The sequence below is a fragment of the Xenopus laevis genome, chromosome 9_10S (genome assembly GCF_017654675.1).
Source record: "Xenopus laevis strain J_2021 chromosome 9_10S, Xenopus_laevis_v10.1, whole genome shotgun sequence".
Classification (NCBI taxonomy): Eukaryota; Metazoa; Chordata; class Amphibia; order Anura; family Pipidae; genus Xenopus; species Xenopus laevis.
Window position 1 is genome coordinate 89,997,188 of NC_054388.1, and position 104,885 is coordinate 90,102,072.

General features: G+C 40.6%; 1 protein-coding gene across 3 annotated transcripts; it reads left to right on the forward strand.

Annotated features, from left to right (window-relative positions):
- Positions 1-8,356: 8,356 nt before the first annotated feature.
- On the forward strand, positions 8,357-102,804 carry smg1.S (SMG1 phosphatidylinositol 3-kinase-related kinase S homeolog). 3 transcript variants are annotated; one of them, XM_041577906.1, is made up of 64 exons: positions 8,357-8,663; positions 15,898-16,028; positions 20,824-20,984; positions 21,966-22,118; positions 25,386-25,522; positions 25,979-26,037; positions 26,294-26,507; positions 27,434-27,559; positions 27,801-27,873; positions 28,538-28,635; positions 29,568-29,741; positions 29,949-30,173; positions 30,745-30,846; positions 31,864-32,133; positions 32,306-32,436; positions 32,824-32,985; positions 39,566-39,684; positions 40,024-40,111; positions 40,203-40,304; positions 41,250-41,390; positions 41,767-41,966; positions 43,128-43,324; positions 44,807-44,971; positions 52,241-52,395; positions 52,985-53,124; positions 54,255-54,456; positions 56,921-57,030; positions 60,136-60,283; positions 63,938-64,097; positions 64,901-65,021; positions 67,162-67,410; positions 67,596-67,880; positions 69,075-69,219; positions 69,858-69,996; positions 71,021-71,251; positions 71,425-71,602; positions 71,896-72,057; positions 72,526-72,740; positions 73,478-73,632; positions 73,722-73,944; positions 76,287-76,533; positions 77,258-77,487; positions 77,608-77,856; positions 79,101-79,239; positions 79,475-79,584; positions 79,693-79,911; positions 80,195-80,385; positions 83,946-84,118; positions 85,169-85,448; positions 86,678-86,950; positions 87,722-87,956; positions 88,483-88,709; positions 89,039-89,189; positions 90,061-90,250; positions 91,299-91,768; positions 91,980-92,117; positions 93,541-93,693; positions 95,843-96,022; positions 96,363-96,593; positions 97,717-97,928; positions 98,014-98,120; positions 99,087-99,266; positions 100,288-100,394; positions 101,566-102,804. In XM_041577906.1, exons 2-64 carry the CDS (start codon positions 16,003-16,005, stop codon positions 101,641-101,643), a joined length of 10,911 nt encoding a protein of 3,636 aa, XP_041433840.1. In that variant the 5' UTR covers positions 8,357-8,663; positions 15,898-16,002; the 3' UTR covers positions 101,644-102,804. The 3 variants fall into 3 exon arrangements, with proteins under 3 accessions (XP_041433840.1, XP_041433839.1, XP_018094605.1); XM_041577905.1 differs by lacking the exon at positions 15,898-16,028; XM_018239116.2 differs by lacking the exon at positions 15,898-16,028 and having other exon boundaries at positions 8,359-8,663; positions 96,366-96,593.
- The last annotated feature ends 2,081 nt before the right edge of the window (positions 102,805-104,885 follow it).

Sequence of the window (104,885 nt, forward strand, 5' to 3'; positions counted from 1 at the left end):
CTACTTGGATGCCACCAGGAATTCAATGAGAGGTGCAAGGCCAGATGTTCTGTATAGGCAGAGGGGCTTGACTGTTTAGCGAGAGTCTTTGGGCAGAAGGTCGTAGTACAAGGCGTTAGGCAAATAGAGTAGTCAGAACAGGCCGGGTCGGGGCAGGCAGAGAATAAACGTAGTCAGGCAGGCAAGGGTCAAACCAGGAAGTCAATCAGAGGGTTAAGGCAGAATCGGCGTCAGATATCAGGCAAGGGGTCAGGATTCAAAAAGTAGAATTGTCAAAAACAGGCTGGGTCACAACAGGTAATCAAAACAGGTTTTCAGGAACAGGAATAGCAACAGCTAAGCACCAGGAACAAATCCTATAACTTCGCGCCATTGCGTGCTGACGTCACGACACGTCAGCGCGCCAGCGCCTATAAATTAACAAATACGCGCCGCGCGCACCCTTAGATAACCGGCGCATCAGGAGAAGAAGACCGGCGTGGCGGGTGTCCAAGCCGAGAGCGTGGCGGGCGTCCCCGCCGAAAATGTGGCGGACGTCCCTGCCTGCCCGCTAGACCACCAGGGTGAGCTGCTTTTTTTACACATAGAGACATAACAAAAAGTATCATTGACAATAAAATAATTTTTTGGCTGAAGAGATCAGTGACCCCTGTCTGAAAGCTGGAAGAGGGCAGAAGAAAAGGCAAATATTAGATCATTGCAAAAAGTTGACCTTAAAAAGTGAACTGTCTGCAGAAAAATCACCAGAAGAAGAGAGAGTATAGGAGATCAGCAGAAATCGGAAGTTTTTTTTAGATGTTTAAATTTAATTATTATATTAAAATGGATAATTAATTACTGCATGGGACATTATATATATTTTGCACTTCATGTTTTCCTTATAGAGGCTTACTTCTAGAGGTTGGTAGAAGGCTTGCTAATGGACTGACAGTGAACAGCGGGATTCATCTGGTCGAATCAATGGACAAGGCGTGGGAGTAATGTGTTGAAGGATACGTGTACTGAAATAGGCCTCGTTACTGTGAGACAAGGGAGACTGAAAATACGCAGAATGAATCACTTATATCTGGAAAGATTGACTGAGAACTTTAATGTTGAAATTCTCATCAGAAGTTTTGTTTTGCTACCAGATGCTTTTTAGAGTTTGTGTGCTTATCAGTATTTGATATTCAGAATAGGCTATACCATTTCAAGCACAAGGAGGCCCAAAAAGCTCCCCATAGGTCCAATATAAATATATAAAAAAGTGTCTGTCTATAGTATTCTACAGTAGCATTCACCATATGCCATATACAGGTATGGGATCTATTATCTGTCATACTTGGGACCTGGGGTTTTCCCCATAAGGGATCTTTCTATAATTTGGATCATCATACCTGTAGGGGCCGATTTATTAAAGGTCGGATTTTAGAGGTTTTTGAAACCACGACTAAACTCACAAACTCTAAAACTATGAATGCCATGAGATTTATTTTATATAAGCAAGTATACAATTTTATATAAGCAAGTATCCAATAGTTTATATAAGCAAGCTGCTGTGTAGCTATGGGGGTAGCCATTTAAAGCTGAAAAAGGAGAAAAATCACAGGATACATAACAGATAAGCTCTGTAGTATACAATGGAATTATTCAGAACGTATCTGTTATTTAATATGTATTATGTGCTTAATTGGGTTCTCCCATGGCTACACAGCAGCTTGTTTATATAGTATGAGCTCCGTCCAAGTGCGGCCTGCATTACACCCACCATGCCGCCCAACTGTCCCGTTTTCATTGGGACAGTCCCTCTTTTACATACATAGTTACATAGTTACATAGTTAAATTGGGTTGAAAAATGACAAAGTCCATCAAGTTCAACCCCTCCAAATGAAAACCCAGCATCCATACACACACCCCTCCCTACTTTTAATTAAAATTCTATATACCCATACCTATACTAACAATAGAGTTTAGCATCACAATAGCCTTTGATATTATGTCTGTCCAAAAAATCATCCAAGCCATTCTTAAAGGCATTAACTGAATCAGCCATCACATCATCACCCGGCAGTGCATTCCACAACCTCACTGTCCTGACTGTGAAGAACCCTCTACGTTGCTTCAAATGAAAGTTCTTTTCTTCTAGTCTAAAGGGATGGCCTCTGGTACGGTGATCCACTTTATGGGTATAAAGGTCCCCTGCCATTTGTCTATAATGTCCTCTAATGTACTTGTAAAGTGTAATCATGTCCCCTCGCAAGCGCCTTTTTTCCAGAGAAAACAACCCCAACCTTGACAGTCTACCCTCATAATTTAAGTCTTCCGTCCCTCTAACCAATTTAGTTGCACGTCTCTGCACTCTCTCCAGCTCATTTATATCCCTCTTAAGGACTGGAGTCCAAAACTGAACTGCATACTCCAGATGAGGCCTTACCAGGGACCTATAAAGAGGCATAATTATGTTTTCATCCCTTGAGTTAATGCCCTTTTTTATGCAAGACAGAACTTTATTTGCTTTAGTAGTCACAGAATGACACTGCCCAGAATTAGACAACGTGTTATCTACAAAGACCCCTAGATCCTTTTCATTTAAGGAAACTCCCAACACATTGCCATTTAGTGTATAACTTGCATTTATATTATTTTTGCCAAAGTGCATAACCTTGCATTTATCAACATTGAACCTCATTTTCCAGTTTGCTGCCCAGTTTTCCAGTTTAGACAGATCACTTTGCAAAGTGGCAGCATCCTGCATGGAACCTATAGTTCTGCACAATTTAGTATCATCTGCAAAAATAGAAACAGTACTTTCAATGCCCACTAGGGATGTAGCGAACTGCCGATTTGGTGTTCGCGAACGCCGTTCGCGAACACCGGCAAAAAATGCGAACGTTCGCGAACAGTTTGCGAACTTCGAACACCGCTAAAATCGTTCGATTCGAACGATCGAAGGATTTTAATCGTTCGATCGAAGGATTTTCATTCGAATCGAACGATCTAAGCCATTCGATCGAATGCTTTTCATTGGATCCAATGCTTACAATCGTTCGAACGAATGGAAATCGTTCGATTTTTAGCGGTCGAAGGAATTCGAATGGTCGAATGGTCGAACGATCGAACGCGAACTCAAACTGCGAACGTTCCCAAACGTTCGCGAACATTCGGCGGACGCGAACGGTCGAAGTTCGCGCGAACTAGTTTGTGGGCGAACAGTTCGCTACATCCCTAATGCCCACCTCCAGGTCATTAATAAACAAGTTGAAAAGCAAGGGACCTAGTACAGAGCCCTGCGGTACTCCACTAACAACACTGGTCCAATTAGAAAATGTTCCATTTACCACCACTCTTTGTAGTCTATCTTTTAGCCAGTTCTCTATCCAGGTACAAATACTATGTTCCAGGCCAACATTCCTTAATTTAACCAGTAACCTTTTGTGTGGCACTGTATCAAATGCTTTCGCAAAGTCTAAGTAAATCACATCCACTGCCATCCCAGAATCGAGGTCTCTACTTACATTCTCGTAAAAAGAAATTAAGTTAGCCTGGCAAGATCTATTACGCATAAAACCATGCTGGCACAAACTCATAGTATTATGATTTGCTATGAAGTCCAGTATCTTATCCTTTATTAACCCTTCGAAAAGCTTTCCTAATACTGACGTCAGACTAACTGGCCTATAGTTTTGAGGCTGAGAACGGGATCCTTTTTTGAATAGAGGCACCACATTAGCAATTCGCCAGTCTCTCGGCACTATGCCAGATCGCAATGAATCCTGAAAAATTAAGTAAAGAGGTTTGGCAATCACAGAGCTAAGCTCGCTAATTACCCTGGGATGAAAACCATCTGGCCCTGGACCTTTGTTAATCTTAACATGTTCAAGTTTCTTTTGAATTTCTTCATGTGTGAACCATGCATCATTAGTTGTATTACTAGAATTGGGAGTGTTAAGAAGGAAACCTTCACTTACTGGTTCCTCATTTGTGTAGACAGATGAAAAATACGAGTTCAGAATCTGCGCTTTTATTTTGTTTTCATCAACCAGCTGACCCCCCTCTGATAATAAGGGTCCCACCCCTTCCTGCTTCATTTTTTTACTATTAACATATTTAAAAAATAATTTTGGATTTTTTTTACTGCTTGCTGCAATATCCTTTACTATAGCAATTTTAGCTTGCCTTATAGATTCTTTGCATGATTCATTGGCCTCCTTGTACCTTATAAATATTTCGGCTGTACCAGCTAACTTGAAAGCCTTAAAAGCACGTCTTTTCTTACCAACCTCAACACCAACGCTTCTATTGAACCAAAAAGGTTTTGCTTTGCAACGACGTTCCTTGCTTACAAGTGGAATATACTGACAAGTATATTTATTAAGCAGCATTTTAAAAACTTCCCATTTTTGTTCTGTGTTTAACCCTGTGAAAAGAATTTCCCACTTAATATGTTGCAGAGATGCCCTTATACTGTCAAAGTTTGCACGTCTGAAATTTAGTGTTTTAGTTACTCCCTTATAGAATTGCTTCTGCAACAGAATCTCAAAGGAGACCATGTTATGATCACTATTCCCTAAATGCTCACCCACACAAATGTTAGAGATGAGTTCAGTATTGTTAGTTATTACAAGGTCCAAAAGAGAGTTATTCCTAGTAGGTTCTTGAACGAGCTGGAATAAAAAAACTTTGACTGCTCAACCAACAGACCTGTGTTTGTACTGGAAAGTCAAGATTTCTCTGCACTGAACAGCTAAAAAAAAAGAAACAATGTTTCTAATTTAAAGGGATACTGTCATGGGAAATTTTTTTTTTTCAAAATCCATCAGTTAATAGTGCTGCTCCAGCAGAATTCTGCACTGAAATCCATTTCTCAAAAGAGCAAACTGATATTTTTATATTCAATTTTGAAATCTGACATGGGGCTAGACATTTTGTCAGTTTCCCAGCTGCCCCAAGTCATGTGACTTGCGCTCTAATAAACTTCAATCACTCTTTACTGCTGTACTGCAAGTTGGAGTGATATCACCCCCCTCCCTTTCCCCCCCCCAGCAGCCAAACAAAAGAACAATGGGAAGGTAACCAGATAGCAGCTCCCTAACACAAGATAATAGCTGCCTGGTAGATCTAAGAACAGCACTCAATAGTAAAAACCCATGTCCCACTGAGACACATTCAGTTACATTGAGAAGGAAAAACAGCAGCCTGCCAGAAAGCATCTCTCTCCTAAAGTGCAGGCACAAGTCACATGACCAGGGGCAGCTGGAAAATTGACAACATGTCTAGCCCCATGTCAGATTTTAAAATTGAATATAAAAAAATCTGTTTGCTCTTTTGAGAAATGGATTTCAGTGCAGAATTCTGCTGGAGTAGCACTATTAACTGATGTGTTTTGAAAAAAACATGTTTTCCAATGATCCCTTTAAAGCTAGCTCCCAACTGGACAGTGTTGTTGATGATTCCAAATGATCGGGCAAATTGGTGCCGAAATCTAAACATACAGATACAGAATCAGTCTGCTGACTGGATAAAGCAACTTAAAGCAAACAAATCATCTAAAAAGGATAAGTATTTATTAACTGCTATTTTATATTAAGGTTTATATTTAACTACTGTGGTTTTATTTTGTAAAGGTTTTTTTTCTGTCTTGGGTGCTAAACAGCAAAGTTTGGTGTGCTAGTGTGCTTACAGCAAGTTTGTCACAACCTGCTTTACTTTGCAGTTTTGAAATTGACAATCTTGAAAGGAGTCTCTTGCTCACTGAGCAGGACCTAGCGGGGTCAGATAGTTTGGGGGGAACAGAACAGCAGCAGGATATTGAGGCACTGAGACACATTCAGTTACATTGAGAAGGAAAAACAGCAGCCTGCCAGAAAGCATTTCTCTCCTAAAGTGCAGGCACACGTCACATGACCAGGGGCAGCTGGGAAATTGACAAAATGTCTAGCCCCATGTCAGATTTTAAAATTGAATTTAGAAAAATCTGTTTGCTCTTTTGAGAAATGGATTTCAGCGCAGAATTCTGCTGGAGTAGCACTATTAACTGATGTGTTTTGAAAAAAACATGGTTTCCGATGACAGGATACCTTTAATTAGCTTTTGGCAGAGAACCCAGAACAGCCGCAGGGTTTAGATAAGATACTTTTGTAACAATTTCAAGATAAGCAAATAAGTAATTGTAACAATTTAGATAAACAGGTCTCTTGGGAGAAGTTAGATTCACAGCTTAAAGGGCAATTCACATTCATTAGCAAAACTGAAACTGAAAAAAACCCCACATGACTATGAAGATTTTCATTCATCCAGGTCATAGTATATCTAGTATAGGTCAATCTAAAAACAACTGGACTTGCTGAGTAATCAATGAAGACGTTTCACTACTCATCCGAACAGCTTCTTCAGTTCAACTGACTGGTGTGGGAAATTCTCGGCATATAAACTCTTCCACTAATCCATTTACAATGGCACATTGTAACTTCTTCAAAGAGGTGACATCTGAAGAAATTCACAGAGGTGTTGATTCTGTGTAGTTGTGATAGGATTATCCAATGTGTCATGCAACTCCTAGATACAGGTGTTACTTGTGAGAGTTGCATGAATGGATGTGTGAAGTGTTCTGAATCCGCCGGGGTACAGATGTTAGAACAGCATTGTATGTAGCAGACAGGTGGTGTCGAAGGCCCCCACCTCTGTTCAGGGATGGTCTCTCCATGTCAAGGTGGAGAAAAATGTTTCCCACACCAGTCAGTTGAACTTGAACTGAAGAAGTTGCTCGGATGAGTAGTGAAACGTCTTCATTGATTACTCAGCAAGTCCAGTTGTTTTTAGATTGACCTATACTAGATACCCACAGAAATATGTTCAAACTTTCATAACCTGCCAAATTTGGTAAAATGAACCTGGTAATTAGGGGGTGGGGTCACAAAAATGGGCGTGGACAAAACATTTTTTGTCCCTCTTTTTATTTCCAAAATGTTGGAAGGTATACACCCACTACCTTCATTTTCTTGCAAGAAAAACTATTTGTTTCCCTCAAGCGGAGTAGGGGGAGGCTTATCAGACCGCACCTCCAGTCGAAGAAACCATTTTGTACTTCAGGTGCCCTATAAGTAAGGGTTGAGTCTTGGATTTAAAGGAACAGTAACACCAAATAATGAACGTGTTTTGAAGTGCTTTCTTCAGAAACACAACTATAGTTCATATAAACAAGCTGCTGTGTAACAATGGCGGAAATTGAAAAAAAGACTATATGGCACAGGTTAAATAGTGGATAACAGATAACACCATGTTCTACAGAGCTTATCTGTTACCTGCTACGTAACCTGAGCTTTTTCTATTTTGAATGGTTGCCCCCATTGCTACACAGCAGCTTATTTATATAAACAATAGTAGTGTTTCTGAAGCAAACACAACAGTTTTACCAGTGCAGGGCAACACTGCATTATATTTTTATTACGTTAAAGGAGAAGTCAACCTGTAGGGGAGAAAACCCTCCCCCCCCTCCTGTGAAGGCCCTTCTCCCTCCTCCCCCCGCCTACCTGCCCCTCGGGCAAATGCCCCTAACTTGTTACTCACCCCTCGGCGCAGGTCCTCTGCTGCCGAGTTCACGGGCGCCATCTTCTCCCGAGCGCTCTTCTTCCTGCTTTGACCAGCAGAAACTTTGTGACTTTCGAGCGCATGCACAGTAGCTCCGTACCGGCAAATGCCTCCAACGGCGCATGCGCCTGAAAGTCGCAAAGTTTTCGATCTTTTCTTCAGAAACTGTGACTTTCGGTGCAGCATGCGCAGAAGATCCTTACCGGTAAATGCCTCGTACTGCGCATGTGGCAAAAACCACTGCTTAAAGCAGGAAGAAGAGCGCTCGGGAGAAGATGGCGCCCGTGAACTCGGCAGCAGAGGACCTGCGCCACCGCAGAGGGGTGAGTAATAAGTTAGGGGCATTAGCGGGGGGGGGGGGCTGGGGGAGGAGGGCCTGCACAGGGGAGGTGGAGAGGGTTCTTTTTCCGTACAGGTTGACTTCTCCTTTAAAACAATTACATTTTTTGATGTTACTGTTCCTTTAACGCTCCGTGTGCCACATGAGGGAAGCGAATAGCTTTTATTGTCAGACTACAATTGCGTCTTCCCATCCGTCCTTTAGAGGGCGCACTCTTTCCTTTTAACACATTCACCGCCGCGCAGTCCAAGCGCACAGTCCCCACTAGTCTAGAACACGTTCCTTACAGTCGAGATGCGCTTGTGTCCCATTCTTGGCCAATCGTACATCGAGAGCAGCTTCAGGGCGGGGCTTATATAGCTGTAGCCAATAAAGATACGAACTGGGAGGGATTGAGTCAGTACCTTGCCAATTATAGAGCAGAAAGGGCTGTATCCGGGGGCGGGAATATCAGTTCCCTGCTAATCGAATTGTAGTCTATATTCGAGGGGCGGGGAAAACGTCGTCAAGGCGTTCTCACAGCGACCAGTAGCCGCCTCTTCCTCCTCCTCAGGAAGCCGGAACCGAAAAGACTACTCCCGCCTTCTGTCCGTAACCCCCGTCTCTGTGTGTGCCCGCATCGTGTGGCTCTGACCCCTCCCCCGCTGCTGGCCATGCCGGCTCGGAGAGGGTAATGAGCCGCAGAGCCCCGGGGTCTCGGCTGAACAGCAGCAGCACCAAGCAGTACCAGCGGGGCTGGAATGACTGGCATCCCAGGTCAGTGAGCGGCCTAGGCCTGGCTCGGCTGTATAAGGGGCGGGAGAGCAGAGCAGGGAGAGAGGAAGCTGACAAGCGCCTTAATATCCCAGGCTTTGGCCTGTGTCCTGGGGCAGAGCACTCACAGCCGGGGACTTTCAGCCGCCTCACCCGCGGCCCTTCACGTTTCTTTGTATGATGTACCGACTAACAACTGCAGCCATTGGCTCTCTTCAGCCGGAGCTTAGTGGGAGATGAAGTTGCAAGGGTTGTAGTTACCTTCTCTAATAACACGTCACCAGGCAATGTCTCCAATTGTACTTTCTATAGGTTTGTCCGTATGGAAAAGCACAACGTCACTGCTGCAAGAGTCAGTAATGGCTGCTCGCTGGGAGCCTTTTGTTCTACACTGATAATAATGACACACAAATGCTGTGTATATCTAGTGGATAATGTACCCCCGACTGTGATTTATAAAGATATGTCACCGAGGAGTTTGTGCTTTAATAAAGGTCTCATAACTCCGAGGTGATTTCTAATATCTTTATAGATTTCAGTAGGGGTTACATTACGCATTATAATCTATATTTTGTGTGAAATGTTGGGAGGGGGGTCGGCGTGCAACTCTGGTCGCCGGCGTCCAATACGGGCTCGTCGGCGTTCAATTTGAGCGGCCGGGGACCCCTGTTATAAACGGCGCGTTCTGACGTCAGAACGCACCGTTTATAAGGCTATAATTTGCAGTCTGGTCCCATTAGGGAAATGACCAGACTGTAGATTATATATACATACAGACACAGAACTCTCAAACCCAGTACTATGGTCACCAGTGTCCTAGCTCATTAAAAGAGACATTTCGTGTAAAAAAACAAAAAACAAAAAAACATACCAGTGCATTGTACTCATTTAGATATAGAAGAATTGTGCTTAAAAAAGTAGTGTTTCAGGCTGATTTATTGAATATTTCTGCAAAAACCCCTAATAATCCCTACCTTCTCTTCCACTTCCTGCTCCCTGAATTCCCAGGCTGTGCAGGGGAACCCACCACTGTAGGACAGGAACCAATCAGCAGCTAGCAGGACCTGATAGGGAACTGAAGCCTGTCTGTGCTTGTGTGACTGCAGGGCTGTGATTGGCTGTCCCCCTCCTATTGGGCTTCTGGCTGACACCACAGGACACACCCACCCCTCATTTGAAACACAGACAGGGATCATCTATAGGGAGCTCTAATAAAGGGGTTATTTTTAAAGATAATATTAATATTTAGCACCATGTAAAAGCAACACCATATATTACTTATAATTGCCTACAAAATTAGTTTTTTTTTTTTACATTTATCCTATGTCTCCTTTAAAGGAACAGTAACACCAAAAACCGAAAGTTTTTTTTAAAGTAATGAAAATATCATGTACTGTACTGTTTGTCAGACATAAACTTTCGTACGATTGGGGCAGAACATTGGCTGATCTGTTCTTTTACTACTTTATTTAAACTGAAGGTTAGTGGCAGGTCGGGAGATGGGGAAGTCCGATCATTCGAGGTTCGAACAATCGGATCTTTGCGTCTATGGCCAGCTTAAAGCAATGCTAAGACAGAGGTTTTCTAAAGAATTGTGTTTGAAGAGATCTTTTCAAGGCAGAAAGATTGAGAGAAACAAAAGTTGTCCAGGACATGGGTGTTTATGTAAAAAGCATTGGCAGGGGTTTCTTACAGATAATATAAAGAGGCATTATTACCAATGGTGAGCAGACATTAACCACATTTATAAGAAGAGCTCCAGAGTTTCTAAAACTCTCCAAAATTGAGTTCTCATAGATTGTAAGCTCTTTTGAGCAGAGCCTACTTTACCTCTTGTAATGTGATTTGTATGTTCGGTGTAAACATCCACTTATTGTTCAGCACTGCAGAATATGTTGACATTTATACATATGTATCACTAACAATAGAGCTGCAGATTTCTCTTTTGGTTCGTTTTCTTGTGGAATCTGACCTGAACCTGCTGTGCTCATTTACTTTACAGTTTTTGGGTGCAAATCGCCCAGCATTCCTTTTTCTCAGTGTTATTGTGGCCTTGCACCAAGATGCATCCACAGTATTTGCACGTCCAAACACATGCTACTTTGTGTGCCATTTTGCACAGACCTTTTTTCAGATTGTTCACCAGAAATAAAGACTTTTTTCAATTGCTCTCTTTTATGTTTTACTGTTTTTCCAAAATCTAAGTTTAAAGATTAATGTTCATGTTGACTCTGGTGTTTCAGTCTGGCAGCTCAGTGATCCAGGAACATCTGAACTGTTAAAATTTGCTACATTTAGTTGATACATTTCTCACCAGTATCTGTGGAATATTAGCAACTATTATATCAATTGTAACAGCTTCCGTTAATGAAAACTCAGGGATTCTGCTCAGCAGGGATAAAGATAACACGTATCAGCTAAATGTATCAATTTAGAACAGTTAAGAGTTGACAACCCCCCCCCCGAGCTACTTTAGAAGGTGAAAAATGAAACTTTACACTTGAATGTTAGAAAAGCAGTCAAACATATAAAATAGAAAGTAATTGGAAAAAGTCTTTATTTCTGGGGAACTGTCTGAAACCAAATTAATTGAAAAAAAAAGTGTTTGAAGGTGAACAACCCCTTTGATAGCAACATTAGCATGACATTTGCTTGGCACAAGTCTGTTATGACTATTGGTGTGTCCTGTGGGAACTCTGGACCTAACCATGCCCTTTGTGGACGTAATAAAAGGATTACTGGGAAGGCATGTTGGTGCTTTAAAACTTGGCAGTGCAGAGAGCATGTTTCGGAGCAAGCTCCTTTAATGCATAATGTCAATATTGGAACAACTTTGCATCCACTTTTGGTCATGAATGAGGCTTATGGAGTATTCTATGCTGACGCAGTTATGATACTGGTTTACTGGATTATAGAACTGCTACATGCCATTGGTTAAGGCTGAAAAAATTGTTAACCTGTGTAGACTGCAGGTTTGGGGTTCACGCGTTTTTTGTTATTGTCTGTGTATGGTGCTGCTAGCAATCTCTAATTGGAGGGATAGTTGTTGTTTTTTATTCACCTCCGTAAGTAGCAATGTTTAGAATCATGGCTGTTTGCAACAGATGGATTCCCATTGACTGTGATGACTTTTGAGTAATTTAGGAGCCCATCGTTATCTGAATATATCCCCTGCCACTTGCAGCCTGACTCAATGATATTGCTGTTGAAAATCAAACTGTGTTAACATTACAACTCACCAGTCAAAATCAAAACACTTTGAATACTTTGTCATGATCCAGAGCTGTCGTAAAAAAATATAAAAATATATTTTTTTCAATCCAATATTCCTTTCAAATATATATACTATTCTTAAATCTGCATCCTATATAATAAAGTTGAAGTGTCTCTGCGTCCAGTCCCTGTGTCCGTGGGATTGCGCTACTGCGCATGTGCCCCACGGACCGTCTCTGGCGAATTTTTTTTAGACTAGAACAATTCTGTTTTTATAAATGTTTGACTACATATGTTCTAGCGCCCGTTAATTTAACGGGCTTAATGTCTAGTAATATATAAAGCTATTGTGATTTTCAGATCTACAGTTCATTTAGTATAGCTACGTATTGGTACACATAGTTTATACTGTATATGTGAGTGTATAGATAGGTCACAGTGTGTGTGTGTGTGTGTATTAGTGTATATAGATCTATCGATACATACATACATACATACATACATACATACATACATACATACATACATACATAACGGGGGCATAAATAATGTATTGTGGGGGCAGCATATGCGTGTTTGGTGACTTAAAATAATGTAGCAGGTGCTATGTCTCTAGATTGTTTAATCTGCTGGTTTGCAACATTGTTTATTTGTGTGATTTTATTTATATATATTGGAAAGTGCTTAGAATGACACTTTTTTTTTTTTTTTTTTAAATTATGCAAAAAATTTCTGTAGTCACTGCTTTTTTTTTTTTTTTTTGCACATCTAACCTGAAATTAAAGTGTTATCTGAGTTCAGCAATATCAAGTAACCATAAAGCAGCTTTGTACTAAGAATATTGCAACTGCAAAGAATCTGAATTTACCCATTTCACATTGACTAGGTGTGCTATTGTCAGCATTGTGTTAAAAGTTCACTTTATAATGTATATCCCCTTTAGAGCAGTGACACACAATGCGATTTTGTGGTATTGTAGTCCAAATATATGGTGTCAAAATTGGTGTCTATATTTGTACAAGTTTATATTGCAATGTAAAACAGTGAGTTTTTAATTCCCCGGGTAAAAGATAAGTCTGAAATGTGGCAACATTACTGGAAAGGTTTCATTTTTTGATTTATTTAATTCAATTATAACAGTTGGTTATAATTGTATATATGAGCGCACAGAGAAAGAAAACTAGGAATTATGTATTAATGTTTGTAAATATGGCAATAGTATTGGTTTGGAAGTTGCATTGCTATCAGGAATGGTGGCAGTAGTACCCTGGTGCAGAAAAGTTTATATCAAAAACGATGATTTGAATTGAAGTAGTACCGTGGTGGTTAAACGTGCAGCCACTTATTTGCTTCATGCATGTGTTGTAAGAAATTAGGCCCTGGAAATACTTTCCATCTTCTTGTTGTCTCTGTAGCCTGGGAAGAAACGCATTTGTTTTAAGTTTATATCCTTATCAGTCCCAGCTCATACTTATTTTGAATAGCATAAATGGTTGAGTTCATATTTTAGGAACTGCCCCATGGCAGATATATCAGATTATATATTTGGTTTGACTTTTTCCCACACCAGCAGAATGAGTAAACTAGATCCACAACTTTGTGTTGAGTAAAGCAGTTAAGCCTTTTGTGAGATCTATTGTGGAGCTTGTTTTGCTGAATGACTTTTTTTGTCATTCAGTTAGTAAATGCTGTGAGACCTATCTTAAAAGAACAGTATACCCCCTTTTTTCAACATTGGTTTAATGAAAAAGGCTTGCGCTAACCATACATTTTGCCTGTTCTTTTAATTGGGAAATGTTTTTTCTGTTATTGCTCTAAACAGGGCAAAATTTGAAAATGAAACTAAAGCTGCATTCTACTTTCTCATATCATAGATCAGGGATCCCCAACCTTTTGAACCCGTGAGCAACAATCAGAAGTAAGAGGAGTTTGGGAGCTACACTAGCATGAAAAATGTTCTTGGGGTGCCAAATAAGTGCTGTGATTGGCCATTTGATAGCCCCTATATGGATTGTCAACCTACATTGAGGCTCTGTTTGGCAATACGCCGGGTTTTATACAACCAAAACTTGCCTCCAAGCCTGGAATTAAAAAATAAACACCTGCTTTGAGGCCACTGGGGGCAACATGTTGCTCATGAGTTACTGGTTGGGGATCACTACCATAGATCAAACAAACCAGCAGCCCACTGAGAAGCAGAAATAAACCTGTGTACAACTGAAGCCTACCACATCTCATCAGAGTGTAAATCCTTTGCTCCCTTCGTTTCACAAGAATGGCCCCAAAAAACCCATAGAATAGTGTAATTTTACTCTGGCAAACTGTAGTGAGCTTTAGGTTCACACTTTGAGAAATGTCAACATTTTGGAATGTTTTTTAAAAATGAAATTAAAATTGTAAAATTTGGATTGTTTGCTATCAAATTTAAGGATATTCATTGAGCAATGGCATGAGACAAATGAGGGTGCTTTTATTTAGGCTTCAGAATGCTAAGATGACTTTATCAGTACTTATTAATAAAAAATATCTTGATTGTATGGATGTTTCTGGCTTAGGGATACAGATTGGGTTCTGGGTGCAGAATACAGTGAAATGTCGGTCAATCAGTGAAAAGCATTCAAACACATCAATTATGCAAACCAAACATGCTTTGTCATCATGCTCAAGTTCGCTTGGTCATTATCACCTTGAGGAAAAACCATTACATTGGTTTTATGGGCAGCTCTTTGTTTCTCTGTACTGTGAGGCAAAATCTCTATGCTTTTGCAGTGGTAATGCCATGTTATGCCCATAAGTGCTATCTTTTCACCTCAAGTGGTCTCTGGTTCTTGAAGTAATAGGGTAATAGAATAACCTATTTTTCAGCAGCCAAAACCAGTACTGCTAAAAATAGCCAGACAAATGTTTGTGAAGATTCTCATTCATCCAGGTCATGGTATGTCTATAGAAATAAGTCAAATCAACTGGACTGGCTGTGTTTTTTGCTTGAAGACATTTCACCAGACATCCAACTGGCTTTCTCAATTCAGAATAACTTGTAAATCTTTCTTCGAGAATATATATCCTCTGGAATATTGCTCCAATCAGCATAATCTGTTTATCATAATCCACAATGATGTCATTAAATTAGGTGTTGATTGTATTAGCAAGATTGGAGCTTTGATGTGTTATTAAACCTTCCAGGGAGAGTTGCCAAAACAGCATTGTATGTGGCTGACTTGGCTTTTCAGTATTTACATATATGGCTTCTTTAAAATCTCTTTTGCTAATACAATCAACACCTAATTTAATGACATCATTGTGGATTATGATAAACAGATTATGCTGATTGGAGCAACATTCCAGAGGATATATATTCTTGAAGGAAGATTTACAAATTATTCTGAATTGAGAAAGCCAGTTGGATGACTGGTGAAAAAACACAGCAAGTCCAGTTGATTTGACTTATTTCTATAGATAAGCCAGATATACTTTCAGCAAATTCTATTGAGAAACACGTGACATCTGCTAAAAATATTTAAAGGGGACCTGTCACACTAAGAAATAATTCCAAATTCTTTTCTATCATGTTAGTTGAGCAAAATAAACTTTACTTACACAATATTTATTATTTAATTTTGTTTCCTTCAGTCTTGGAATTACACGATCACAGCAAGCAGCCAGGGGCCATTTTGTGGACACTGTTAAGACAAGTTGTGTATAACCCCAAAATCTTGTGTATGCACCAGAATGAGGAACCTTATACCCATGAGCTGTGCCCTACACAATTATAGAGCCTGAGGAGGGAAGGGGAATGTGAGAAGTGTAATGACATGTAGGAAGTGCTGAATGGAAAGTGAAAGTAATTGACTGCCCCACCTCTATGACTCTGGCATAGAGGCGGGGCAGGCAATATATGATTGACAGCTCAGATATTTAAACAATTTTTAAGGGTCAATTTATTTAACGCTTGACTGAAGATACAAAATTACTGCAGAATATTAATGGTATGATCTGCCTTGCACATCTTGTTTTTGTTTCTTAGCTGAGATGTCAAACTGGAAAAGATTACTGGTAATTACCCTAAGCTGCTGATTGCTGGCCCAGGAAACTGGCATGTGACAGTGGCAAAATGTGAGCCGTGTAGGGGATGTTGAAGCCAGGACTGAAATACAGGTGCTTTCCAAACTAAAGTAGTCTCTTTCCCTTTAGCATGCGGTTTGTATTTGTATTATGCTGATTGCAGCTTTATCGGTTGAAACTGCTTCTCTGACCTGTCGCACATGCCTAGATGATTAGGAAGCCTAGCATATTAGCTGCCCAGCCATCTGGCCATGTATGGCTACCTTTAGCAATTTTGCTATAGTGCAATGCTGTAGGCAAAGATTCCATTATTTCATTGTATTTTATTGTTAATTGTCTAGACCAGGGCATGTCCAGCTGGCAGGCTGCAACTGGCCCACGACCCCCCTTGTGTGGCCCATACATGAAAGTCTGCCTGCGGTACTGAGTACGGAGTACTGAGATGAACTGGCTCCTGCATTGAGTAAACCTCAAATTCAGACCTTAAAATTCTGCATTGTTCACACCTGTAACATCTCTTTTGTTCAAACCCCTTTAAGCCCTGGACTGTTCCCACCTCAGACCCATACTGAAAATGCCCAAATGTTCACCTGTTCAAACTGGAGGGGCACCAGTTTGTGTCACTGTATGAACTGCTCCATCCTGTTGATAGGAAGCCCTATGCTTCCTGTGTGTGCCATACTCTGCCTGCCCTATGCTTCCTGTGTGTGCCATACTCTGCCTGCCCCATGCTCCCTGTGTGTGCCATACACTGCCTACCCTATGCTCCCTGTGTGTGCGCCATACTCTGCCTGCCCTCTGCTCCCTGTGTGTGCGCCATACTCTGCCTGCCCTATGCTCCCTGTGTGTGCCAAACTCTGACTGCCCCATGCTCCCTGTGTGTGCCATACTCTGCCTGCCCCCTGCTCCCTGTGTGTGCCATACACTGCCTGCCCTCTGCTCCCTGTGTGTGTGCCATACTCTGCCTGCCCTATGCTCCCTGTGTGTGCCAAACTCTGCCTGCCCCATGCTCCCTGTGTGCCATACACTGCCTGCCCCATGTTCCCTGTGTGTGCCATACTCTGCCTGCCCTATGTTACCTATGTGTGCCATACTCTGCCTGTCCTATGCTTCCTGTGTGTGCCATACTCTGCCTGTCCTATGCTTCCTGTGTGTGCCATACTCTGCCTGTCCTATGCTTCCTGTGTGTGCCATACTCTGCCTGTCCTATGCTTCCTGTGTGTGCCATATTCTGCCTGCCCCATGCTCCCTGTGTGTGCCATACTCTGCCTGCCTCATGCTCCCTGTCAGTGTCATACTCTGCCCGCCCCATGTTCCCTGTGTGTGCCATACTCTGCATGCTCCCTGTGCATGCCATACTCTGCCTGCCGTATGGTGTGGTTTAAAATGGGCATGGTCAACACAAGTTTCCATTATCGGCCTTCCACCACATATGGCAGAAAAATTCCAGCCCTCGGTACCACAGAAGTTGGACAGCACTGGTCTAGACACATTCTTCAGTCTGTGTTTCAGCTTTAGTGATGTAAAGGTTGCTGATTTCTTAGTAGTTATCCAACAGCTCTTTCTTTTTATTGTTAAAGCAGTTATCCTGCTCAGGTATAATTGCGGTTTGAAACATATGCTTTATCTTTGGAATCTCTTGCTGCATCATCTGAGCCAAAGAGAGTGTTTATATACTGGAGATAATGATGAAAATCACATCATTAATGGGTATAACACCGAAGATTGATTATAGATTCCATATACATGTCTAGTTACAGCTAATACAATATTTCCTAAAAGTAGCAAAACATTTATTTTGAATAAAGCCAAGTTCCCTAATTGGCAGATATTTACCTTATTTATCCACAACAAAAAGATCCCAATATGCAGCCTTTCACCCAATAATCACATCACATGGAGTGTCTGTACAGAGTCATTCTATCAAGAATATCTAGAACAGTAAAGAATCCTAATTGACCATCGAGGTGGGCTCAAGGAGAGTTAATAAAAAACTTCTCCCCAAATCTTGCCTTAACTGGCATTCAGAGTGATCTCGTCCTGCTACTATGTTAATCCCCAACAATGGGTGCCAGCAAACCAGTTTGGGAACCACAGATTTATCAAGTCATTCAGTTGGTAAAGATAGAGGCCTATTCAACAATCATTGTCTGCCTATATTTTACCTAAAATTGTGGTGTACTTTTTTCTAAATAGTCATGAAGGTATAAGTGAATTAGCCACTGTCACAGGTAATGCACTGCATTCTAAATAAATGGTGTGTGCATACACATGATTATTGTTCACAATATATTCCATAGACATTTTGACATCTTTCCCCTTACATTTCTCTATGATGGGTCTTGGCCCAGAGGAGTGACAATTCTAAGGGGCAGATTTATTAAGGTTCGAATTGTAAATTCAAATTTTCGAGTTATTTTTTTTGGTCAAAACTCACAAATTTGAGTTGGGAATAATCCAAACTCGAATTCGAGATTTATCATACCTTGACCCTGGAAACAACTTGAATTCAACTATTTGCCACCTAAAACCTGCCGAGTTCATGTAAAAGTCAATGGCAGAGGTCCAGTGACCCATTTGAAGATGTTAATAGCCTTCCTGATATTTGAGTTTTTTCAGGGAAAAAAAATAGACTACAGTTTAGTCGAACTTGATTCAAATTTCGATTCGAGTTTTTGGGTCGGTAATAGACGTGCAAGTATTTTCTTAAATGTGATACTATTCGAGTTTCAAGGTCATTCAAGTTAAAAAAAAAAAATGCTGGTGTCTTAAACAGGTGCATGCCCACAGTTGACCCTCTAAAACCCCTCTTACTAAGTCATTCTGAGATATTTAAAGGGCATGTAAAGTCTAAAATAGAATAAAGCTCCCCATAGACGCGACGATTCTTCTTGCCGAACGACCGATTTTAGGGAAGTCCGACCAATCCTTCGAAATTATCGTGCGGTTAGTGGTATTCGAACGATCGTACATCTTACGATTTTTCGGCCGACATCTGTTAGGAAATTGATCGGCCAGGTCAAAAAATCTTTGTCGGCCTCAGTGCAATCTATCTATGTTTGCAGGGCCAAGCAAGCAGCTACCCTTTGTTTTCCTGGCAAATTGGTCTTTTTAGTTGATGGTAAATTCGTACGATCGTACGATCGTTCTGAGAAGATCATGGTCTCACGATCAGGATCTGATCTTTTAAAAATCTCAACATCTATGGCCGGCTTAAGGCCAGAAATGCTGTATTTTTTATACTAAATATAAACATGAACTTATTGCACTACAAGCCTAATCAAACAAATAATATATGCTTTCAAAGTTGGCTACAGGGGGTCACCATCTTGTAACTTTGTTAAACATCTTTGCAAGACTAAGACTGTGCACATGCTCAGTGTGGTCTGGGCTGCTTAGGGATTGTCATAAACAAAGCTGCTTGAGTTCTGCATGGCTGGGAAGCAGGGCAGGGGCTCCCCTTGCATAAGTATGATTGTTTCCCTGCTCAGCAGTTAGGGACCATCTGACAATTCCTATCCACAGCAGTAAATGAAGGGAGAATTTCATTGCATACAGTCAGGTTTCTTATAAAAACGGTAGACTTTTTTAAATTAAATTATATTGGAGATAGGTTTCTTTTTCATTAAAATGGGATTTTAGTTTTTTTGCCTTTACATGCCCTTTAAGTAAATACCCTTCTCCTTAAAGAGATACCGACACCAGAAATTTTTTACATCTATCATAATATTGGCTTTGAAAGCTACTTATAACTTTGCCATAAAGTATTTGCACAATGGTTTAACATTTCCTGTCTGGTGCCCCATGTTCCTGTATGAGGGGGCTGCCATATTTGTGCAGCAGGAGTCCATTAGCATTGGAAACTTTAACTGACAGGCTGAGATGGGACAGTTGGTTTGGCAAAACAGTCCGGTTTAGAAACTTCAACTAATAATAATTTACAAAAACAAATCTCTCAGCAAAAAAAAAAACAAAATCAAAGTTATGTGAATTTACCTAGTTGTTTAAATTGTGACTTTTTATGGTCTACATATACTATATATACTACATGCCCTCCTGCTACTGTACAGTTCCATAATATATTTTGGAGAGACTGATTCAGCAGTTTATTAGATTGTACATAGGTCCAAAATGACAGCTTGCCTGACAGATTTGTGATGGCACGCTGGGCAAATTTGAAAATTCTTCTGGGTGAGGACCACATTATAAGCTTACATGGTCATCTTGTGATGGGTCAGCATAAGTCCCTGGTGTGATCAGATCAGCCTTATTTGGCCCACTACCTGGTAGTCTTTGATTATTTCTCCAACAGCTAAAAATGCAGCAGGCTGATTAGATTAGATAGATGTTTCCTGCAATAACTATGCCTGATATATGTTTATTAAAATCAAATGCATTTTTAGTTAGATGTTAACTCAGTACAGGTATAGGATCTAATACCAAGAAAACCCAGAAAGCTCTGAATTACGTTAAATCCACCTCCTATAGAGTGCATTTAAGGCAAATAATCCTAAAGGCAGAGCCACATGGTCAGATTCGGGGAGATTAGTTGCCTGGCGACAAATCTCCTCTTTTTTGGGGTGACTAATCTCCCCGATTTTGCTTCCAATAAGGATTATTTATATCTTCGTTTGGATCAAGTACAAGGTACTGTTTTATTATTTGAGAAAAAGGAAATCATTTTTAAAAACTTGGATTATTTGAATAAAATGGAGTCTATTGAATATGGCCATTCCATAATTCAGAACTTTCTGTGTAATGGATTTCCAGATAACTGATCCCATACCTGTATTAGAAATATTTTCAATATATTTGAACACCTCTATCAGTGGACAGCTTCTTGATTATAAACTATCTTTTCATTTCCCCCTGTGTTTTGTTTCTGCAGACCAGACAGTGCTTCAGCCGATCACGAAAATTTAAAATATTCTTCTAAAGACCAGGGCAATCCTGCCTCCTATGGATCACACACTTCAAATTCAGCTGTGCTTGCTCGACAAAAACATGATGATATCAGAGTCCAAGCAGACGTGCAGAATGAAGAGGAAGGTGCGAACTTGAAGTTACTTTATTATGATCACGTTATAAATACTATATACTTCATTATGGAATCAGACCTTCTGTAGAACTAAATATCAACTTATTTTAAAGATCCCAGCACAAATCCACATTTTCATCTATGACAGCTTTAAAGAAAAGGCAGTGTTAAGAGGTGAACTTTTGGCTTCATGCTGTGGTATAGGCAAATAAGTTCTGTAATGAAGATATAATACATGAGAAACTGTGAAACATGTATTTATTAAAAAAAAAAAAAAAAAAGTGCTTGGTGCTGTCTCTTTTCATGTGACTTACTGAAATGTGTTTATAGTAAAAATAATGTAAATCCTATTGTGATCTATGAAGTCACCTTAAAGGGCATGTAAAGGCAAAAAAATAAAATCCCATTTTTACTTTCTTTAATGAAAAAGAGACATATCTCCAATATACTTTAATTAAAAAATGTGTACCGTTTTTATAAGAAACCTGACTGTATGCTGTGAAATTCTCCCTTCGTTTACTGCTGTGGATAGGAATTGTCAGACGGTCCCTAACTACTGAGCAGGGAAACAATCATACTTATGAACAGCAGGGGGAGCCCCTGCCTTACTTCCCAGCCATGCACAACTCAAGCAGCTTTGTTTATGACGATCCCTAAGCAGCCCAGACCACACTGCACAGTCTTACTCTTGCAAAGATGTTTAACAAAGTTACAAAAAGGTGACCGCCTGTAGCCAACTTTGAAAGCATAAATCATTTGTTTGATTAGGCTTGTGGTGCAGTAAGTTCATGTTTATATTTAGTATACAAAATATAGCATTTCTAGCCTTATTCTATTTTAGACTTTACATGCCCTTTAAAATCTAACATATTGCATAAAAGCAGATTTCCGGAAGCCCGTTGCCTTTATATAGATTTAAAAAATTATTTGGGGGATATGTTATTCCATGTATGTAATAATGACCCTTTCTGTGTTATTTTGCAATATCTTAGACAGCTACAGTGTCAATGGTGGATCTGGAGAAAGTGCTTTTGGTCGGAAGTCGTTGGGGCAAGAGCTGAGGGTCAACAATGTGAGCCCTGATTTTACCACTGTTCAGCATGGAAATCGTGCTTTAGCATCTAAAGAAATGAGGAAATTACAAGGTAGGTTATGTGGCAGTAGACTTAATAAACAATGAACTTCGTTAATTGCCATTGATTATAGAAATGCCTCTTATGAGGCCTAAAAGAACACACTGTGCCATTTTTTAATTTATTTTTTTGTACTTCTGGTTTTAGTTGAAAATCTTGGTTTCCTCCAAGAATTTCTGTTCCTGAATCGGAGAATTGTGTAAACTGTATCGTTTGTGAAGAACCTTCTGCTTGTAACTTTTTTAATTTTTGTCCAATAAAGTGATACTGTCACTTAGATATGCAGCCAGCTCCTCATTCATTTTTGTTCTAAGTGGCTTGCCAAATCTACCTAATCTAATTGACTGTAACATTTAGTTTGCATGAGGGCTGGTGCATTCCTGCAGTGGTGCACCAGGGTGGTATTCACCTTGTTGCATTTTCACCTTTCCAAATAAATGGCTCACTAACCCCGTATGAGACCATGATTGAGAGTTCTTGTGTTGGAACAATGCATAGGCAAAGAGTGGCTATGAAAATAGCCGTTATTAGCAAGTGCATGAACAACTTTAGCATGCTTTGACATAGTGTGTCCATCAGTCATTAATCCGCTATGTATATTTACCACTTATCTTGATATTTTAAATTCTGTATCCTAATGAATTTGTCGAGCAGATTGTAATTGTATTGTGCTTTGCCCCACTCTTCTTAAGCTAATTCTGCTGGTCTAGCTGTTTTTTTTTACTTCAATTACATATAAACCAAAATAATTTGTAAGATAACCAATTTGGGTTTGTAGCTTGTAGGTTTCATTACAGTGTGAATTTATGGACATTTAATACCATTTTCTTGGCTATGGGACAGTGGAACCAAAGGGTATAGCGTTCACCACTATCAGGACACTGAAAAGTTCCTCCCTCTGATACTATACCCATCTGCCTAGCTGCCTGAAGCTCCATTCTTCGCCCTCAAGGATATAGGACCTTATGTCATGTAGACCAGCTCCACTGGCATCGGGGGCTGACCCAGAGCACTCCTCAAGAAGTTCCCTTTTTTGTGGCTTCCCCCTACGTGGGATTTGCAGCGCTAGGGCACATAAGTCTCTTGGAGCAAGACACACAGCCTTACCCTGTCCCTCTACATGGATCCAGGGGGCTGTCTAGCACACGCATGCTGCTCACCCAATTGCATCAGGGACCCATCAATGATCCTGTATGGTGCATATCAACAGAATAAACCTGGTGTTTCAGTCCTGCCTTCCGCTACAGAACACCAACATAGGGTTAGTTCCCAGCTAATCCTATCTGCCTGTGTTCCTGGTCATGTTTCCCACACCCAACAGGGTCTTCTGGCAGCATGCCAAAGCTATGTGTGCTTTCTTGTGCAACACATCAGACATCTGGTTAGAAGCCAGCCCAGATGTTGCACTCTACACTCCGCTCACCATTATTATTATTATTATTATTATTATGTATTTTTAGAGCACCAACATAATGCACAGCACCATCCAAACAGAGGAACTAACAAAACACACACACAAGCATGCCATCCAGACAATCTCTGCAGCCTTTTCACTACCTGCTCTCCATCCTGACAGACTCTGCTCATCTGGCACACAAACTACTACTGGGAGGCAGGAGCTGGTAAGAGCAGCATTGCTGCAACTTGCAGGGTAGGTAACTGGTAACAGGTCAGCATTCTTAACATGACAGAGGGTATCCATGAATGGCTATTTTACAGGACCACACAACCCCAAACTAAAGTAAAATACTTAGCTTGCGCAAAAAATACCACAAGGACCCATTGTGTTCCTCTTGACAAACCCAGGAACTCTCTGCTCCCCCCCACCTTCAGGAAAGCAGAGTGGGGATTCCTCTCCTGTTGCTAATGGGTCTACTCCTGCTCAGCCTTCAGCATTCCCCCAAGACCCTCCGGCATGGGCATTACTTCCAAGGGGGCTCCAGAAGTTGAGCAGCGTTGAGGGATGTAGGCTTGATACTGACCTGGGCCAAAACTCATCAGGTCACTCTGTCTGCGGTTTACATCCAGGGCCTGGAAAACTGGCAGGCCAACTACCTAAGTCTGTAGGCACTAGACCCATGAAAGTGGTCTCTCCGCCCAGAAATCCTCCAAAGCAGCATTCAGCAGTGCGGTCAACCACAGGTGGACCTTGTGACATCCAGACAACTGCAGGGAGGAAAGTTTATGGCTTGCTGCAGGGACCCACTGGCTCTGGCAGTAGATGCTATGACAAAGCAATGGGACTTTCAACTCTGCTATGTCCCCCTCATCACTTTGCTTTACAGGGTCAAGAAGATCAGACTGGAATGCTGCATGGTGACAGCCTTGTTCTCGGACCTGATCAGCATTAGCTGATTGGAACCCTGGCATCTACCACTGTCTCCGGACCTTCTCTCACAAGGTCCTATTTATCATCCCAACTCAGCAGTACTACATTTGATGGTGTGGCTATTGAAGAATTAGTACTCTAACGTAAGGTACTTTCTTTCCTGTTGCTACAAACCATGCTTGCGGTCCGGAAGCCGGTTTCTTCACGCATGTACCACTGAAGTCTGGAAATTCTACAAGACTGTTGCGTCCATCTACACATCCCCTGGGATCATTTCTCGCTAATGGCCATCCTGGATTTTCTTCAATCAGGCCTCATTAAGGGTCTGTCCCTTGCTTCTCTTAAGTCACAGGTATCTGCACTATCGGGCCTATTTCAGAGGAAGTTAGCGGAACTCCCAGACATACGTACCTTCTTCTAAAAAAATGGCACACATCACATCTCTGTGCAAAGCACCCACTCCCCCTTGGGACCTCAACCTGGTCTTTATGGCAGTCCAGTCTGCCCCACTCAAACCTCTGGCCACCGCTCCGTTGTTATGACTTACCTGGAAAACAGTTTCTCCTTGGTATTGCTTCTGCGAGGCGGGATTCTTTCGTTGTTAGACAAACTGAGCCTCAGGCAGCTAGGCAGAGGGGTAAAGCATTAGAAGAATGTCTTGCCTCCTATTGGTGGACACTATACTCCATGGTTCCAGTAACCCACAGACTTCAGAGAGAAAAGGATTTAACAGTAACTAATATTAAATCCCTTTTTATCTCGACTACTTCCTTGAGCTTAGTTATGAAGTTAAAATGTGATAACCTATTGAAATTAACAATGCCCTTTTCGTACACTTTGTATTTGAAGGATTTGGCTCCTGCAAGTCTTTTTCCTTTTTAGAAAGCAAAGGGATTGACATTTTTGTAGAGATGAATGGAAACATTGTTCTTGTTTTTTTTTCCTTAAAGACCGATCGTTGTCTTATTCTGATGAGTCTCGACTGTCGAATCTTCTTCGGAGGATCACCCGGGAAGACGACAGGGACCGAAGACTGGCTACTGTTAAGCAACTGAAAGAATTTATTCAGCAGCCGGAAAACAAAATGGTGATTGTTTAATTTAATCATCTCTTACAAAAAATGCAGGTTATGGTTTAGTGAAACACTATCTTGCGTCATAAATAATTCTAAAATGCAGCCCCATTTGATAGGGGTTTGATGTTATGTTTCTTATAATTATTTGATTGTGAGTCAGACTATAACCAGTAAAGCTAGCCATGCAATACAGATTGTTTGGCCCAGTGGAAAGATTATTATACAGACCTATGCAAACCCACTGGTCTTCACCAGTAATCCAATAAATCCTCAACTGTCTGGATTTTCTAACTTGCTAGATAGATCATTGGGCAAGCCCTGTACATAGGCCAATAAGCTGTCAACGCTGAAGTGACTTATTGGTCACTTGTATTCAGCTTGTGTATGGCCAGTTATACTCCTATCTATATATTAAATACATTTTACAACTTATAAATTTGTTTTAATATTTTCGTTCTTTCTTTGTAGGTGCTGGGTAAACAACTTGACAATATCCTGACTGCTGTAAATGATGTGCTAAATGAAAGGTATGTGTTTGTGTAGCAAAAATTAAATGAAAAAAACTTATGGCAGCTTTTTTTGTGGGTATTTACTGAGTACATAATATCTTTGGAAAGGTCATCAGCCCATTTAGAGCTAGTAAAGTGTCTTCGCAGGCAGGTGGGTCAATACACGAATGAATCTGAACTTTGATGAACCAAAAAGCTATAGGATGGGCAGTCTACCTATAGCTATATGGAAACCCTCATGTACATGTTTTTTTTTTCTTCTTCTCCAAAACAGTAGCAAATTGCTTCAGGAATTGCGACAAGAGGGAGCACAGTGCCTTGGCTTGCTCTGTGCTTCTTTGAGCTATGAGGCGGAGAAGATCTTTAAATGGGTTTTTAGCAAATTTAGCTCATCTTCTAAAGATGAAGTCAAGCTTCTCTTTTTGTGTGCTACCTACAAAGCTCTGGAAACGGTGGGGGAGAAAAAAGCATTTTCTTCTGTAATGCAAGTAAGTAGTGATTGAAAATAAATACTGGATGCATATTTGTTATATATACTGTGTTTTCAAAAGGCTGGTGAACGTAACAAGATCTAGTAAATTGACGATAATGCTGACACAGACAAATTTTCTACTTTAAGATTATACTATACCGTGTGCTTGTTTTTATAGCTTCTATATTCATCAGGTAGCTCCAGCTGTTCTGGTAGGTAGTGAATGAAAAAAAATTATTTTAAAGTGAAAATATTGCCCTGCCTAAACATTGTGTGGTAATTCTTGTAATCATTGTGTGGTCATCCTTGTTTATTATTCTTGCTTTAGAAGACACAGGCTGAAGAAGCATTTGAGAGGAATTAAAGGGCATGCTCACCTTAGACTATATTTTTGCAGATCATCTTTTATTATTTTAAATGTTCCTTTTTGAAGCTACAGACCTGATAAGCCATGAATCAGCCCTGATAAAGTTCTCTCTTCTGTGCTGTCAGCTCTCTGTAGGGGATTTCCCAGCCAGGCATTTTGCAGGCAGCCAAACGAAAAAAAAATCACCCTGAACTGGCTCTGGCCATGCTTGCTTCTCCTGTTTCATTTGCATATCTTTGGTGGGATTGGCTGCCACAATTTAGCCAATGGGATTAGTGAAATGCAAAGGAAGCAGAATAGAGGGGGCATGGGCATTAACCAGATGAATGTCTGCTTCCTATATGGGCAGAATGAAAAGACGTGTTGACGATCCCTAGCTGAGAGGAGGCAGCAGAGAAGTGATCCACAGCTTAAATGGTCTGTAGCTTCAAAACTATACATTTTAAAATAATAAAGATAAATCACAAAAATGTTTCTTCTGACTGGGGCTTTTCAAATTTAGACTTACCCTTAATTTTACATACTGTGTGTTACCATCATAAAAATATAGCCTATTTTCTTTGTCATCCTTAAAGTTGGTTATGACCAGTCTACAATCAATACTGGAAAATGTAGATACGCCCGAGCTGCTTTGCAAATGTGTGCAGTGCATTTTGCTTGTGTCCCGTTGCTACCCCCATATTTTCAGCACAAATTTCAGGGTAAGTATTTGGCTTTGTAAAATAATTGTGATTTAATTTGCCACAATTGTGTTTATCAAGTGCCTATGAATACTCGCGGTGAAGCTTTATTTGCATGTTAATAGCTGTTTTAAACCAAAAGAGTAAGAACAAAATGATTGTTTATTCATCTATGATGGATGGATACTGTGATTATTTATTACAAATTTAAAACAGCTACTGTTTCTAGGAAGGCTTTATAGTTTCTTTTAACTATTTGTAGGACACTGTGGACATTTTGGTTGGCTGGCACATAGATCATACACAGAAACCTTATCTCACACAGCAGGTGTCCGGTAAGAATCTGCATTTAGAACTGATGTTTAACACTTTAATACTGTACCTGTACATGTTTTACTTTCAGAGAGAATTAAATATGCTGTAAATGTAAAGATTTGTACTTAGATTGATGCTGACTTGTTAGAAGGCTCTATGCAGTCTGTAATACTGAGTTGAGAAGCAGTGTCTGGTGTAAGACAAAAGTGGAACATGTAATGGAACATACTGGGGCTCATTTATCAACACTGGGCAAATTTGCCCTTCGGCAGTTACCTATAGTTTCTGTTTTTATACAGAAACTATAGGTTATTTAGTGTAATGCTGGAATTTCATTGTTTCTAAAGACAGCGTGACTCTAATAAATGTGTTAAAAAAAAAAAAAAAAAAGTAGTCTGCTACATATCATAAAAAAACCATAACGATGGTGCCTTAGATTCTGTTTCCCATTGTCTTTCACCTATGCTGTACTTTGGTTGTACATGGCAACATATTGCATAGATCAAAGTGCCAGCCCCCGGCATGCAAATGGTTAAAATATCCACAGATATGCTCATTGATATCAATATCTTGTTCTTTATTTCCCTAATTGAATGAAAAATACCCAAAGTAAACATTTCCTAAGTACAGCACTTTTCTATATGCTTTGCATTTTCTAGTTGCTTATACTGATTTTATCTGTAGGTTGGCTGCAGAGTTTAGAACCATTTTGGGTAGCAGATCTTGCATTTTCCACAACACTTTTGGGACAGTTTCTTGAAGATATGGAGGCATATGCAGAGGTAAAACTATGATTTTATTTTATAAAAGTACCTACCTGGACACACTTATCCGTGTGGTGGTAACAATATGTTAACTTCCCCAACCCCATACCTGGCAAATGAAAGTAAAATGATGGCAGTGCTACTTTTTTACCTGGATATGTTTTTTCCAAAAAGCACTTGAAAAAGAGAAACGCCCAGTTATCTGTGTTTCCCTGTCCTTTAAAAACACAATTATTTTTGTTCTCAAATATTATTAGATCGCCAGTACTGTTTGATTACTGCTTTTGTGATTTGCTGTTGGAATCAGAGAGGCAATCATTATAATCACCTTGAGCGTTATCAACTCAATCAATTGGACCATGTACGATGTTTAATCGGCAGCCTCCTCCACTAATACCCGATTAGACATTGCCCATAATATATCTATTGTGTAGGTTTGAAAAGACCATTGGGTAAGCACTGATTCAGCCCATGGAACAGTAGTAGTGCCATTTAATTGTTTTTGCTGATAATTTTGTACAATGCTGCAGATTTCAATATTTTATAGTATGTGGCACTCTTAATAGCCAGTCGTTGAAAACAAATGTTATGGTATTGGCAAGCAAGAATTGTAATTTCCACAACAATTTCTCCACTGTAAAACACTGCATTAAAATCTATGTTGGGAATTTTCTATTTTTTCTTTCTTTCAGTGTAACCAGTATTCAATTCCAGGGAAATATAACAATTACATTTTTTAGTGGTTACTAGCTGGTAACGAAAAAAAAAAAAAATTAATCTGACTATATGAATATCTACTTTCCTTGCAAGTAAATTAGTATTTTTTTCTGGCCTAACCAATAAGTTTAATAAATTGCTTATAGAATAAAAGTGCATATACATTTACTGTAAAAAAAAAAAAGTATTTTCATTTTTATAACATACAGTAATTATGTCGCCTTCCCCCTTAGGACCTTGGCCATGTAGCTTCTGGCGAATCTGTTGATGAAGATATTCCTCCTCCATCTGTCTCATTGCCCAAACTTGCTGCCCTCTTAAGAGTATTTAGCACTGTTGTGCGAAGCATTGGTGAGAGATTTAGCCCAATTCGTGGACCACCAATTACTGAAGCATATGTGTCAGATGTGAGTATTGCATTCATACAGATATTTGTAAAATGAAGAATAAAACCTAATTTTACAAACTAATGCTGGCCACAGTTTGTATAGAAACCAAACTTGAGTTTTGGTTGAATAAATTATTTTGAAGCAATTGACTAACATAACATTTATTAGAACCACTACAGATTTAACAAGCTTTGAACTGTACAGTTTATTTTGTCTAACTTTTAGATCCTTTACCGCGTAATGAGATGTGTGACTGCTGCAAACCAGGTGTTCTCTTCTGAAGCTGTGCTTACTGCTGCTAACGAGTGTGTGGGAGTTCTGCTTGGCAGCATGGACCCTAGCTTGGCAACTCATTGTGACATTGTTATCACATATGGTTTGGATCAGCTGGAGAACTGCCAAACATCTGGTACCGACTACATCATATCTGTTCTTACTTTACTCACCCTGGTGAGTGTTTTATTTAGTCATTTTCGTTTATTGGTAAAGTGCCTTTTCTTTAATGTCAGACCCAAAAATTACTTGGGACTATGTTTTGTGTAAAGCGGTGTGTAGCATCAGTAAAAAGTAAATGCACATATCGTTATCCATAAAGCGCCGAATTACTGAAAGTCCTTCTCCCATAGACTCCATTTTATCCACATTTTAAAAATGATTTACTTTTTTCGCTGTAATAATAAAACTGTGCCTTGTACTTGATGCAAACTTTGATATAATTAATCCTATTTGGAAGCAAAACCATCTTATTCTGTTTATTTAATGTTTACATGATTTTCTAGTAGACTTAATCTATGAAGATCCAAATTACAGAAAGATCAGTTATCTGTTAAACCTAAGGTCCTGAGCATTCTGGATAGCAGGTCCCATAACTTTAACAGATTGTACTGACAGTCATTAACCAGTTATTTACTAGAAATTTAAATAAATGTTTTATTTTACATATTTTTCCACTTGTAGCGGCATTCCAAATCTTCACCTTATAATATTCCTTTATGAATGCAAATTTTGATTTTGTCTCTAGATTGTTGAACAAATTAATACAAAATTACCAGCATCATTTGTGGAGAGGTTGTTTGTGCCAGAATCCAAGCTTCTTGCACTACGCAATCACAAGGAAAAAGAGGTAAAAAAATAATGGATATAATTTTGGCTGCTAGTGAAGTTCCATCGGTACATGTAGTACATCTCTCCCTACGTAACTCCACTAATATAATACAATTCAAGAGGCAACAATATATATCTTAAATGGTTTAACATGTTTTTTTGCATGTAGTAATCCAAAAATAGCATAAATTATTTAATTTTTTGTGAGCTTAATGGGCAAACATTGAAACTGAATGTACTCCATGTTTGTGCCATATAATTAAATCTTGTAACTGTTTGGAATCTAGTATTTCGGAATCGCCTCACAACAGGTGGTGGGAGATTGTACCTGTGGAGAATAGCAAAGGAGTTCAGTACACCAGACCAAGCTCTATGGGGTATAGATGTTGTCAAGCCAGCTAGCAGTTTTAATTTGGTGCAGGAGTAGTGCGTTTCAGTTCTGCTTCTGCTGCCTGATCCTTCCTTAGCTCAGGGGATGTGTACCCAGGCAGTATACTGTATATGCCATGAAAACCAGGATAGTAATAGTTTATTGCTTTTAGGTACTTTTGGGGTTTTTTTCCCCCAGGGGGCAATAATGTGGTCCCTGTGCATGTCAGTTGGACGAGTTATTTTCCTTTATCTACAAACATTTCTTTTGTGTTGTTTTCTTATTGTTGCCTGCAGGCTGTTCAAATAAATAGAAAATCCCCATCACTTTGCACTGGAAAATCCCTTGATCTGTTTACTTTCAGTTATACTTGATATAGATATAGATATATAGATATATAGAGATATAGATATATATATATATATATAGAGAGATAGAGATAGAGAGATAGATAGAGAATATATTTTGCCACTACACTGTTTAATCAGGGACAACTTGACCTGCTTGTATATATTTGTAGTGTGAGGAAAAATTTGATTATCCAAAAAAGATTATCAATAAAAAAATGTTTCTAACAATTGTGCCATTGAGTTGTAACACATAATAGATGTTACCTGTATTATTTCTAGGTGTCTTAATTTTCAGTCTTTTTCCATTTCTACTCAGGTGATTGGAGCAGCACATACTGTATATCAAGCAGTCCTCACTCTTAAAAACATTCCTGTACTAGAGACTGCATACAAGTTGATTTTGGGGGAGATGACATGTGCTTTAAACAGCCTTTTACATTGCCTGCACCTGCCAGAAGCCTGCACTGAAATCCAGCATGAAGCGTTCAAGAATCATGTGTTCACAGTGGACAGTGCAACCTTTGTTGTCCTGTTTGACTTAAGTGTTTTGACCACAATTGGAAATGCAAAAAATTCATTGATTGGGGTATGTATTTGTCAACAGTTCTGTACAGTAACAGTAGTATTCTGAATTTTTTATGGTTTTCTTTTGCTCGCTTGTCCTGATCTTGCTGTTTTTGGTTCAAAAAGTATTCAGAACAGACACAAAGGCAAGTCTTGGTCACTGTAATCTTGAAACTGAAACTTTCTTTTAATAGATGTGGGCACTGTCTCCTACAGTCTTTGCACTGCTGAGCAAAAACCTGATGATTGTCCATGAAGACATTGCAGTCCACTACCCAGCTCTTCAGTATTCTGTGCTATACACATTATATTCCCATTGTACAAGGTATTGAGGATTTTTTTTTAAAAATGTGCTCTGCTTTGTTTCAATCGAACTAAATTATATATGAATTTAAACTGATACAGTTGTGCCTGTTGCATCAACATTAAGTGCTTACAGACTTTTAATTATCTTTATGTACCCTGAATATAGAAATTCATGGTTATGTCATTTCCTTCTTCGTTTCTGTTTCACCAGTCTGCCATACTTTCAGACTTTATGTAAAGAAAACATTTGTTCAGTTTGTATGCCGACACCCAAGTATACACCCTATTTCCTGGTAATCTTTCAGCAGGATAAACATTTTTTATACCTGTCTAGTAGAATCAGTTACTTTTCAGCTTTCGAGATGCTCATTTTTTTAAATTTTTTTATTATGTTTTTTTTCTATAGGCATGACCATTTTATTTCTAGTAGTCTCAGCTCCTCTTCCCCGTCTTTGTTTGATGGAGCTGTAATAAGCACTGTTACCACTGCCACAAAAAAGCATTTCTCAATTATCCTCAATCTTGTGGGCACTCTGCTCAAGAAAGAGAACCTTAACCAAGACTCACGGTAAGCAATTGTAATTATTATATGCATTTCATGCACACTTGTTTTACTTACTAAACTAGAAAATATAGAAACATAACCAAAATAGGCAAAAACCAAAATAGGCATTAAGTCAAAATATAGTTGGCCTCAAAGGACCACAGCATATCAAAACGGGAACTTTTTATAGTAGAGCAGCTACAGGCACTCAAATATGAAGTATCCCAGTCATTACACCATAGTTACACTGCAGTATCTGCTTCAGGGCAGGTCTCTAGCTAGGGCCCCCAAACTTTTTCAAACTACTGAGGACATTGTCTAGCAAGGTACGTTAATTTTATCACTGGAAGTCTTATCATTGTCCAGCTTTACCCAATGTGCAGTGATTAAGGCTATGGGCTCATACATTTGATAGGCACCAACTTTTTGGCATAGAAAATGAGGGTTCTTAACAGACAACTAGTTTTAATTAGGGGGGCAGGTCATCCACCAACCCACAAGCACACCTCTGGAGTCAGTGCCCCAAAATCTATGTTCTAGAAGGCATGCCCACAACAGATGAAAGAAATCATTATAAAGGTGTTGGCCATTAAAACGGTTACCATTGGATTCCTGCCCATGGCTTTGAGTCTCAGTGGAGTGATATATGTGCAGTGTATAATTCGAAACTGCACCATTCTATCTTTTCTCCATTGTCGGCTTGGGGGACACAGGAGACAGTGGGGTATAGTCGGTATCACTAGGAGGTAGGACACAACAAAAGAACTAGCTCCTCCTTCACTGGCACTACCCCTCCAGTGGGCAGAGCCCTAGTCTGTTTTAGTTGTGTCCTCAGGAGGTGAGGATGTCCTTTTTTTTTTTTCTACATTTTTATTTTTTTTCTGACTACAAGGGTATTGGCAATACCCCTACACTGTGTAGATGGTTATTTATGCCATCTCCCAACGTGGGAGCTGTCTCTGGGGTCACTGGGTGCCTGTAGCACAGACCAACCAGACACTTACTCTCTCCTTCTTTTTACACAGAAGGAGAGTGGCTGGTCAGCAGACGGAAAGGAAAAAGGGTGAGTTGCATCCCCTAGGTGGGTAAGTATTTTATCCAGGGCCCCTACCTCCTGGAACTCCCCTCTCATTATGGCTCCAGACTAGTGGGCAGCTAGACACCTCTGGTTCAACAGTGGGAACCGCAATGTACGGAGGGTAACATCATCTTTCCATCTGTCCCTGCAGTTTTACCAAAGCGGGAGAAGTGCAACTTTCTCTTTACCGGGGGGGGGGGGGGGCTTGACACTGTTTTTTATTTTTTTAGTTTTGCGCCATTCAGGCTGCCATTTTGGTACTTTAACGCACTTTGCGCACCCGGAAGTGCTTTTCCGGAACTTCCGAGCAGCTGTGTCGCACTTACAGCATCAGCAGTCCTGCACTCTTCCCTCTATGCCACCAAGCATTTAAGCATTGAGCCGACGCAGCAGCTGCAGTACCCAGTGGGACAAAGTGGGTGAACAGCTAGCTCTCCATAGCCACTTCCCTCAAATATAAAAATAAATAAAAAAATAGAGCAACAATTTTCCACACCATGTCTGAGGGAACAGGTGAGAGGCTCTTTTCTAAGGGGGATGCTTCCATGAAATTCCTGGCTTGTGCCTAGTGCCAGAAAAGGTTACCATCAGGCCATAAGGCGCTTGTTTGCTCCAAATGTAAGCCCCCTGAACATGGGCCAGACCTCCCAGGACCTGCTCCCCCCCCCAGTGGACCAGGTTCCCCAGGAGGAGACAGCTGGGGCCAGCAGTGACCCACCCACTTTCACCAGCCAATTCAGACTGGGCGGCCCAGTTAGCCACCAGAATCCCAAAGATGATTGTCTGTCAGAGGGTGAACTGTCCCATAGCTCGGAGTGCCAGGAAAAGGAAACTCTGAAATTCTCCTCAGAGGCTATAAACACTGATTCTGTCAGTACTAGAAACCCTTAACCTACAGGAGCCTGGGGGTAGTTCCGATGCCTCCAAAGCTCTCTTCAAGCGTAACAACAGATGTTCACCTATGTTCCCGGTGCACGCTCAACTTGATCAGATAATTCAATATGAGTGGGACATGCCCGAGAGGCATTTTCAAGCAAACCACAGGTTCCTTAAGCTGTGCCTATTCCAGACAGATGTAGAAAATCAATTGTAGAAATCCAATATACTGCAGCACACTGCAATTTGTGTAAAATTCAGAAGTGTACTTTATATTTATATATTGGCTCAGATATGAGCAGACATGTGGCAACGTTTCGGGCCTCGCAGGACCCTTTGTCAAGCCTTTCTCAAGCTTGAGAAAGGGTCCTGTGAGGTCCGAAACGTTGCCACATGTCTGCTCATATCTGAGCCAATAAAGTACACTTCTGAATTTTACACAAATTGCAGTGTGCTGCAGTATATTGGATTTCTACAATTGATTTTCGGACCCGTGGCAGGTTGGATCGAATACTGCTAGAAGCACCTGATCCGAAAGGATACATTGGTGAGCACTCCATCTTTGTGTGGAACTATTCCAGACAGATGTAACTGAAAAATGGGCTTGTCTGCCATCAGTGGATGCTCCAGTGTTGAGGCTTTCCAAGAACACAGCCCTTCCAGTTCCTGATGCCTCATTGTTTAAGGACCACATGAATCTCCTCTGCTCCCTTTTTTCTGCCTTTAGGACATCCTTGTGTCCAGTCTTCGCCACAGCCTGGTTAAGCAGGGCTGTCCAGTCGTGGTCTCATTCCCTTCTCAAAGCAATTATTTCTGGAGCTCCATGCCATTAACTTTCTCAATGGGCATTCCAAATTAAGGAGGCAAATGATTACATTTGCGAAGCCTCTCTAGATGCTGCCCAAGTGATTAGCAGAACGTCGGCACTGTTTGGCCAGTAGGGCATTATGGAGGAAGTTGTGGTCAGCAGACCTTTCTTCAAAGAAATTCCTAACTTCTCTTCCTTTCAAGGGTAAGCTACTTTTTGGTCCTGACTTGGAAAAATTATCAGTCAAGCAACGGGGGGTCAAGGGTTATTATTCAAACCTTTTCGTGGTTCCCAAAAAGGATGGTTCAGTCCGCCCAGTACTGGACTTGAAGGGACTCAACAAATTCATCTGCCCAAGAGAATTTAAGATGGAATCCCTGAGATCCATCATAGCAGCAATGAGTCCAGGCCAATTCCTTGATTCTCTCGATATCAAGAAAGCTTACCTACATGTGCCAATTTACCCTCCGCATCAGATTTTTACATTTTGCTTTTCAAAACCATCATTATAAATTCACAGCCCTCCCCTTTGGGCCTGACATTGGCTCCACGGGTCTTCACCAAGATCATGGCGTCAGTCACGGTGGTGATCAGAAACGCAGTTGTGTCCATAATTCGTTATCTAGGCAACATGTTAATCGGGGCTCCTTCTTTAGCAGAAGCTCGCCGTTTGCTTCACATCTCCATGGCCAAGCTAAAGGAATTCGGGTGGTGTATCAATGCGGAAAGGTTTTCCCTGACTCCCAGCCAACCCATGATTTTTCTGGGGATGCAATTCAATACACTGACACAGAAAATCTCTCTTCCCAGAGAGAAAGTCATAAACCTCCAGTCAATGGTCAACTCTCTACTAGAGAAGCCATGCCATACAACCAGGTTCTGTATGAAGGTACTGGCAGTCATGCTGTCATCCCAGCACCGCCTCAGAGAGCTCCAGTGGAACATACTCTCAGCCTGGAAACAGAAGTCCTTGTTCCAGAAGATTCGTTTGTCACACAAGACACAAGCATCCCTTCTTTGGTTACAGACGTCTCATCTCTCAGCGGGCCGTTCCCTAGGAGAGCGTTTTTGCAGTCTGCTGACAACAGACGAGAGTCTTTTTGGATGCAGAGTGGTCCTAGAAGGATGCACAGCACAGAGTCAGTGTACCCAGCAAGAAAGTCTTACCAATCCATCTGCTCGAGATTAGAGCGATTCGATTGGGATTGCTCCATTGGCAGCAAAATTTAGCAGAACAAGCAGTAAAAATCCAATCCGATAACTCCACAGGGGTGGCCTACATAAACCACCAAGGTGGCACAAGGAGCAGAGCGGCGCTGAACGAAGTAAAGCTCATACTTCAATGGGAGGAATCCCATCACGCTCGTCGGCCATCTACATTCCCAGCCTCCAAAATCAGGAGCCAGATTTTCTCAGTCGTCAAACCCTAGACCCAGGAGAGTGGTCACTAAAAGAGGAAATCTTTCAAGACATAACACGAAGGTGGGGGAGTCCCAGGGGTAGATAGCATGGTAACGCAGCACAACAGGAAAGTGCCATGGTTCTTTGCTCGTTACCCAGATCCGCTGGCAGGGGCAGCAGATGCAGTGACAGCAACTTGGAATTTTCAACTGCCAAACGCTTTTCCTCTACTTTCATTACTGCCAGGAACAATCAAGAAGCTACAGAGGGAATAAACCACTCTAATTCTGATAGCCCCATGGTGGTCCATTCAACATCCGAATCAAACAAGCCTCAATTTCACAGCAAGGCTCTTGAGACTAGAATACTGAAACATTTTTTTTTCTGAGGCAGTGGCGCATACGATATGGGCAGCACGAAAACCAGTGTCCAAGACTTAACATAGAGTGTGGGCCACCTACTACCAGTGGTGCATTCGACACAAGACAAGCTTTGAGGTGTTTTCAACACCCAACCTGCTAGAATTCCTATAAGAGGGTGTGTTCATGGGTCTTTCCCATGGGTCAATCAAGTCTCTGGTGTTGGCTCTCTCGGTCCTTTTTCAGAAAAGGCTGGTGGGTTTTACCCAATGTCAACTTTTATACAGGGGGTAACCCACTTAGCACCCCCAATCCGACCTCCAATGCCTACATGGGATCTCAATTTGGTTTTAAGAGCACTGCAACACTCTCCATTCCAACTTATGGCTTCGGTATCCCTCCAATGGCTTACTTGGAAAACGGTCTTCCTACTGGCGATCGAATCCGTGAAACTGGTGTCAGAGCTAATCGCCCTGTCATGCACGGCGCCCTTCCTCAACTTCCACCGTGATAGAACAACCCTTTGCACTGTGCCTTCCTTCCTACCTAATGTAGTTTCGACCTTCCACCTGAATCAGGAAATTATTGTTCCAATCTTTTGTCCGCCTCCAGCTAACCCTAAGAAAGTAGAACTACATTCCTTGGACCCGGTCAGAGTCCTCAAGTTCTACCTGTACAGAGTTCAGGACATCCTTAAGTCAGATTCCTTATTTATTCTGCCTTCCGGACCACGTCTGGGCTCGGCATTTGGATACAACAGACCATTCAAAAGGCCTACTCTGCACAGGGCCAGACACCACCAGACAGAATAAAAGCGCATTCCACCAGTAGAATGAACACGTCCTGGGCTTTCAGAAATGGAACAGCTGTGCAAGGCAGCTACGTAGACTTCTATCCACTCTTTTACTAAATTTTACCACTTGACACTTTTGTGACACCTGACACAAGCCGCAATGGTCTTTTCCACATAGGGCCTCTTCCGGCCCTACTTTGGGGACAGCTTTGGTACATCCCCACTGTCTCCTGTGTCCCCCTAGCCCACAATGGAGAAAAGGAGATTTTGTTGACTCACCGTTTAATCTCTTTCTCTTCAGTCACTTTGGGGACACAGGACTTCCCTCCCTGATTGGAGGCCTGCACTTCGCTGTTAGACATGGTTTGGCAATAGCCAACATTTCTCAGGTTATAGTTCTTAGTTCTGTGATTGGGCCAGGTTTTCTGCCTTCTTTTGTACAAACTGACTAAAGCTCTGCCCACTGAAGGGGTATAGCCAGTGGAGCAGGAGCTAGTTCTTCTCTTGTTTTCTTGCCTCCTAGTGATACCAGCTATATCCCATTGTCTCCTGTGTCCCCCAAGCGACTGACAAGAGAGATTTAACAGTGAGTCCACAAAATCTCACTTTGTATAGATCAGTAAGTTATACAGGTCATACATTGCATCCTGCCATATTTCATCATGCAAGGTGTGGATGACTGTTCCATTTAGTTATAGCTTTCACAAATGTGTTCTCATGGGAGGAGATCTTATAAAGGCTGGAAACTAGCTTTTTTGGGACTAGGGTTCCACAGTCGTAGTGGGTTAGGGGTTTGGTGTTGATAGTTAGGGAGCCAAATTGGGCAGCGAAAGCATGACTGAATTGGAAGTAATGGTACCATGCAATATTTGGTTGGTTCAGTCTAGTTGCCAGTTGGACAAGAGTCAGGAAAGCATTATCTATTGGTAGGTCAGATAGATAGCTTACACCTAGTTTGGGCAAGTAGTGGAAGTCTGGGAGAAACAAAAGATGTTGGAATTTGGAGTTTCTCCACAAAGTGGTGTTAGGAGAGAGCGGAGAATCAACTTTTCTAAGCACTTTAGTAGTAAGTACCCATGCTTTTTTTGGGCAGTTTAGCAAGGGAGGTTACTCTGGTAGCTTTAGCTTTCCTATAGGGCACATTACACACTGCCTCCAATGAATCCAATAGGGTTTATGTTTTCAGAAATGAAATCCATTTACTATCAAACAAACATGCAACTTACATTATTTAGATTCTGCAACACCCAAACCTTGGCCTTGACCATAATGTTTGACCTTATTTTTAGGAAACTTTTGATGGTTTGGGCATCCGAAGTAGCCGTTCTCATGAAGAAATCTGAAACTTATGCACCTCTATTTTCCCTTCCATCTTTCCACATGTTCTGCAGAGGGCTACTTGCAAATAGTAAGTATTTTAGTGATTATCTTTCTAAAGTACAAATGCACAACAAATATGTTGAATATAGAAAGGTGGCCAAAAAACAACCATTACAGGTAAATTTGGCACTCCTTTATAAACAGCCGTGTTGTTGCTGATACCTGACAATCCTGATCCATGATTTTTGCACTTACATATGCACACTGATATTAAAGTTTTTTTTAGTACATTTCCATGTTCAATCTGAGTATTGCGATTTGTTTATCTGTAGCCTGCTTTTCCTGTCTGTTAATACTGCCCTATTATTCTGTGAGAGAGGAAAAATGTTAATCCCATGCTTTGAAACACTTCACCATTTTTCAACAGCTCTTTTTGAAGATTCAAATATAAGTCTCCAAGCATGCAATAGCCTCCATATTCTTTCCTCTTCATTGCCAGAGGACCTCCTGCAGAGGTAGTGTTTTCCATAAGATAACTTTGTCTTATATGTTTTTACAGAAAAAATTCACAAAATAATCTTTGCTTTTCTTGATATACTAATCCAGGTGTGTAGATGTTTGCCGGGTTCAGCTTGTGTCCAGTGGAACCCGTGTAAGACAAGCATTTGGAAAACTTCTGAAAACTATTCCTTTAGACATTGTTTTAAGGTATTTAATTTCTCTTTGCTTCTTAGCCAAAACTATTAAGTAAAGGCAGGTAGCCAATGCATAAAACTAAGCCAACCAATAAATACAATTGCTATATAAGTTAAGTCAATGCCTAAACAAGGCAACAATTGCTGGGCACACTTGCCATGGGATTCTCACAAACAATGTTACACCATGCATCCAATACGAGGAATCTATAAGTTTTTCTATAAGCTCTATCTGTTCAGTTCATCACACATTTCCCGTGTTTTCAGTTAGCTCACCGTTCTAATGTAGTGGTTCGGGTGCAATATGCCCCGAACCCTGCTCTTATTGGTGCCCCAAACAAAAGGGGAGAAAAAAGACCTTATGTCCACAATATTTCTTGCATGTAAAGTTTTACAGATAGGCTTACCCTTTCGGTAATGTGACCCGGGTGCTGCTGCCCCGAGTCCGTCGCTAAGGAAACAATCAGCCGTGTAGAATCCCAAAGTATGGGAGTGCACTTCCAGGGTCACAGATTGGTCGCTTCAACTTTTCAGTAAAAAATTTACTTTTATTTAAACATTGGTTAAAAAAGAATTACATCAGTTTATGGTCTGACGCGTTTCGTATAGACATACTTCATCGGAGACCTCTTGCCATGGGCACCTCCATCAGATCAGTACATTTTTTTCATTCATATATGTGGGGACATAATGTACTGATATTTTATTAAGGTTTTTGTTGGAAATCTCTCTTAGCTGTTTTGGTATTGGATATAGGATATACCCTTGTTTTACTTTATCATGGCCTGTTAACAAATGGTTAATGATGTTTAGTAGACAAGTTTTCTTTCATCATACAAAAACTTTTTTGGTGGACATCATCTTTAATGCATGCTTCCTGACTCTGGAACTGAATTATTTTCTGATATGAAAGAAAAAATGCAGATCCATCAAAAAACTTGCCTTTATCTTTGAATAGTAACACCAACAACACTGAAATGCAGGAAGTTTCCTCTGTAATTAGAAACCACATGAGTAAATCTCCAAGCAACACATTTCACCAGCAGGACTTTTCTGATGTCATCAGCTTTATTCTCTATGGCAGCTCTCACAGATCAGGGTATGTTTTTTGAATTTAAGGGTAATGTTATGCAAGCATCGTTTCTTAAATGGTATGCTAATGGCAAGAGGCAGTATTTATACTCTGTAACCCTGTTTGGTAAATAATTGTTTGTTATAAATTAATGGAAAGTGCTGCCTAACTTGCTGGCACTATATAAATAGGTGATGATGAACCGTTATCAGCATTATGTTGCAGCTCCATAGAATTTAAAACACACTGTGCTCCTTTATTTTTTTAATTTTTTTTTTTTTTTGCTAGTTACCACAAGATAGATAATGATATGGGCTTGTGTGTTTGGAAAGAATATTTTGTTTACCTGAGCTTCACTTAGCCTGTTAAATGTCTTTCTTTGCATTGCTTTTCTTTCCTTTAGAAAGGAAAATTGGCTGGAGAGATTGTTCTGCAGTTGCCTAAGGCTAGACAAGCGAGATGCCTCGCCCATTCCCAGAAATCTGCTGAAGACTGATGCTGTCCTGTGGCAGTGGGCAGTGTGGGAAGCTGCTCAGTTCACTGTTCTGTCCAAATTACGTACCCCATTAGGAAGAGCCCAAGATACGTTCCAAACCATTGAAGGTACCTGTCTAGGTAGCATGTTTAAGAAATCCTATTCAAATACCAACTTCTTTTGCTTGTTCTTAACATAGCTCTCGTATTTTGCATACACATTTTTATAAAATAATTTTCACCTCTCTGCTTTTTACTTTACCAGTTGTTTTCCTGTCTTCCTTCCAGTGATGCCCCATTTTGTTCTGGAGGGTGGGTGGGAGTCTAATACATGCAAATTTTATATCCTTTTCCAGCCAGTATTTCTGCATTGACACGTTACAAGTGTTTAAACGTTACACATCTAAAGCAACCACAAACATTTCTCTGGAGAATAATGCATTAATATTTTCCAGTTCTATTGATGCTGGCAACATGTATGTAATCTTTCTGCAGGCCATTTACCCATTTTGCCATAGTCCCATTTGTTTAGCAATGCCCCGGAATTCAGTAGGGTCATTTATCATCACTGGACAAATTTGCCCATGGGCAGTAACCCAGTGCAACAATCAAATTGCTGCATTCATTATTCTACTTGCAGCTTGCATTAAAAAACGAATCACTGATTGGTTGCTATAGGTTTATGATTTGTCACTTGTATGTTGTGTTCTATCTGATCAAGGTTTTGGAAATTAGAATTGCAACCAAGTTAAATATTGGGCGTTACTACTGTGTGGTCATGACCTCTTTTGAATTATGTTGTACAATTACCTTCTTATCTCGTTCATGTGCTACCACTTGATATGATAGATGTGTCAAAAAAACAATTGTTAAAAATAAAAAAAAAAGCTAATCACGGATTGGTTGCTATAGATAACTGCCCATGGGCAAATGTGTTGAGAAATGAGTGCCACTTTCTTAACCCCTTGACTGCTAAGCCCCTGCAGTCTGAGGCAGTAATACCATCGCAGGAGCTTGGGAAAAGCAAATTCAGAGGAAAACTTCATTCCTTATGCAACTGAAAGCAAATTGGCCATGACGTTGTAACCTTTATTCAAATGTCCTTTCCTGACCACATTTTCTCAAATCTTCTTTGTGCAAATGGTATCTAAAATCTTTCAATGTAAAGATAATCCTGTATCTTAGTAACTGTTACTTCCATTCATTTCTTATGCCAATAAACTGTGTGCTTGGAAACAACCTTAGAATGCTATTGTTTCAATATTTTAAACCCATGTTTTTGTTTTGAAGGCATCATCCGAAGCCTTGCAGCACACACATTAAACCCAGATCAGGATGTTGGCCAGTGGACTTCTGCAGACAATGATGAAGGACATGGCAACAATCAGCTTAGACTTGTTCTGCTGCTACAGTACCTTGAGAACTTGGACAAGCTAATGTATAATGCGTATGAGGGTTGTGCAAATGCATTGACTTCTCCCCCAAAGGTGAGAAAACCATTTGAAATAGTTGGCTAATGACTGAGGTTGCATTTAAGATAACATGGGGTTTGAACCCTATATATTTATAGGATATTATTTGGCTTAGATACAGTTTATGGTCTTCCTCTGGTATGATCCTTTAAACAGGTCACATAATCTTTGCGTGTTTCAGCTTTCTAGTTATTTCTGAATATAAGTTTGAATGACTAGTTTTTTGGACCTGTAGCCAGCTTTTCAGTGTATTGGGTCCAAGCAGGGTGATAAATTGTGGCTGATTCACAGATTAAGTCCTCTAACAGCCAGATCACTGGGGGCTCGGGTCTAACGGCATTACCGGCCAAAGTAATTTTTCTGAGCAAAATATGTTTGATTGCAAATGGATTTTTTAAGTTGATTTGGACCCACATAGTGGACAGGGTTTGTCCTATCTGGTAAATTTAAAACAAAAGACAATAGGCAACATTACATTAAAGATTCTCAAAATAGTATATAAATCACATGACTTTAAAGGGATACTGTCATGGGGATAAAATGTTTTGTTTTTGTTTGTTTTGGTTTTTTAAACACAGTTAATAGTGCTGCTCCAGCATAATCCTGCACTGAAATCCGTTTCTCAAAGGAGCAAACAGTTTTTTTTTGTTTTTTTGTTTTTTTTATATTTAATTTAGAAATGACATGGGGCAATACATATTGTCCATTTCCCAGCTGCCCCCAGTCATGTTGTGATAAAGTTCAGTCACTAATTACTGCTGTACTGCAAGTTGGAGTGATATAACCCCTCCCTTTCCCCATGAACAATGGGAAGGTAACCAGATAGCAGCTCCCTAACACAAGTAAAATCCAGGTCCCACTGTGACACATTCAGTTACATTGTGTAGGAGAAACGACAGCCTGTCAGAAAGCAGTTTCCTCCTGTCCAGCCAAAATGACCTGTGGTGACTGCCTACACACCAATATTATAGCTAAAAAATACACTTGCTGGTTCAGGAATTACATTTTATATTGTGGAATGAATTATTTGTAGGGATGCACCGAATCCAGGATTCGGTTCGAGATTTGGCCAGGATTCGGCCGAATCCTTCTGGCCAGCCAAATCTGAATCCTAATTTGCATATGCAAATTAGGGGCAGGAGAGAAATCATTTGACTTTGTCACAAAACAAGGAAGTAAAATTTTCCCCTTCCCATCCCTAATTTGCATATGCAAATTAGGATTCGGTTTGGTATTCGGACAAATTTTTTTTTGGGGGGGGTTCGGCAGAATCCAAAATAGTGAATTCAGTGCATCTCTAATTATTTGCAGTCTAAACAGTGTAATTTAGAAATAAAAACGACTTAATAAAAATCATGACAGAATCCCTTTTAATGTTTACATTCTATTTCTTTTGTGTATCTACTCTTGGGGAACTAGGATTCTGTATTCGCTAAATCTTGTCATAGTATTGTTGTGTTAGTGTGCTTCTTGTTTAACTAGGACTTCACATTTTAGGTCATAAGAACGTTCTTTTATACCAACCGTCAAACATGCCAGGACTGGCTAACACGAATAAGACTTGCCATTATGAGAGTGGGATTGATGGCTGGACAGCCTGCTGTAACTGTAAGGCATGGGTTTGACTTGCTGATGGAGATGAAGAACAATAATGCTCCACAGGTAAATGCTTCAGTATACTGTTTCAGCCTGCCATTGACACATTACTTCTGTTTACATGATCCTAAAAAATAATTGGTGTTCTTAATATGTTTGCCATTCTGTGGCACAATCAACATTTCTCTTGCAGATATCTGTGGGACATAGGGACCATGGGGTTTAGCTTCTACCTTCAGGAGGCAGGACACTAGAACAAAAAACTGACTCTGCCCCCTTAAGCTATACCCCCCACTCACCGCAGGGGAGCTCAGTTTTTCTAGTGTCCTCAAGGAGTCAGGATGTTAATCCAGTCAGGATTATTCTGCGGCCAGACTTTGTGTTTGGCACCAGGGGTTGTCCTGGAGTTCTCTGCTTAAGGGAATCTCCTGTTAGGCTTCCCCCTTCGTGGGATATCTGCACTGGGGCGACTAAGTCTCTTATGGAGCGAGCCACACAGCACTCAATGGTGTCATGTAACATGAGCCGCAGCTGTCCAGAGCAGAAGGCTGAATGCGGGCATCCTGTGAGATGATGGATGTCCAGGGTCTGTGAGTATTGGCGTTTTTACGCTGGAGCAACTATTTTGGCGAGTAATGGTAGTTTTTTTGCCCCCCTCAACCCCTCCCCGGGTCCTATTGTGTCTTCCGACTGCGGCACCAGCGTGTTCTGTTAGGCGCGTGGGGAAGGGCGCACCTGGAGGTTATTTCAGTGAGCCTGCGTTCCACTGCGGAACGCATAGGCGGTTCTCGGTTGGCGATGACGCATCACTTCCGGCAGCGCCATTTTAAGTGCGCAAGTGATTCGAGCAGCGTGTGGCTGCTTGCGGCCAGCCAAAATTCAACGCCTCAGGGAGAAAAGGTTGTCGGCGGTTAGGAACAGCATTCCTAGCGTGCGTGTGCAGGACCTGTCCCAGTGTTTCTAGCCGGTGCTACGTTGACTCAGCAAGACAGTACTTTTTCACGGTCAGACACAGGGGCCAGGGGCTGGGAGAGGGTGCCGAGGGGGGCAGGCACAAGGGTAAAAGCTTCTTCAGAGCTACCTTAGAGTGTTGTGGTTTTTTTAAAAAAAAAAAAAAAAGATATAAAAAATATATAAAAATTTAAAAAAAAAAAAAGTTTTTCCACCATGGCGGATAAAAAGTCTGAAGGACCGTTTGCTAGGACCAGTCATGCTGTTTCTAAAGTTAGATATTTAGCATGCTCCAAGTGCCGCAAACGCCTACCAGCTGGTTATAAAGAGACCTTATGCAGTAACTGCGTTCCGCCTTCTTCGGCTGAGGGGTCACTGAGGGCTCAAGAACTGCAGGAAACTGCTGTGACAGACAATAGGGAGGATAATTCTCCTCCGCATGTACCGACCGCCACTGCTCAAACTCACATAGTCGCTGAAGTAGCCCCGCCTGCATGGGCAACCCAGTTATCTTCAGGCATTCCTAAATTGGCGGCATGCTTAGATAAACTTCTAGACAGACTAGATCAGGGTACAGTGGAACCTAAGACCCGTGCCCACAAACGTGCAGTTCCTTCAACATCTCTGGAACTCAGTGAGGAAGAATCTATAGCCAATTCTCCTACAGAGGATGATTTTTCACAAAGTGAAGGTGAAATATCAGATGACCAAGAGGATAATGAGGAGCCGACTAGATCCTCAGAATCTATAGACAAGTTAATTTTGTCAGTAATCAAGTGCTTGGATCTCAAGGAATCTGAGCTTTCATCAGATTCTTCTCAGTTAATGTTTAAACGTCAGAAAAAATCGGTACCAATATTTCCTTCTCACCCTCAACTAGACAACATTGTTCAGTCCGAGTGGGAACAACCGGAGAAGAGATTTCAGGCTAATCGTCGTTTTCAAAGACTTTATCCGTTTCCAAAAGAAAATACTGACAAATGGGGTTCTCCTCCATCTATAGATGCTCCGGTTTCTCAGCTGTCTAAGAATACAGCTCTGCCGGTTCCAGACGCATCGTCCTTCAAGGACTCTATGGACAAAAAGTTGGAAGGACTGTTGCGTGCCATTTTTTCCTCATCAGGAGAATCCTTAAGGCCCATTTTTGCAACGGCATGGGTAAGCCGAGCTCTTCAGACTTGGATTTCATCCTTGATGGATGATATTGCTTCAGGAAGACCTAGACAAGAACTTCTTGACATTACTTCACAAATTAAGGATGCATCCGATTATATTTGTGAGGCATCTCTTGATGCAGCCCAAGTAGTAGCGCGTACTTCAGCATTATCGGTGGCGGCACGCAGATCCTTATGGTTGAAACTCTGGTCAGCAGATCTATCATCAAAGAAATCTCTTACCACTCTACCATTTAAAGGAAAACTTCTGTTTGGGTCGGATTTGGATAAAATTATTAGTCAAGCCACAGGGGGCAAGAGCACGCTCCTTCCCCAAAATAAACCTCGGTCCACTTTTCGGAAAGGACGATTTTTTCGTTCCCCACGCTACACCAAGACTTCAACTTCCAGGGACTTCCAGTCTCAGTCCTCAGGAAACAAAAACAGATTCCAGAATAAGTTCAAGAGCAACTGGCAGAACAGACGAAACCAGTCAAAGCCGTCAGACAAGTCATCTTCAGCATGACTACCAAATCGATCTCAGTCTGCAACCTACAGTCGGGGCCAGGTTGCTTCACTTTCAAGAGGTTTGGCGAAGAACCACTCAGGATTCTTGGGTTCAAAAAATTGTATCCCGAGGGTATCAGCTGGAGTTTTCTTCCACCCCTCCATCTCGATTTTTCATGTCAAGAGTGCCAACAGAGCCACAAAAGAGACAAGCCTTTTTCGCAGTAGTACTCAATCTAGTACAGGAAAAAGTCATTGTACCTGTTCCCCCAAAGGAAAAATTTCGAGGGTTCTACTCAAACCTCTTCATTGTGCCAAAAAAGGATGGCTCCTTCAGACCAGTATTAGACCTAAAAAAGCTCAATACATTCATTCGACCAGCTCATTTCAAGATGGAATCCCTACGTTCAGTTATTGCCAGTATGAGACCGAACGAGTTCATGGCCGCACTAGATATCCGGGACGCGTATCTTCATATCCCGATTTTCCAAGTCCATCAGAAATACTTGAGGTTTGCTTACCTTGGACTACATTTTCAATTCGTAGCACTACCATTCGGCCTAACCTCGGCTCCACGGATCTTTACCAAGGTGATGGCAGCAGCGGCGGCATCTCTCAGAGTACAAGGGATATCCATTACGCCCTATCTGGACGACATTCTTCTGAAGGCGCCATCTCACCAAGAAGCACAGAACAATCTGGCCCAAGTGATACAATCACTGACAAGCTTGGGTTGGATAATCAATACCACAAAATCAAAATTAGTTCCCAGCCAAAAACTAAAGTTTTTAGGTATGATTTTCGACACAAAGAATCAGAAAGTTTATCTGCCACAGGACAAGATAGAGAATATTTTAACGTTGGTACGACGTCTCGCCAAGACTCCGAACACTACCGCTCGGTTTGCCATGAGAGTACTGGGATCCATGGTGGCCACAATAGAAGCGGTTCCCTTTGCGCAGTTCCATCTCAGGGAATTACAATGGAACATTCTAACACAGTGGAACCGAACAAATCTGTCTCAGAGAATAGTTCTACTTCCCAAGACCAAGGTGTCATTGGCATGGTGGCTGAACTGCAACAACCTGTCCAAAGGGAGGAACCTTGCAGATCCCCAATGGCGGATCCTCACTACGGACGCCAGTCTAAGAGGCTGGGGGGCAGTGTTCGGCACACTCACAGCTCAGGGGATTTGGTCATCAGCAGAAACTCAACTGCCAATAAACATTCTAGAACTAAGAGCGGTGAGAAGGGCTCTCAGTTATTGGCAACAGATAATGAAGGGAATAGCCATCCGAGTTCAATCGGACAACGCGACAACGGTGGCTTACTTGAATCACCAAGGAGGTACTCGCAGTCGACAAGCACTCCAGGAAGTAAGCCAAATTCTGTCTTGGGCGGAAAAACACAATGCAACTCTATCCGCAATATACATTCCGGGCCTCGAAAATTGGGAAGCCGATTATCTGAGTCGACAGACATTGGACCCAGGAGAGTGGTCTCTAAAGCAAGAAGTGTTCACCTTGATCACAGAAAGATGGGGAATTCCGGACATAGATCTTATGGCGTCAAGAGCAAACAGGAAGGTACAACAATTCATGTCTCGTTGCCGGGATCCTCTAGCACTCGCAGTGGATTCCATGACGGCTCCATGGGAGTTCCAACTAGGCTACGCATTTCCCCCTCTTCCTCTGCTACCCAGGTTAATTCGAAGAATTCAAAGAGAAAATCACACAGTGATTCTAATAGCACCACACTGGCCTCGACGAGCATGGTTTTCCGATCTGATAAACCTGTCCAGAGAGGATCCATGGCCACTACCGAATCTACCAGATCTACTATCTCAAGGCCCCATAGTACATCCCAACTCGAAGATGCTCAATTTGACGGCATGGCTATTGAGACCCTAGTGCTGAAACGAAAGGGGTTTTCTTCAGAGGTAATAAAGACCATGATAGCAGCAAGGAAACCAGTCTCGTCGAAGACTTATTACAGAGTGTGGCGTTGTTTCAAAGATTGGTGTGTTCAAAAGGAATACCTTTTGAGGACTGTTCAATTCCTGGCATTTTAGAATTCCTTCAAGTTGGGTTGAATAAGGGACTGTCTCCGGCATCATTAAGATCCCAAGTATCAGCACTTTCGGTTCTGTTTCAAAGGAAGCTGGCAATTAATGCGGATATTCGAACATTCTTACAAGGAGCAACTCATATAGTTCCTCCATATAGAGATCCTCTTCCTCCGTGGGACCTGAATTTGGTGCTGTCGGCATTGCAGGGTCCTCCGTTTGAACCCTTGGCTTCCATTCCTATGGCGTGGCTTTCCTGGAAAGTGGCTTTTTTATTAGCTATTTCGTCAGCGCGCAGAGTATCCGAACTGAGTGCTCTATCATGTCAACCACCCTTCTTGACATTTCATCAGGATCGAGCGGTTCTACGCACCATTCCTTCATTTGTACCCAAGGTCATATCGGATTTTCATATCAACCAAGACATCACAGTACCATCGTTCTGTCCTCATCCTAAATCAGCTAAGGAGATTGCCTTGCATGCCTTAGATCCTGTAAGAGCCATTAAGTTTTATTTAGACAGAACCAAGGAATTTCGGAAATCATCTTCATTGTTCATCATTCATTCAGGAATACGCAAAGGTTTTCCGGCATCTAAAACGTCCATATCCCGATGGATAAGAGAAACTATTAGACGCGCCTATGTGGCCAGAGGAAAAACTCCTCCAACACTCATCAGAGCCCATTCAACGAGAGGTGTCAGCACTTCATGGGCCTTCAGGAATCACGCCTTAGCCGAACAAGTTTGCAGAGCCGCAACATGGTCCTCTATCCATTCATTTACAAAATTCTATAAATTTGAGGTCTTTGCGGCATCGGATGCACGCTTCGGGAGGAAGGTATTACAGGCCGCGGTAGTTTAAAGACTTCGGCCTCGCTTCCTCCCTCCCTATTAGTTGGGACAGCTTTGGTATGTCCCCATGGTCCCTGTGTCCTACAGATATCTGCAAGAGAAAAGGGGATTTTGTGTTACTCACCGTTAAATCCTTTTCTCTTCAGCAGTCTGTGGGACACAGGGCATCCCGCCCAGGAAGCGATTCCTCAGACTGTTATTCGCCATCAAGTGGTTGTTTGTATATAGTTATGGAGTTCTATTTCTTCTTGGTTAATTCAAAACTGAGCTCCCCTGCGGTGAGTGGGGGGTATAGCTTAAGGGGGCGGAGTCAGTTTTTTGTTCTAGTGTCCTGCCTCCTGAAGGTAGAAGCTAAACCCCATGGTCCCTGTGTCCCGCAGACTGCTGAAGAGAAAAGGATTTAACGGTGAGTAACACAAAATCCCCTTTTTTCACAACATTCAATTTTACTTGGTAAAGAAAAAAAATAACTTGCTTACTGGGGCGTTTCACACAACTTGTATTACGTTATGGAATGTCTTATTCTTAGCAACTTCAATTGGTCTTCAAATTTTTTTTTGATTTTTTTTAATTATTTGCCTATGTCTTCTGCCTGTTTTCAAATGGTGGCCAAATAAGATTACTTTGTGCTACTACAATTCTATTGTTAATGGTTACATTTTAATATTCTTGCTTTTATTCAGGCCCTCTTCTATTCTTATTCTAGTTTCTAACTGAAAACTATTTCATGGTCGCTGTGGTAAATTGGTCCCTAGCAACTAGATAACTACTAAAATACCAAACTGAAGAGCTGCTGAACAAAAAGCTGAATAATTTTGTCACAATAAAAAAAGACAAATTGCAGATTGTCTTAAAATATCACTATCTACATCCTACTAAAACCTTAGTGAGCTACTCCTTTAAGTCTCATTGCACCTGTTCCCCTTTAGACACATTAACCTGTCCGGCATACCAGGAGTTTCTTTTCATTTATGGCAGATTAAAATAAAGTAAAAATTAAAATAAAAATAGTTCTTCTAGAATATTCTGTTTCCTTCCATTGTTGACCTAAAGCATTTGTGTGCCCCCTTTCAAAAGTCTGTCAACATCTGAACTATCCTTTCCATTGTTGCTGCCCTTCATGTCAATTCATGTTAAATTATCCCAAAACTAGCATAGATATGGCATTGGATATTTGGTTGGGAAGTAGTAGGTATGTTAAGGGGTTGCTGTTTTCATGGATTTACTTGTTGAAGGAAAATTCAACCCTAAACTTAAAAAACCCCTACCCCCTACCCAACGTAGACCCCCCCCCCTCCAGCCTAAGTTTTACCCCGGGCAAATGCCCCTAACGTTTTACTTACCCCTCAGTGCAGATTCAAGCATCGGAGTTCACGGGCGCCATCTTCTTCTCTTCGGAAATCTTCAGAATGAGACCGGCGTGGCGGCGCATGCACAGTTGGAGCAGTTTTCTGTTTTGCGACAACTGCACATGTGGCGAAACTCGCAAAAATTGCCGAAGCGCCGGTCTCATTCCGAACATTACCGAAGCGGCTGAAGATGATGCAGTGAAGGGGTAAGTAAAACGTTGGGTGCATTTGCCCTGGGTAACACTTAGACTGGGGGAGAAGTGAGGGGGGCCTATGCTAGATTATTTTATCCATTTGCCTCCTCTTATGCCTCTATTACTGTTATGCATGAGCACTATGCACATAGTACAGCCACAATACAACTTATATTTTTCCTCCACAAAAGCATACCATTGTTATATCATGTGTCATTGTTATATCATGTGTATTATTTTAAAGAGATAATACTTGTTTTAGGGAACAGAGTTCGAGTTAACAGTGATGATGGTTGTTGAAGCTCTATGTGAACTGCAGTGCCCTGAAGCAATCCAAGGTCTAGCAGTGTGGGCGTCTGCTGTTGCTGGAAAAAGCCTTTCCTGGATCAGCTCTGTAGCTCTACATGCAGATGGAAGGTAAGAGTCTTTAAAAGATCACCAGCTGTGCAAAACAAAAGGTTTCTTTCAAATATGCCTCTGTGAGAGCAAAATCTGCTTGATGATGGACACCTTTACCAATACTGCAAGTAATATTTGTAAGGATATTGCCTGGGAGACCTTCAGTATATCACATTTATCAGTTAACTATGGTTTACTAAATATCTTGTATTATTTTTCTATTCACTCTAACATTTTAGTAGCCCAGAGGAAGGGCCTGAATGCAAAAATGTGCTCAGTATTGCTCTAAATGTAAATTTACTGAAAGCAGTTGTTGTCTGTCTGTTTTCAGGAGCTTTTAAGGCAGTCGATACATTATTCATAATATGGTAGTGATTATTGGCATTTTGGCACTGTGTAGTTTGCCTGATAAAAATGTGCCAGTCTGAATGCCCGAAATATCTGCAGCTGCCCTAAAGTTCAGGTTAAATCCTTCCGTTTATTAATTGAGAATGATATGTTTGGGTTATTGGAATAACTGTTTGATGTCATTAATAGTTGTCAAATCTATTGAGAATCAGTCAAGGGGACATGATAACATGATCTTCTTTACTTGTTATACTAATAGGTTTGAAAAGGCTGCTGTTGAGTATCAGGAACATTTGTGTGCAATGACCGGAGTAGACTGCAGTACCCCAGGATTTGATAAATCTGTTTTGAAGCTGGCAAATGCCACTGGCAACTCTGCAAGCCCAAAACATGCAAACGGTAAGTTTAATGCAATGCTTTCCTTTTCTAACCTAATTAAAGAAGCCTCTTCTAAATAGAGTAAATATCTATAGTCTGTTGGAACTTGGTTATTTTAAGTTCTTAATGGAAGAAACTAATAAATATTATTATCCGTTATAAAGACCGCTCACCGATTTTATACATCTTTTAGGAAGTTTCATTTCCTTTCAAATATAATTCAACAATGAAATACCATTGTCAGTTCTCAGATTATGTGTGTACATTAGTTGATCCATTACTCAGCAGCATCTGTTGAATTTTGGCAACAACTGTATAAATAATAACAGCTGCTTTTAATGTAACGCTGGGATCCTGCTCAGCAGGGACAAAGATAAGAAATGTTTCAACTAATGTATCAAAAAGACAGAAGGTAAACAATTATAATTTCTAGAAATAGAAAAACAATTAGAAATAAAATGTTATTGAAATTCTATTTACTCTGTCTTTATTATTCTATTGGTTCAATTGGTGAACAATCTGAAAAAGACTGAAGTGTTGGAAGGCAAACAACTCCTTTTGGGTTAAACCAAGGGTCAAATAAATTCGAAATGTATAGTATTGTGATATTTGGAGGTGTAGCATATTGAACAGAACTTGGTAACAGCTATGTCCCTAGCTTTCACATATTGATATGATTTCTCTGCCTTCATTAAGTTTTTAAAGGCAGCATTCAGAATATAGTGTAATGATGCCTTGTACACACCATAACATTACTTGGGTGTCTGTTGTGTCTTAGTATGTATTTGTGTGATTGTGTATAAATCTCTTAACCGTGTTTTCTGGAATCCATACACAGTGATTGTGAGGATAGTTCACTAGTTCTAAATACAGTCCCTCTGCTGTTAAATTCTGGCTGTAGTAAACCAGGTAATAGTTCAAATATCAAACCAGAGAGCTATACATTTAAATTAAATTATTTCTTTTAAAAAACACAGAAAAACATGTTGAAAAATGTTATGTTAAACCTCCAGTTTATGATTTTTATGGAATACATCAACACATATTCAAAATGTCTTGGAAAATGCTTTAATTAAGGCACTGATTTAAAAACCTTTGGCAGGACAGAAATATTTTAAATTTAAATTTGATTTTCTTGTTTCCTTCTGCAGGTGATGCCCGCAAGACTGTACTGACAAAGCCAAGTGACCCTGTACCTGAAGTTATTAATTTCTTGGGTAACAAAGCTTGTGAATGCTATGTTGCAATATCTGACTGGGCAGCAGTCCAGGAATGGCAAAACTCCATGCAGGATCTCAAAAAGGGACCATCTGGCATGTGTGTAAACCTAAAGGCAGACTTCAATTATATAAAGTGAGTCTAGTTTCTTGTTAGTGCACTGGGAAGATCCTTCTTTTACTTTAATTTCAGTATTTCACCTTCTCTGCATCTTTGTTTTCAAAGCAAAACTTACTCATACTCGTGTTCTTTAAAATGATAAAAATTTTCAAGGGACCAGTAACACCAAAAGTAAAAATACTACATTAATTTCTATCCTGTACAAGTAAACTTTTTGTTCTAAAGCAATATTGTGTTTACCGTTAAGTTTGTTGTCTGAACACTAGCAACTTCTGTGTGGGTACATTTTTAGCAGAGATTTGCAACTGGATGCCCATAAATTCCCATGAGCTGGATGTGGCCCTCAAAAGTTTCACTGTATGACATCACCAATTTTATTTAATTTAATCCAAGCCCTCAAACAAGATATATATATATATATATATATATATATATATATATATATATATATATATATATATATATATATATATATATATATATATATATATATATATATATATATATATATAAATAAAATATTTGGTCCACTACTTGTAATGAGTTGAAGGAAGGAGTGAAGTGAGTAAAGGAAAGGTTAAAACTAAGTAAGCTTTATCAGAAATACCTACAGTAAACCCTCAAAGTAATGCTGCTCGAAGTCCTCTGACAAAAGAAACACGGCATTTCTTTCACGTCTAGGGGGTAAAGGGTCCCGCCCATCAGGAGGAGGACACTGATGACATCAGAGCTGACAGCCCTCCCACTCTCCCTTTATCCTCTGTCATGCCTAGATTAGCATCAGCACCAGAGATGAGGCCGTGTCAGGCTCAACCTGTTCACTTGTGCTAGCCCCCCCTACGCGGACCGGTAACATTCAGCCCGAATGCACGGCAAGATCCTCTGGTGGCGGGCGCACCGGCAACAAGTTTCCCAGGGAGAGCCGAATGCACAGCATCAGCTCTCTCCCTACCGGACAGGTGAGAGACACCCCAGCGCTCCCACCTGCCTCTGCCAAGATGAACCGCTGGCGCAGGCGCATCTCTCTCGCGATCCGGTACTTGAGATGGGGGGAGGTACCTTCGCGCACTTAAGCGATCCCCTACACTCCTTCCGACGAGGAGGCAAGTGAAGGGGAAATGGTTTCCTCTTCTGATGCATCTGATTCCGGAGAAGAGGATGTGGCTGAAGCAGCCCCTGGGGTTGAGGGCCTCATAAGGGCAGTACTAGAGACCCTACGTATCCAGAAAGAGGATACAGCTTCTCCTTCAGGAAGGGACATTTGTTTCGGAACCAAAGTTTTCGCCACAACAAGGCCAATCCACCATCAAATACCCACTCAACCTTCAAGAGTCGACAAGCAGACCAGGTTTCAGGAAGCTGTCAGATCTCTGAGGTCCTCCACGTTTCCGAAGGGCCGATCGTGCATGGAGAGTCTTAGGTCTGATGGTTTCTTCCATGGAAGCGGTACCATTTGCCCAATTTTGACTCCGGCCGCTTCAGACAGCTGTACTGAAGCGGTGGAACAGGACATCGCTTCACCAGAGGATAGCCCTCCCGGCAGTAAGGAGGAAATCCTTGAACTGGTGGTTAGTCCCAAATTGTCCCAGCCGAGGAAGGAACTTCCAGGAACCGCAGACACAAGTCTCACAGGCTGGGGGCAACGTTCCAGGGCCTTCCACATCAACTCTGAGATCATTCTGCCTTCATTCTGTAACAAACCAGCCAATGACAAGGAAGCAAACCTGCATTGCTTGGATGTGGTCAGAGCTCTCAAGTCGTACGTCTCCCGCACAAGGGCCATCCTGAAGACGGACTCTTTGTACCTTCAGGGGCTCGAAAAAGGGAGGGCTTTCGGTTCTGATGTCATCAGTGTCCTCCTGATGGGCAGGACCCTTTACCCCCACGGTCCCTGTGTCCCCCTTTCAACTGGAGAGAAAATAATTTAACGGTAAGTACATAAATTTCCTTTTCTTTTCTTCTGTTGTGTATACATGGGCTTCTGTATCAGATTTCCTGTTTTCAGCATAAACCTCCAGGGCTAGGGCTTGAGCATGCTCAGTTTGCTCCTCTCCCACCCTGCTGTAATCTGAGCCCTGAGCTAGGAGTCAGGGAGAGACTCAGGCAGGACCTGATGTCATACCAAGCTAATATGACAGCTGCTATCCTAAACAAACTGCTTCTAGAGCTGTTTACTCGGGTACGGTAAAGCATTCTGCAGAATACCGTAAATAGTCTTATAGCTTGCACTATTGCGGCTATATTGGCAATAAACTATCTGTAGCTTTCCTTTTCCTGTGTTAGCCTCATTAATTGTCAAATTAAAATGTCAGGAGAAAGCATTTTTCTAATGTTGAAGACATCATCCACTCCAGATATGCCTCTTTTTGTCAAGTGTCAACATCATATATAATGTACATTTGTAAAGCACTTTGTAGACACAAGTGTGTTTAAGACTTTACTGTATATTCTGTTTTCAATTTTAGCTTTCTTTCCACAGATCTCTTAGCAGCTTTGAGAGTGGGGAATTACATGCATGTACAGAACAACTTGAATTGCTGCCTGGTGAAAATCTCAATCTTCTGAGTGGAGGAGCAAAAGAGAAAATGGGTACATTTTATTTTCACACACAGTGTTGTTGGGCTGTTCAGACTGTGACATAAATTAGAGTTTTATTCCACTCTTTTCGTAAAGTGGCATTACACTGTCCCATCTTTCTAGGGCAACATTGCTTCAATTGACATTGCTATATATGCTGGCAAGAACTGATTTCTGCAGTTAATGCCCAATGGTCATATATGTTCATTTATGCAAAGGACGTTTTTCAGTTTTTACAGGTGCTATAAATTTATGCTGTTCTTTAATTCATATCTTGTGCTGTTTGTTAGCCATGGATGTGGGCTGGCATAGATAGCTACCAGGTGGTATGGTGTTTAAGTGGAGAGTAAGATACAATAATCTATTTTTTTTTTTTTTTCTTTTTTTTAAATTTAGGTAGCTTTTATTGAATAGATTCTGAAGCATAAATTGACACGTTTGATATTGTGCATCATACATTAGTTTTACATATAGAGGGATAACAGTTTGACATAATCTGCACGTTCATATCAGAGGCGTTCATACATTTATTTTGTTAATAACAATTTACAAATATATGGCTATCCTGCAAACAGTACTTCTAAGTACCTAGCTCAGTGAATTAAGTAATGTTAGTTAGACATTATTAAGCTGAACCTGGGGGTTTTTAGCAAGCCTTTTATCCCAAATTTTGTGAAATTTATTTATACAGCCTCTTTTGAGGTAAATTATACGTTCCAGGTTATACGTATGTTTCCTTTACTGTGTTTATCCATATTTGGGTCTCGGGGGGGGTTCTATTTTTCCAATTTTGCATTATTAGTTTTTAGCCAAGAAGACAAATATTCTGTTATATTGATTGGGAACTACGCGGCCCAGTATGTTAAGTAGATAGGTCTTAGGTGTTCTAGGTAGAGTGATTCACTTATCAATAGGGTTTAATAAAATTACATTCCCAGAACACGTGCACCAATGTACGCCTTTCCACAGTGCGTCGATTACATACTTCTGATATAGCATCTTCATCAGATGCAGTCTAGTTGGGGTTAGATATGCCCTATGCAAAACATACAGTTGGACCATTCTCTGTCTATAGCACACTGAGACTACCTGGGGGGATTCCATAGCTTCCTGCCATAAAAAAACATATCAGGAAAGGACACCCCTGCATTGGCCTTAGATCGCATTAGAGTTTCCAGTATCTAGAGTTAGTCCATATCACTAAGTTTGGTATTGATTTGTGTAAATATAGCTTTTGGGATCCATACAGGGGCTTGTTGCAGCGTACAGAGTAGCTTTGGAAGTATTAACATTTTGGCCAGGTGCACCCGTCCCAATGGGAGTGTGATCCAGGCACTCACTTTTACCTGAAGCCAATCTAGCAAAGACTTAATTTTTACAAAACCAGTTAATGGTAGTACTGTAACAATGCCCAGATATACCATTCTCAATACTATTTTATATGGAAATGAAGACAGATTTTCAGAGGGACTTGGAGGGTCTAAAAGAAGGGCCATAGATTTCGAGTTGTGCATGATCAGACCAGAGTTCTGTCCAAACCTGTGTAGTAGTTCTTGTACCTTAGTGATAGTTTTCCCTCTGTCCCCTACATATAACAGTGTATCATCCACATACATCTGAATACACTCCTCCGAGGGGCCTAGTTTGAAACCCACTATGTCTGCATGTGCTCTGACGTGTTTTGCCAAGGGTTCCATGGCCAGTGCAAACAATTGAGGGGAATTGGACAGCCCTAGTACACCCTAGTGGAAATAGGTCAGGAAGTTTGCCATTAATTCTTATAGAGGCTCTAGGGGCTTTGTTTAGTAACACTACCATATTCATGAATTTATTATCTATTCCAAACTTTTCCAATGCTAGCCACAGATATGTCCACTCAACCGTATTGAATGCCTTAGCGGTATCTAAGGCTATAACTGTATGTTGACCAGGGTTATCATGAGCATGTTACATAGTTAAATTGGGTGGAAAAAAGACAAAGTCCATCAAGTTCAACCCCTCCAAATGAAAACCCAGCATCCATACACACACCCTTCCCTACTTTTAATTAAATTCTGTATACCTATACCTATACTAACTATAGAGCTTAGTATCACAATAGCATTTGATATTATGTGCCAGATTAACATATAAACGTCTGATGTTAAACGCTGTAGATTTGCCTGGCATGAATCCTGTTTGGTCTTCATGTACTAGGTTTAAAATAACTTGTCCCAGTCTTGTCGCTAACACCTTGGCCAGAATTTTGATGTCTGCCGTCCGCAGAGAGATGGGTCTATAGGCATCGCATTGTCTTGGGTCCTTGCCTGGTTTGGCTACTAGTACTATGGTGGTATTATACTGGGAAGGTGGTAAGGAACCCATTACCATAGCTTTGTTAAAAAGTGTTATTAACTGGGGGACTAGTACTTTATGGAATCTTTGGTAGATTTCCATGGGGAAGGCCATCTTTGCCTGATGCTTTATGGGAGGGAAACAGTTCAATTTCTGATATATCTTGTGCTAAGGAGGAATTTAGTTCTTGTGAGAGCTGAGGAAGCTGGACTTCATTCAGGAATTGTGTGATTTCCTGTGTAATATTTTTTTTTTAAATTTTTATACAAACTATTTAAAGTCTCTTTAATTTGACTAGTTTGTGTGGTTATTTGACATTGCATGTCAAATACAGTAGTTAAGATATTATGGGTGGGTTTTAGAAAGATGAGCTAATAACTTGCCTGCTCATTCACTGTGCTAAAAACATTTTGCGCTATTGAACAGACCTCTTTCGGCTATTTGTTGTAAGAGAGTATTGTATGCAATAGCATACAATTTGTTTCAAAATGTCTTTATTATATATGATAAATGTGACCTCTGACTTATATGAATATATATAAGGTAAACCACTGTCTTTGTAAATGTTTTGATTCCATATTTTACTGTGGAGGGAATATAAGAAGTACATATTATATTTGCAGATACTTGTAACCCTAATCGTATTTGTTTTGAGCTTCAGGCCCTGGTGTTGCCTGTGGTAATTAGTGAGTTTTATAGCTCCCTATGTTAAACTGTGATAGTTCTTACAAACCTGTTTTTTTTTTTTTTTTTTAAGTGTTCTAATTTTGTTGATTTTTACAGATATGAAAAAGCTGCTCCCTAACATGCTCAGCCCTGACCCAAGAGAACTTCAGAAGTGTATTGAAATTCAGCTGCTCAGAAGCTCAGTGAGTTTTAGCTTGGCTGTAGGTGAACAAGAGCAAGAACAAAAGTGGCAGGCCACAGCCGAGTAAGTCAGCAACAGCATTATGATTATCCTACTTTAGAAAACCTTGTTTTCTTTCTCTACAGTACTCTGCATATTTGTGTTCTGCAATGCTGGATAAAGTGTTTTTTTTCTGTTTTTTCCCTTTATCATCTAAAACATTTTACCTGGTATTTTATAGTCCTATTTATAAAAGATACACTTCTCAGACCAGAGCAATGAACATAAAACATGATACTTCATATACAAATAGGTCACACGAACTTAAAAGTTACGGCATTCGCAGATGATATTTTTCTATTCCTTGGGCGACCCAAAACAGACGTGCCTGTATTATTAAACATCATACAAAGATTCGGGAACATAGCTGGATTCCAAATAAATCTACATAAATCGGAAGCACTTCAACTACAAAAAATCATATAAAATACCTAGGGATCAAAATCCCTTCACATCATAAACATCTATATACGCTGAACATAAGGAAAACAATAGATGAAATACAACAAGAAACACAACAATGGAAACATCTTAACCTTACCTTCCTGGGTAGAATACATTTAATAAAAATGATCATATTCCCAAAGCTCCTATACCCAATACAAATGCTACCTTACTACATCAAACCCACGGATGTCAAACGAATTAACAATATATTCCGAACCTTTATCTGGAACAGGAAACGCTCTAGGATCAGCTTGTTCAAACTGGAACAACCTAAAGCTCAAGGGGGAGTTAATCTCCCTAATATTAAAGAATATAACACCGCAGCACTACTGAGATATGCAGGAAACTGGCTCCTCCATAGAGATCAATACGCAATACCTTCCCTAGATCAATACTTAAGCAAAGACTACTCTCTTAATTACCTATTACACGCTTCACCTACTGAAACCCCCCCAGACCTACGTGACAATCCTCTGTTCGCAGACACATACAAAGCATGGCACACAACTAGGAAAAAACAGGGTCTATCACCATACATATCCCCATATTTATCCTGGATAGGAAACAAACAATTTCCCATTGGCATACGTAACCCCATACTTTTGCAGTGGCGTGACAATGGTCTCTCTACCCTCAAAGATTTAATAACAGATGACCGATCTCCAATTACTCAACTACAACTTACAGAGAAATTTCCATTTACCACACAACATGTATTCCTGAGACTACAACTCGTTCACTTTGCATCCCACACTGTATCCCAACTGACAGATAAAGATAAGGAAGACCCACTGTACAAATTATGGAACAACTTAACGATCAAACAATCAACATCACATATATATCAGACGATCCGTACAATAATAGACATAGAAGACGAAGAAAACCTGCACTTTAAATGGACCGCAGATATCCCAGACATAACGCAAATAGATATTCTAAATCATCATATAAAAATGACACTACTCCCAGCGAGCAGATATCAAGAGATGACTCTCCAAATACTACATAACTCTTATCTTACCCCACTTAGAAGACATAAAATGGGAAATCTCTCCTCCGACAACTGCCTACGCTGCCGCTCACCAAGAGCTGACTTACTACACAACCTTTGGTCATGTTCTAAACTACAACCCTTTTGGCAGGAAGTAATCATATATGGTGGACAGATGATCGGGAAACCTATCCAATTGCGAATTGATTGGGCATTATTCAGTCATACCACTTTCTATGCCCAACTATCAAAACCTGAAAAAAACCTAATAGGTAGACTGGCTGCTGCAGCTAGGAAAACAATCTTACAACAGTGGTTGACTACAGATTCCCCATCTATATCGATAGTCAAACAAAAACTACACCACCTATTCCATATGGATTGGTTGGAAGCAATAACCAGAAAAGAACACAACACAACTAAATTTTTTCACACCTGGATATCATACATAACATCACTCCCACAACACACTAGGTATCTCACGGTTTATACATTTAGACAAACAACCTGGTATGCTGAGGAGTCGCTCAGAGAACACCCACTTGTGATGGAGGCATCCCAATATCTCGATAACTGGCACCGTGAACAAGGAGAACTAGTTTTTGCACCCCCCAGGAGTCATCAGATAAACAGACTACTGACGTTATGTCCATTGAGTCCCGTATGATACCTTGTACTACATTTAGAGCTGTATGTTTTGTAAATATTGTTGGAAAAAAAAAAAAACATTCTCGCAATCTGTTCAACTTAGATAAACACTTGTTCTCACTATATATATAACTACAAAAAGTGACCGTATGTTATATGTGTTATAAACGAATAAAAACAAGTTGGAAAAAAAAAAAAAACATGATACTTCATGTCACATACTTAGAGACAACCATTAGGAACACAAAATCCGCAACTAGCATCTGCACAAAATATTTTCCTTCCTTGCCAGTGTTTAACCATTAATAGTAACTCTTAGTTATTAAAAAACGGTGTTAAAAAAAGTTTTTCATTGGTGAGTGATTATCAATAGAACTATGGAGCAAAAGAACTGATAAGATGCACTACCTTTCGGAAATTGTTACCACAGCCAGGGTCTTCCGAGGCCATTGTGTTGACCCTGGAAGATATTTTTGAATGTGCAGTAAAGATATTTTTGAATGTGCAGTAAACTCTTGGGGGCACATTTACCTAGCTCAAGTGAAGGATTAGAATGAAAAATACTTCAAATTTCGAAGTATTTTTTTGGCTACTTCGAATCGAACGATTCGAACTCAAAATCGTTCGACTATTCGACCATTTGATAGTCGAAGTACTGTCTCTTTAAAAAAAAACTTCGACCACCTACTTCGCCACCTAAAACCTACCGAGCACCAATGTTAGCCTATGGGGACCTTCCCCATAGGCTTTCTAAGTAATTTCTGATCGAAGGGATTAAAATCCTTTGAATCGTTTGATTCGAAGAATTTAATCGTTGATTGAACGATTTTTCATTTGATCGTTCGGTCGAACGAATGCGGTAAATCCTTTGACTTCGATATTAACGATTCCCTGACCTTGTGGAATAGCTTATTGACCCTGTTTAGGTACCTAGGTAAGGTGTACGCCTCTACCTAATAACGTTTTTTTCATTTGCTACCCGTGACACTTGCCATTGACTTTTGATTTATATGCACATGAATGGTTTTGGGACACGCAGTTCCAGGGGGCTGCCATTCAGGTTAATAATAGGCAGTAACAGGTGTTTCTCCAGCGTCTGAAAAAGCCTAATGTGCCTTTAGCGTTACCATTTGGCATTAAGTTCAAAAAAAGCTTCTTCTTATAAATACTGACCATTGATATCTAAAAACAACACCAAGGTACCACTTCTTCCCCCCACCCCCACTCCTCAATGCATTTTTCTGGATAATTACATTTGGTGAAATGATATACAGAACATTTTTGTGACATTGTATAATTGCTTTATGTATTCACACACACACACACACACACACACACACACGCGCACACACACACGCGCTTTTATAGTTCTTGGTTTTAATCCTAGACCTAGGACTATGTGTGCATTAGCCTGTGCTCTAGAGAAGAAGATTTGACTTTTTTTCCAGTCAAGCATCCTACTAAGGTCCAAAATTTGCTTATAACAGTTACTTTGATGTTTCAGTCTTTCTGACATTTCTAGAGTAACGAAGTCCGTAATAATTGTCATTTGTTCCCTATGAAACCTAATGTATGTTTATTCTTTACAGAAACCTGTCAAAATACTTAAAGCAAACAGCTAGAATTGCTATGGGACCTTTGCGACTTTCCACACTGACCATTTCTCAGTACCTGCCAATGTTGGGAACGCTTCAGCTCTACTGTTCTTGTGCTCTTGAGAGTACAATGTCCAATAAACTTTTATCTGAGGTATAATATCCACTTGTATATACTGCATTTAATATCTTTAATGTAGGGATGCACCAAATCCTTGGTGAAATCTTTGGCCGAATACCGAACCGAATCCTAATTTGCATATGGCATAAAAGGAAAAAGTGGAAACAATTGTTCTTTTGTGACGAGAAGAATTTCCCTAACCGCCCCTAATTTACATATGCAAATTCGGATTTGGTTCAGCCAGGCACAATGATTCGGCCAGATCCTGGATTTGGTGTATCCCTACCTTAATGTCAAATTGGTGTCATTGCCTGGAATACACTGACCCAGCTCTTGTGTCAAATGTTTCTTGGCTAATACTGTACACAATACTGTATGGAAAATGTAATTGAAAAATGAAGTTGGAAGCAACACTTTATTTAACATTAGCTTTATGTATTTTTAAAAAAATGAAGTGCACATTTAGGATAAAATTAATTTTGCCTCCAAATACAAAATGTACCCATTGCTGCTGTGTTCTATTATATATTATGTTTTTGAAACTGTGAAAGACATGATGTTTTTATTGGAGGTTTTTGAAATGTATTACATTTACCAATTAATCCATATACATATTTTATAATGCAAAAAAAAAATATTTTCAATGCAAAAAGTCATAGCCTCTGTTTAGTCTGCAGTTTATATATACAAATCTCATGCTTTTGTCTAATGAAGCTTCTTTAAAGCTCAGTCAGTAAAGCATGCCCTGCTGGATGAATCAATGTGTTGTATTATTTAGAGCTTAAGGAAAAACTACAAAACATGTTGAATGTGATCTTTTCATGCTTTATTCACAGGATTGTCTGATACCTCTCTTTAGCGAAGCATTGCGTTTATGTAAACAACATGATGTCAGACCGTGGATACATGCTCTAAGATATACGGTCTTCCAAAACACTTTAACGGATAAATTGAAAGGTATTTTGTTTAACACACTTGTAACAGAATCTCTTTGGTACAAATTAGTCCACAAGCCTCCTGTTGGACAGCCTTATGTTTAAAATTAGTCAAGATGGGAAAAATACATGGCATTTAAGAGAGAAAGATTATGTTCAGGATGAAATATCAAAGAGGTGTGGCACAAGTCAAGTAAATCCATAGAATCGAGTAACTGGGTTCATGACTAGAAGCAGTTTAGAAGTGGTAAAGTGTGGTTCTTACTGAACAGGAATGAGATAGATAACTGAACATTGGTTATAGCCAGGAGTTGGCTTTTGTTAAATTAAAAAAATAAAAATAAAAAAACAATCCATATCCAATCTTCTCAAGTCTTTCATTGTCCTGTAGATTGCTTGGAGAAAACTTGTGTTCTGCCTTGTCGTGAGGGAATTCCCTAGACTATTTTGCAGTGTTAACTTTTATTTGCAACTTCTATGGCAATTGAAGACTGGATTCACTCTGGATCTTTAGCCATGTTTTGATATATAAGTTGGGGTTGGGGGGAGATGTGGCACATCCTCCTCAGCTGCTAGTCTCCTCCTAAAATATTCATTGAAATTGTCTGTTTTAGTACCAGGATTATCTTAAGAGACCTTAATGTATCCGTGCATGGCCTCTAAGTGCTGTTATGATAAGTAACAAAACTCTGCCGAGGGAAGCAATATAGCGCTGCTGTTTGGTATGCTATGAAATGGTGTTTAATATTCAGATTTTATGGCTTTTATTTTTATTTAGGACATTAAAGGACCAGTAACATAAAAAAAAATGTTTAAAAATTCGTTAGTGCGCAACGAAAAATAAACACAAAGACAAATGAAACTTTTAAAAAGCAAAGCCTTTATTAAGAAATAACTTACAGAAAATCCACTTCCTGTCCTCTTCAGAAACGGTGAAAAGGCTACCATCCACACTGCAGCAATTGATTTCTCCTTCCTGGCTATTCACTGATAGGCATCCTCCTCCTGGCGTCCAGCAGCAGCTGTGTCTCTCCTTCCCCATGGATCGGCTTCCCTCATTCGCTCTCCTCACCTTCCTCTCTGTCTTCCCTCCTCCCCTACTCAAAGATAGAGATGCGGCAAAGACAGCAGCAGCAGCTGCGGGGGCACAGAGTGGGTAGTAATTTAGGAGTCGGTGTGAGCGGAGGCAGGGGACGGAGCTCTAAGAAGCAGACAGTGCAGTGTAAAATACTTGTCTGTTCATTGTATTATGCCAATGCTTTATTCGCTAAATATCCGACTGCAACTTCTGTTTTCCCATCCGGAGTCTTTTCAGAGCAAACTTCAATGGCCTCATTGTGCAGCTCGGAGTCCCTCTGTTCAGCCTTGGTGCAGTTCTGCTTAGTGGGGTCGCCGGCGCACATCAGGGAGGAGAGGTTCTGCTCAAAGGGCGAGCAGTGCATATTGAACGAGGCAGCATCGAGCCCATAGCTGGAGGGGTGCATGGCCGGGCTCTGGGGCTGCTCCCATTGCTGAATAAACCATGCGCCGCTGACCCCGCTGGGAACGTTCCGCTCGGGCTGTTCCCATAGCCGCTGTGCTGGGGACTGGAGGCAAAGGCGCATGAAGTTTGCTCTGAAAAGACTCCGGATGGGAAAACAGAAGTTGCAGTCGGATATTTAGCGAATAAAGCATTGGCATAATACAATGGACAGACAAGTATTTTACACTGCACTGTCTGCTTTCCCCTGCCTCCGCTCACACCGACTCCTAAATTACTACCCACTCTGTGCCCCGCGGCTGCTGCTGCTGTCTTTGCCGCATCTCTATCTCGGGGAGGAGGGAAGACAGAGAGAAAGGTGAGGAGAGCGGAGGAGGGAAGCCGATGCACGGAGAAGGAGAGACACTGCTGCTGGACGTCGCGAGGAGGATGCCTGTCAGTGAGTAGCCAGGGAGGAGAAATCAATTGCTCCAGTGTGGATGGTCGCCGTTTCTGAAGAGGACAGGAAGTGGATCTTCTGTAAGTTATTTCTTAATAAAGGCTTTGCTTTTTAAAAGTTTCATTTGTCTTGGTGTTTATTTTTCGTTGTGCACTAACAAATTTTTAAACATTTTTTTTTAGATGTTACTGGTCCTTTAACCACACATTTTCCAAGGTTAATTAAAAAAATCTCCTTTTACAGATCAGACGGTGTCAGTGAAGAGCCATCTTATGGAGCTGGGCTTAACAGCAGCAAAATGTTCCCGCAAACGAGGCAATATTACTCTTGCTACAAGATTGCTAGCACAGTGCAGTTACATACAACTTGCTCAGGTCACTAATGCACAAGATTTAGTAAACCATTTTAAAAAGCTTTCTATAAAGGGGCAAATGGATGAGAAGTGGGGGCCTGAGTTGGACATTGAGAAAACCAAACTTCTGTATGTTGCAGGTCAGTATGAAATATTGCCACAGAAAAATGACTTCTTGTTTAAATAAACAAATGGTAATCTCTATGACACTGGTCCTTATGAGGATCGCTTCTAAAGCAAGCATAAAAGAAAAGAGAAAAGCATTGTTCAGCTGAACACATTTCACATTTTTACTTGGTTCCACTTTTGTATATCTCTTTCTTAGGCCAATCTGCCCACGCCATGGAAATGCTGAGCTCCTGTGCCATTTCATTCTGCAAATCTGCAAAGGCAGAATATGCAGTGGCCAAATCTATCCTTACCCTTGCAAAATGGATCCAAGCAGAGTGGAAAGAAATATCAGGGCAGATGAAGCAAGTATACAGAGCACGGCAGCAAGCAAATGTTTCTGGTCTGCCTACACTTGGAAAAAATATATATACACTGATTGACTTGCCACCTGTAAATGCTATGGAAGAGGAATACCCACAAATTGAGAGTGAGTCCACAGGTGAGTGACTTTTGTGTTTGTTTCTATAAATCCGAATGCTAGATTGAACTGCACTTTCCATCATACGTCAAATCCGTGTTCGCATATAAATTGTTTAAAATAAAATTTAAAAAAAGTTCCAGTATTCCTGTTACAACAGGATTTAGTCGGACACATTTTTCCAAAAATAACTATTTTTTCTATTGATAGCTGCCTAAATGTCTAGGCCCAGCTTAATAAGGAACACTGGCAATTGGCTTGCATTTAAGAAAACATACGAAGCTATACATAATACATTTTTATATTTTTAAATTATCCATTAACTTTTTTTCCCCCTTTCCAGCAATCTGTCTCTATACATGAATTTTTTATGGAAAGTTAGCTTTCATACATATTGTATATTGTAATAGAGTTAACGATCTTCAACTCAGACACAAAAGGGCACATTAACTTTTGAAAGAATTTTCTGCATATTTTATATAAAATGAAATCTTTGAAAGCATAATGTGCCAAAATACAGGTATGGGACCTGTTATCCAGAATGCTCTGGACCTGGGGTTTTCCGGATAATGGATCTTTCCGTAATTTGGATGTTCATACCTTAAGTCTAATAGAAAATCATGGAAACATTAAATAAACCCAATTGGCTGATTCTGCTTCCAATAAGGATTAATAATATCTTAGTTTGGTTCAAGTACAAGCTGTTTTATTATTGCAGAAAAAAAAAGGAAATCATTTTTAAAAATTTGGATTATTCAGATAAAATGGAGCCTATGGGAGATGGTCATTCTGTAAATCAGAGCTTTCTGGATAATGGGTTTCCGAATAACTGATCCCATACTTGTGCTTTGAGAATTTGCCAGTGCATTTTCCCTGTAAAATAGTAGTGGGGAAAACATGCTATCATACATGATTTTTAGTCAATATATCCCAAGGTCTTCATGTTTATGGAGGCTGTTGAGAGGACAACAATGAAGAGTAACTGACAGAAACCATGCTGATGATTTATCAGATCATATTTGAGTTCTTTTGTGAGATGAAGCTGGTATTCAATTTTTATTTTCACCTGTTGTGTTGGGTTAGGAATAAAAAATGAATAAAAGTAACTTCAAATAAATGAAAGGAATATAGGTGAATCGTGTGAGTTTAATTCTTCAAAAAAAAAAAAAATGTTTCATGGTTTACACCATATGTGATTGTCTGACTTTACAATAGTGAGCATTGGAGTGGGAGAGCCAGACTTCATCATGGGGAAACTCTACCACCTGTCGTCCGTACAAGCACCTGAAGTTGCCAAGTCTTGGGCTGCATTGGCTAGCTGGGCATACAGATGGGGAAGAAAGGTGGTTGATAATGCTAGGTAAGTATTTTGGATAAAAGATGGCGTTCAGGTTTTTTAGGCTGCGTTACAGTAAGCAGTAGCATGTATCGATTAGGGCTAGCTCACACTGAGCATTTTCTCCACTGGATGCCGTGCTTCTCTTTGCACACTGTTGTTGAGGTGGAAGGGAGCAGATCTGCTCTTGAGCTAGCAACCAAATTGCTGCAGTGCACTGTTATCAGTAAACTTCCACCATAATGCCATCTTAATCTCTCTCTCTTTGATGACCCTCTGGGTTTCAAAATCACTCTCCCTCGAATGTTTGTTTTTTTTTTGAAAACTGTACTAATTAGTGATAGGGATGCACCGAATCCAGGATTCGGTTCGGGATTCAATCTTTTTCAGTAGGTTTCCGATGTGGCCGAATCCAATTGCCTGGCCGAACCAAATCTGAAATCTAACAATCATGTGACTGTCGTATACAAACAAGGAAGTTAATGTTTTAACCGTGCACCTAACGTTGGTTTTCTTGAACTCTTCCTTACCCTAATTTACATAAGCAAATTCGGATTTGGTTTGCTATTTGCTATTTTGCGATTCAGAGCCAATCTCGAATCCATCATGAAAGATTTGGCCAAATAAAACTCCCTCAACGCTAAATACTTTTTATGTTTTAGTCAAGGGGAAGGTGTTAAATTGTTACAGCGGGAGAAATCAGAAGTGCAGACCCTCCTTCCAGACAATGTCTCTGAAGAGGACAAAGAGAAAATCTTTGGGATCCTAGGACAAGCTATGTGCCGACCAGCTGGAATCCAGGCAGGTTTCATGTACCACTGATTGTGCTTGTTGCAAGTGATTTTTTTTACTTTCTATACAGTATATAGAGTAATATTTTTAAAAAAAAATCCACAATGTTTTTAAGTTCTTTGCTCTGCCCCTGCTTTGGTAACATGCAGGAAATATTAATAATCTTAGGGCTACTTAAAACTAATACACCTTTTTATGAAATTAATGTTTTAACCCATAATTTGACCATTTGTCAGAAGGATGTTCCCAGTATGTAAATAACCAGCATTTAATTATCTTTACCCTAAAAACCTTTGACTGCAGTCCTAACAATCTTTATTGGACCTTTTTGCCCTGGTTATACATTTAAACAGATACGTAATCCATATCATTGATGTCCAGCAACAGGGCTTTCCATTGCTGTGTATCTTTGACTTTAGTTCTAGTTATCCAGTGACCCAGAATGTAGTTGATGTCCATGTTTACATCATATGTTGCTGTTTAAATATTTGCACTGCTGTAAATCACATTTTAAGCCATTTCATATTGCTGTAATGTATTTGGACTTTAATTACATTATCATTTCTGTACCATGAATGTCTCAATGTTTCTTTTACAGAGCTGAATCAATATTACCCCTGTCCCTCTTTACAATAGCAAATGCATCTCCTTACAGTAATCAGATTTGTGGGTAGATGTAAGGGGTGGCAAGGAAAGCAGCAAAACTCACACATTTTCTGCTCCAATGTTTGTTTTATTCTTGGGCATGAGCTAAATTAAGGCAAAATATGGACATAATTGTTGTGGGAGAAAAAAAGTAAATTAGTTTCTTGAAATTATCTGAGGCACTTCCCATTGACTTTTATAGCAATTCTGCAGCTTTTTAACTTTTACTCGAGTTTTTTCATGCACATGTTGTGACTATTCATAGTTTTCAGCAATATTGTCTGGTATGTTCACTTTCATATTTTTCTGAAACACAACAAAGCTCAATATTGATTCTTTATAAATCTGTTAAACTAATATCTATGACATGCTATCATTGGCTATGTAGGATGAAGACATCTCTCTTCAAATAACTGAAAATGAAGACAATGATGAGAACAACATGGAGGATGTAATTTGGAGGCAGTTGCTGGCATGTTGCCCCTGGCTGGCAGATCTGGAGGATAAGGCTTCTGAAGGGCTCATTAAGCTGTGGAAGAAAGTTGTGGATAGAATCTTCAGCCTGTATAAACTGTCCTGCAGTGCTTATTTCACCTTCTTAAAACTAAATGCTGGCAAGGTAACTAGAAACTTTTTTTTGTGTAAGAAAATGTATGTAATGCAGTCTTCACCACTTGTGAGGTTATTGTGAGCTATATTGCTCTGTGTGATCACTATATTAATAAATAATGTCGCTGTGTACATATACCAGCAAAATGATGAATCAGGATTAATAGTCTGTAAACTCTGAAGGTGTCCCTTGATGAAGATGACCCCCGCCTGCATTTAAACATCCCATCCAAGCAGAGCACAGATGATGTGATTGTGATGGCAACATTAAGGCTGCTGAGACTGCTTGTAAAACATGCTGGAGAGCTTCGGCAATATCTTGAGCAAGGCCTGGAGACCACACCCACAGCGCCATGGAGAGGTACATGAGAACCAATAGTGTTTTCTTGGCGTATCACTAATTTGTACAGAGGACACGTTGAATATTATTTTTTATGAGTTAACTTGTCCTTGATTTACTTTGTAAACATTCATATTCTGACTAGTGTTACTTTTATATAGACATCCTGTAAAATATATTCTTAGTGGGGACAAGCCAGTTACCTTATAGATTATAGGGAATGTTATTAATTGGTAAATACTCTGTTTATAGTACAACGAAGTGTAATCAAATATACTTGGTACAACATCTTCATTGTAATTTCCAATTTCTAGGTATAATTCCTCAGCTCTTCTCTCGACTCAATCATCCCGAAGTCTATGTTCGTCAGAGCATCTGCAACTTACTATGCCGCGTAGCACACGACTCTCCACATCTCATCCTTTACCCAGCCATAGTTGGCAGCATTTCACTGAGTAATGATTCACAATCCTCCGGTTAGTACCACAAGCAAATTAATTGGTGGGTGTATTAACTCCTTTTTAAATTTAGTTTGACAAAATCTGCTAGTTATTTTATGGCTATAAGGAAATTGTCAGAACCTGTGCGCTCTTTTTAATTTAAGATGCAATGTTGACCTAGACAAGTACTGCTTTCGATAAAGTAGTTTTATTTTAAGGCTAATATTGCAATCACTATATTATGGGTTCTTTTGTAACTGTAAACACAAGAAATACAGTCCCATACAAGCACTAAAACTGCTTGTATGAGAATGGTATGCTATGGTAGTTTATGCAGTATTACAGTTTCCACATAAGTAAACACTTTTTTAATAAGTTCTTTTCAGAGTTTTGCTGGACATTGCTGGAGTATAAATATAGTCTATGAAACTTGCAAAGCAGCTCATTGGATCATTTGTAATTTGTTTGTTTAGTAATTTTTAAGATTATATCTGGTTACCACAGGAACCAAGCTCTCTGCTGCCATCCCCACATTGCTGGGAAACATCCAAGATGATGAGCTGATGGAGGTAGAAGTTGATGGAGGAAGCCCTCCTGCCTCACAAGAAAGTAAAGATGAGCTCAAGAATGCCCTTAATGAAGATCAGGCTATGATGCAGGACTGCTACAGCAAAATTGTTGATAAATTATCCTCTGCCAACCCCACCATGGTGTTACAAGTCAGTATATAAAACTACTTGTGGACTTCAACACTTTTCACTTTTCTTTACTATATTTTATATTGGTTATTATTGTGGGTTTTATCTGTTTCCGAAGCCTGTTTCTTAGTCAGCCCATAAATCCACACATCTGATGATGAGCCGTAATTTATAATCTGATAATATGGGTGCAATATTTTTTGAACATTGAGCCTTACCTGGATGTAAGGGGTACAACTTTCTGTATTATTTCAGCCACTATATCACTATTATAACTATGGATGCACCGAATCCACTATTTTGGATTCGGCCGAACCCCTGAATCCTTTGCTAAAGATTTGGCTGAGAACCGAATCCGAACCCTAATTTGCATATGCAAATTAGGGGTGGGAAGGGGAAACCATTTTTTACTTCCTTATTTTCTGAAAAAAAGTCACACGATTTCCCTCTCCACCCCTAATTTGCATATGCAAATTCGGGTTCGGCTAGGCAGAAGGATTCGGCCGAATCCTGGATTCGGTGCATCCCTAATTATAACGCTGTGACTGAGTGAGCTATACAGTTCTGCAGCCAAAGAAAGCTGCTAATATCAAGAACTGACAAAGGTACCTGCTAATACCTTTTAAACAGTTCCAAATTAAAAGTCAAATTGCAAAATTATAAAAAAAAAGCAAGTTTGTTTTACTTGATATGAATTTTAACAATGTTTACAAAATCTGCCACTTTTGAAAAAGTGTTTCTTCTTTTGTTGTGTTCAGGTTCAAATGTTGGTAGCCGAGTTAAGGAGAGTGACAGTTCTGTGGGATGAGCTTTGGCTTGGAGTCTTACTACAGCAACATATGTATGTCCTGCGACGTATTCAGCAACTTGAAGATGAAGTCAAGAGGGTACAAAACAACAACACCCTTCGAAAGTATGTTATAATTTCAGCTTAAACCTATAAAAATGTTTGGTCACTCACCTGATACCTGGTAACCTTGTATCTTTAATTATTCTTTTTAGAGAGGAAAAGATCGCCATCATGCGGGAAAAGCATACTGCCCTAATGAAGCCCATTGTGTTTGCCCTGGAGCATGTCTGTAGTATTACTTCTGCTCCTTCAGAAACACCCCATGAAAAATGGTTCCAGGATACTTACGGGGAAGCTATTGGAAATGCCCTGGAGAAACTAAGAAATCCGTCAAATCCAGCAAATCCTGGAAACAGCTGGATGCCATTTAAACAGGTATGTGGAAAATGTTTAGTTTTTTTTTTTGGTTTTCTTTTTTTAGTTTCTTTTATAAAAAGAAGCCACTAGGTACAAAGTACAGGGAAGTTTGATTGTGATACTGACCAAGGACCAATATTATTGGGTGCTGGTGATCTGCCCTGGCCATTAATAACATCAGTTTGTCTTAAATAGAAAAGTATAGGGGTCACAGAATGGATTTGTGCAAATGCTAGAGGGGCTGCTGTGACATGCGACAATTTAGTGGGGGCTGTTTGGGCTTCTGTGTAATTTCTGCCCAGGCCTACCTTGAATCCCAGTCCAGATCTGGTTACAGTATTTGTCTGCTTTCTTAATTTGTACATATAAATTAAAGAATGCATTTCCACAGGAGTTGCAAACTTAAAAATTTGAGCATTTGACCTTGCAGTGCTCTTTTAGAATTGCATTCTGACTGTAGATGAAATAACAGATAAGCAGGAGTTCATACCTCCTAACTGTCCCGTTTTTAGAGGGACAGTCCCTCTTTTGACAGCTCAACCTGCAGTCCCTCATTTGTATTGGAAAGTCCCGCTTTTCTCTGCACTGAACAGCCAGAAAAAGAAACTTAAATTGGCTTTTGTCTGTGCACTGATTTAGGTCTAGAAATAACAAAAAACATTGATTTCAGTGATTAAAACAATAAAGTATGTTCAGCACAAGCCCTATTCATTGTACTCCTGTCAAACATGGGAGTATACTGCCCCTTTACACCCTGCTCAATGGGAGAACTGTTCAGAATAAAACAAATTACTTAGTCTCTAAGTCTAATAGGTAGGACCTTCCTTTTTCCAGCTTCCACCAAAGACACAGTTTAAAACATCAGTGTTACTTTAATGCTGTTTGCTTTTTTTAGTTGTCTGCAATTATTAAACATAAAAATATTTGTATGACAATATCCCTTGAGCTACTGGCTTATAGGATTTCTCTCAGTCTCTGTGTTCCTAATATTATACCATGATGATCCATCTTTGATGTTATGAAACTAATGGGTGGACCTCTGTGCAAAAATGTAAATTAAAAAAAAATGCAGTCCAGCTTTTTATTGTAGGCCTATAACCTGTTTGGAGACATGCTTACGAGGGCCAAGTAAGCAAAAAAAAAAAATCAGTGGAGCGCTCATAGCTCTCCTGTCTAGAGAAATGCCTGATGACTTTCAGTAGTACATGATGTGCATTGTACTAAATTTATGGCCTTTTCTTTGATATCCACTCGGGACAAGATGATACAATTTAAGGCTATACACCAGCTATATGTTACTCCTCTTAGATTGAAACAAATGGGTAGGTCGGTGGATGGAAAATGTCATAGATGTCAAACCCTCAATGCAGGATTCTTTCACATGGTGTGGGAGTGTGAGGTAGTTTCTCGCTTTTGGTCAGCGGTTGTCCAATATTTAAGCCAAAATCTTGATCTCCCGGGAGTAAAATCCCCGGTGGTGTGTCTCTTAGGGGTGGTAGAGGAGTTGGTGCCTCTGAACAAAACCAGGAATCTTTTACGGCAGGGGTCCCCAACCTTTTTCACCCGTAAGCAACATTCAGATTTAAAAAGAGTTGGGGAGCAACACAAGCATGGAAAATGTTCCTGGGTGGTACCAAATAAGGGCTGTGATTGGCTATTGGTAGCCCCTATGAGGACTTCCAGCCTACAGGAGACTCTGTTTGGCAGTACATCTGGTTTTTAAGCAACCAAAACTTGTCTCCAAGCCTGGAATTCAAAAATAAGCACCTGCTTTTAGGCCACTGGGAGCAACATCCAAGAGGTTGGAGAGCAACATGTTGCTCACGAGCTACTGGTTGGGGATCACTGTTTTACGGGCTACACTCTTTTATGCCAAAAAGCTGGTGGTGATGAGGTGGATGAGTCCACACCCTCCCAATATAACAGTGGCGGGAATTAATAAATAAAACGCTACCGCTTATTAAATTGACCTACATTGCCAGAGGTTCACCCACAAAGTTTGATAAAATTTGGACTTCCTGGGTTGATGCCAATCCCGGAATCTCACTCCCAGACTCGCCACAATAGAGGATAGGATTCATTATGTTTGATCTGCATATGCTATGATACTGACTTGTACATGTAATAATGTCTCGGTGCACAGCCTTGTATGTGTCTGTTTTTGTTGTGTGTTTTAAAAACCAGAAATAAACATCTTTAAAAACAAAAAAAAATTTATGGCCTTTTAATACCACCCATAAGGTCTGTAATTTAATCAAGAAGTTGTACCTTTAACTTCACACTTAATTGTAATAAACCTTTCCATGCAGATCATGCCAAAAATATTTGGTAACCTTTGTTCAACTCGCTTTAAATTTCAGATTATGCTGAGCTTGCAGCAAAGAGCGCAGAAGCGTGCTAGCTACTTATTACGTCTGGAAGAAATTAGCCCATGTCTGGCTGAAATGACCAACACAGAAATTGCACTCCCAGGAGAAGTTTCTGATAGGGACACCATCACAATTCATAGTGTGGGAAGCAATATTACTATCCTTCCTACAAAAACAAAGCCTAAGAAATTCATCTTTCTGGGTTCGGATGGGAAAAACTACCCGTACCTTTTTAAAGGTAATGCTGCATTGTCTTAAAGGAATTCTAAATTACACTGTTTATGATGCAAATAACTCACTCTACAATATAAAATTTTATTCCTCAACCATTTTAGTTGTAATATTGGTGTGTAGGCAGCCATGTCAGGTCATTTTGCCTGGCCATGTGCTTTCAGAAAGAGCCTGCACTTTAGGATGAAACTGCTTTCTGGCAGACTGTTGTTTCTACTACTCAATGAAACTGAATGTGTCGCAGTGTGACCTGGATTTTACTATTGACTGCTGTTCTTAGATCTACCAGGCAGCTGTTATCTTGTGTTAGGGAGCTGCTATCTGGTTACCTTCCTGGGGGGGGGGGGGGGGGGAAAGGGAGAGGGGGTGATATCACTCCAACTTGCAGTACAGCAGTAAAGAGTGACTGAAGTGAATCAGAGCACAAGTCACATGATTGGGTGCAGCTGGGAAACTGACAATATATCTAGCCCCATCAGATTTCAAAAATTAAATATAAAAAAATCAAATTGCTCTTTTGAAAAACGAATTTCAGTGCAGAAGTCTGCTTGAGCAGCACTAGTAACTGATGCCTCTAGTAATGTGAGCAGGGTCTTCCATGACAGTATCCCTTTAAATGTTTTGTTTTTTACCCTTATAAACAAAAAGGACTGGAGAACCATGGGTAAAACTTCTCTACCCTTTGAGGTGTAATTCTTAATGCATTTTTTCTCCTTTGTTTCCTTATATAGGCTTAGAAGACTTGCATCTAGATGAGAGAATTATGCAGTTTCTCTCCATTGTAAACACAATGTTTGCAACAATAAACTCCAAAGAATCGCCCCATTTCCATGCCAGACACTACTCCGTCACACCACTGGGCACCAGATCAGGCCTTATTCAGTGGGTAGATGGAGCCACCCCTCTGTTTGGCCTTTACAAACGCTGGCAGCAGAGAGAAGCTGCTTTACAAGCACAAAAGGTAATGTACTGCTTCTAAATATAAAAAATGCTTTTGTTAAATGTTTAATGTGCATTGCACTGAAAAATAAGGAACTCATTAAAATTGGCAATATTTAACATATGATTCTTTCCTTAACAGGCTCAAGATTCCTACCAGACACCTCAAAACCCTGCAATGGTGCCACGACCCAGTGAGCTATATTACAGCAAAATCAGTCCTGCCCTGAAGGCGGTTGGTTTAAGTCTGGATGTGTCTCGTCGTGACTGGCCTCTTAATGTTATGAAATCTGTTTTAGAAGAACTCATGGAAGCTACCCCTCCCAACCTACTTGCCAAAGAGCTCTGGTGCTCATGCTCTTCTCCTGATGAGTGGTGGAGGGTTACACAGGTACCAGATGTGTTTTGAACTTCATGTAAAATGGACCTTTTGTGGGCTGGAAACATTAAATTGGGGCAATGGCTGAAAATAGATTTGAAAGACCTTTGGTTCCCTCAGAGGATTTTTATGTGACCAATATTGTTTGTTTCCTCAGGAATACACTTTTGTTTATATTTGACTTATTTTTAATACTAATGTTTTAAATTGTTTTCATATGAGAAACCATGTTTTTATCAGTCATCTATTTAAAATTTCTCCAAATCTTTTTAGAAAAGAAAAATGTTTGCTCCTCCTTGCCTCTGTCTTGAAGATATATGGGACCGACCGCTCTTCTAATTTTAAGGGGCAGATTTATTAAGGGTGGAATGGTAAATTTGAATTCAAATTTTCGAGTTTAAAATTCACACATTCGGATTTTAATCCCCCTATTCGAATGTATATTCGAATGTGAGATTTATCACATCTCGACCATGTTATCCGTCCTATTTCGAGTATTCGCCACCTAAAACCTGCTTAGTTACTATAAGTCAATGGCAGAGGTCCGTTGAGCCATTTGGAGTTGTTAAAGTAGAAAGAAAGAAAGGTTAAAAATAAATTCAGAAAGGTCCACCTAAATATACCAGTAAACCCTCAAAGTAATGCTTCTCTGAGTCCTCTGTCAAAAACACAGCATTTCTTTCCTTCTATTGTGTACACATGGGCTTCTGTATCAGACTTCCTGCCTTCATCTTAAACCTCCTTGCCCTGGGCAAGAGCATGCTCAGTTTGCTCCTCTTCCACCTCCCTTCTCTGCTGTAATCTGAGCCCAGAGCTATAAGTAAGCAGGGAGAGACTCAGGCAGGAAGTGATGTCACAACAAGCTAATACTGCAGCTACTATGCTAAACAAACAGAGAGCTTCTAGAGCTTTTTACTCCGGTATGGTTAAACATTCTACAGAATAAAATAGCAATCTAGCTTGCACTATTGCAGCTTATCTATTGGCAATAAAATGCCTTCGTAGCTTTCCTTCTCCTTTAGTAGCCTTCCTGACATTCAAGGTTTTTTTTTTTTTTTTCGGAAGAAAAATTTGATTCGTACAAACCAAATACAAATCTTTTATACGATTCTAATTTTCAGGTCGGAACCATTCGATTGAATATTAGCCATTCTAATTTTTTAAAAAAGATCACATGAATTTGAAATTCTATCTTTGATAAATGGGCCTCTTAGTCTATAGAGTGCATCTTACATGTCATGTATTCTATTTTTCAGTCCTATGCCAGATCTACTGCTGTGATGTCGATGGTTGGTTACATTATTGGACTTGGAGACCGACATCTAGATAACGTTCTCATTGACATGACAACTGGAGAAGTAGTTCACATAGATTACAATGTCTGCTTTGAAAAAGGTCAGTTCGATTGTATATAAAGAAAAATGTTACTCTTGAATTATCAATACATACAGTAATAAAAGGTAATTGATAGGAAAAAATTATTGATCATATCTGACTAGGGTATTTTTGATACAGTAACTTTTGGGGTGCCGCCTTTAGAGGCAATTGAGTGCTAATAAAATACATAAATTAACTGTAATTTTTTGAATGAGTTATTTTTTAGCCTGAATTATTAACTATTTATTTTCAGGTAAGAGCCTTCGGGTGCCAGAAAAGGTCCCTTTTCGAATGACCCAGAATATTGAATGTGCACTGGGAGTCACAGGAGTGGAAGGCGTGTTTCGTTTATCTTGTGAGCAGGTAACCCCTTTTTCTTCCGTATTGTTTCTTTGAATTGTTACGTATTTGACATTACCTAAAATGTTAGAACACTATTACAGAGATATTTATGCTTTGTCACTGATCCAGGTTCTTCATATTATGAGGCGTGGACGGGAGACCCTGCTCACATTACTAGAGGCTTTTGTGTATGACCCTCTTGTGGATTGGACTGCTGGTGGTGAGGCAGGTTTTGCAGGAGCAGTCTATGGAGGTGGAGGTCAGCAAGCGGAGAGCAAGCAGAGCAAAAGAGAAATGGAGAGAGAGATCACGCAGAGTCTGTTTTCTTCCAGAGTGGCAGAGATAAAGGTAACCGCAAATAATCCATCTTGAAGTTTGCTTCCAACATAACTGACAATGCATTTAGAGATGTAAATAAAGGCAACATGTATTCACAGTCTGTTAGCTGCCCACTGCCCTGGCTGTATGTGAGACAGGCAAAAACCTATGACCAAACAGCATCATGGTTGCTCAGTGATTAATGCTGCTACCTTGCAAAAAGAAAAGATTAGTCCTTATGGTGATGAAAATGCTGTATGTGCATTAGCTCTTTCAATTGTCTCTGACTTTATTTTCCTTTTACACTTTTCAGGTGAATTGGTTTAAGAACAAGGAGGAGATGCTCAGCGTGTTACCAAAACTAGACACCAGTTTGGAAGAATATCTAAATTTGCACGAAGAGCTGATGGAGGTAGAAAAGCTGCAAACAAAACTCGTGGAAGAGATGGAGTTCCTAGAAGGAGCAGAATCTACGGAGCACCCATCCCATACTTTACAGCACAGGTCAGAAATTATTAAAATAAGAAGTTTGAAAGAGACTTGAAAGTAGAGTTAGAATTTGAAGATTCTTCTAAAGATTATGGAGTATATCTGTCTACGTTTGAATTCCCTGTGGTTGATTAGTGATTTTTTCAAGGTAACAATCTTTCAATATGTGGGAAGAAGGGGCTGTTAAAGTCACAGTCTGTTAGAGAATCTCTGGTTTAATTCTTTGTGTTGACTTCTATGTCAAGTTCACCATCCAAAAAAATATAGAAATATTGGGCAATAAAATGGTCATAAGCAATTTCTCGGTTAACATCTTGGGGACACAGGAAATGGAAGCTGGACGCAAGGTTAAATGAAAAAAGTATAGGTCCTCCTACTCCAGCTTATTTCCTAGGTAGGCAGAGTCAAGAATAGGAGATAGGAGAATGCCTCCTATTCTTTGCAGCAAATTTTCTTTAGTGAGCTTGGGCTAACCTCAGGAGTTGTCCAGGAGACCTATACTAGTGCTGTGTGCACCTGAACTGTGGGTTGGGCAGGTTCAGGCCAGCAACCACATATCAGTCTCGGGCAGGTTTGTGCGACCGCCTGTATTTATAGACTTGCTTACTCTGCCTGGTGACACCAGGTGGGCAGTTCTGGTGAGGGCTATAACTACAGAAAGGTTGCTGGATTGAGTATGGATTGTTAGGGTCGGGTCAACTTTTTGTTGTCCTGCAAACCACTAACCTGTACAAAGTAGGAACTTCAAAATTGCTTTCTCCCTCCATAGGGATTCCTCTTCTGGGGGTCTTTAGCACATATTTAAACGATAAGTAAAGTAAAACTAAAGAAGTAGGTTAGAAATGTTGTACATTATGTTTTGTGCTTCTGTACCAGCCCAAGGCAACCAAAGCTCTTTAGCAGTAAAGATCTTTGTGTCCAAAGATGCCCCAGTAGCTCCCCATCTTCTTTTCTGTTGATTCACTGCACATGCTCTGTGCTGCTGTCACTTACTGAGCTTAGGGACCCACTCACAATATACAGTACACATAGAATAGAAATGTCACAATATAAGGCTGATTAGTAATTAACATGGATAATTACTACACGGCAGTAAAGAACCAGTGCAACTAGCATCAGAATTTAATAATCAGCCCTGTAGCATCAGCTTATATTACAGACCAACCTCATTTTCTGCTGGATAATTAGTGACGACCCCTAAGCTTAGCTTCTCAACAGCTGCTCAGAGCCCACTGAGCATGTGAGTGTCACAGACACTTTCCAAGATGGTGACCCCCTGTGACAAGTGTGAAGTCCTGGATCATTGCTGCTATTGACAAGCTGAAAATTTTAGGTTGGTGCAATAAGTTCAGTATTTAAAATTGTAATTCTTCAAACTTCCTCTGCCTCAATGCCCATTTAAGTGCTGGGTCCTTTACCATCCATATTTCCACCACCGCTATCCTGCCAAACCCACATTTGATCCATCCATCAACTGCCTTATAATGTTGGTGCCCCAATGACAGCAATAGTCATTTGTTACCGTAAGGAACCACAGGTAGGAACCCTAAAGAGGTCCATCTGCATTGCTTGGGTCCAGCTAGAGCTCTAAAAACCCTACATTCACCAGATACAAGAAACCCCCAAATCAGACTTCTTGTTCATCTGTTTCGAACCTTACATCTTCCATGTCCTCTGTCTCCACATGGTCAAGGAGGCTATCTGGAAAAGCATATATTCCTCCCATTACAACCCATTCTACACGGGGGTCAGTACTTCCTGGCGATGTTATGTTGATGCAGCCTAACTGCTGTGTATCCTATGTTCACTCATTTGTTCTATCCGTATAATGTTTTTGCAGCATCTGATAGTTGCTTTGGAAGGAGCGTGCTTAAAGAGTTGGTTCACCTTTAAGGTTACTTTTAGTATGTTTTAGAATGGCCAGTTCATATTCCAGTCTCTCATTCAAATGAATGCATGCTTGCTAGGGTAATTTGGACCCTAGCAACCAGATTGCTTAAAATGCAAATTGAAGAGCTGCTGAATAAAAAGCTAAATAACTCAAAAACCTTAAATAATGAAAAATGAAAACAAATTGCAAATTGTCTCAGAATATCACTCTCTCTACATCATACTAAAAGTTATCTCAATGGTGAACCACGCCTTTAAGGCAACCATGGAATATACCATGTAGACTTCTATTCCCCCCCCCAGCTTTGGTATGTTCCCAATGCTACTGTGGGAACTGTGTAGGCCCCCCCTCCCCAAGCTGTTTTTTGAGCAAAGCAGAATTAATTTGCTCACTGTTAAATCTTTGTCTTCAGTCATTTGGGGGGGGGACAGTACTTCAATAAGAAGATCAGCAACATTTTTATTTTCTTTTGTGTCCTGCCACCTAGTGGTAGCTGCTGTACTCCACTGTCCTTTGCCTTTTGAGTGATTGAAAGATTTTTTTTCACCAACATATTTTAGAATGCTGGAAAACATGCCATAATTATAATGGTTTAGAAAAAAAAACATAAGTATTGTTTAGTAAATTGCTCGATAACCCAAAAATGCAGTTAGAATTGATACAATAGTTGCTAATATTCCAAAGATGCTACTAAGAAATGTATCCACTAATGGAGCAAATTGTAACCGTTTTGAGTCTGCACCTGAATTACTGAGCCGACAGCCTCAAACTAGAGTCTTGCATGGGTCCATTTTTTGGAACCGCGACCCTTACCCGCAACCTGCAATCCGCCACCCGGGACCCACAACCCGCATTCTTACCCGTTTGCACCCACTACCCGACCCGCAAGTACCTTATCTGCAACGCGGACCCGCTGACCATCAAGAATCAGGAAGTGCTGTCATTGTAAATCGGAAGTGACCTCATCGGAAGGAGGCGTGATCAGAAAAAAGGAGTAAAAATCGCTGTTGAGAAGATCCGCGTCCCGACCCGCAGAACCGCCGACCCACGTGTATACCTGCACCTGCAACATTTATCCGCAACCAGCAGGGTACCGCAGGTTTTTTCGGGTACTCGACCCGCTGCAGGACTGTACCTCAAACACCAGAGACAGGGACTTTAAACTTTGGAAAAATGGTAAAAAATAGAATATGGAAAGTAATTGGGGAAAAAAAGGCTTTTGTATCTGGTGAACAACCTAAAACCAACTGAACTGAAAAATGTGTTGGAAGGTGAACAACCCCTTTAAAGCAGATTTTCATTAAAAAAAAAAACAAAAGAAAAAAAACATCTATTTGTACTGGTGTGTGAAAAGTTGAATGTTACTAAATCAAAACGTACCTTTTGTATACATATTTTGTATAGGTATCACTTCTATAATACTTTTTGTGTTTGTTATTATTGTTCCTTTTGTATACAGAAATTACTCTTGTGTATTATATCTAAAGGACCGCTTTAGAGCATTTTTGCTTGGTTTATGCATAAAACTATACAGACCTCATACAAGTTGTATCAGACTGAGTGTATGGTTTCTCTTCACCTTTTGTAATCCATTTGCTGTGATGGGTGTTTTTTGTTTGTATGTTTTCACAGTAGCCTTTGTACTTGTGCATAATTCTTGAAACAATTTTTAAATGTTCTTTAGGTTTTCTGAGCACACACAACTGCAGACTCAGCAGCGGGCGGTTCAAGAAGCAATCCAAGTGAAGCTTAATGAATTTGAACAATGGATCACCCAGTATAAAACCGCCTTCAGTAATCTAGAAGCCACTCAGCTTGCAGGCCTACTCCAAGAGATCAGCAGCCCAATGGATCTAGGTAATTTAAAACAAAATGTAATTGCATTATTTTCCTCCAAGATCCCTGTTTATTTAAGGGATCCTGTCATCGGAAAACATGGGGCTAGATATTTTGTCAATTTCCCAGCTGCCCCTGGTCATGTGACTTGTGCCTGCACTTTAGGAGAGAAATGCTTTCTCGCAGGCTGCTGTTTTTCATGGGAGCTCATGACTAAGCACCCCAAAAGGTGCGAAATGCTTAGGGTGGATGGAGATGCAAATATATTTTTAATTTTTCTACTAATAAAAATATCTTTTAACTGAATATCTCTGGTCCTGTGGATCCGTTTGAGTGCCGGACAGCTCTACTTCCTTATCTTCAGCTGCTATCTGGTTACCTTCCCATTGTTCTGTTGTTAGGCTGCTGGGGGGGAAAAGGGAGGGGGTGATATCACTCTAACTTGCAGTACAGCAGTAAAGAGTGATTGAAGTCTATCAGAGCACAAGTCACATGACTTGGGGCAGCTGGGAAATTGACAATATGTCTAGCCCCATGTCAGATTTCAAAATTGAATATAAGTATCCCTTTAAGCTTTGTTGCTTAGATGTTGATTGAAGACCAACATTACAATGAAGAGTTTGTCTTCTGGGAGGTGTAGTCTAACAACATCAGGAGACACAAGGTGAAGAAACAGGATCCTAGATGGTTTCTCAAAGATACATTCATGCATAAGCTGTAGTTTTGCTGTATAGTTGCAATAGGCTGCTCATGTTCATTTTAATAGGATATCCCAAAATAGATCTTCCCAATGATATTTAATTATTTTGCTAAATATGTACAATTTTCTCCCACCTCCCACCTCTCACCTCTCAGAACATTTAAAAATAGTTTCAAGATCACCTTTACCAAGTACAATAAAGTATTTTCGGGGTGCTTTATCCCCCAGGGGCTATAAAGTACCTTTTGTGTAATTCATGAAACAAACTGATGCTTTAACGAAGGGATGTATATATAACAATTCTTTAAACCTCCATGTGAAATCTCAAGAGAAAAAAAAAATTTGCTTATTAAAAGCTTTTTTTTTTTTAGGCCCACCCAGCTATGTGCCAGCAACAGCTTTCCTTCAAAATGCTGGGCAGGCGCACCTTATCACACAGTGTGAGCAGTATGAAGCAGAAGTAGGTGCCCTGCTGCAGCAACGCCGATCAGTATTGCGGGCTTGCCTTGAACACCTCCACAATTATGCAACTGTAGCTCTTCTGTACCCAAAAGCAGTATTTCAGAAGCACAGAATTGAGCAGTGGAAGACCTGGATGGAAGAACTTATCTGTGATATGACTATGGAGCACTGCCAGGAATTATACAGGAAGTAAGTTTCAAAAGCGGAGCATTTTACTGGTTTTGCTCTGTCAAATAAGTTAATAATTTAAATCTCCATTTTACAGGGATTTAAGGCTTTTAAGGGCTATGGCATGCACACAGTGTTTTGATTACTGCTACTTGTGGCATCGATTATAATATGCAAAACACAAATGGACTCCTGGCACTAGTAAATGGTGCTTCAAAAATGTGAACTGGCGTGTTTTCCATCACTAATCACAAGTCTGCCATCCAGGGTCGGGGGGTAGTAGGGACCCCCGCAGTAGTAGGGACCCCCGCAACTCCAGCATCTGACCAGCCCAGACAGGATTGCTAGACATAGCTGGCGCTCCTGACCTCTGGGAGGGGGGAGCGGCGGGGACCCTGCTACTGGGGGGCAGTGGTGGTGCCCTGATGTGTCAGCCCTTGTGGGGAGCGGCACAGGGTCGGACTGGGGGGGGGTCAGGGCCCACCGGGCTGACACATCAGGACCCTACCGCTGCCCCCCAGTAACAGGAACCCCGCCGCTCCCCCATAGCAGGGCCCCCGCTGCTTCTCTCCAGTGGCATCCCCCCCACGCTGCCCCAGTCTCCGGACTCCCCTACTGGCGAGCTGCTTCGCGCAGCATGCCTTCCTTACACGATTGGGCGGGGGGGGGGGGGGGTCAGGAGCACTGGCTAGCAGAGCTGGGCCCAGGGTCGGACTGCTCGGGGGGGTCAGAGCCCACTAGGGCTGACACATAAGGGCCCTGCCATGGCCCCCCGTGGCAGGGCCCCCGCAGCTCCCCCTCCCAGTGGCAGCGCCCCCCGCCGTGCTCCCTCTGCCCCTCCCTCCCCGCCAGCGCTTACCTGCATCAAGTATCACACCTTTCTTACACGATCGGGTGGGGGGAGGTCAGGAGCGCCAGCTATGTATAGCCATCCTGTCTGGGCCGATGGGGCCCACCGGGTTTTTTTCCCGGTGTCCTGCCGGCCCAGTCAGACGCTGCTGCCATCACAGTATGTTACAGAGCCCAAAGAGAACTATTTTTGTTTATAAGAAATCTGCAATTTTACACTAAGATACAGAGCAGCCTGAGCTGGTTGCCAGAGGGTTAAATTATTTTTGCAGGTAGCATTGACAAACGCTGCTGCATGGTTTTGATTCTTTGGTGTCCGTCACTTAGAGCTTCACTTTTCAATTATAATCTTTGTATGGTTTATTTTGTTCTAATTTGGAAATGTTTTACTTCTGTTACAGATATGAGATACAATATGCCCCTCAGCCGCCACAACCAGTGAGTCAGTTCATATCCGCCACTGAAATGGCACTGCAGCGTTACGCTGCAGATACAAACAACAGGCTTCTACGGCAAGTAGACCGCCTAAAACAAGAAGCGGTATCTTTGCCAGTTTGCGAGGAACAGTTGAAAGAAATTGAGCGTTGCATTAAAGTATTTCTCCATGAGAATGGAGAGGAAGGATGTCTTAGTCTGGCAAGTGTTGTCATCTCTGCCTTGTGCGCACTTACAAGGTACGTGGGTGGGAAACACAATAGAGGTCATTGACATACCACACTGCGGTTATGCCCTGCTATATCAACATGCACTTCCATATAGATGAGCTAAGCTCCATTGCCTCCTGCTCCAAATTGAACACGTCTGACACAGGCCACAATGTGAAGCCTGGAGTTACCATCACCACTGAATCAGCCCATAGTTCCAGGGTTCCCAAAGCGGCCTGCATCAATCTTGCCAAAATAATATGAATCGGAATGAGCCTGGATAGAAATAGGATTAATAAAAAGTGGCAATAGCAGTAAATGTATAGCCCTGCAGTGGCCCCCATTTGAAAGCTGGAAAGAGTCAGAAGAAGCAGGCACGTTATTAAACTATATATAAAAAAATAAAAAATAAGACAATTTTTAAAGTTGCTTAGAAATGGCCCTTTTATTACATATTAAAAGATAACTTAAAGGTGCACCACCATCTGTTTTTCTCCTTGAATAAGGCAGTTTTTTTCTGATAACCCATGGATCCACTGTGTTTCATGATTTCTTAAATATTTATGGGTCGTGTTCAGGAATAGAAAGTAGAAGGGAAAGAATTCTAGATGAAAATATTTCCAATTGACTGTATACTGTTTCTTTAAAAAGCCAGTGCAAAGGTATATTTTGTGCACCCACTTTCTCTCCATACCTACTTTAGTGCACATGATAAAAAGGCTTCTTTACACAAAGGACTTTGATTGCATCTCTACAGAACGACACATATACCTCAGGCGGTTTCTTTTCATACCTTTCCAGGCGCAATCTGATGATGGAGGGAGCGGCATCCAGTGCTGGAGAGCAGCTGGTGGATCTGACTTCACGAGATGGAGCCTGGTTCTTAGAGGAGCTTTGCAGCATGAGTGGGAATGTCACCTGCCTGGTACAGTTACTGAAGCAATGCCTGCTTGTTCCTCAGGATTTGGAAATACCCAACCCAACTGAAGCATCTGAAGCTGTGCATCTAGCTAATGGGGTGTACATTTCTCTTCAGGTAAAATATTTAAGTCTTCCATATGTATGACATATAGAAGGAATATCCTTAGTACAGTGATTCACACATGTGGGTCTGGCCTCCTAGGAGAGGCACAGAACAATGGCCGACCGGGGTAAGGGAGTGGTCTAAACTAGAGGTGAGATTTGGGAAAAATGGATTCCCATTGTGAAGGTCAGTGAGCCTGAGTTTGAGGGTGAGGACTGTTTGCTATCCTAGATATTGCTGGTACCATCACTAAACGTCTGACCGTGTTTTTGTATGGATGAATCCTTATGAGCTAATGGGGCACTGAACAATTTTTGGACCTCAAACCACTGTCCGAACCAAACCAATCCTGGAAACCTGGAAATAATGTTTAGCTGCTTTTATGTTTTTTATACATACCCATGCCCTAACTTCCTTCTGTTACTCTAATAGAAAAGACAGGGCTTTTTATTTTACCCTTAATTATTTGAAAGAAAAAAAAAAAACATTTCAAAAGGATTTTTAATGTGGTTCCTTTTTTTCTCTCCCCGTATTTTAGGAATTAAACTCCAACTTCCGTCAAATTATTTTCCCAGAAGCTCTTCGATGCCTAATGAAAGGGGAACAAACTCTAGAAAACATGCTGCAGGAGCTTGATAGCCTAATTGAGCAAAGCACAGATGGAGCTACATTGCAGACTTTAGTCGAATCACTTCAAACCTATTTGCGGAATGCTGCCATGGGACTGGAAGACGAAGCCAATGCTCATTACATTGATATTGCAAGGTGTGCATGGGTCATTTAAGTTCCAGCTATAAAATCATAGGCTGGCTTCACTAGCTGCTTAGCATGCTGCACCCATGTTTAAAATGTGTGCTCTGTCTTGGTCTATATTGTGATATGTACTTTACTGATCCAACCACTGCTGCTAATTACTAGACATTGTTACGCACATTGCTACTGTCTTGGCAGTGATTTTATTTATAGGTTCTATTTTGTTTTAATTAAAGTATATAAGAATTAAATAATATTCCCTGTATTAAATATCATGCTTATCTGCTTTTTGTCAGATTCATTTTACTATCCTTGAAAGTGATATGATCATTTTATTGCAGGTTGCTGCATTCACAGTATGGAGATTTAATTCAGCCAAGGAACGGCTCGGTAGAAGAAACTCCAAAAATGTCAGCTGGTCAGATGCTTTTGGTTGCGTTTGATGGAATGTTTGCTCAAGTTGAAACCGCATATGGATTATTAGTTGAAAAGGTAGAGTTGAAGCCTGAAAAGGCATACTATAAACGCAAAATGTAAAAGTATAAAATGCTACTGTCAATTAAATGTGTTTATTGGTGACTTGTAAAGCATGACATTTGTATACTGTTCTTAAAAATTAGGTGAAGGGTTATTTATATTGGCCTGTTATTACAGCACATGACCTAGCAGCTGTTTTAGCTTAGCTGTTAATTTTTTGATGTAACAAAGTTGTTGTTTTTTTGTATTCATTGCTAATTTGCATAATGATGACTTGCATAAAGACACACTTGATTGTCTTGTTTCTGCTACATGTAAGACAAGTAAGTTTGCAGACTGGATTCAGCTGATTTCTTCAGTTTTTCAGGGCCAGATTACAGTTTCCATCAGGCCTACACTGCTATATAAATAGTTGTAGGCCTGGATTGGCAGGTTGCCATTAGGGGGAGGTTTTGAGTTGAGAAAAGAAAGAAGAATGTACAATGGCATGCAACTAGAGTTGCCAACTTTTCTGGAATAAAATACCGGCCTTCCTATATATTTATCTTTTTTCCATATTAATAACATTGGGATAAACCATTATTTTTAACAGCCAGGCCGGTAAAATACAGGTTGCTAGGATGTTGGTATTTGCTGCTGAAAGGCCACCAACAAAAATCTGCCTTTAGTTAGCAAAATGTCACTCCCGGAGTTTTCTCAATGGCAGAAAACAGCAAAACAACCCAAAATCTGCCTTGTGTCTACAGCCAGTGGCAGTATAAGCACATCCTCGTCACATCACACATGGCACATATTGGCCCACAAATGCACACAGTTTCAGCGTTTTAAGGGATTACATTTTGTTTTACTTTCTGTTAATGTAATTATCTTCTTTATTTTTACATAGTTGAAAAAGATGGAGGTGCCACAGGCTTGGAGAAAAGTGGACATAATCCGAGAAGCACGAAGTACACAAGTGAACTTTTTTGATGACGATGGCCTTCAGCGGGTGTTAGATGAGATTTTCTTCCTCAAAAGGCTGCAAACGATAAGGGAATTCTTCAGACTCTGTGGCATATTTTCTCAGACCTTGTCTGGTAAGATTTTACAAATTATTTAAAAAAAATATACCATAGGAATAATTTGTATTGTAGCATCTGAGGCTACGGCAAATAAGAAATTGAGCAACATATAAGGACATGGTGGCCACATGAAGATTTTTTTTCTTAAGAGTCCAGCCTACTTTTAATCAATCAAGAAGCACCATTCTTCTCAATAACTTCCAGTTTCTCTTTTAGCACTAAAATGTACTGTAATACAGTTTGCCAAATTGTATGGAGTCGATTATCCCATAATTCCCATAATCCTTCAGTCTATTAGTTGGACCAAGGATGTGATTCTGCACACTAAATTTAAGAAAATTTCACGTGCGCTGAAAAGGATCTGACATGGGGCTGACATTTTGTCAATTTCCCAGCTGCCCCTGGTCATGTGACTTGTGCCTGCACTTTAGGAGAGAAATGCTTTCTGGCAGGCTGCTGTTTTTCCTTTGTTAATGTAACTGAAGGAGTCTCAGTGAGACATGGGTTTTTACTATTGAGTGTTGTTCTTAGATCTACCAGGCAGCTGTTATCTTGTGTTAGGGAGCTGTTATCTTGTTACCTTCCCGTTGTTCTTTTGTTTGGCTGCTGGGGGGGAAAGGGAGGGGGTGATATCACTCCAACTTGCAGAACAGCAGTAAAGAGTGATTGAAGTTTATCAGAGCACAAGTCACATGACCTGGGGCAGCTGGGAAATTGGCAAAATGTCTAGCCCCATGTCAGATTTCAAAATTGAATATAAAAAAATCTGTTTGCTCTTTTGAGAAATGGATTCAGTGCAGAATTCTGCTGGAGCAGCACTATTAACTGATTAATTTTGAAAAAAAATGTTTTTCCCATGACAGTATCCCTTTAAGAAAATATGGCAGACACAAGGAAAGCTGTGAAAACCCACACCCACAGTGAGACTAAACAAACCCCTTGCATGCAGTGCCCTGGCTGGAATCAAACCATGGACTCCAGCCCTGCAATACTGTTATGCTAATCCTTGAGCCACAGTGTGACCATTTACCGAAAAATGATAATCAGTCTTGTCTTTCTACAGGTAAATGTTCCCTTGAAGATCAGAATACTGTAAACGGACCCATGCAGTTGGTCAATGTTAAAACCATGTACAGGAACGCTTGTTTTAGTGAAGATCAAATGTCCAAGCCAATCAAAGGATTTACAGCAGATTTTGTTAGACAGCTATTAATCGGCCTTCCAACACAGGCCTTGGGGCTTACACTTTGTAGCTTTATAAGTGCTCTGGGTGTGGATATCATTGCCCAAGTAGAGGCGAAGGACTTTGGGGCAGAGAGCAAAGTCTCTGTTGACGACCTGTATAAAAAGGCTGTGGAGCAAAACCTCCATCTGAACCGTTTTTCTCAGCTGGTGATGAACAGGGCCACTGTATTAGCAAGCTCTTATGACACGGCTTGGAAGAAACAAGACCTTGTGCGCCGCCTTGAAACAAACATTTCAGCTTGCAAAACCAGTCTACAGAGAGTGCAGCTGCACATTGCAATGTTTCAGGTAATATGTCATCTATTTCTTCAACATCACCAAAGTAAAATACATTTTTACTTTGATTAATTAAGATTCATTTCTTGTGCTCCATATGAGATTCCCCCAGATTCTTTTTAGCTCCATTGTCCAAATATCATGCACAGTCCATTGCTACATTATGGAAATGCTATCTGACTTTCTAGATATTGTTTTTACCGTTTTGTCTCTTATTTTTAAGTGGCAACATGAGGATATCTTGATCAGCCGCCCACAAACTTTATCTGTGACGCCACCACCCCGGTCTGCGATTTTAACCAGCATGAAAAAGAAACTGCATACGCTTGGACAAATAGACTCTTCTATTGTAGCTGTCCAGGTACTTTACTTTTCCTTCTTGAAATAGAAATTAGGGGCTCCCTGTTAAAGGGATGAAACTTCACTTGCTTACAGTTAACAGAATAACTAACAACTGGAAATGGGCAGACAGTTGTTTATAAGAATTATGTAGTCTATTGTACATTAAAGGACCAGTAATGGTAAAATGTTTTATGTAAAAAAATCCCTTAAACCCACCCCCAATAACACATCTGGCCTTGACAGGGTTAACAACCTTTAATTATTTCCACCTAAATAATGACACGAAATCCCTCTTCCAGTTGTACTGTTGTCTCTGAAGAAGGCGATAGAGTGACGAGCACTTGAACCAGCTATGACTTTGTTGGGGCTTTCTGCAGTACTTGGAAGATTTATGACTGACCTGGCTGCTGCTATTAATCATGGCTGAGCAAATAAAACTACCCACACACTCTCCGAACCCAAACCGGCAGCAGCAGTGCAAGGAGGAAGAACATTGCAGGCTCAGTGAAGCCAGAGAAACTAACTTCAGCTGTAAGGGCAGCAGCCAGGTCAGCCATAAATCGTGCAAGGACTGCAGAAAGCCCAACAAAGTCAGCGCAAATGCACTCACTCACTCACTGCTCGCAGTGAAATAGGAGACAGTAGCGCGCGCGTAAGAGCTGGTTCAAGTGCTCGTCGTCCTATCGCCTTTTTCAGAGACATGCAGGGATTTCATGTCGTTTTTTAGGTGGAAAAAATTAGATTGTTAACCCTGTCAAGGCCAGATGTGTTATTGGAGGTGGGTAGAAGGGATTTTTTACATAATTTTTAATTAAGAGTCGCTTTGCAACTGATGTTATACAGGCAACTGGTACTCACTCTTTTAAAACTAGATCTAGGTGACTTCTAATAGCTTGAACAGACAATGTTTAATTTATATATGGTCACTCCTTTCTATAGTTATGCAGTTCCTTGTTGGCTTTTGTGTTCTAATGTTTAAGGGACTAAAAGAGGCTGATAAGGGGGGTGATATCACTCCAAATACAGAAGTAAACAGTGACTGACGTTTATAAGCACAAGTCACATGACTGGGGCAGCTGGGAAACCGACAATATGTCTAGCCCCAAATGAAATCTAAAAAAAATAGGTTTGCTTTTTTGAGAAACGCATTTCAGTGTAGAATCCTGCTGGAGCAGCAATGCATTTTGAAAAAACTGTTTTCCCATGGCAGTATCCCTTTAAACAAACTTGGCTACTGTACTTGCTAAGGGTTAGATGAGTTAACGGCAGAGAGGAGCTGCTGTATCACCACTGCAGAATTATACTATCAAATGTAACTTAGTTTATTTTAAGCAGCTTGCTTCCAGCTACAGGAGCCCTTTGTCAAGCATAAGAGTAATGCACAGTGTGAAATCCAGGTCTTGATTGCAATTATATTTTTTGATTGATTGTTTATTGCACAGGAAAAACTAGCAGCACTAGAAGCCAGCATCGAGCAGCGTTTGAAATGGGCTGGAGGTGCAAATCCAGCTTTGGCACCTGTCCTTCAAGACTTTGAGGCCACCATTACAGAAAGGAGGAATCTTGTTTTAAAAGAAAACCAAAGAATAAACCAGGTATCTATTGTGAAATTACTACTACTGTGTCACACACAGCCATTTAGCCACTGACATGACCCACAAAACTACTTAAATCAAGACATCGCTGAGATTTGCTGCTGCTTATTCTGACCTGCTGCTGCCGCCCTAAAAACACCCCAGTGATATCAGTCAGTGTCTGTTGTGAGAAGCAGGAGGTGATACAATAGAAGCTTTAAACTCTCCCACCCCAAAACTATATTTGGAATAATAATCTAATTTTAAACAATTTACCATTATAAATCCATTACAAATGTCCACTTGTGTTAAAGCTATTTGAAGGTAATGGCTCTTAAAAGTAACACGTCTGTTTATATCCTCTTCACTCCTGGCTCTGGCTCAAACAATGTTGCTAGCCATCTAATTAAAACTGATTCAAAGATATAGAGATGATCTCACCACTCCTGTTACTTGGGTTTGAGAGTCAGAACCAGGAAAGAGGGGTAAACACTGCTTTTAAAGGGGTCGTTCACCTTCCTAAACATTTTTTATAGTTCGATTGCTTTCAGATTGTTCCCCAGAAATAAAGACTTTTTCAATTCATTAATACTGTTTTTTCAAAATCTATGTTAAAAGCGGTTGTTCACCTTCCAAACATGTTTTTTTTCAGTTCAGTTGGTTTCAGATTATTCCCCAGAAACAGACTTTTTTTTTTTTTTCCAATTGCTTTCCATTTTATTCTTTTATACAGTTTCCCCAGTTGAAGTTTAATGTTCGTGTCTCTGGTGTCTCTGTCTGGCAGCTCAGTGATCCAGGAGCAGATTCTGAACTGTTACAATTAGTGGATACATTTAGTTGATACATTTCTCAGCAGCATCTGTGGAACATTAGCAACTATTGTATCAATTCTAACAGCTGCCTTTAATGAAACCCAGAGATTCTGCTCAGCAGGGACATAGATAAGAAATGTATCCACTAAATGTATCAATTTAGAACAGTTTACAGGGTCTGCAACCCCACCCGCCCAGAGCTGCTTTAGAAAGTAAAAAATGCACTCTAGTGCAGTTGGCTGGATACATTTATTTACACCACAACTCATGAAATTGTTATTTTTTGCTCAACAACAAGGACAAATCGCAGTATTCGTAAGTACAGGTATGGGATCGTTATCCGGAAACCCATTATCCAGAAAGCTACAAATTACAAATAGACTCCATTAAAATGAAATAATCCAAACTATTTTAAAATAATTTTCTGTATACTAAAGCATTACCTTGTACTTGATCCACGTGAATATATAATTAATCCTTATTGGAAGCAATACCAGCCTATTGGGTTCATTTAATGTTTACATGATTTTCTAGTAGACTTAAGGTATGATGATCCAAATTACGGAAAGATCTGTTATTCAGGAAAAATACCAGGTCCCGAGCATTCTGGATAACAGGTTTCATACCTGTACTTAGCACAGGCAACTCTATTCCAGGTACATGGATAATCCTAGGTGATTCCCTATAGGCATCTGCAAAATGAATCACTGACTGGGTGGCTCTTTGGAAATCTCTCTGAACCACTGTATGAGGATGGATGAATAGAGATAGATAGATACATCGATAGATGATACATAGATATAGAGATAGATGATAGATAGATGATAGATAGATGATAGATAGATGATAGATAGATGATAGATAGATGATAAATAGATGATAGATAGAGAGTAGATAGAGAGTAGATAGAGGGTAGATAGAGAGTAGATAGAGGGTAGATAGAGGGTAGATAGAGGGTAGATAGAGGGTAGATAGAGGGTAGATAGAGGATAGATAGAGGATAGATAGAGGATAGCTAGATAGAGAGTAGCTAGATAGAGAGTAGCTAGATAGAGAGTAGCTAGAGAGATGATTGATAGAGAGATAGATGATTGATAGAGAGAGAGATGATTGTGTGAGAGAGAGATGATTGTGTGAGAGAGAGAGGGATACAGGTTCGGACTGGGGAGCCCGGGGACCACTGGCCAGGGCCCCCCTCCGGCCTCCCTGCCCGGCCCCTACTGAGGCGCACACACGCATCAAGGTGCATGCGAGAAAGGCGCCACCCAGGGTGATTCGAAATATGGGGAGATGGGGCCAGTCCGACACTGGATGGATAGAGATATAATATATTAAATGTACTGCCGTTATCTTTTCAGGTGACTTTCCTGTGCAGTACCATCATGCATTTTGAAGGCCTGCGTACACGTACAAGTGAGACTTTAAGCCTAGACGCCAGCCTGTTTGAACTGATCAAGCGTTGCCAACAAATGTGTTCATTTGCCTCCCAGTTCAACAGTTCTGTCTCAGAGCTGGAGCTGCGATTGTTGAAGAGGGTGGTAAGTATTAAAGCTTGAAACGATACTGATTAGCTAATCTAATTCATTTAGTAAAATAGAACATTTATAACATACATGACTGTATACCTACCATCCATTAATAATTGGGCCATCCTCATGAACGTGCCCCTTATTATGTCTCACATCACTGAGAATAATTCTCTTTCATTCATGGACTCTGCTGGGGGGGGAATTCTCTCCCATCTATAAGTCTTGGGCTGCTGCGGTGCTCTGTAATTATTGATTTCATGTAAAATGTCTTTATTTGTTTTGCTTCTGTATTGTCGTTCCAGCAACAAAAATAAGTATATTTATAGTGTTTGTTGTTAATATTTTGTTGCAGGGAACCAGCAGTGAACATTCTATCGGGGCTCCTGAGTGGCTGGTGTCGGCCCATAAGCAGCTGAGTAACGATATGTCAAATCAAAGAAGTCTACAGGGTGAAAAAGAGCAACAAATTGAAACGTTGTGTGAATTGATACAGAACCTGGTGGACTCTATTAAGAACGTTCTCACTGGCCACAACAGACAGCTCGGAGATGTCAAACATCTGCTCAAGGCCATGGCAAAGGCAAGGGGTTTTTTTTCCTCTATGTTGTTTGTGTATATGGTTACTGTATGAATATCCACCCCCCCCCCTAAATGTGGTAAAAGTAAGCTCCAAAGGGATCCTGTTCTTAAATTATTTTGCATTCCCTTTAGATTTGACACAGAATGGTCTCCTCTGTTTGTTGATTTTCCCTGTTCTTAGTAATTCTGATAAAAAAAATCAGCTTTTTTTGTGACTTTGGTCTGTGGCATGTTTTTTTCTCTGCCATCGTAATTTACCTGGCAGAGAAGACCCACTTCATATTTACTTTAGTGGGAACCACACGTCATTGCTAGTATTTTACTGTTCTCTGCTTGAAAACTAATCAGGGGCTCCAGAGTTATATTAAAACACAGCAGCAAAAAAATACATCCATTCTGCGATCAGCTTCAAAGGAGAACTAAAGCTTAACTAAAGAAGTGTGCCTCTGCACCAGCTCAAGGCAACCACAGCCCTTTAGCAGGGAAGATCTGTGTCTCCAAAGATGCCCCAGTAGCTCCCCATCTTCTTTTCTGATGATTCACTGCACATGCTCTGTGCTGCTTTCACTTACTGAGCTTAGGGACCCACTCACAATATACAGTACACATAGAATAGAAATGTCACAATATAAGGCTGATTATTAATTAATACAGATAATTACTACATGGCAGCACAGAAACCAGTGCAACTAGCATCAGAATTTAATAATCAGCCCTGTAGCATCAGCTTATATTACAGACCAACCTCATTTTCTGCTCAGTCCACTGAGCATGTGAGTGTCACAGACACTTTCCAAGATGGTGACCCCCTGTTGACAAGTTTGAAGTCCTGGATCATTGCTGCTGTTGAGATTCTAAAACTTTAGGCTGGTGTAATAAGGTCATTATATAAAATATGGCATTTTTAGCTATATTCATTCTTAGGTTTTAGTTCTCCTTTAAGTTGCACATAGAGGCACTGACTGGTGTCACATATTTTAAGCCAATCCAAAGAAGGGCATTGTACTTGTTTTAATTGACTAAACTGCATTGTGTTCATGTTGTAGTACTTTTGTAGTTTTTTTTTTTGTAATGTGAAGTTTAAGAATTGTCAGTCATAATATGTCATTTGTTTCCCTTTTAAGGATGAGGAAGCTGCCATGGCGGATGGTGAAGATGTTCCTTATGAGAACAGTGTGAGGCAGTTTCTTTGCGAATACAAATCATGGCAAGACAACATCCAGACAGTGCTGTTTACATTAGTTCAGGCTTTGGGACAGGTTCGCAGCCAAGAACATATAGAAATGCTGCAAGAAATCACCCCTACCCTGAAGGAACTCAAAAAGCAAAGCCAGAGGTAACACACGCTTTAACCTGTAGAACAAGTCTCCTCCGTTTCATTCACATGTGAATGTGTCATAATTCTCTTTTTCCCTCTACAGTATCTATACCAACCTAGTGAGCTTTGCATCTCCCTTGGTTACTGATGCAACAAATGAATGTTCCAGTCCTACCACATCATCTACATATCTGCCCAGCTTTGCTGCAGGTAACACTTTTCCTTTACAGTTCATCTCACACATATGGCTTGATTCTCTGACTATTCATTACACATTAGAAAACCCATTGATTGCAGGTCTTTATAAAGTCTTATGATATTTTACCAATTCCCAGCCACAACTGGGAAGAGTGCAGGTCGCGGCAACAAGAGAGGAGGTGGCACAGGGTGCAGTTCTGGGCCAGCGGGGCCCACCAGATTTTTTCCCAGTGTCCTGCCGGCCCAGTCCGACCCCCCACCCCAGCCTAGCTGCTACCCCGGCAAATGCCCTTAACTTTTTACTTACCCCTCGGTGCAGATTCAGGGATCGGAGTTCACGGCAGCCATCTTCCGGGTCTTCGTGTCTTCTTCTGGCGCTTCTGCAATTTCTGTCAATTTCACATGCGCAAATCGGGAAATTGCTCCAACTGTGCATGCGCCGCTCCGCCAGTCTCATTCTCAGATTACCAAAGACCCGGAAGATGGCTGCCGTGAACTGCGATCCCTGAATCTACACTGAGGGGTAAGTAAAAAGTTAAGGACATTTGCCCGGGGGAGCAGCTAGGCTGGGGGGAGGGGGGTCTATGTGGGGTAGGGTTTTTTTTTTTTTTTTTTTAAAGGGGTTTGTTTCTCCTTTAATCAGGGAAATGAATAGAGCATATAGATCATTAAGGATTCCTATTCAGAATAACCTATACCAATATGGATTTCTGCACACCTATAAATGAAAGATAAAGTGGATATAAACTTTCTATGAATTATTTCCAGCCACTTAACTGCCAACTTGCACTGCCAATTTAACATCCTATTACTTGGTAGTTTGGGGAATCTGGAAATGAGAGAGCTACATTGCCTGCACTTTCTACGTTTGTTCCCAGTAATATAGATTGTAATTGTTGGCCATTTAAAGGTTGAATTCTTCCTGCGCACAACTGATCTTTAATGTGTTTCTTTTGTTTCACTCCTTGTGCCCCAAAGCTGTGCGCAGCAACACTGTTCAGAAAACTCAGCCTGAAGGCATGTCCCAGAATGCAAAAAAGTCTGTGCAACGAAACCTGGCGACATCTGCGGATACTCCACCGAGCGCTGTCCTGGGCCCCGGCAAAAGCGTTGCTTCCAGTCCCAAAAAGGCTGTCAGGGATCCTAAAACAGGCAAAGGTAAATCACTCCACTCTCAGCAGCTTTCCCTTTGCAAACTAACTGCTCTGATTCTGTTAGAACTTCCATTACTGTCAATTAGGATTGCACTGAATCCACTATTTGGGATTCAGCCAAACCCCGAATCCTTTGCAAAGGATTCGGCCGAAATACTGAACCGAATCCTAATTTCGATATGCAAATTAGTGGTTGGAAGGGGGAAACATTTTTTATTTCCTTGTCACTCAAAGTCCCTAATTTGCATATGCAAATTCAGATTTTGGTTTGGTCGGGCAGAAGGATTCCTGAACCGAATCCTGGATTCTGACTTGCCCTTTATCCATAAATGTAACACTCTTTAGTATCTCAACCAACTGTGTAACCAGATAATAAATCCAAATTCCACTTTCACATTATTGGTAAAAATTTACTTTTTTAATGAATTTTTATTTATTCTTGTTTTTCTGTTCTTGCTTATGGAACCGCTTGCTGTCGATTTGAAAGCCTCAAAATTGCATAGGAGGCCCGTCTATAGAGAAAACGTAGTACCATGGCAATCCTGTCTCCTGTTTATTAGTTAAAGGGGTGGTTCCCCTTTAAGATAACTTTTAGTATGCTATAGAATGATCAATTCTAAGCAGCTTTTTAATTGGTCTTCATCATTTATATTTTATCGTTTTTTAGTTACTTGCCTTTTTCTTAAGATTCTATTGAGCTTTCAAATGGGGGTCACTGACTCCATCTAAACACAAATGCCCTGTAAGGCTACAAATGTATTGTTATTGCTACTTTTTATTACTCTTCTCTTATTCAATCAATCCCCTCGCTATATAGTTGTTTCTGGCCAATCATCATGCAGGGATATCCCTCTTCCTCGTGCCGGCCATGGATGTCTTTTTCTGGCTCTTTTCTGCAGTGAACACCTTTTTGTGTAGTTGCTTTCTCAGCAGAACATGTTTCCCATGTGGGTCTGGCCTATAGGAGAGACGTTCATCATGTCTGTAGATTACATATCAGAGAGTATTTGTTTGCTGTCTCACAGCTGTTCAAGAAAGAAATTCCTATGCGGTGAGTGTGTGGAAGAGAGTCAAAGCCAAGCTGGAAGGAAGAGATGTGGATCCAAACAGAAGGATGTCTGTCGCTGAGCAGGTACATTTTATTATAATATTCCCTAATGACACTGTAAAGTTCATGCCTCTCCAACCCAAGGCTTATTCATTCATTATAGGCCAATATTTAGCCTGTTTAAACTGTCTCACAACCTCTCACTCATTTTAACAACCCGCTACTATGGCCCTTGAGACAGATCTCAGGCATAAACTGTTAAAGGGATACTATCATGGAAAAAATAATTTCTGACATGGGCCTAGACATATTGTCTGTTTCTTAGCTGCCCCCAGTCATGTGACTTGTGCTCTGATAAACTTAAGTCACTCTTTAGGGTAAGGGCACATGGGGAGATTGTCGCCTGGCGCCGGCTATAATGAGAAATCGACAGCTCCTTGTGACTTTAAGAGCCGAATTTTCGTCTCTCTGCGCTAGAGATGCGGCCCCCCTCCTGTCAGCGATTTTAAGGTAAGCACGACGGGCAGGGGGGGCGGCATTTCAAACGCTGCCTCAGGCGGCAAAACAGCCTGGAGCGCGCCTGCATGTGCCCTTACCCCTTACTGCTGTACTGCAACTTAGAGTGATATCACCCCCCCCCCCCAGCAGCCTAACAGAACAATGGGAAGGTAACCAGATAACTGCTCCCTGGTAGATCTAAGAACAGCACTTAATAGTAAAATCCAGGTTCCACTGAGACGCATTCAGTTACATTGAGTAGGAGAAACAACAGCCTGCCAGAAAGCATTTCTCTACTAAAGTGCAGGCTCTTTCTGAAAGCACATGACCAGGCAAAATGACCTGAGATGGCGCCTACACACCAATATTACAACTAAAAAAATACACTTGCTGGTTCAGGAATTAAATTTTATACTGTAATGTGAATTCTATGCAGTGTAATTTAGAAATAAAAACTACATTGTAAAAATCATGACAGAATCTCTTTAAAAACCACTGATACGGCCCTCAAGGCTACCTATAACTGTTACTCGTTTGTTTGTTTGGAGTTCTGTTTCCATAATTCTATTAGTCAGTAGGAGAGCAAGGCCCAATGCACATCTAGATGTATTAGATTTCTGCATTGTTGTATAACTCCAGATGAGTGGAGATACACATTCATACTCTTATAAACATTCTCACTGGCAATTACTATGTCCCCATGACTTTTATTTGGATGGAGTGATTCCATTTCATGATCTCTGCTCACTTCTTTCAGGTGGACTTTGTAATAAAGGAGGCAACAAACGTAGAAAACCTGTCTCAGCTGTATGAAGGTTGGACAGCCTGGGTGTGAGAGAGAAGAAGAAGAAGGTATATTCGCCTGGTTCAACAACGTCCGACATCCACCACAATCAAAAATGCCTCAGGCATCCATATCCGCGCCAAGGCCGGTGGTGATCCTGGGGCTTAACATGAGGCAGTGGGAAGGGAATCCCACAGGAAAGCTGCACCCACACCAATGGTCTGCAATCCCCAGGGTAACGAGTATAATGATCCGTCTGGCTGACTCGTTTGTCTTTCTGCTATGGAAGAACTGATACAGTATCCGTGCGCACGGCAGAAAGGAATTGCTCCCCTACAGACCTGGGCGTGATCTAGAACTCTCTTCCATTGAGGAAATGCTGCCCCCTCTGCGACAACGGGGGAAATAACTGGGGCCGTCAAGGATTTGCTGTGAAGAAGTAGCTGACAGTTTCTTGGGTTCCCCCTGTTGCCTGGCAGCAGCGCTTGTTCAGTTGACCAGTAAGCACAGAGGAGGCCAGGAGATGAAGCATGGCCTTTCCATTCGCTGAAAAATACGCAGCCAAAGAACAATACTGAGTTGGATGGACTTCTCAATAGAAGAATAAAGCCTTGTTCTCCCCTTTTTCCCCGCCCCAAATTCTTTGTAGTTTAGAAATATTTGTTTATTTACAATTCTTGTAGTTCACTCGTTGGCCAGTCTATAGCAGATTTAGTTTTGTTTGGCAGCTGGGAATCTTGTAAAATACGTTCAAAAATCAGATTCAACCCCCCCCCCAAAAAAGTTTAGTATTCGGCTTGGTTGTGCTATTCTGTACCCCCATTGTGTACAGTTTCCCTTGCAACTGTCACTGTACAGTACAACAAGCCATTTATACACGACACACTTCATTTGGCTGCCATGTTTATTTCTGCACACACACACACGCAAAGACACGCACGCACACACGCGCACACTCACGCACACACTCACACACACTCACGCACAGACACACGCACGCACGCACAGACTCACACACACACACAGACGCGCACACACGCGCACACGCACACACAGACACGCACAGACAGACATGCACAGACACACACACAGACACACACACACGGAACCCAGCTGTAAACCTTTAACCTTGTTTCCCCTTTAACCAGCATAGACTAACCAGTGGAGTTTCACATTGCTGGCAGTTAATGAATAAAGTCGTGTTTTGGTGGAGGTGGAGTGAAATGGTGTTTAATTCACATTTTCAGTGTAAAGTAAGTGTTCATTTGACACATGGTTTTAATGCATTTGTATTTGATGATTTTAACACATTATGGTGTATGCCCTGCCTTTTTTTTTATATACATATACATCTTTGTGATGTAACATTCACCCGTTCAAGCAGATGTTTTTCCTTATAGTTTACATGAATATTATTGCTTTGGCTTTTCTCAGTGTAGTTCATTTTGGTTTGAACACGGCTGGAAACGCACCCGAGCCATTTCATTCCTTCCATCGTTGCACAGTACAGAATAGATTGTATTACCCAGCATTCACATCTTGCCAACCAAATCTTGTATTTTCCATTGACATTCACTCAGGATGAGGACTTGCCATTCTTTGTCATCTTAAAGGGACACTGTCATCGGAAATCATGTTTTTTTTTTCAAAACACATCAGTTAATAGTGCTGCTCCAGCAGAATTCTGCACTGAAATCCATTTCTCAAAAGAAAATATTGTCAGTTTCCCAGATGCCCCAGTCATGTGACTGTGCCATGATGAACTTCAGTCACGCTTTACTGCTAGTTGGAGTGATATCACTCCCTCCCCCCAGCAGCCAAACAAAAGAACAATGGGAAGGTAACCAGATAGCAGCTCCCTAACACAAGATAACAGCTGCCTGGTAGATCTAAGAACAACACTCAATAGTAAAAACCCATGTCCCACATTCAGTTACATTGAGAAGGAAAAACAGCAGCCTGCCAGAAAGTAATTCCATCCTAAAGTGCAGGCACAAGTCACATGACCAGGGGCAGCTGGGAAACTGACAATATGTCTAGCCCCATGTCAGATTTCAAAATTGAATATAAAAAAATCTGTTTGCTCTTTTGAGAAATGGATTCAGTGCAGAATTCTGCTGGAGTAGCACTATTAACTGTGTTTAAAAAAAAAAAAAAAAAAACATTTTCCCATGACAGTATCCCTTTAAAGAAGACTATGGGATCTATTATCTGGAATGCATGGAAATTCGGGTTTTCCTGATAAGGGATCTTTATGTAATATGGAGCACCAAATCCTTAATTCTACAGGAAATTATAAAAGGGACACAACCCCAATGTATATCTTTCTAATGTATTGCTGAGGGCTTATTTTTGTACTATGTTGCTATAAATGATGATCTTAGCCCTTTTTATATCATGTGTCTGACGGGAGCGCCCTCTGCTGTTCAGTCTGGAAAAAAACAAAGAGGCAAAAGGTTGTTACTGACCTACTTACACTTTTATTCTCCTAAACTATGGGATTTAGCAGAGAACATATCCTGATACTTCTCTGTTCTCTTCTATTGTCCAGGAGAGAAAGACAGAACTGAGCAGAAAAGTGTCAGGAGACATTTGCTGGTTTAAGTAAATTAAAGTATTATTGCTTCGTATGGACTAAACTGCACAGGCACTTTTGCAATATACATTAAGGTATATGGATTGGAATAATCTACTCATTATGTACAGTATGTATGTACTCCATAAGGTAGTGTAGTTTAATGGAGAACTAAAGCCTAACTAAAGAAGTAGCTGGAAATGTTGTTCATTGTTTTGTGCTTCTGTACCAGGCCAAGGCAACCAAAGTTCTTTAGCAGTAAAGATCTGTGTCTCCAAAGATGTCCCAGTAGCTTTTCTTCTGATTCACTGAGAATGCTCTGTGCTGCTTTCACTTTCTGAGTTTAGGGAGCCACTCGCAATATACAGTACACATAGAATAGAAATGTCACAATATAAGGCTGATCAGTAATTAATACAGATAATTACTACATGGCAGCACAGAAACCAGTGTAATTGGCATCAGAATTTAATAATCAGCCCTGTAGCATCAGCTTATATTACAGACAAACGGCCGCTCCGGCCATGAGGCAACGTGAGGCAAAAAGCCGCCTCTGGTAACTTTAAGAGACAAATTTCCGTTTAAAGGGGAAATTCGGCTCTTCTAGTGCAGCGAGCGCAATAGCGCTCACTGCACTAGCGATGTGGCCCCTCCTCCACCCGCTCCGATGCTGGAAGTTAGAAGAGCGGAGCAGGTGGCAGTAGCCCCTGAAATGTGC

Bases quoted from the DNA above. Each gene is read 5' to 3' on its own strand.
- smg1.S (XM_041577905.1), top strand. From the start codon at position 8,581: ATGAGCCGCAGAGCCCCGGGGTCTCGGCTGAACAGCAGCAGCACCAAG. The intron at 41,967-43,127 runs GTACCTGTCTAG...TTTGTTTTGAAG, and splicing joins TACGTTCCAAACCATTGAAG to GCATCATCCGAAGCCTTGCA. The intron at 98,121-99,086 runs GTAACACTTTTC...TGTGCCCCAAAG, and splicing joins TCTGCCCAGCTTTGCTGCAG to CTGTGCGCAGCAACACTGTT.